Source organism: Corythoichthys intestinalis, chromosome 10 (genome assembly GCF_030265065.1).
Source record: "Corythoichthys intestinalis isolate RoL2023-P3 chromosome 10, ASM3026506v1, whole genome shotgun sequence".
NCBI lineage: Eukaryota > Metazoa > Chordata > Actinopteri > Syngnathiformes > Syngnathidae > Corythoichthys > Corythoichthys intestinalis.
The window spans coordinates 12,217,377-12,319,340 of NC_080404.1; the positions used below are offsets into that span (position 1 = coordinate 12,217,377).

At 40.3% G+C, this 101,964-nt stretch overlaps 3 protein-coding genes and 1 long non-coding RNA gene across 9 annotated transcripts; 2 read left to right on the forward strand and 2 right to left on the reverse strand.

Moving 5' to 3' along the window:
- Window positions 1–14,869: 14,869 nt before the first annotated feature.
- LOC130923258 (ATP-binding cassette sub-family G member 4-like) lies at window positions 14,870–39,964 on the forward strand. 6 transcript variants are annotated; one of them, XM_057848816.1, is made up of 15 exons: window positions 14,882–14,973; window positions 16,526–16,746; window positions 16,849–16,966; window positions 18,785–18,917; window positions 19,018–19,068; window positions 19,142–19,287; window positions 37,626–37,749; window positions 37,813–37,927; window positions 38,017–38,141; window positions 38,219–38,317; window positions 38,401–38,569; window positions 38,642–38,742; window positions 38,813–38,971; window positions 39,059–39,177; window positions 39,240–39,964. In XM_057848816.1, exons 2-15 carry the CDS (start codon window positions 16,527–16,529, stop codon window positions 39,463–39,465), a joined length of 1,905 nt encoding a protein of 634 aa, XP_057704799.1. In that variant the 5' UTR covers window positions 14,882–14,973; window position 16,526; the 3' UTR covers window positions 39,466–39,964. The 6 variants fall into 6 exon arrangements, with proteins under 6 accessions (XP_057704794.1, XP_057704799.1, XP_057704798.1 ...); XM_057848815.1 differs by having other exon boundaries at window positions 38,813–39,177; XM_057848813.1 differs by having other exon boundaries at window positions 38,642–38,971; window positions 39,059–39,964.
- Window positions 39,965–40,737: 773 nt separating this feature from the next.
- LOC130923259 (uncharacterized) lies at window positions 40,738–42,850 on the reverse strand. Its single transcript, XR_009064681.1, has 3 exons — window positions 42,539–42,850; window positions 41,337–41,420; window positions 40,738–41,203 (listed from the first exon to the last, which is right to left on the reverse strand). It is a non-coding gene; the product is annotated as an uncharacterized LOC130923259 (long non-coding RNA).
- A 4,229-nt stretch (window positions 42,851–47,079) lies between these two features.
- On the forward strand, window positions 47,080–61,239 carry LOC130923407 (ATP-binding cassette subfamily G member 4-like). The gene is made up of 16 exons (XM_057849089.1): window positions 47,080–47,519; window positions 47,999–48,112; window positions 48,877–49,061; window positions 49,143–49,260; window positions 49,326–49,458; window positions 49,572–49,622; window positions 49,696–49,841; window positions 57,606–57,729; window positions 57,793–57,907; window positions 57,989–58,113; window positions 58,191–58,289; window positions 58,373–58,541; window positions 58,614–58,714; window positions 58,779–58,937; window positions 59,049–59,167; window positions 59,247–61,239. Exons 2-16 carry the CDS (start codon window positions 48,066–48,068, stop codon window positions 59,470–59,472), a joined length of 1,917 nt encoding a protein of 638 aa, XP_057705072.1. The 5' UTR covers window positions 47,080–47,519; window positions 47,999–48,065; the 3' UTR covers window positions 59,473–61,239.
- A 24,370-nt stretch (window positions 61,240–85,609) lies between these two features.
- LOC130923033 (ATP-binding cassette subfamily G member 4-like) lies at window positions 85,610–94,442 on the reverse strand. Its single transcript, XM_057848412.1, has 10 exons — window positions 94,200–94,442; window positions 88,270–88,393; window positions 88,092–88,206; window positions 87,886–88,010; window positions 87,710–87,808; window positions 87,458–87,626; window positions 87,285–87,385; window positions 87,062–87,220; window positions 86,832–86,950; window positions 85,610–86,752 (listed from the first exon to the last, which is right to left on the reverse strand). The coding sequence occupies exons 4-10, from the start codon at window positions 87,976–87,978 to the stop codon at window positions 86,527–86,529; spliced, it is 966 nt and encodes a 321-aa protein (XP_057704395.1). The 5' UTR covers window positions 87,979–88,010; window positions 88,092–88,206; window positions 88,270–88,393; window positions 94,200–94,442; the 3' UTR covers window positions 85,610–86,526.
- Between the last annotated feature and the right edge of the window lie 7,522 nt (window positions 94,443–101,964).

Here is a 101,964-nt window from a genome sequence, read left to right on the forward strand (position 1 = left end):
CAGGACTCCAAATGAGTGGGATGATAGGATTCCTCCAAGGTTAGAGAAAAGTCAACAAAATTACATTATTCACAGTTTTTATGGCAGATAACAATTTGACTGATATATGGCGGAATTTCAACCCAGGGGTTAAGCGTTACTCATGGCTCAAACCTAATGGAAATTGGATGATTAGGGAGTAATAATGTTTTAAGTAATATTTCTCATTCTGAGATTGCTAAAGTGCCCCTGTCAGATCATTGTTTTGTTGAGTTAGCATTGGAATCCAAAAAAATGGGAAAGCTGTAATAAGGAGTATTGGGAATTGAATGCCAAATTGTAGCAAAAATGAGGAATATTGCATTAAAGGGATCCTTGACCTTAAATACGTGTAGGCTCTAATAAACCACAATTGTTCTCTTGTACTAAAATATGTTGTTAGAAACACATAAAATGTTAAATCAATGGCAATATTTTATAATATTTAGTACATATTTTGACCAATTGTTGGCGCCATGTTTTGCGGGCTCGGAGTGATGACGTAAATGGGATGTTTCCAAATGTGTAGTGTGTACAACAATTGCGTATTGCTGCCTAAACTAGCAAAGTAAAATGCCACAATGTGCTGCTTTTGGATGCAATTTCCAGTCAAATGGAAACAAGGGGAGTGATGTGAGTCTTCACAGATTTCCTGTTGACAAGAAGAGGAGAAAGGTTTGGGAAAATGCAGGCAGACTGGCAAAACTTCCCAAGGACCACAGGCTTCGTTCTCGCCATTTTTCTCCTACCGCGTTCGAGGCTTATAGTCGACGACAACTTATGAAAGACCTCACCGGAGCAGCTGGATATACTGCAGACTAAAACCAAATGCTGTTCCAACTATTTTCCCTCACAAAAAGCCTCAACGTGCCTCGGATATCAAGTGAAATGCGTGCAATAAAGCGCCAAAGACAAGACACTCTGGCCGCGCTCTTAAGCAGCCAAGCCGCTCCTGTTGCTACAGCGGTAGGCGAACCTTCGGGCGTATCGCTAGTCACAGAGGAAGCACTAATTCACTTCTACTGTCAGTTCATCAGGCAGTAAGCGTGTCTGTTCAGTATTCGCCTAATATGAGTGATGCTGCCACTCAAACTGATCCAAACGCGTCCGATTCAATGGTACAGTGGCTAACTGATGCGCACCGAGCACTTAATTTGGACCACCCTTATGTAGCTAAACGTGAGTTGGATGTACAAGACATGGCGGACACTCGATCCAGATGACGAATTTAATGAGGACAGCCACGACACGACTCCGATCCTGACTATCACATGTGTGCATTTATAGTTTTATTACCTTCAGTGAGAGTTTATAATGTCAATAGTCATTAAAATAAAAATGCACGAATGGCAAGGTGTGTTCAAACTTTTGGCCTGTACTGTATATATAGCACATGACAGCTCTGGATGCTAACAATCTACATAATTTTACTGGGATAAGTTTGAAAACGCAATAGCTTACCTTGAAGATCTGCTAACAAAAACTGGAGTTCTCAACAGCATACACTCTCTCGCTCCGTTGTCATTGAGACGCACTTGCCGCGAGTACATCACCAGTTTTGCCCAACTCTTGTATTATCAGGTATTTCCTGCTCTGCATTTAGCATTTGCTGCCCGTCTTGTGAACGACCGACAGTGCTGACCTGCTCTTCACTTTTCCGATCCGGTTCAAATTGGAAGGGCAAAACCGACGACATGTTGAGGTAGCTAATGAGTGACACGCTGGAAGTTCGGCAACAGGCCCGGTAATGTTACGCACTGCGACGTAACAAGAATGACAACCTATCACTTAAAATTATTTTACAAACTTTATTAAAAGAAAACATTAAGAGGGGTTTTAATATAAAATTATTATACCTCATACTAAAATTTATCTTTTAAGAATTACTTGTCTTAAAGATCGAGGATCCCGTTAAGATTAAGGAAATAATTAAGGAAATTGTTGATAATGGCTCATTGGAAAGTAACGCAGGCAAATGGGAATTCCCTGAGTTTAAAATAAGACCGTTCTCTGTTCAATTTAGCAAAGAACGTAAGAAGAAGAAAAGGGACTGGGGGAAAAAAGAGTTATTTAGGGAATTATTCTTGTTTGTAATAAACTACAGTGGAATCCGGAGGACAAGATTAAATGAATGGACTTGCAAACTAAATTAGATTATATTTATCCGGACAGAGCTTTTAGGGCATTTATTAGATCAAAAGCAAAGTGGATTGAGGAAGGAGAAAAGAATTCATCCTATTTTAGCAATTTGGGAAAAAAAAACAGACAACAGGAAAAACTCTTTTTCAAGTTTGATTATTGATGGTGTTGAAAACACAGATCTTAAGTGTATAAAAAAGAGGTCTTCTCTTTTTACTTTGATTTATAGACCTCACATTATTCCTTAATGGATAGTGATGTCCTTTTTGAGATTAGGAAGTCAATTCCTCATATTGAAGAATCATCTAAAGAGCTATTTGAGTCAGACTTAAAAATTGAAGAATTAGATATTGCTGTTCATAAAATGGCTAAATAAATCCCCAGGGTCAGATGGACTGACATCAAATTTCTCTCTTTACTTATGGAATGATATTAGAATTTTGTTGTTTAAAGCAATCAAGGAATGTGTGGCGAGAAAGAAATTGGTGTCTACCATAAAACAGGGTTTGATCACCTTGATTCCCAAGCCTAGTAAGGATAAGCGAATACTAGATCATCTTAGATCAATTACACTGCTTAATACAGATTATAAAATTTTCTAAGGGGATATTGCAGAAAGACTGAAAATAGGGCTGTCTGAAATAATTGGTGAGTCACAATCTGTTTTTCTAAAAGGTCGATCTATTCATAATACTGAAATATCAGACTTGTATGGGATTTACTTGATTATAGTCAAATGGTCCAAGGAAGTGGATTTATTTATCTATTTTTTTTCTTTTTTTTTTAACCTGTCCTGTTCAGCTGTTTGACACAGAGAATGGAAGTCTAAGTGCCCGGATTCTGAACAGTTTTAATGTTTCACATTGAGAGTCTGACATACTCCCATTGTGATCATTCAAAATACCTTTTTATTATGACAAAGCAGCGAACAGGAAGGGGTTATGGGGGGACAGAAGAAAAGAAATACAAGAGAAGAAAGAAAAGAAACACATGCGCATGCGCAGCCCATCCCTCCTCCCGCCGCCCAGCAAAGCAGCCACCCCCCCCCCCCCCGGGACCCAGGGTGGTCCCCCGCCGGGCCACCCGCGCGCCCATCAACCGGCCTTCAGGGATGGCAGGAGGGGACGCATCACCAACCCCATGCCTACACCCACCCCCGCCCGCCCACCCGGGCCACGAGCCACAGCCACAGCCCCCCAACCGGCACGGCACGCCACGGGACCCCCAGCGGCCCACCAAGCCCCAGGCAAGGCAGGGACCCCCGCCGGTGCAGGCGACACCCCGCTGATACACCGGCGCCCAGCCAGCGACCCGCGACGGAGCGCAGGGCGGATGCCCAGCCAGAGAAGAGAGGGGAAGGCGGAGGCAGGAGAACGCCCAGGAACTGCCACGGGGCGATGCAAGATCGGAGACCCGACCCCCCAGCCCACTCCCGCGGCCGGCAGCCGAGGCAGAGGGGAGGCCACACCCCGGGAGCCACGCCATATAGAAAAAGTGTGGGACCCACCTACCACCCTATTACTGTGGCTGCCAGGTTCCCGACTGGCAGCCATCACCCAGCACCGTGATGGGGGTGTGAGGGGAGGGTAGTGCAATGTATGCATTAAAATAGGAGAGCTTGGCTTGGGGCAGTGGGACCACAGCATGGAGTTTCTGCCCAGCCGCCCGTCCCACCGCCCTTTGCCGGAGCTCTCCTGTGGAGTATGATGTGTGTGGTGCATTTAAAAAAAGGTGCAGGGATGGCGGGGCCTGTGGTGAGGAGGCAGCCGTGAGGCCCCCCCCCCCCAACAGGTCCCAACCACCCCACAACCTTGGTGTGTGGTGCATTAAAAACAGGGGGGAGTCGGGCTGGGACTGTAAAGCCCCGTCCCAACTCTCCCCGGAGAAATGTATGAGCATGTAAGTGCCAGGGTGAAAAATATTTACAGTGCCGAAGTGAGAAGTGCGTGAGTTAAGAGGCAGGCTGCCGCGGGCGTGGCGCCGTCCACCAGAACCACCGGCCCCAGGGCGGAAGAAGCGTCAGGGCCCCGATCAATCCACGCCCCAGACCACCCACGGCACCTACGCGACCGCCCACCCCCCTCTCACCCACCGAGCACCCACCCCGCACCCCGAGCAGGCGCCACACCAAGCGCCGGCGACCAGGGGGCGTCCACCCCACCGGCAAGGGACAGCAAGCCTCACCCTAGGCCCCGCGGGCCCCAAGAGGCCCCGCCAACGACCCCGCCGGCCGGGGGGCAACCGCGGCCACCGCGGCCCAGGGAGGCGGACAGGGCCGGAAACAGACCAAGGGGAGGGAAGCGCACCCCCCACAACCCACCCCCGGGCCAAGAGGGGCGCGCGGTATGGCACCAGAGGGCACCTCCCCGGCACCCGGTACAGCGAGACGCGGCTCCGGCCGTGCGGACCTGGGAGGGAACCATGGCTGCCGCATACACCCCCCGGCCCCCACCCCAACTCCACCCCACCCAGGCCGGCCGGGGAAGGGCCGCGGCCCCGGACCGGCACCCGCGTGAATGACACCGCCCGACGGGACCCCCCGCACAGCCAGACGCAACCAGACAAGCCCCGGCCGAAAATCCCGGGGGCCAAGACCGGCGGCGGGACGGCCCAGGGCAGGACGCCAACAAACTCCACCTGTAAAGCTGATAGAAGAAGAGGTTTATCAAACACCATTAGATGTATGCCAAGGACCAGTGAAGTGTATTATTTACGCATAGTTCCTTAATTGTTCCAAGTCTGATAAGTAATATATAGGGTGTTCCAAAAAAAGTTGCATATGATCCCCAGTAGCTGGAAACCAAATTGTCTATGAGTATCCTTGTAAAATAAGCCCATTGACCGACTAAACTGTGGAGGAAGAAAAAGTATTTATTACATGCTGTTGGGAGTGTATAAAACAGTTCGGATTTAAACATGTCCAGTTTCCAGCTGCAGAAGGATGCATACAACTTCCCTGGACACCCCGCATTTATCCATTTATGTATACATTTTTATTATTTTTGTGGCATTCCTTCGCAGGTGAGAGAGAATCCTTATTCTATGTTCATCATTCTTGCGACCGTTTCCCACTGTTGTTCGTATTTGTCCATTTTATTTGTCTGTTTGGCAGATATTTTATCTAATGTTATATATTCAATGATTAGATTTAGCCATTGGTTAATGCTAATGTTTTGTATGTTTTTCCAATTCAACAATATTGTTTTTTTGGCTATCGTTAGACTTGCTAGTAGTGGACGGGTTTGATGGATAGAGATATTCACTGTATTCAGATCGCCAAGCAGACAAAGAGTTGGAGACAATGGAATCCTGCAGTTCAATAGGAAAGAGAGTTTCTTCGTTACCTGTGCCCAGAAATCTTGTATTGGTTTACATTGCCAAAGAGCATGAAAGTATGTATCTGAAGTATCTTCGTTGCAGCTTGTACATTTATCGGATTGGGAGAACCCCATTTTGTGCATTTTAGATTGAGTAATATGCCATCTGTGCAGTATTTTGAACTGTATAAACTGAAGGTTCTTATTCTTTGTCATTATAAATGCATTTTTACAGATGTTGGACCAATAGTTATTATCTAATGTTACCGAAAGTTCGTTATTCCATTTTTTGATTGGTAGGCAAGTAGAGTTGTTACATGAGAGGGCTTTATATACTTTTGAAAGTATTTTTTTTTTTTTGTTGAGGATGTATATTTATTATTTTATTTACGAAAGGTGGTGGGTCTAACGTACCCGTTAGTGATGGAAATTTGCTTCTGATGGCTGCCCTGATTTTATTGTATTGAAGGAAATTGACCCCTTTGATCTGGAAATCTTGTAATATTTTTTCATATGACATGAATGTATTATCTTTAAACAAATGCTGTAACTGTTTATTCCCGTATCATCCCATGTGCTGAAATAAATAGGAATTTTATTAACTCCAAAGTCTGGGTTGTGCCAGATTGGTGAGAATTTACACGGGGCTTGTTGTGATTGCGTAATTTCCATACCTCTCCACCAGGCTTTCAAGGTACATGCTATCATTGGGTTTTTGAAGCAGCTATGGTGCTTAATACTAGAACTAATAAAGGGGAGGTTTGCCAATTGTATTTGGTTGCAGTCTGTTTGCTCTAATTCTAGCCATGACTGTTGTTCAGTGTTAAGATATAACCACCTAATAAGATATTGTATTTGATTTGCTATATAATAGTGTTGGAAATTAGGGGCCTCTAGACCCCCCTCTGGTTTATTTCTTTGCAATTTGGCAAGGCTAATTCTGTTTTTCTTGTTTTTAAAGTTGAATTTTGTGACGGCTGAGTCTAGGTCTTGAAACCATTTTTGAGTGGGTTTAAAGGGGATCATTGAGAACAAATAGTTTATTTGTGGTAATACTTTCATTTTGACTGTTGCTATCCGGCCCAAAAGTGAGATGGGTAGATTATTCCAGTGTGTCAAATCTTCACATATTTTTGCTAGGAGGGGTGTATGGTTTAGTTTAGTTAATTCTGTAAGTTTTGGTGAAATGTTGATTCCAAGATACTTTATATTCCCTATTGGAATATTGTGATTTTGATTTGCAGGATTCCATGAGTTTGTTGATAAGGGCATTATAATTGATTTTGACCAATTTATAGCATAATCTGATATTTGTGAGAATGTCTTTATTAGTTCAAAAGTCTCATGTAGGGAGGATTCTGGTTTTTCTAGATATAAAAGTATATCGTCTGCGTATAAGTTAATTTTGTGTTCCGATGTGTGCGAGCAGATCCCTTTGATATTAGCGTTTTGTCTTATTGCAATTGCTAATGGTTCAATAAATAGAGCGAATAATAGGGGTGAGAGTGGACAGCCTTGTCGAGTTCCCCTTTGAAGACAGAAACTTTGTGAAATGACCCCGTTTGTGTTTACAGTGGCTTTTGGGGCGTTGTAGAATATTTTTATCCAGCGGATAAATGGCTCACCGAAGCAAAATTTTTTCAAAACTTTGAAGAGAAAAAACCAGTTGACTTTGTCAAATGCTTTTTCTGCGTCCAAAGAGAGGATAATTGCTTTCTGTTTATAATTCTGTGCAATATTAATAAGATTTAACAAGTGTCTTATATTGTTTGTAGAGTTACGTCCTTTAATAAAGCCGGTCTGGTCTTCATGAATTATAGTGGGAAGAGTTTGTTCTAATCTAGTAGCTAAAGCCTTTGCAATAATTTTAATATCTGTATTCATTAAGGATATTGGTCTATAGTTTGCTGGTTGGGTTAGGTCTTTCCCTTCTTTTGGCAGTAGTTTGATTACTGCAGTGTTCATATTGTCTCTAATTTGACCCTTGGCACTGATTTCTTGAACCATTCTATAGAAAAGTGGTGCCAGCATATTCCAAAAGTGTTTAAAATATGATGTCGAGAACCCGTCGGGCCCCGGTGCGCGACCTATTGGCATGTCCTTTACGGCATTCCATAATTCAGCGAGGGTAAGTGGGGTATCTAGCAATTGTTGGCTTTCTAAAGTTATTTGGGGGATGTCAAGATTATTAACGAATAGGTCAATGTCTTCATTATGATCGTTTGTCCCCGAGTATAAGTTTTTGTAGTAGCTATAGAAAGTTTCGTTAATTTTTTCTGGTGATTGTGTTATTATGCCGGCTGAATCTTGTATTGTTGTAATTAATGTTTTTTCTTTGTTACGTTCGAGTTGGTTTGCTAAATATTTCCCGGATTTGTTATTATGCTCAAAATTGGTATATCGTAGTTGTTGTAACAGAAACTGAGTTTTTTTAGACAGAATACTATTGAGCCGTTCTTTGGCGCTGAAAAGTTCTTTTGTGGTATTGTCTGTGGGATTATTGGCGAATTCCTCCGTCAGTTGTTTGATTTTCATTTCTAATTCGTTTTCCAACTTCTGTTCTTGTTTTTTTTATATGATGAATATGAGATAATCTTGCCTCGAATTACGCATTTTCCTGTTTCCCAAAGCAATGACGGTGAGATGTTTTGGGAATTGTTAAGTTCCATAAAGTCTTTCCATTCTTTCTTAACGAATGTATCAAATGCTGGGTCATCTAATAAGGAATCATTACAGCGCCAGGTTGCGTGGGGTATCGTGCGGGAGTCAGTTTTAAGGGCTAAAGAAATTGGTGCATGATCACTGATGATTATTGGATGTATTCTTGGCGAAATATTATTAATAGCGGAATTATTCGCTAGAAAAAAATCGATTCTTGAGCACGAACCATGGGCTAGGGATTGAAAGGTATATTCCCTTTTTGTTAAATGTTTTGCTCTCCAGACGTCACTTAAGCCAAAATCGTCCATATATTTCCTAATGGTTCTTGCAGTTTGTGACTGTTTAGTGAGTTTATAATTGGAGCTATCTATACTTGGATCAAGTGTAGTGTTAAAGTCCCCTCCTATAATAATTGTTGAGTTCACTGACATATCACTCAGTTTACCAAAGATATTGTGGAAGAACTGTGTATCCTCGTTGTTTGGGGCATATATGTTCACTAATGTGAACAGTTTATTACTTATGGTAGCTTGTACTATTATGAATCTACCTTCCGGGTCTGCAATTGCACTATTTAATGTGTATGAGATTCTTTTATTTATTAATATTGATACTCCTCTTTGTCTGCTGTTATAGCTGGCTGAATACATCAAGTTAAAATTTGAGTGTTTAAGATATTTCTCTTCGGATTTGGCTAGATGTGATTCTTGCATGAAGAAGAGGTCTGCCTTTAATTTGGTGATTTATTCCATAATTTTAGTTCTCTTTGCCTGCGATCGGAAGCCATTCACATTAAATGAAACAAAATTTATATATGTCATATGCGGATATTTCTAAGTATCTTAAGGAAAGTAATGATCTCAGGATGTGTGTTATAATATTTAGTCCTGAGTGTCATCAACCATTCACATTCATTAGAAGCCATACGAGTATGTAATAAATCAAATTCTAATAGAAATGAATGCATTTTTGTAAACCACTTGGCATAATTCACACGACATTAAGACGTTGTTAGAAGGATTAAATACATGGGTAGCATCATCACTAAACATTACAATTTTAAAGCGTGTACTTAGTGTGTGTTTGAAAACAGCGGTGTGGAAAAGGTGAGACAAATAACCCAGAAAAAGAAAAGATATGAGCGCCAGTACAGAAATGTGTAGTGTGAGACATGCGTGACTCTTAAAGACTAAGTGATTATCATGCAACCCTGATCTGTACGTGTGCATTGTTGAAATAAAATCGACTTAATACGGCATTGTGTACATATTGGAAGTGTTTAGGAAGTACAGACAAAGTGATTATCATGCAATCCTAATCTACACATGTGCCTTGCTCAAACAAAAAAAACACTTAATTCAGCATTATATACGAACTGGAAGTGTTTCGAAGGTACAGACAAAATAGTTATCATGCAGCCCTAATCTACATATGTGCCTTAATCAACCCAAAACAATTTAATTCAGCATTATATGCATACTGGAAGTGTTTAGGAATAGCAAACTAAGTATTAAGCATCCCTAATCTATACATATGTCTTGCTTAAATCAAGACAGCTACATTCAGCATTGTATGCATAATAGAAATATTTAGGCATTACTTATCGGTCAGAATAGCCATGGGGTGAGCACTTGGTCTCGGTATAGTTGACCATCAATGAAAAGTTTGTCGAGCGTGATAATTGCACGTTTGCCCTCTGCTCTGGACCGCTTCAGAATTGGATAGAGGATTTTCCGTCTTTCGTTGATCTCGCGCGGGAAATGATCATTCATACCGAATCTTGTTCCTTGTAATTCTCTTCCTTTGGATTTCACCAGTACTTTCTGCTGGTAGAGCTCGAACTTGGCGATTACTGGACGCGGACCGCTTCCTCTTGGCTTCCCAAGACGGTGTACCCTCGCAAACTTGATCGAATCCACCATTTCCTTGGGCAGCTTGAGAGATGTTGCCATAAATGACTTAACGAGGGCTTCTGGGTTGTCTACTGTGTTTTCTTCGATGCCAGAGAAAATTAAATTGTCCCTCATGCTCCTTGATTGAAGGTCCAAAATAGAATCTTTCATTATCTTGTTCTCTTTTTTCAGGGATTCTAATAGACCTGTCGTCGACTCGAAGGCGCCTTTAAGGATATCGTTTTGCGACTTGAGATATACTACCTCCTGCTGAGTAAACACGAGGCTTTCTTTTAACTCTTTAATCTCGGCTTGAAGGATTTCTAATGCTATCGATATTTTCTTATCGATTGATCCAATTCCCTCGCTAAGTGACTTTGTGTATTCGGGTGGGCTTGCTAACAACAGATCATCGGTCGATGTAGCCGAATCAATAGAATCTGCCTTTTTACGCTTCGCCGGGAGATCACTGCGTTGACTGGATGTTGCCATGGCGTTTCCTTGATGTGTGGCGGAGTCGGAGAAAAAAGGTAAATCACGATCGTGAAAATTTTAAGGGAAAAATTAGTTGAAGTCTTCTTGAGCAAAGTTACTTGCTAGCCTAGCCAGTCTATTGCGTCATGCGTCGACGGAGTCTCGCGAGAGTAACGACGTCACAGCATGCTCCTCCCTATCCTCCCCACCACCATGCTTGACGATAGGCCCGATAGGAAGTGGATTTATGTTGTTCTTGGACTTTTATAAAGCCTTTGATTCGGTAGAAGACTCCTTTATTGTAAAAACTTTTTGGTTTGGGGGGGGGGAGTTTAAAGACATTATTGGAATGCTTTATAAAGGGATTAATAGTTCAGTAGCCTTAGGTCAAGGTACTTCCCTTAGGTTTGATATTAAGAGAGGAATTCGACAGGCTTGTGGAAGCTCACCGTTACTGTTTATAATGGTGGCTGAAATGTTATCTATTATATTCAAAACCAGTAGAATTGAGGGGCAAAAAGTATTGGATGAAAACATTGTGATAAGTCAATTAGCAGATGATGCAACTTTATATCTTAAGAATGCTGATCAAATCCCACTTGCTCTACAGACTATTGATTGTTTCTCAAAGGCCTCAAAGGTTTACAACTTAACTTGAAAAAATGTGAGATTTTGTCATTACATGATTGTCAGTTACCATCTGTATGCAACATTGAGATGAAAATGAAAGTTAACTACTTGGGGATTGTTATCTCCAAAGACAAAATGTTGACAGAAAAAAATAATATATCTGAAACTGTGGACAAATGTAAATCTACATTATCAAGGTGGTTACAAAGGGAGATTCCCATTTTTGGAAGAGTTTTGTTAACAAAAATGGAGAGCCTATCAAGAGTCATTTATCCTGCTTTTTCCTTATACCGATATCGACTAAAATGATATAGATACAGTGCCTTGCAAAAGTATTCGGCCCCCTTGAACCTTGCAACCTTTCGCCACATTTCAGGCTTCAAACATAAAGATATAAAATTTTAATTTTTTGTCAAGAATCAACAACAAGTGGGACACAATCGTGAAGTGGAACAAAATTTATTGGATAATTTAAACTTTAACAAATAAAAAACTGAAAAGTGGGGCGTGCAATATTATTCGGTCCCCTTGCGTTAATACTTTGTAGCGCCACCTTTTGCTCCAATTACAGCTGCAAGTCGCTTGGGGTATGTTTCTATCAGTTTTGCACATCGAGAGACTGACATTCTTGCCCATTCTTCCTTGCAAAACAGCTCGAGCTCAGTGAGGTTGGATGGAGAGTGTTTGTGAACAGCAGTCTTCAGCTCTTTCCACAGATTCTCGATTGGATTCAGGTCTGGACTTTGACTTGGCCATTCTAACACCTGGATACGTTTATTTTTGAACCATTCCATTGTAGATTTGGCTTTATGTTTTGGATCATTGTCCTGTTGGAAGATAAATCTCCGTCCCAGTCTCAGGTCTTGTGCAGATACCAACAGGTTTTCTTCCAGAATGTTCCTGTATTTGGCTGCATCCATCTTCCCGTCAATTTTAACCATCTTCCCTGTCCCTGCTGAAGAAAAGCAGGCCCAAACCATGATGCTGCCACCACCATGTTTGACAGTGGGGATGGTGTGTTCAGGGTGATGAGCTGTGTTGCTTTTACGCCAAACATATCGTTTTGCATTGTGGCCAAACGTTTTCTGTAACTCTTCACAAGCTTTTCACACACTGTTGCTGGTATTTTGGCCCATTCCTCCATGCAGATCTCCTCTGGAGCAGTGATGTTTTGGGGCTGTCGTTTGGCAACTCGGACTTTCAACTCCCTCCGCAGATTTTCTATGGGGTTGAGATATGGAGACTGGCTAGGCCACTCCAGGACCTTGAAATGCTTCTTACGAAGCCACTCCTTTGTTGCCTTGGCTGTTTGTTTGGGATTATTGTCATGCTGAAAGACCCAGCCACGTCTCATTTTCAATGCCCCTGCTGATGGAAAGAGATTTTCACTCAAAATCTCTTGATACGCGGCCCCATTCATTCTTTCCTTTACACAGATCAGCCGTCCTGGTCCCTTTGCAGAAAAACAGCTCCAAAGCATGATGTTTCCACCCCCATGCTTCACAGTGGATATGGTGCAATTCAGTATTCTTTTTCCTCCAAACAAGAGAACCTGTGTTTCTACCTAAAAGTTCTATTTTGGTTTCATCTGACCATAAAACATTCTCCCAGTCCTCTTCTGGATCATCCAAATGCTCTCTAGCGAACGGCAGACGGGCCTGGACGTGTACTTTCTTCAGCAGGGGGACACGTCTGGCAGTGCAGGATTTGTATCCCTGGCGGCGCATTGTTTTACTCATAGTAGCCTTTGTTACTGTGGTCCCAGCTCTCTGTAGGTCATTCACTAGGTCCCCCCGTGTGCTTCTGGGATTTTTGCTCCCCGTTCTTGTTATCATTTTGACGCCACGGGGTGAGGAGGGAGTTGAAAGTCCGTGTTGCCCAACGACAGCCCCAAAACATCACTGCTCTAGAGGAGATCTGCATGGAGGAATGGGCCAAAACACCAGCAACAGTGTGTGAAAAGCTTGTGAAGAGCTACAGAAAACGTTTGCCCTCTGTTATTGCCAACAAAGGGTACATAACAAAGTATTGAGATGAACTTTTGGTATAGACCAAATACTTATTTTCCACCATGATTTGAAAATAAATTATTTAAAAATCAAACAATTTGATTTTCTGGGGGGGTCCACATTCTGTCTCTCGTGGTTGAGGTTTATCCATGTTGACAATTACAGGCCTCTCTAATATTTTCAAGTGGGAGAACTTGCACAATTAGTGGTTGACTAAATACTTATTTGCCCCACTGTAGTATTAATTCTAAATTTATTTGGCGACATACAGTAGATGTCAATATACAGTATAAGAAAAAATGACATGGTTAAAGGGTATGAAGAAGGAGCTATACACCTTAGATTTTGAGGTCACGAATGGAGTCTTAAAACTGAAATGGCTGAAATCTTTCCTTACAAATCGTCAGAAATCAATTTGGTGCATAGTTCCTAACATGGTTTTTCAAAAAGTAAATGGGGTAATAGAATTTTTGTTGAGATGTGACTTCGATTGTAAATCATTACAGATTGGACTTTCCGGTTTTCATCAACAAGCACTTCTTTGTTGGACGCTAATGTACTGCCATAATTTTACACCACATAATCCACCGATATGGAATGACAGCTGCTTATTACTAAATAGGAAATCAGTTTTTAAGTCAGAAAAGCATTCAAAAGGTGTATGGGCTGTTTGTTTACAATTTAGATGAAAAGGGGAAATGGTTGCTCCATCATGATTTTTGTCATAAATACCAAATACATTGTCGTCTAAAAGAATTTACAAAGTTAACAAAAGCAATCCCAATGGCATTAAAAGCAATGGTGCAGGAGGACATTCAAAACTCTCGAGTCTCTCAAAATTTGAGGAACTTATACGTTGGGGGGCAGGATTTTTGAGAGAATAAATATTTTGAAACAATTTAAGATTGATAAGATTAAGAGGATAAGAAATAATTACGTTTCATTTCCGGTGCGTCCTAAAGCTAAAGAGGTCCAATTCTAAATTTTTAACGAAATTTACCCAACAAAGGAATATTTTAAGATTGAAATTTGGCAAATAAGTGTACTTTTTGTGATGTAAATGTAGAAAATTTAAGTCATATACCGTATTTTCTCACTGCAATGGTGTTAATTTCTTCTGGCATCAATTACAGACTTGGCTGAAATCTAAAAATATTGATATGCCCCTGAGAGAAGAAACAATTTTGTTTGGTGTTTATCAAAAGGATAAGAATTTTTAATTTGTTTTGAATCTGATATTGCTTATGGTGAAGTTTTTTTATTCATAAGTGTAGGGTTTTTTAGGGTTTTTTTTTTTTTTTTAAACCAAACCATGCATGGCTTACTGGAGAAATTATCTCTCTATCTAAGGCCCTTCATTTGTTTTCTTTATTCAAACAATTTAAGTTGGTTTAGTAAGTCCTCTCAAAAGAAAATTGGTTGATTTTTTTAATTTCTTTTTCTATGTGTTTGTTGTTTTTTTGTGTTGGTGGTTGTTGTTGTCTTTGCTATTGTTTGCTGTAGTATGCTCAATAAGTAATATTGTATTTGATGTTGATACTTTGTTTTGTGTGTATACTAGTATGGTCTGATCAATTTTATTGTAAAAGGGTAACAAATAAACAACAGGGGCACTGCAGATCAATAATGGGGCACGTGCCCCAGTGAGATATATCCAGCGACGCCCATTGACACGCACAAAGACACGATCATCAAGTGAATTTCCCTGACATCATCAAAGGCGCTTTTATGGCATGTGACGCACAACATTGTTGGTGTTCACAAAGAGAGGATCGGTCGAAACCAACTTAAACACCCAAAAAGTGAGTGAAGTTTTTGAGGTGCTGCATTTAGGTGAGTGGCAGGCATGCATGACAACTTAATTGATGTCAAGTAAGAATGAAAAAGAATCCGAATTCGTGTCAAATTGAATGTATTTATCTCCTGTGTTGGTGTTGGCTCTTGACTTTGAATCCACAATCCCGCGAGTTTGTTTTCTCTTATGGAGGCTTCTGAGGAAAACCAGAGTTAAATCACAAAAACTGAGAGTCCCAGGGTGCCGTCAAACAATCAGCAAAAGCTGTAATGAATGAGAATCAATATATTGAGAATACATAAAAGGCTGTCTAATTAATTTTAATTTTTTAATAATAATCTGAAAACACTGATAACCAATTATATATTACATTAAAGTACAGTATATACAGTATTCCCCGAAAATGTTGAATATCAAGTGAATATTGTTTTATTTTGGCAATTTAACATAAAAGAGTAAACCAACATAATTGAATATGTCAATTTGCATGTAATGGTTCATCTCAAGGCTCGAGACTCAAGCAGTTCCGCGTAACTATTGTGATGCTGAAGATTTTTCAGCATATTATAACCATAAACTTTAAAAAAAAAAAAAAAAAAAAATTAATAATAATACGATTAAAAGCATCAGTTTTGTATACACTTGCCACATGTGTCATTGAAAAAGCCTGCAAAAGGTTCCTGAGCCTTTAAAAAGTCTGTCTAATATATAAGATCAAATTAAAGATACTACCCCAAAAATAAAATTAACTCCACACAGAACCCCTACTTGAGCCCTTGATCTTAGAACAGTCAGCGGACATGCTAACCACTCTTGGTCCGTGCTTCCCTTTTTACAAGTTATCCGGGGGGAAATTCATGTTTAACTCATCTTTACAAGTGTAAAGTAAAACACTTTTCTTGTTTCTAATGAGGCTTAAATTTGATTTAAGGTAAGCACAGTGATCAACCTCTGTGCTAATAGGTGTACAGTATTTAAACATCAAAGTATATAATTTATGCATTTAAAAAATGACACTAATTGCACGTTTGCTATTGGCATCGTGCGATTAATTGCGATTGAAAAATCTGAATCGCTTGGCGGGCACGATTATTATTACAATATTTCAATACGGTAGGTCATGATACAAAGTGGGCTGGTCTGTGGCATGAAACTCCCGGGCTGAAAATTAGTCCCACTTCAACTCCCGGGCTGAAAATTAGTCCCACTTCGGCCCTGTTTGTTACTGTAATTGATTACTTTTTTACAGTAAGATTAACAACACTGGTAATAATCTGGAAAACCCCAAAAATGGTGGTGGAATCACAATGCCACAAGACCAGGCAGGGCAAGAAAGAAACATGAGTGTCTTGGTAAATAGGCTGAGCAGTAGACTAGTGGTTGGCACGACCACCTTCCAGTCAGGGGCCCTCGGGTTTAAATAGCAGATTCGTTTATTTCTGCATTTACAAATCAATTCACCAAACGGTGAGAAAATGGAGTCTTTTCTAAATAACCAACAAAAGGTGTATGATCTATCAGTGTGCATTAAGGTTTAACCGTATCAAACTGCTCACTGTGAAGGGAATAACGATTGTCTGCTGCCTCTAGAATGTTCCCGAGGGTGCCAAATCAAATCGCATGCAGCATCCAAATGGAGGTATGCAAAAGCGAACCCAAACAAGTGGGCCCAAAGTTGTTCTCAAGGCTGAAAAAAGTGGACAACACCAACAACCAGCGGCTGAGCGAGCTCCCGTGCCAGAAGGCTGTCAACCTGGAGTTCAACAACCTCTCTTTCACCATCCAGCAGGGAATCTGTTTGAAGAAGAAAGGTACAGCGGGCTCAGTTTTTAGAAGAGTGCCCCCCAAAACTGATGATCATAACCAGAAAAGTTTATTATTATTTTATTTTATTTATTTCTTCCCCTCATCAGGTTTCAAAACGCTCCTCGACAATCTGTCCGGACAATTCAACAGCAAAGAGCTCACTGCTATCATGGGACCTTCCGGAGCTGGCAAGTCCACAATGATGAATGTCCTGGCGGGATATAGGTAAATCCACTATAGGGCACAATGCCGTAAATACAGTGGGGCAAATAAGTATTTAATCAAGTATTTAGCCACCAATTGTGCAAGTTGTCCGACATGAAAAGATTGGAGAGGCCTGTAATTGTCAACATGGGTAAACCTCAACCATGAGAGACAGAATGTGGCAAAAAAAACAGAAAATCACATTGTTTGATTTTCAAAGAGTTGATTTCCAAATTAGAGTGGATAATAAGTATTTGGTCACCTACAAACAAGATTTCTGGCTGTCAAAGAGTTCTAACTTCTAACGAGGCTCCACTCGTTACCTATTGCTAACAGTTGGTCCCTGCTGTAAACAATGTAGCCGTGGCTCCGAGCTGTGTCTCCGGACACGATTGCGCAAAAAATAACCAGCAGCAGCAGCAAGAATACCATAAGAGCAAGTCGGGTGTCCATTGCTGCGTAAGTTTAAAAAAGAAAATAAATAGTAAGGTAAAACCACACTAAAAGGCTCAGCGGTGAACCGGAGCTGCTGTAACAGGCTGTCACTCGCGCGGCGTTCGCAATAGGTAAAACGCTTGGTGTAAAGAAATCAACTGTGGGAGCAATTATTAGAAAATGGAAGACATACAAGACCACTGATAATCTCCCTCGATCTGGGGCTCCATACAAGATCTCACCCCGTGGCATCAAAATGATAAGAAGAACGGTGAGCAAAAATCCCAGAACCACACGGGTGGACCTAGTGAATGACCTACAGAGAGCTGGGACCACAGTAACAAAGGCTACTATCAGTAACACAATGCGCCGCCAGGGACTCAAATCCTGCACTGCCAGACGTGTCCCCCTGCTGAAGAAAGTACACGTTTGGGCCCGTCTGCAGTTCGCTAGAGAGCATTTGGATGATCCAGAAGAGGAATGGGAGAATGAAACCAAAATAGAACTTTCTGGTAGAAACACAGGTTCTCGTGTTTGAAGGAGAAAGAATACTGAATTGCATCCAAAGAACACCATACCCACTGTGAAGCATGGGGGTGGAAACTTCATGCTTTGGGGCTGTTTTTCTGCAAAGGGACCAGGACAACTGATCTGTGTAAAGGAAAGAATGAATGGGGCCATGTATCGAGAGATTTTGAATGAAAATCTCCTTCCATCAGCAAGGGCATTGAAGATGAGACGTGGCTGGGTCTTTCAGTATGACAATGATCCCAAACATACAGCCAGGGCGACAAAGGAATGGCTTTGTAAAAAGCATTTCAAGGTCCTGGAGTGGCCTAGCCAGTCTCCAGATCTCAACCCCATAGAAAATCTGTGGAGGGAGTTGAAAGTCTGTGTTGCCCAACGAGTAGCCCCAAAACATCACTGCTCTAGAGGAGATCTGCATGGACGAATGAGCCAAAATACCAGCAACAGTGTGTGAAAAGCTTGTGAAGAGTTACAGAAAACGTTTGGCCTCCGTTATTGCCAACAAAGGGTACATCACAAAGTATTGAGATGAACTTTTGGTGTTGACCAAATACTTACTTTCCACCATGATTTGCAAATAAATTCTTTAAAAATCAAACAATGTGATTTTCTGTTTTTCTTTTTTTTTTTTTTTTTTCAAATTCTGTCTCTCATGGTTGAGGTTTACCCATATTGACAATTACAGGCCTTTCTAATATTTTCAAGTGGGAGAACTTGCACAATTAGTGGTTAACTAAATACAGTGGGGAGAACAAGTATTTGATACACTGCCAATGGGTTTTCCCATTGACAGTGTATCAAATACTTGTTCTCCCCACTGTACTTATTTGCCCCACAGTAGTTAAAACAGTTCAAATATAATAATCTGCATTACAGGGAAAAGGGCATGACGGGCCAAATCCTGGTAAACGGTCACCCGAGGGACTTGGTGAAATTCCAGAAGATGTCATGCTATATTATGCAAATGGATGTCTTAATGCCTCACCTCTCAACAGAGGAGGCTATGATGGTGAGCTCATTTGGTATGACTAAGAACAACATCTAATAATTTCCAAACTAAGCTGATTTTTTGTGTGTGTGTGTGTGTGTTTTTTTTAATCTTATTTTAGGTGGCAGCCCACTTGAAACTAAATGAATCGTTACAGGTCAAAAGGAAGATAGTAAGTTCTGCCAACAAGTTTTGAAATTTCATGTTACTTTCTGAGGGACGATAACATCCTTCCTGTTTCACAGGTGAACGAAGTCCTGACAGCTTTAGGCCTGAAGAGCTGTGCTAAAACACGCACCAACAATCTGTCAGGTGGCCAGTCGAAGAGACTGGCCATTGGTCTCGAGCTGGTCAACAATCCGCCGGTCATGTTCTTTGATGAGCCCATCAGGTACGACATCACACTTGACGTCATCTTAACCTGGGGTTCGGCAACCCATGTTTTGAGAGCCGCCCCAGTGGCTCCCTGGAGCATTTTCAAAAATGTTTGAAAATGGAAAAAAATGGTTGAGGAAAATATATTTTTTGTTTTGATATGGTTTATGTACGAGGACAAAAATAACACAAACATTCTCAACGTTTTCCAATGCTCTAAAAATGTGTAGAATAAATATTTAATTTCAACTTCTGTCAATGAAGTCATAGGCTGCGACTCACGCTTGACTGCGCTTGACAGTGACGCAAGTGACGTTCCGTTATTCTCGCTATACGATTGGCCGAAGAGTCGAAATGCTCTCCCATAAAATGCATGTTTACAAATGAAAGGTCGGTCATAAAAACGCTTGCACAAACTATTGGGTTCTTTTTTTCTGTAACCATGGACGATTTATATGAGGAAATTTTCCACTACTTGAAGACAGGAGAATGCAGCATCAGGAATCTCTTGGCCCTTGGGACAAAGAGCCAACGTGCGCACACGTTGGCTCTTTTATATAAATTAGATATTTTTTAATAATACTCTGTGTGTGTGATATCATCAATCGCTATATATATATAAATAGGCACGTTTAAGTGAACGCATACAAGAACAACCGGACCATTTTCATTTCTCCATTTTATTGGAGAGCATTTTGACTCTTCCGCCAATCATATAGTGAAAATAAAGAAACGTCACTGTCAAGCGCAGGTCCCCCGAGGTGATAGGGAGGGCAAGTGGCTAGTGTACCTACACTGGGAGATAATAAAGTGTGCATAACCGTTCAAAGATGGTGAGGACATTAAGGAGACGTTCATCAACATATCAGAACACCTATTTGCAGACTTCAAAAAACCTGCGAGATAATAAAGAAAACAAAAAAAAATCAAGACGTGCCCAGATAAGGAGCATGTTATACACATTCCATTTTGTTGTTTTTCGAAACCTCAAAATAATATCAAAATCAGATTTCTTTATTGCATTTATTAATTCATAAACGCACTGAAACAAGTCATTAATATTGTAATGAAGTTAAACTTTAGGTGGCATTATACAACAGAGTAGTCACGTGGTGCGTTGCATTGCAACCAAACCCTAAAAACCCATTAAATTATGAAGGCTCATTATGTATTTTTAGCCGACTCAATCATTTTGATAGTAGGCTAATGTAGCTAATACAGATACATACAGCATGTGCTGTCTTCATTATTACACTCTAAAAAATTTGACCCATGGTTACTCAAAAAAATTGTGGCAACAAAGTGACACTCAGTATAATTGAATAGATTTAAAGCGCTACAGTTTTGATTAAAAAGTATTGAATACATTAACTTAATTTAAACCCAAAAAATTAAGTACATGTTAATAAAAGCAACAGCAGAAATGTGTTGGATGTACTAATAGACAACACATGATGAGTTAAATCACCAAAAAATATTTAGTAAATCTTACTCAATTTCACAAGGAAAGCTGATTTATGTTAAGACTCTCGGGCAAAAATAATTTACATTCACTGAATATCTGGAGGAAACTGATTCATATTTATTGATAATCTAGTTGAAATTGAGTTGTCTTTGTTAATTACATGGGTGAAATTGATTCACATTTGCTAAATATATGCATAAAAATTATTTGGATTAAGTAAATAAAGTAAGTTATATCAACTCATATTCTAGCACAATGTTGCTTAATTCAACACATTTACACTGTTGTTTTTATTTTTCTGTACCTAAAATAATTGTTTAATTTTATATTTTAATTTGTATGACGGGATTTTATTCTACTCAATAATATTGAGTGTCACTTTGTTGCCATAATTTTTATGGGTCTAATTCACCCAATATCCTGACCAAAATTAAGTAAACTGTGGCATCAAGAAACATAAACAGATTTCAATGCATTAAACAGCATTAAACATTTATTTGAAAAACTAGAAAATTTAACATATTAACATACTTTTAATAATTCACAAGAAAACATTGAAGCAACCAAGAAAAAATTCAACATATGAACATATTTTAACAACGCAAAGAATTGAACAACATTGTAAATTAACAACAAAGGAAAATTCAACAGATTAACATGTTAATCTGTTGAATTTTCCTTTGTTGTTAAACTATTAACAATTTCACAACAAAGGTCTCTTCTGTTAGGCCAGTAGCCTGTTCTTCAAGCTATTGATTTTTGGGGAGAGCTTTGTATAATCAAGGCCAAGGAAAGGTTTTTGAAACACTTCAAATGTGTTCTTGAGTTCCTTTGGATATGCGAGATTCAACACATGAGCAATCCCAACCAGAAGGGAGCAAGCCCTCGGAAGATTTTCCAGACCAGTCAGCACTTTGACGCCCTCCACCACAATACGGATGTCTGGTGCCTCTGATGGGTTCGGTTTGATGTAGATCTTAATGTTTGATGTGCAAGATCTTGCAGTATTCGGTCCTCATCAGCATCCTGTAATAGCAAGAACATTGCGCATATCAGACAATAAACCCAAAGGAGGCACTATTTCCCAAATTGCTTCAACTGTTTGGACAAGAAAAACTGGAGTTTGTCATAGCTATTGTTCCTATTGCACTCCATTTATGTCAGTGTTTTAAACAAATCTTAGATCCTAACACTTAAAAATATGCATAAAATCATTTTTTCACACCATGTAAATTTGAAATGATCTCATCAGTTTACCACAAATCAAAACAATTCAATCACACCATCAAGGTTTTAGCAGTTACAGTAGTAAATATATGTAAATGAAATCAATCCATTACATCTTTTTTACCTGGGACTGTATTGATGAATCCAATCCAAACTATTAACATACTAATCCGTATTATACCATACTGATAGTGGTAACAAAACTTGTGGCACTTTAAGTTCATTCCTGATGCTATAAAATTTATAAATTTTCCACAGCAATTGGTTCAACTTTGCTCTCATTTACTTATTAAGTTGCCTCAATCTCTGTAAAAAATGTATTTGTATTCACAAAACAGCTCTTTGGCCAGCATTTCTTAGCTACTTCTTGGGCACCAATTATTAAGACTTTAAAACTTTTAAATTCTGCTAATTGGTGCAATCAAATAACACCTCCTATTTCTGCACTTACACTTAAAAGTTCCATGATGGAAAATAAACACTTTTAAACACTTAACAGAGGACAATGATGTAGTTTGCCAAGACCTACTGGGAGAAATACAGTTAAAGCTATTTTGTGATTTGACTTCCCCAATACATAGTAAGTCAAAGAGATGAGATTGATGACCTTCTTTTATTTTAACATGTAATTCAACTTACATCGTACTCTCTTAAGAGTTGCTCTGACGATTCCCCGAGGAACTTCATCAAAAATCTAATGACGATCTCTCTCTTCATGTGGATATTTGGGTTGCTTGGAGTCTGAAATGGAAAAATAAACACAAGGTTTTTTATATTACTGTTAATAAGGCCCTATCAAGGATCCTTCCTATGCCGTCTCTGGGACCTGAATAAGGAAACACAAATGAAACAAATTGTCATGCAATATTTTCATCACAGGATAACATTACCTCCTCTAAAGTTGGTATTCCTAGAACACTGTATTAGCAAACATAATGCTCAATGAAGGGTACCTTGAGTAAGATAGCCTGCAACTGCAGCCCCATGCTTCCGCCCTTGGTATGGAAGAGTTTTAATAGTTGAGGCGTAAATTCGTCCAGCTTGGACATGAACTTTGATTCAAGATGAACCATTGTTATTTGATAAAACTCATCCTGGATCTGAAAGACAAATCATAAAACCAGTTTTAAATCCTCAAGTATATCATATACTCATATAAAGTGTTACCGGTTCACATCTTTTGGTGTAAATATTCCTTAATAGAGTGAGGACCGCTGCAGTTTATAGTCCAGTGCGGCTTATCAATTAAAAAATGCAATTTTCGTGTCAAATTTGGTGGGTTGCGGCTTACAGTCAGGTGCGCCTTATAGTCCGAAAATTACGGTCGTGTTTTTCAAAGAAAATGAGAACAATTATGCAAAATTATATATATATATATTATATGTATATAATATGTATATAATTATATTAAATATAATTAATTGAAAACATAACAATTAGATATTTGTTTTATAAATCGTTCAGCCCTATAATATACAATTATATGTAAGAGACTGTGCGCCTTTTAATATTTATCATTTGTCATTTGTTGATATGCATATTACCTTAGAAATGGTTTTATATTTTTGTCAGACATCCTAAAGGTTCCTTTTATTGAAGTGGGATTTTATAAGGTATTTATCCATAGTTAGTGTCTTACCTGCACCAGTGTGTTCCCAATGACATTTATACTGGTACAGACGCTATGCCACGTACCAATGTTAAAAAAAAAATTAAAAAAATAAAAATAAAAAAAAAAGGATTATCCCTTAAGAATGTCCACAATAAACTTTTTTGCTGTCACATTATTACAGGACATAATTATTATTCATTAATGTCACAGCAGTGGAAAAGCATTTACAAATCATTAACTTACCTGCTAGTCTGAGAAATCTTCCTCACCGGAGGAAGACTATCAGCTAACCCAACATTATAGACCCTACTCACCTACGTCACAAAATGGGCGTGTCGCTGTTTCCGGCCGCCATACTGTACCTCTTTTTCAGACCTATTCTCATTGTTTTCAATTAGTCGAGCAAGTTATAGAGCAATTCATGGAAGCCCCGGTGTTATCTGACGCTGTAAACTCATTGGATCCGTTGCATAAAAGGCGTTACGTGGAAAAGCTTCAATTTATCCATTCGCCAGATCCGTATTTGATGCCTAAATCGATGTTTTTCGACCCGCTGGCTTCGCCTGACATCTGATACCCACACAAAATCAGCCTATTCTCACGAAAGTTTGAAAAACTTTAAGAGCTTGGAGGCTTATAAATGCTACGTTGCTGGTTGGGTGAAACACGTCCTCGTACACGAAAATTCGGCAGGAATCTTGTGCTCGGAAGGTGAGTTACGAAATTTTCAATTCAAAATCTTTTGTTCTTGCTAACATCCACTGTCAAGTCTAATGTATTTCATGTCATTTGTCAATGGAGCTAGGGCTTTTAATGTTTATATGGTTTAGCGATAGCACTAACTACATACATACGTGTATGTTGTCGGCGATTAGCCTAGCAATGATCTTAATTGTGGTTGTCAGCCCAAAACCCTCTAAATATATATTAAATGCATCTTACCAGATATAAAATGACTACTACATAATCTGTGGTAGTCGTTTGGAGCCCAGTTTTCTCGTCGAATTGCAGCAGTCAATCTCGCTCTCCCCTCCGGGTCTCTCGGAATACGGTAAAACTTCAAGTCTCTCCGTCTATCTTCTCTGTTTTTGCAACCAACCGCCACACACGACTTCACCATTTTGAGTATTAATGTTGACGAGCAGTAAAACGTGCAATAATAGGAAGAATTTACGAAGCGCTAATGCATTTCTATGACAAGTATGCGGACATCATGGCGCGGGGGCGTGGCTGTGACGTCACGTGAGTAGGGTCTATAGGGTATATTAGTTATACAAGAAAACGTATTCTGGTCGTTTTCCATGTGGCGTTTTCCTAGCTTTGGACTCAACATATAGCTCGCTAACCCATTAATCTCGCTTTGTGATACAGTATACCCCCCAGAACTATAGCATTTCGCAAAACAGCCATTGTGCTCAAAACACATTAACAGACGAACCAGTGAAAATGCGACAAGAATTCTGCATTTAACACGCTACTTGAGTAAAAATGTTACGAATACAATTCTATTGTGAAAACTAAATGCAGTAACTTCAGATAAAAGTCCTAAATTGATTATACTCACCACTGAGACACAAGTGTGCTCCTCCGTGTCGTTGTGCTGGCTTGTTAAGGTGGGGGGAGGGGAGGTTAACTTGACTGTGGCCAGGAGCCAGGACGCTAAATTAAATTAAAAAAAGAATAGTTTGTACTTTACATCCATTACATAACAGTATTACGCTGTACTCGGTAAAACACATTAAATTGTGATATTAACACTACTTTTTCAATCATTGCAATGCTTTTAGTCGAATCAAACTTTTTCAATCATTGCAATGCTTTAGTTGAATCAAAGACGACACAAACTGACTTCAGTCAGTAACACTAGAACTTAATTTTGACTGAAAGTACAGTAAAGTTGGCACGTTTAGCAATTTGTAGTAACACAAAGCAATGTTTAACTGATACAGACACTGGGGTCGTTACCTAAGAAAAATTAAACAGCTCTTACCTTTAAGCCAACGGTCTGTGAAATGGTGGCTGACTTGCAGTTGTGTGAAGAAAAATGCCTTGGGCGGGAAAATAAGACCTTCCAATGAGTAAAATTTATCAATTTTCTGCAGTTTTGACTTTCCTTATAAAAAATAAATAAATTCTACTCACTGATTTTAAGTTGGTTTTATATTTAAAAAATACTAATTAAAATGCTATTAATAAATTATTAAAAATTGGTAAATTCTGCTCACTTTGATTGCAAACTGCACACAGTCATTTTTATTATGTATAGTCTACTTTTATTTATTTCGTACATATTATCAAACCCTGATCACAGTTTTTACAGTGTAGGCCTATTTAAGGCTTTTGATTTTTTGCGGCTCCAGACATACAGTGGGGCAAATAAGTATTTAGTCAACCATTAATTGTGCCAGTTCTCCCACTTGAAAATATTAGAGAGGCCTGTAATTGTCAACATGGGTAAACCTCAACCATGAGAGACAGAATGTGGAAGAAAAACCCAAAAAATCACATTGTTTGATTTTTAAAGAATTTATTTGCAAATCATGGTGGAAAATAAGTATTTGGTCAATACCAAAAGCTCATCTCAGTACTTTGTTATGTACCCTTTGTTGGCAATAACCGAGGCCAAACGTTTTCTGTAACTCTTCACAAGCTTTTCACACACTGTTGCTGGTATTTTGGCCCATTCCTTCATGCATATCTCCTCTAGAGCAGTGATGTTTTGGGGCTGTCGTTGGGCAACACGGTCCCTTTGCAGAAAAACAGCCCCAAAGCATGATGTTTCCACCCCCATGCTTCACAGTGGGTATGTTGTTCTTCGGATGCAATTCAGTATTCTTTCTCCTCGAAACACAAGAACCTGTGTTTCTACCAAAAAGTTCTATTTTGGTTTCATCCGACCATAACACATTCTCCCAGTCCTCTTCTGGATCATCCAAATGTTCTCTAGTGAACTGCAGACTGGCCCAAACGTGTACTGGCTTCAGCAGGGGGACACGTCTGGCAGTGCAGGATTTGAGTCCCTGGCGGCGCATTGTGTTACTGATAGTAGCCTTTGTTACTGTGGTCCCAGCTCTCTGTAGGTCATTCACTAGGTTCCCCCGTGTGGTTCTGGGATTTTTGCTCACCAATCTTGTTATCATTTTGACACCACGGGGTGAGATCTTGCATGGAGCCCCAGCTCGAGGGAGATTATCAGTGGTCTTGTATGTCTTCCAATTTCGAATAATTGCTCACACAGTTGATTTCTTATAAACACCAAGCAATTTACCTATTGCAGATTTAGTCAGCCCAACCTGGTGCAGGTCAACAATTTTGTCTGTAGTGTCCTTCGACAGCTCTTTGGTCTTGGCCATAGTATGAGTTTGGAGTGTGACTAATTGAGGTTGTGGACGGGTGTCTTTTATACCAATAATGGGTTAAAACAGGTGCCATTAATACAGGTAATGAGTGGAGCCTCGTTAAACCTCGTTAGACCTCGTTAGAAGAAGTTACACCTCTTTGACAGCCAGAAATCTTGCTTGTTTGTAAGTGACCAAATACTTAAAACAGTTTGGAAATAAATTCTTTAAAAATCAAACAATGTGATTTTCTGTTTTTTGGTCCACATTCTGTCTCTCATGGTTGAGGTTTACCCATGTTGACAATTACAGGCCTCTCTAATCTTTTCAAGTAGGAGAACTTGCACAATTGGTGGTTGACTAAATACTTATTTGCCCCACTGTATTTGTTTTTTGTTTTTTTTTTGGTCCAATATGGCTCTTTCAACATTTTGGGTTGCCGACCCCTGTCTTAACCGTTTGCGTCAACGTTGACCCACTTGATGCTTTCAAACCCGATATTTATAACTTAAGTGACCCAAAATGGAAAATCATTGCAGATGAAAGCAAGAGCAGCAAACCTAAACCTTTAGTTCAATTCTCAGTGCTAGAGGTTGACCGATATGAGATTTTCAAAGGCCGATGCCATAATCTTTTCAGCCAATTGCCGAAAAACCAAAGCCAATTTTGTAAGCCGATATACAGCGGTACCTCGACATACGATCGCTGCGACACACAATCTTTTCGACATCCGAAGTATAATTTGATTCACCATTTGTTTCTACATCCGACGACATGCTCTAAATTTGACAATCTATGACAGCCTCGCAGTCTCTTTGTTTTCCCGTAAGACGGACGCACGGCATATTTTCTTGCGAGAGAAATCAACATTGGTTCCAACAATATTAGTGCAGGTGGTGAAAAAAAGGAAAAGGGTGAGTCTTACCATTTACATGAAGATGGATATGATTGAAAAATATGAGCGTTGGGTGCATATCCGTGATATGGCTCAACAATACAGCCACAGACTGTCTCGCTCGGCGGTCCTCCTCTATTCGCCAGTCTTTATAAGTTAAGGTGGCAATTGTTATTGTGGTAACATCGCCAAAGAAATCACCAGCTTCATCAGGTTTCTAATCATTTATTCCATCAACTTGTGCCTAGTCTCCCCCGCAGCAAGTGAACAAAGTGAGAGTGAGGCTCACGCTGTTAGCCACGCGATGCGTTCAGGTACACCACGAAAATTGCCTGGCACTGCCAGACTGTTCTCCCTGTATTTTTCAAACACTGTGAGAATAGTCTGGGACCAAGCCCATTAACGGCCTCTCGAGCAAGCACAAAATCAACCGTCCAATCAGATTCGTTTATTTGCGTGACGTATTCTTAACGAGTAACATCACTCTTCCGCGTCAGAAGTCGTCTCCACAACAACACAGATGGCGAACAGGAGAGCTGAGAATATGTTCCAATCCACGGTAAAATCAGTTTTAAATTACCAAAAAAAAAAAAACACATCGACACAAGTCATTGACAACAGTCTGTCTCGCGCTAGCCATGTTGAATAAACTCCGCTCTCCTCGTATGTTTACTTCCGCACGCAAGTCCCTCGTCGCTTTACTAACGTCACGTCCGCCCGTCACTGATTGGTCCACTCCGCTGTCTGTTTGCTGTGGCTTGCGCCGCCCTGGAAATTTTATCAGCTGAATGGTGGCCAGACTCAATAGCTAGAACAGAGTCTGGTGTACCAGGCTACCACGGAAACATATTCGCCACATTCGAACCCTGTTTGTTACATTATTACAGGTATTATTTTTATAATTATTACTATTATTATATTCCAATTTGCATTCATTATTTGTTTGTTTCCTCTTTGTAATTGATATTTGCAATATTAACATCAGTATTTATTAAGAATTTAGTGGAAGTTTTTGGGTTTTAGAACGAATTAATCAAATTATAATGTATTCCTATGGGAAAATCCTGCTCGACATACGACCATTTTGACTTACAAACAAGGTCCTGGAACGAATTAACTTCGTATGTAGAGGTTCCACTGTACTTCTTTTTTACAGTAAAAAAAAAAAAAAAATTTGATCGGTGTAAAATAGGCCAACATCGTAGCGACGACAGTACAACTCATTGTAGTGCATGTGCAGTTACACTTTAAGTCTAGTACGGCCAACAAAATGAACAAGCGTGTTCCCAAGGATCACCCATGACCTCCCAGGTGTTTATGACACACTATTTGAAAAGCACTCATTTGAACTATTTCAAGGTTCTTTCTATAATTCACCAGAAGATATACACAAATCAAACAGTAATCTGAAACATTGTTTCGGTGCAATTCTTTTAATCCAAACACCTCGACTCGTAAATGATTCAAACTGTAAAGTGGTTTGTGCAAATTGATGGTGCCAGATGTTAATGCTGGTGTCAGATGTTAAAAACAAAAATAAAAACCATTAAAGATTACAATCTTTCAATGCAAGTGTCTTCAGTGCTTAAATAAAATGTTTGTTTCTATAAATGCCACGTTAAAAAGTGCTTTAGAAATATAAATAAAACTTGTTCTTTCTATGAATGCAACAACAAAAAATACTTCAGAAATATAAATATGCAAACATTTATAAACTGCAAACATTGGTAAAAATACACTATTAGAACTGTAGTGTGCTACAAATGAACAAGATTTGAAAATAGCTGTGCAAGTAAACTGTTGCTCTCAAACTTTAAATCTGTACTTCCATTGTAGAAGAGGAAGGTTGTGATGCAGTTTTTCAGCATTTTCTCCTGTCAGACTGCTCCTGTTGGCTCCACTTCACTAAAAACTCTCTCGCTGGGTGCAGTAAGAGGTGGTGGAGAAAAAATACTTGGGTGCCATACATTAAATCGGGTTGTGTTATGTTGCCACCATTCCAACGGGTTACAGGTGTTTGTATTTATCAATGGCTCGTGCTGGTACTGATCTAGCTGGGATGCTATGTCTGAGTCTTGGTCTTGGGTTAACAGGGTATGTTGCTTGTAGAATAGCAAACATCTGTTCGACTATTCCAGGCCTTGGTTTATCATCCTACTCCGTCTCAGCCATTCTTCTTTGCTTCAACTCTGTTGCATCCTCTGTGGACATATAGATGTGTAATAGTTAGCGCAACATTTCTAGCTTATTGATGTATATTTTTGGAGACCTTGTACTTACCGATTGTCTGAGCCTGTGGATGCCTGTTGAACAGGACAGAAAGACGAGTCTTTCTCTTTTACCCACCTCTGTCGTGTGTCTTGTGTTAGTCTTGACAGAAAATTGGCTTTTTACAGCGGATCCAATACGTTGGAGGGCACCAATGTCTTTGATTCCTCTATTTTCGCAAATCTTCTTTTCAGACTTTGGAGCTTGGTGTTTTAATTGCTCTTGCGGAAGGCCCTTCAGCTTGAATCATTTTCAATACAGCAATGCTGCATGACATTGATGCATTGGAGTAGCTCATCTAAAGCGTCGCCTCTTCAAATGGTTCACGTGTTTCAATTAGTCTGGCAACCTACTTTCACTCTTCAGGATGAAGGAGATTAAACTTACATAAACGTACATACAGTACATGTCAAATGTTTGGACACCCCTCATTCAATGCAACACAAAATTAACCCCGAAAAGCCATACATGTGAAGTCAAAAACCATTTTAGGTGAATCCCTCTTGGAACTCATTAAGAGAATGGCAAGAGTGTGCAAAAAAGTCTCAAAGCAAAGAGGGGCTACTTTGAAGAAACTAGAATATGATTATGGTTTTAGTTATTTCACCCTTTTTTTTTTTTTTTTTTTTTTTTTGCTAAGTTCATAATGCCACACGTTTATTCATAGTTTTATTACCTTCAGTGAGAATTAACAATGTCAATAGTCATGAAAATACAGAAAAATGGAAATAGGCTACAGGTGCCGAATTCCCCAGGTCAAGCCACTTTTGAACCTGAAACAGCGCCAGAAGCGCCTGACCTGGGCTGCAGAGAAGCAGCACTGGACTGTTACTCAATGGTCCAAAGTACTTTTTTCAGATGAAAGCAAATTTTGTATGTCATTCGGAAATCAAGGTGCCAGAGTTTGGAGGAAGACTGGGGAGAAGGAAATGCCAAAATGCCTGAAGTCCAGTGTCAAGTACCCACAGTCAGTGATGGTCTGGTGTGCCATGTCAGCTGCTGGTGTTGGTCTACTGCAGACATGTCCAAAGTCCGGCCCGGGGGCCAAATGCGGCCCGTGGTCAAATTTCATCCGGCCCCCAGCCTCTGTCATAAAATCAATAACGTCTGGCCCACACACAGACTTAATAAATTGGTCAGCGGTACTGCAACCAGCATATGAAGTAGCTTACACATGAAATGCTGCTCCTCATTCACCCACTAAACGGCAGCAGCACTTATTGCCAAATGTATCACATTTTAAAAACCTAAAATTTCATGATTTTCAGACTAATTTAGAATTTTGACATTTTGAAAAAAAAAAAAAAATGATAGATGCAAGTCAACACATTCATCTGAAGGTTCCATGAGAAAAAAAACATGATTTAGCATGGGTTATTGATATTAGAGCGCTTATTACACATATTCATTTTGACTCTTTTTACAAATTTGAAAAAAAAGGTTGCATTAGGACCTTATTTTTCAAATTTTGGGATTCTCTGATAATTGCTTCAGTTTGCAGGTATTTAAGGGCTAAGCAACATTACCCCGCGTGACCCATTCCATTTTCTAAAATGGCGAAAATCAACAAAAAAAAGAAAGTTGACTGTGACGGCCGACGCTTTAAGGATAGGTGGAAATTGGACTGTTTCTTCTCTAAAATATGCAACAACTGTGTCTTCATTTGCAAAGAGACAGTCGCTGTTTTTAAAGATTTCAATGTGAGGCGATATTACCAAACAAGACACGCTGACATGTACGACAAGATCAGAGGGAAGATACGCAGCAAGAAATTGAAGCAACTTGAAGCTAGTTTAATTTCACAGCAGAAGTATTTCGTAAGAGCCCGAGAGTCAAAAGAGAACGTCACAAAGGCAAGTTGCGAGATTGTTGAAATTATTCATTTAAAAAAATAATAAAGCAAATGTGACACACTGAATGGCTTGCTAAAATTTGCTTAAATATATTGTTTTTAAATGTAGTGTAAAGGACATTAGCCAAGGTCGGCCCCCCACATTTTTACCACACCAAATCTGGCCCCCTTTGCAAAAAGTTTGGACACCCCTGGTCTACTGTGTTTTATCAAGGGCAGGGTCAATGCTGCGAGCTATCAGGAGATTTTGGAGCACTTCATTCTTCCATCTGCTGAAAAGCTTTATGGAGATGAAGATTTCATTTTTCAGCACGACCTGGCACCTGCTCACAAAGCCAAAACCACTGGTAAATGGTTTACTGACATGGCCTTACTGTGCTCAATTGGCCTGCCAACTCTCCTGACCTGAACCCCATAGAGAATCTGTGGGATATTGTGAAGAGGAAGTTGAGAGACACCAGAACCAACACTCTGGATGAGCTTCAGGCTGCTATCGAAGCATCCTGGGCCTCCATAACACCTCAACAGTGCCACAGGCTGATTCCGTCCATGCCACGCCGCATTGAAGCAGTCATTTCTGCAAAATGATTCCCGACCAAGTATTGAGTGCATAGCTGGTATAATTATTTGAAGGTTGACTTTTTTTGTATTAAACACTTTTTTGAATTGGTCGGATGAAATATGCAAATTTTCAATCAATTTTAAATCAATATTAAAACAATAAAAGGCTTGAACTACTTCAGTTGTGTGTAATGAATCTAAAATATTTGAAAGTACATTAGAGAAAATAAAGAACTTTTTCACAAAATGGAAATTTTTTGAGAAGGACCTGTAGTGTTGAATTCCAACAAGTTGGAACATCTTGTAAAAGGCTGTGGAATGGTAGGCCCAGGTCAGCTTGAATTTTTTTTTTTCTCAGGTGCTGTGTTTATCCAAGATAGAGTGGTTGAAATGTGTGGCACAATGCTTTAACTTTGCAATTATGTCCACAATAGCTCACCTACTCCCTTATGACAAGCTGCAGTGTGTTCAGCGTGGTACAGACAGAGACGAAATGCTTCGGTCTGTTGCTACATATTTATTTCCCTTTTTCTTGTACTGCCGTAACACAAAAAAAATACTTTTTAACACAACGTCTGTCTGGCATTGCTGCACAAGTGCACAGACAGCTAATCTCTTATTCCCTCCTAAATGCACCCAGAGCCCATGCGCGCCAAGCAGCGAAAGCTGACACTTGTTACTTCAAAAACCGACAGTTCTTTTCAGGCTGAAACGTCTGTGATATTTTCCTAAACACAATGAAATAATATGAAACATTTTAAACATTGGGTGAATCACTTTGTGGACAACAACAAAATATTAAAATAACTATTTTGATTTTAACTGTGTGCAGCATGTGCGCAGAGCAACTCAGATCTGAAATCTCTCCAAGCTAGAGCCCTTTCATGATATTGGCGCCACTGTCAAAACAAGAAATACTCTTTCAGATTATACGTGCCATTGCTGAAGCATTCCTAAAAACATCTCACTGATGTATTCACCCGTGTGCGGTCCAGACATTGCTTTCACATGAAGAACCACCTGCTTCCTTTTCCACTCGTCATCAATGAAGTGGCATGTCAGGCTCATCAATGATTCTTTGTCCCCTGACCAGCAGTCGGTTGTAAAGGACAAAAATGGCTCCTGCTCTTTGGAAGAAACAAGTTCTTGAATGCGAAGTTGTGCTTTTCTGATAAATGGCTTCAAACACAGCGGTGCGATTGCATTTCTCTGTTTTAAGGCTGTACCTTGACACGGCATGCGCCATAAGGCATTGAAATCCTGACTCACACACCAGGGTGCAGGGGTATCTCTGGTTCTCGAGAGCTCCTATCCAGGTGGTTTTCCATGTCTCCCTCCTTTAACGCGCTTGAATCAAATGATCAGTCCATCAGCAAGCTCTGCAGAAGCCTGGAGGAAGGAGACATGGAAAACAAGCAGGATAAGGGCTCTCGAGGACCAGAGTTGGATAACCCTGCCATTGTGAAAGGCTGAATTTCTGTGTCAGTCATTTCTGTGATCAATTTTTCCATTTTCTTTTTTGACCTTGGATCATTGTTCTCCCATGTTCTATGGGCATCAAATACTTAGTCCAGTGTGGTCTGGCTGCAAGACTGATTTGGCTATTTCCTCTTTTTTCATAACTCCTTCAGACCTAAGCATGCTACTGAAGGTTATGAGGCGTTTGTGTCTCTAAACCAGTAAATACACTGAATTTAGTTGCTATTGCCACTTCTGGGAGATGATCGGATGAAACTTGACCCATCGAAATCGAATCATGAAGTTTGGCATGCCCTCTTTGCTATTGTTGGCTCTTTGAAAATGGATGACCAAACGCAACTTCAAAAAGGATAACGAAAAGTGCTCATTTCTCTTTAAAAACACATTAACATTAGAAATAACCAATAAAGGCATGAAATATCCGCGACCGAAAAATTGCACTTTGTTCTGGTATTTGTGTAGAGTAAAAATCAGCACAGATTTTCTTTTTTTTTTTTTTGCCCAGCAGAAAAACTGGTCTGAAGGGGTTAATCGCCTCATTGTATGTAAGGAGATGATTACTGTTTATGCGACTCCAGAGCAGGGCCTAGGGCCCCTAACCACTAGGGGGCCCCCAATCTGGTAATTGTTTAATTTATATTCTATTTTGTTTACTCCAGTTTGCTTTATTTGACTTTTGTGAGTTTTGATACTTGATTACAAGCTTTAAAAAATAAAAGTTCTTCCTTAACTTCTTTCCTCTTTTAGAAAAAGGTTTGGCGCTATCTATTGTAAGTACTGACTATCATTTGGGGTGAGAAGTTTGAAGTATGCAGTGCAACAAAATCTGATTAATATACAAAATATAGACGTATGGGTTGGATTGCATGTATGGGTTTCACAGTACACTGTGACGAAATGGTGGGCCAAATATATGGGCCCCTTTGCATTATTTTGCTTAGGGCCCCCAAATGGCCTGGGCCGGCCCTGCTCCAGAGGTTAGATGTGTTCATTCATGTGTTTTTTTCAGATATGCTCCCATGCATACGGTTTTGCCACAAACACTGCATGGGATTGGCCGGGTGATCTGCTCCCATACTGGATTAGATTGCTTTTATGTTTTACAGGAACATAAAATTGTCAATAAAAAACAACAACAACAGCAGTTGGTGCTATTATGGACAATAGTGAAAAAAAGAACTACTCTTATAGATATACTAGTATATAGATAATACATATTATATACTCAATATCTTTTCTTTATGCCCATTAGATAAAATATAGTCTTGCATAACATGTTATTCGGCAAGAATAGTGAGAAAAGAACTGCTCCATAAATAACTTTGTCTTGAAATATTGATGATATTTAAATGTTAATAAAATATAAATACAAATTATACAGTCGATACACCCCCCACATTATATGTAATATGAATAATCTTACATAGCATAATATCCTGAAAGAACATATGTGGTAGTTCATGCCCACTGGTGAGTTGAATATGCATTTTCCCCTACTCCAAATGAAGCAAACGATGGGTTCTACACATTTTGTGTACTTTGAATCATACGACGGGGTATTAGGGCCAAATAAAGAGTAAAAAAAAAAAAAAACTACAAGATTACAGTCCTTCTATTGCTATGAGAAAAAAAAAGTCGTAGGGGTAATGTAGCTGTAATAAGCCACTATGCACTTTACGTACATGTACCTTAGCTGGTGGCTACGACAAAGCATTAGTACAAATCCTCCTCATAATCATAATTTGATGTAAATGAGGCCAAATATTAAGGATTTCCTTATTTTTAAAACATTCTTAAAAAAAAAAAAAAATACTGTTTATTTAAAAGTGGGCAGCAACGCGCTACGTAAAGTACGTAGCTGATTATTCAGCTACATTAACCCCATGTAATAATAAGACTTATTCTCGTCCTATTAATTCAATAGTTATTCTAGCAATAGTTTGACTTTTTTTCTCGTACTATCCCGACGAGAATGAAAGTTGGATTATTACGTAGGGCTAATGTAGCTGAATAAGCAGCTACATACTTTACGTAGCGTGTTGCCGCCCCCTTTAAATAGCCAATATTGAATGCATCTTGTGTTTTAGAATCGATTTTACAAATAATGCTCTGTCGTAGAATCACTTCAGCATTAAATAAAAGCTTTGTTTACACCACTGGCACTGAATTTAAATTTACTGATTGACTGTGCTGCTGAGAATAGTGTTTACTATGCCAGCGTGATTAGGCAGTTGTGTAGGAAATCCACAGGCACATAACTTCAGCACATGACAGCAGACACTTTTGGCTTTGGGGAATGTTTATGGTCCTACCTTCTTGCATACTAATGTGGAGCTTCAACCGTTGTGTCAGTCACGCTTAACAAAGCGACTGGACTGTGGAAAAGAAAAACGCCTTATTTTATGTATTTCAGGGAACCCACCGGCCACTCAGCGCGACTTTTTCGAAGAATTTAAATTTCGGTCCTTTCACTGACTACAGTTATCCTTCGCTACTTCGTGCTTCAAACTTCGCGCCCTCACTCAAGCGCGGATTTTTTTTTTTTCCAATTAGAAAATAAACAAATGCAGTATTTTATACAGCTGTCCCGATCCTATCACGTAGTCTCTCACTCTCGCTCCTGACGCTTTTGTTGGTCAGGCAGTGCACTGGAGTTGCTTATTAAAGTTAACAATGATTGACAGACAGTTAAGGTTTGATCTTGCAAGAGACACCCGTAAACCGCGACTTCAAAGCGCCGCATGCGTCAATATCGTTTAACTTGTTAAACATGGCAACTCATTGTGTGTAAGTGAGCAGCTTGAGCGGACTTGAGTGGCCTCATTCAATGAAACATTTAATAAAGACAAGCATTTTTCTACTTTTTTTTTTTTAATGGATTGGGCATTTACTTTTTTCCTTGTTTGGAAATAATTCGTAGGAACAGTTGCATGTTTAAAACTTCTCATAATTTTTACATTTTAAGTACTTAAAAGAGATTTATATACTTTGGGGAAAAAAGTGAAAAAACATGTCTTATATTATTTTTGATCAATCTGAATAAATAAATTGAAGACACTAAAAAACAAAAATACAAAAAAAAAAATTTATTGGTGGGGCGCTACTTCACTTATCGCGGCGGGTTCTGGTCTCCATTAACCTGGAAAAATGAGGGATCACTGTACTTCTCCTTGCCTCACTCTCTGCGTTCTTGCACTCTCTCTCATTGCCGCCTAGGGATAATAAGGGTTATTTCAACATGGCATATTTGCTCTTGCCAAAATAATAACACAAACTCTTACCATGTTTCAAAGCCAGTGTCTCCATACGGCGACAGGCATTGCGGGTCCTTTCCGGGGTCCTACTGCCAGTCAAGCATTGCTGCAGTTGCCGGCACAGATGCCTGGTCAAAATGCTTTTTTAACAGTCTTTTTTTTTTTTTGCATCTGATTGTCAGCCTTGAGACTTACTATAATATAGCATAATGATCATACCTTCTAACTAATGAAGTTCAAAAGGTAAGAAAGCAGTCGACCAAGAACTTTTAGTTTTAACAATAGTTGCAACATGATACAAACTCATCACAACAGAGATCTCAATCTGTGACTATGAAATGTGATAACGTGGTGATGATTCTGTGGCTTAGCAAGCTTGAGGATTTTTTATATGTGTTCTCAGTGGTTTGGACAGTGCAACAGCCATCCAAGTCATTTCTCTCCTAAAGTGTCTGGCTAATGGAGGCCGGACAATCATCTGCACTATTCATCAGCCCAGCGGCAACCTCTTTCAGATGTTTGATAAGGTAAACGTCAATATCCTCGCCAGTGAGATCAGCCTAGATTAAACAGCGTTCTCTCCCATCTAGCTGTTCATTCTCAGCCAAGGCCAATGTATATACAAAGGCACAGTCTCTCACCTCATCCCTCACCTGACCAACCTCAACCTTCATTGCCCAATATATCACAATCCAGCGGATTTCAGTGAGTGCTTGAAGTTTCCGTTTCAATCTTACGTAAGGAATGTGAATTACTTTATTGCTTGTTGTTACTGACCCGATTTACACCTCCAGTCATAGAGGTGGCGACGGGAACGCACGGGGACATGCAGGCCGTGTTGTTTCAGGCCGCTCGAAGCAGCCCGTGCTGTGAGGAGAGCGTAGAGGACAACCAGGGTTCCTCCAAAAATTTGGAATCTGTACGGTATTCTTTACCATGTGCCTTGCATCGAATAAATGTTGCTCTAGAACAATTTGCTTACTTATGTTGCTACAGGAGCTAATGCCCCTTGAATTGTCGTACTTTGCCACAAGTATGTTCAAACAATTCTACATCCTCTTTAAAAGGAACCTGACAGCGATATGTAGAGATGCGGTAAATAAAAAGACAAATGCTGGAAAGAAAATATTCCAACTGGAATTTGGGAATTGAGCTTTTCTTCCATGTGTGTTGTGAAGATGCTGACCCACCTGAGGTTGACCTCCCACATCGTGATGGGACTCCTGATCGGCCTGCTTTACCTTGACATCGGAAATGACGCCAAGTTTGCCTGGAACAACACCGCCTACCTTTTCTTCTCCATGTTGTTCCTTATGTTTGCCGCCCTGATGCCCACCGTTCTCACCTGTAAGAGAAATTTGGACTATTCAGCTTAAATTTGAAATGATCGACTGCCATCGTTCCGCTTTGCTTCCACAGTTCCTCTGGAAATGTCCGTGTTGGTCAGGGAACACTTAAATTCCTGGTACAGCCTCCATGCATACTACTTGGCGAAAACATGTGCGGACATACCGTTACAGGTAGTAACAGGTGGCTTTCACAGTAGTTTTTATGGAGGTAATCAATCCTCATTTCCAATCTCGTTTCCAGATGATCTGTCCAATCATGTATTGCGCTATCACATACTGGATGACGAGCCAGCCTTCAGAGGCCGTTCGCTTCTTGCTTTTTGTCTCCTTTTCTACATCGGTCGCGCTTGTCGCTCAGTCACTGGGGCTGCTCGTAGGGGCAGCATCACCGTCAACTCAGGCAAGGCCCGTATCTTTGTCTTTCCTGTCCTCACTCTCGAAGGAGTTGATGACAAATGCGGTTCATCCCCCTTACACCACCTCGCAGGTCGCCGCCTTTGTCGGGCCGATCACAGCCATTCCCATTGTCTTGTTCTCAGGATTTTTTGTCACTTTCAAAAACATTCCTTATTATCTTCGCTGGATCTCTTACACTTGCTTTGTCAGGTACGTTTAATTGGATATTTTCTTCTGCTTTACATGTGCACAAATGAAGAAATTCTATTTAGGTACGGCTTCGAGGGAGTGCTCCACTCCATCTACGGGTTGGATCGCAAAAATCTGGAATGTAAGGAGCAGATGTGCAACTTTGAAGAACCCCAAAATATCCTGCAAATGTGGGACGTGCCAGAAGGCATTATCTATGTGGATTTCATTATCTTAGGAGTTTTCTTCACGATCATCAGGGTGGTAACTTATGTAATACTGCGCTACAGAATAAGAGCAACCCGTTAGTTTTGAGTAAATGCGTTGACAGGGATGTTACCGCAACCCTTGCTGGTCAAATTACATTTGGTTGTAATTTACCACGTGTGTGCTAGTATTAAGTTAACTGCAAAACTTTTTGTCCAGTAAAAAGCTAACTTTTTTTGCGATTGTTGATTAAAGAGTGATGTGATGGAATATGACTTTTACTAAAGCAAGTAATACATGATACACCCATATTTTCATTTGTATTCTGCGTCAATTTCATGCATATTGTTTTAAAACATCATATACAGAAACATATTGTCCAGGCGTCTCAAATGTGATGTGCGGTGTAAACGTCAAATGTTCCTAGACAGGAAGTTTGTAGGTCATTTATGTAACATATTTATGTCGCACTGCTGTTGCCATAGCTGTGCAGTCCTTGTGCGTGTCGTATTACAGTATAACGAACCCTTATGTGATCTATCGTGTCTACATATGATGAAACGCACACTGAATAAAGTAGTGTTGTTCCACTCAAGTCTCGGCCTTACATGTACTTAGATTAAGGAAGTACATAACAATTAAGAGAGAGTATTGTTCAACAGATGTTTTGAAAATCCCTAAAGGAATGTGCATGTACAGTACTATAGAGGAGACTAATGTAAATATTTGTATTAGCTTATATCCAGGTTGGGTTGTCATTAATTATAGTGTAGTGTTCCAAAGGATCTTCAGCTCAACACTATCCATGATATTACATTATAAGTTGTTATTTAGGTCACTTAGATTGTCTCCCCATATGTTGTAAGGATAGAGGTGCCAGTGCCATTTTTAAGTGAATTATTTTCATTATGTTGAGACCTGATTACTTGCTGAATGTGCAGGTCCATTTTTTCCCCTCAAATTTACACAAACCCTATTGACTAATCCGAGAAGAGATTTGTGTATGTCGCCCTCAAGTGGAGGCCGCCATAAATGGAGTGTTGAAATGCCTAAAGCAGGGGTCGGCAACCCAAAATGTTGGAAGAGCCATATTGGGGGAAAAAAACAAATATGTCTGGAGCCGCGAAAAATTAAAGCCTTATAATGAAGGCAACGCATGCTGTATGTTAAGTAGCTACCAGGAATGAATCAAAAATCCCTACCGGTAAGTTGGCTACAAATATATAATGAATCTTCACGAAAACCTTATTTTCCGCACTATAAGGCCCATCGCATTATTAGGCGCACCTTCAATGAATGGCCTATTTTCAAACTTTTTTCATATATGACGCGCACCACATAAAATGGACACTACAGTAGAGACTGGGGTTACGTTATGCATCGATGAGATAGAGCTGTGCTCCAAGTTGCCGTGAGACCTTTTGTGGCTCAATATTGATTCATATATAAGGTGCACCAGATTATAAGGCTGTCGACTTTTATATACAGTCAGCTTTTGAGAAAATGTAAGGCTTTTAGATGCGCCGTATGGTGCAGAAAATACGGTTTTATTTTCTCCTAATAGCTCTCTGCACCTTAATTCTGACATTTGTTAAGCGACGCATTTGTCTAACTTCATGCTCAGGAAGTGGCCAAAGTAACTACTGGAGGCAAACAGTTGTGGTCTGTGAGATCTGGCCACTGGATGCAGGCATCACACTTCTGCGGAGGAATATTTTCCAGGTTGTTGACTGTTGAGATCCTCTTCTGCAACGGTAGATTCAGTATCACAATTGTTAACCACTGTGGGGGATGCGAGACATCTTCGTTTGGGCGGGGCACGGACAGATGTATCTATCTCCTGTGGAAGGAGACAGTGGAAAAAAATATGACATTCTTTTCTAAATTGCCTTTCTTGCTACTTACCCATCCCATAATGTTCCTTGCCCCACGGCCTAAGATAGGAATATGCCAGGAAAAGGAATACAACTTACAAAATGATGTTTGCATCCCAAGTGCAATATTGAGTAGGGGTCCTCTTTAGTTGGTCTCGCATCAGTGAGATGTATTCCACACACCTTGAACAGTAAATAATAATACAATCAGCAAATACAGTAAGTGAAACCAATAATGTATCATTAAAAGCTAAATATTTAGATTCAACCGTTTCCAGATTTAACATTTAAATGTCGTATTTAGATATAACATTTGCATTTAGGATATAAATTTAAAATGTAGATGTAATATATATATCTAGGATATAAATTCAAGATATACATTTAGGATATAAATGTAAGATTTATATTTTGGGTAAAAAGTTCAGATTTACATTTAAGATTTAAATTAAATATTTAATTCTGGATTTAAACATTCAGATCCAATACGTATTATTTAAAAATAAATATTCAAGTTGCTAAACAATGTTGTAAATGCAAAAAATAAGTGACTTTAAAAATGTCAAACATTTTAAACACTGCGTGGCGCTAGAGGTGAGAAAATGTTATCGTAATTTTCAGCATGAGCTGCTTTACAAATGGCGCCCCATAGCTTATTGCTGTTGTCTATTTGAAGATGACAATATAACCACAACTTCTGTGGGTATTTGAGTGAATCTCCTATGTGAAGTACACACCACAGTGTAACAATACACTGCCACGTTTTCCAAAACATTCTCAATAAAGATATATGACTACAAATAAGTGATGTCATTAAAACAGCAAAAACATGGTAAAATGTAACTTTGTGACAACAGTACCAAACATTTGTGCATCAAGTCTATCAGGAGTACACAGCTTTAAAACATTTGCCTGTTTTCTTTGATATCCTTAAAACATTGGATCTAGTACAAAATAACAGCTTTTGACATTATAAACATTTTCAAAAAATTACTATTGCAACATTGGTTTAACAGTGAGCATGTATTTATGCAAAAAAAGAAAAAAAAAAGAAATAATATTTCTGTAATAACCTAAAATAGATATTGAGCTCAAAATAATAATATACTGTATACTTTATATAAAAAGGTAGTTTCTCCATATATATTCTTTGCCTAAAAGTGATAAGAAACAACCTGACAAACACAAAACAAAAATTCTTCACCCAAAACCTGCCATGTAGATTTTACCCCCATCTGATAAGGTGCACAATGAAATAAACCTACAGACATCAAACTTGGGTCATGAGCTCTTAAACACACCTTTGCTCCATGGACGTTGGAATCCAAGGCTCTGTTCATCTCTTCACTATAAGTCAGGTAGGCTGACATAATGAATTGACGATTCAAACACGCAGCCACATGTATGGGCAACCGGTCTTCTCTGAAAACCTTCCACTTTGGAAAAGCTTATGATAATGTTCTTCTCCAGGAAGAGATCTGATCCTGTGCAGAATCTGAGGAACCAACACAGATGTTGTGTATCGGCATTTCCTAAGTAACTGGTTAGGAACGTTAGAACTGCCTTCTCTTGAAATTCCATATCTTAGGAAACAATCTAACAATCTTTCTCACAGTTGGTTCTCACATTGTTGTGACGTCATGAAAGATGATTTTGTCCATTGTTCGATGACAGAGGCTGGCTCTTGAACAGGGGCGTCACTAGGCTTTAATAAGAGGGGGGGCATAGCCCCCAGGAGTTACATAGGATATAAGTGAATGTAACGTACAACACAAAACTTTACTAATTAATATGTATATATCTATATGTAGGGATGGGAATTGATAAGATTTTTACGATTCCGATCGATATTGCCTAACGATTCGATTCTTCTATCGATTCTAATTTGGACTAATGGACTGTATGAGGTTCTGGGTTCAATATGTTTTATGGTTCATTCGCCTCGGGTGTCGGTTAGAACACAAGGAGCGGAGAGTGGAATTTGTCTTTGGCACTTTTAATCCAACTTGGCAACAGGCACAACTACATACAGGCAATGCCACTTGATATGAGAATCACTCAATGAGCAGATAACAGCATGCGTGGAATGATGCTGACGTATTTGTAGGTGTGTGAAAGACTGGAATGTGTGGGTATTTGTGTGGTTCTGAAAGAAAATTACATCATGTTAGTGCTGATACAATAAACAATGCAAAATGACTGTAAAGCAGTCTATAACACACATACATGACTCCTAGTGTAATGAACACAAAAGTGGGGGGGGGCGCGAGTGCGCGTGCACAACCGGGAAGCACGCTGCGTGCACGTGCGGTCATCATGGCCATAAAAGTGGTGAAAGCTAAATGGTAATGGTAAATGGTGTTATACTTGTATAGCGCTTTTCCACCTTTCAAGGTGCTCAAAGTGCATTACACTACATTGCCATTTCCCTACTGGTGACGCAGCACCAGGAGCAATGTGGGGTTCAGTATCTTGCTCAAGGATACTTAGGCGAGGAAACTAAGCACTGTACACTCATATGGATGTACAACATCATCTTAAGATGGTAAACTAACACATTCCTTCTTAACACAAATGTGCAACGCGAATATAATGGTAGGGGAGGGGGGGCCGAGTACGCGCACACAACCGGGAAGCACGCTGCGTGCATGTGCGGTCAACTTGGCCATAAAAGTGACGAAGACTAAGCACTGTACACTCATATGGATGTACAACATCATTTTAAGATGCTAAATCAAAACATTCCCTCTTAGCACAAACGTGCAACGCGAATATAATGTAAACAACGCTCTGCTCGACGCAGCAAGGATGAGCGGGAGCAACCAGCCGACGTAACAGTAAAAACATGAAACTTCCGCTCTGATAACGGCTCTAATTTATCATAAGAACTTTATGACATGAAGAGGAACTAGTTACATTCGTTCATGGAAGCATACCAATTAACAGGTGGCCACACGGTCCCAGACGATGCAGCGCTTGTGACGTAGGACAACCGGACTAGTTGCTATGGGAACGAACGCATACCCAAGGAACCGTTCTAACAGGAGTATTAAAATTTCTTATAAAATTGTTTAGGATTATTTTAGATGCATATATGTTATGTTTTTCTTATAGAGTATTCGACAAGGAATGCGATACAACCATTAATAGACTTTTTGGGAAAAATCACCATTTCTTTAAGTAGTCTCATGAATAATGACTTGGCCTGTGAAAACCACCGTATTATCACTTAGCAATGACACCTCAGGATACATTTGATGGGTGGTCACTTGCTGAATTATAGGTGTTTTAAAATGTGTAAGTTCCATTACATAAATTGTACTGCTTGGAATTGATATGAGAATCGTTTGGTGATCTGCCAAACGATTCCATGGAATTGATACACGTGGAACCGGCAGAACCGGTTCTCGATTCCCATCCCTATATTTATATGATGGGAAACACTGAGGTGACTTGAAGTTCCACTCTGAGATCCCCAATTTAGCCAAATTTCAAAATTGTCCTATATGCATCTGTGAAACATCATTGAAAAGCTTAAAATCTCAATTGTTTAAGGGAAGTACAATTTTGAACCGAAGGGCATTTAATTTTTTTTTTTTTTTTTTTTAAACAGCAAAACCCTAATTGGAGGTGAAAGCACGCGAGAGCAAAATTAAAGACGCCATGATTCTAACGAGATATTATTGCGTACTTACCTTGTTTCGATCCAAAAACTCCATGTAGTGTTTATCATTGAGCTGAATTTTTGGAGGTTTTATGGGTGAAACATGGTAGTATAACAAGGGTCGCGATGCAGAAATCGCAGACATCAAGGAGTGGTCGAGATGTTCTTTTTCATATATTTACCCTTTTAAACGTTTTTTTTTAAATAAATTTTTCTTTGTTTGGATCGATTATTTATCATCTTACATTTCGTGGAAAATGCAACAGCAACAAAAAAAAATTAAATTAAGCCATAGTTATGAGGTAGATATCCGTGACTTATTTACAGACACCATTTTTTCATTTTGACGTAATTTGTTGAACAGTTTAAAATATGCGAGTGAACAATTTTTTTTAAGTCTCTTTTTTTTTAATGAAATATTAGACATCAATTAATGATTCAAAGCTAGAGATGACAGACGTTTTGAATAATTCAATTACCTTCTTTTTATGGCTGGGTTGAAACAGAAGCGGTTGCGCAACGTCTGTAAAGGGGGGTTTCCTGGGGAAAACGGACAAATCAAAAATGGTTTGGGGGCTTAATACGCCATATAGACATATTGTTCTATCAAATACAACAGTTCTTTTGGCTTAAAATACAGCAGTTTATTTTAAAGAGGGGTGCAAGAGCAGAAACTGCTTTTTCAGTCTTGTCTGTGTTTTCCACCATATGGAATCTGACAAGGGTCAGAGACCGAACGGACCCAAGTATGCAGAGCTCAGAGCAGGTTTAATTGATAAGGTTCCCGAAAAGGAGAAGGCTTGGCTTTCGACGAGGCCTGGAGGGTTGTTCGAGCGGGGGGGGGGGGGGCAAGCAAGGCGAAGGCCCAGGCAGGATGCGTTCTAGGTACGGTCCTGTAGCAGGTTGCAGTTCACAGGAAAAAAAGGCAGAGGCACAGAGGAGGAGCAGGCTAGAGGCAAAAATCCACAAGGTCAAAAAGTTTATCAAAATCCAGGAAGACAGGGTAACTCGCAATGGAGCAGAGGGCTGTTTCCTGGTACACCAGACTCACCACTGTTCCAGCTATTGAGTCTGGCCACCATTCAGCGGATACAATTTCCAGGGCGGAGCAAGCCACAGCAAACAGACAGCGGAGTGGACCAATCACCGACGGGCAGACATGACGTTAGTAAAACGACGAGGGCAGGAAGAGGGACTTGCGCGCTGAAAGGAAACATACAAGGAAAGCGGAGTTTATTCAACATGGCTAGCACGAGACAGACTGTTGTCAATGACTCGTGTCGATGTGTTTTTGGTCATTTAAAACTGATTTTACCTTGGATTGGAACATAATCTCGGCTCTCCTGTTCACCATCTGTGTTGTTGTGGAGACGACTTCCAACGCGCAAGAGTTACGTTGCTCGTCAAGAACACGTCACGCAAATAAACGAATCTGATTTGTCGATTGATTTTGTACCTGCTCGAGAGGGAATTAATGGGCTGGTTCCCAGACTTTTTCTCTCAGTGTTTGAAAAATACAGGGAGAACAGTCTGGCCATGCCAGGCAAAGAGGGCTGTGCGTGCTTATGTAGGGAGGCTGTTGTAATGACCAGGTGTGCAGGACAGATGTGTGGAATGAGTGCTGATGACTGTGAGGGGAAAAAAGGTATACAGGCCTGCTGTGGGGCTCTAACAGAATCACAGACCTTTACTTGAGACTGCCTCAGATGATCACTGATGGGCTGAGGGAACAAGTTGCATTCTTTGAAAAAAAAAAAAAAAATCGTAGTCATTATATATTAATGAATAATTAGGACAGTGCTAAAGGGGCGTATGCGGCTCTTAAAACACGGGTTGCCGACCCCCACTTTAGCTGTTTAACTTTTCACTACCGACTGCCCCCCCCCCCCAAAAAAAAAATAAGTAATACAAAAATAATAACATAAATAAAAATAAAAAATTGCTACGATTTCTAAACCTACTGCAATTTTTTGAAAAGCTATGGGACACATTGTCCCAATGGGAGTGAATGGGTTAACACAGTGCTGCATTGTTCTGTAGATTCACTTTTATTAGAAGATACTTGGAGATAGAGATAACAGAAAGTGTTTATCCTGACACACTAGTTAGGAATACGTTGAGATCAGATTTGAAACAAAGTGTTCCACATTCATTTCTTTCTTGTTTGACCGCACCCTGAGACCCTCAGCCTTTGCATGCCGACTCAAAGCCTTCAGAACAGAAAAGGAACGTGCTGCGTTGTGGGTACGAGGTCAAGAGCCAACGCCCGGATGATGTTTTAGGGGTCCGGGACGACCTAAGGACCTTGTTCACAGACTCTTGGCGCCATACAAAAATAGTGTGACATCACACAGAGGGAAGAAATCCGGACAAAATGGCCACCAGCCCAGACACTACATTGCCCAGCATGCCGCACAACACCTGCAGGTGTGGCTACTGGAGCCACTGCTGAATGAGGCTCTAGTCAAGAGAGCAGAGGTTAAGCACATTTACAGAAGGCTAAGAAAGACCTGGAAGAAAGCTTTTAGATCTTTGAGAACAGACCCTTTGAGAATTTTAGTTTGTTGCTACTTTGCCACATTTTGGCCACTTTCTTTTGGAGAAATCCGCTGTTTGAGGTAAGCATTTACACAAACATCCAAATATGAGTTGAATCTGTGCACTGTAAATACTATAACATCTCAATCGGAGTATTTTTCTTAAATGTAGTCAAATAATTTTCTCCATGTTGTTTTGAGTGTTCAGCACAAATTAATGTGTCAAATTATTGCACTTACTTGAAGTAAATTTGTTCTTATTTAGCCCATACATTTAAATGTTGGTCATTCTTCACCTGAATGAAAAAATGGCTTTGAAATCATGTTTTGGACAATATCTATTCTTGAATTTAGAACATTTTTGACATTTTAAAGCTTTTTAAAGATTAAATATGCTAATTTATTGCTGAAAATAAGTCTCACTACACTGCTGAACAGAAAGTTGTTATTCACAGAGTTTTTGTTTTTAGCGTTATTGTTTTGAGAGTTATTGAAGAGAGTTATTTCTAATGTTGTTGTTGTATTGTTTGTTGATTTATTTTTGTTTCCCTGCTTTACAGTTTCTCTGTGCAAACAAGGGGTGGGGTATTAGCTGTCTTATCGGGTCGTGACCTTGCTTCAGAGAAGATGCTGAGAGCTGTGAATCTTATCCGGTACAAAAATGAATGTAGCAAGTACGATGATGAATCATTTGGAAACATATATCTCACATTTATGGTCATTTGTGTGTGTGTCGCTTGTGTGCACTTGTTTCATGCATAGCCTATCAGTCAAAGCAATCACTCATTCACATGACTACTTTTATACTTGCATTGTTTAATACTCATAGTTACTACATAGTGTGATGTGTTCGCATTCCGTCATATAACTTTCCATTTTTACTCTTGAGCTGTTTAACACATACATTTACTGCTCAACACTAAAGATGCAGGATAATATCGGTTAGTGATAATAATCGGCCAATAATGGCAATTATGACTTTACATACATAATGCAGATTTTAAAACCCAAACAAACTCAAAACTTGACAATGCATGAATGAAAAGTTTGGGCTTTGATTCGGTTCAACAAATGAATTATGTTGTTACCTCCGTCATTTTATGCAATCCTTAATAGTATTCTTTCTTAAGACTGACTTACTTACAAAGGCATTTTTGTGCAATGAAGTATTTACTTTGTTGCCAATAGTTTACCGCTACACATTGTCAGACAATCTGTCATTGTTAAGATGTCGGAATTTAATACTTGCTCACATTTAATGTGGGGAAAAGTAGCAATAAATGTTATTTTTTGCACATTCACATCAAGTCACCAAATGGTGCATACAGTATATGGAGTCTTTTTCTAATGGAATAACAAAAGGACTGTGATCCGTCGGTGTGCATGAAGGTTTAGCCGCCTCACTGTGCAGTGAATAACAAATGTCTGCCGCCTCTAGAAAATTCCCGAAGGAGCAAAATCGGGGCGATTACAGCATCCTGATGGACGTAAGCAAAAGCGAATCCCAAGAAGTGGGCCCACCGGAAAACTTGTTCAGCGAGCTTCCGTGCCAGGCGGCTGTCAACCTGGAGTTCAACGACCTCTCTTTCACCGTTCAGCAGGGGTTGTGTTGGAAGAAGAAAGGTCAGGCATTCTCCGTTTTTAGAAGAGTGTCCCCAAAAAACTGATGACCATAACCAGAAAAGTGTATTTACTCCTCATCAGGTTGCAAAACGCTCCTCGACAATCTGTCCGGACAATTCAACAGCAAAGAGCTCATTGCTATCATGGGACCCTCCGGAGCTGGCAAGTCCACAATGATGAATGTCCTGGCTGGATATAGGTAAATCCACTGTTGGGCACAATGCCTAAAATAGTCCAGTTAAAATACAATAATCTGCATTACAGGGAGACTGGCATGACAGGCCAAATCCTGGTAAACGGTCACCCGAGGGACTTGGTCAAATTCCAGAAGATCTCATGCTATATCACGCAAAGGGATGTCTTAATGCCTCACCTCTCAACAGAGGAGGCTATGATGGTGAGCTCATTTGATATGAAAAAATAAATAAATAAATAAAATAATAATAATAATTAATCACTAATAACTATTAATTTCCACGCTAAGCCGATTTATTTATTTATTTATTTTAGGTGGCAGCCAACTTGAAACTAAATGAATCATTGCAGGTCAAAAGGAAGATAGTAAGTTCTGACAACAAGTTTTGAGACTTCATGTCACCTTGTGAGGGACGAATACATCCTTCCTGTGTCACAGGTGAACGAAGTCTTGACAGCTTTAGGCCTGATGAGCTGTGCTAAAACACGCACCAACAATCTGTCGGGTGGTCAGTTGAAAAGACTGGCCATTGGTCTCGAGCTGGTCAACAATCCGCCTGTCATGTTCTTTGATGAGCCCATCAGGTACGACATCACACATGACGTGATCTTAACCGTTTGCGTCAAAATTGACCCGCTTGACGCTTTTAAAACTGATATTTATAACTCTGCCTGAACTCAGGGGTCGGCAACCCAAAATGTTTGAAAGAGCCATATTGGCCCAAATACAAACAAACCAACAAACAAACATAAACAAATATGTCTGCACCTGCAAAAAATGAAAGCAGTGTATAAGCTTTATAATGAAGGCAACACATGCTGTATGTATCTAAACTAGCTAGATTAGCCTACTATCAAAATGACTAAGTTGGCTACCAATACACAGTGAACCTTCAGGACTAAATGCTTATTTTCCCTGCCGTGCATCCTATCGAGCACCATGTGACCACACTGTTGTACAACTTAGAACATTAATGAATTAGAAGACTGTTTGTGTCATGTTTGTCCTCTCTCAGAAACCAAATTAAAGGTTAGGGTTTAGGGTTAGGGTTTAACCCTAACCCGTGTTACAGTTTGTAACCGAAGGCGGAGTTTGAATTTTGTTAGAGGGGGGACAAAACATGTTGATGACCCTGAAACAAAAGTCAAAAGTTTGGAAACACCTCATCATTTGTGCTTTTTCTCTATTTTCACTCATTTACACGGTAAATTCTCAGTGAAGATATCAAAACTATGAATGAACATGTGGAATTAGTTTTCTGGCACAAAAAAAAAAAAAAAGTAAAATAACGGAAAACAGGTTTTATATTCTACTTCCTTCAAAGTATCCACCCTTTTCTCTCGTTACTTTTTTGCACACTTTTGGCCTTGTTTCAATTAGCTTCAAGGTACAGACTCCTGAAAAGGTTTTCACTTCACAGGTATTCCTTAAAAGGGTTATCCATCCATCCATCCATCCATTATCTTCCGCTTAGTCCGGGGTCGGGTCGCGGGGGCAGCAGCTTTAGCAGGGAAGCCCAGACTTCCTTCTCCCCAGCCACTTCAGCCAGCTCCTCCGGCGGGATTCCAAGGCGTTCCCAGGCCAGCCGAGTGACATAGTCTCTCCAGCGTGTCCTGGGTCGACCCCGGGGCCTCCTGCCGGTGGGACATGCCCGGAACACCTCTCCAGGGAGGCGTCCAGGAGGCATCCGAACCAGATGCCCGAGCCACCTCAACTGGCTCCTCTCAACGCGGAGGAGTAGCGGCTCGACACCAAGCCCCTCCCGGATGACCGAGCTTCTCACCCTATCTCTAAGGGAGAGCCCGGACACCCTGCGGAGGAAACTCATTTTGGCCGCTTGTATCCGGGATCTTGTTCTTTCGGTCACGACCCACAGCTCGTGACCATAGGTGAGGGTAGGAACGTAGATCGACCGGTAAATCGAGAGCTTCGCCTTTTGGCTCAGCTCCTTCTTCACCACAACGGACCGGTGCAGAGTCCGCATCACTGCAGACGCTGCACCGATCCGCCTGTCAATCTCCCGCTCCCTCCTACCCTCACTCGTGAACAAGACCCCAAGATACTTGAACTCCTCCACTTGGCGCAGGATCTCATCCCCGACCCGGAGAGGGCACTCCACCCTTTTCCGGCTGAGGACCATGGTCTCGGATTTGGAGGTGCTGATCTTCATCCCAACCGCTTCACACTCGGCCGCGAACCGCCCCAGTGAGAGTTGGAGGTCACGGCTTGATGAAGCCAACAGCACCACTTCATCTGCAAAAAGCAGAGATGCAATGCTGAGGCCACCAAACCGGACACCCTCAACGCTTCGGCTGCGCCTAGAAATTCTGTCCATAAAAATTATGAACAGAATCGGTGACAAAGGGCAGCCTTGGCGGAGTCCAATCCTCACTGGGAACGAATTCGACTTACTGCCGGCAATGCGGACCAGACTCTGACACTGGTCGTACAGGGACCGAACAGCCCTTACCAGGGGGCTCGGTACCCCGTACTCCCGGAGCACCCTCCACAGGACTCCCCTAGGCACACGGTCGAACGCCTTCTCCAAATCCACAAAACACATGTGGACTGGTTGGGCGAACTCCCATGCACCCTCGAGGACCCTGCCGAGGGTGTAGAGCTGGTCCACTGTTCCACGGCCGGGACGAAAACCACACTGCTCCTCCTGAATCCGAGATTCGACTTCCCGACGGACCCTCCTCTCCAGCACCCCTGAATAGACTTTACCGGGGAGGCTGAGGAGTGTGATCCCTCTATAATTGGAACACACCCTCCGGTCCCCCTTTTTAAAAAGGGGGACCACCACCCCGGTCTGCCAATCCAGAGGCACTGTCCCCGATGTCCACGCAATGTTGTACCGGCGTGTCAGCCATGACAGCCCCACAACATCCAGAGCCTTTAGGAACTCCGGGCGGATCTCATCTACCCCTGGGGCCTTGCCACCGAGGAGTTTACCAACCGCCTCAGTGACTTCAACCCCAGAGATCGAAGAGCCCACCTCAGAGTCCCCAGACTCTGCTCCCTCAAAGGAAGGTGTGTCGGTGGAATTGAGGAGGGCTTCGAAGTATTCTCCCCACCTACTCACGACGTCCCGAGTGGAGGTCAGTAGTACACCATCTTCACTATACACAGTGTTAATGGTGCACTGCTTTCCTCTCCTCAGACGCCGGATGGTGGACCAGAATTTCCTCGAAGCTGTCCGGAAGTCGTTTTCCATGGCCTCGCGGAACTCCTCCCATGTCCGAGTTTTTGCCTCGGCGACCGCCGAAGCCGCAGTCCGCTTGGCCAGCCGGTACCTGTCAGCTGCCTCCGGAGTCCCACAGGCCAAAAAGGCCTGATAGGCCTCCTTCTTCAGCTTGACGGCATCCCTTACCGCTGGTGTCCACCAGCGGGTTTGGGGATTGCCGCCACGACAGGCACCAACCACCTTACGGCCACAGCTCCGATCGGCCGCCTCAACAATGGAGGTGCGGAACATGGCCCACTCGGACTCAATGTCCCTCACCTCCCCCGGGACAAGGGAGAAGTTCTGCCAGAGGTGGGTGTTGAAACTCTTTCTGACAGGGGATTCTGCCAGACGTTCCCAGCAGACCCTCAAAATACGTTTGGGCCTGCCAGGTCTGGCCAGCAACTTCCCCCACCATCGGAGCCAACACACCACCAGGTGGTGATCAGTTGACAGCTCCGCCCCTCTCTTCACCCGAGTGTCCAAAACATGTGGCCGCAAGTCCGATGACACGATTACAAAGTCGATCATTGAACTGCGGCCTAGGGTGTCCTGGTGCCAAGTGCACATGTGGACACCCCTATGTTTGAACATGGTGTTCGTTATGGACAAACCGTGCCGAGCACAGAAGTCCAATAACAGAACACCACTCGGGTTCTGATCGGGGGGGCCGTTCCTCCCAATCACGCCCCTCCAGGTCTCACTGTCATTGCCCACGTGTGCATTAAAGTCCCCCAGTAGAACGAGGGAGTCCCCAGAGGGGGCGCTCTCCAGCACACCCTCCAAGGACTCCAAAAAGGGTGGGTATTCTGAGCTGCTGTTCGGTGCATAAGCGCAAACAACAGTCAGAACCCGTCCCCCCACCCGAAGGCGGAGGGAGGCTACCCTCTCGTCTACGGGGGTAAACCCCAACGTACAGGCACCAAGCCGGGGGGCAATAAGTATGCCCACACCTGCTCGGCGCCTCTCGCCATGGGCAACTCCAGAATGGAAGAGAGTCCAACCCCTCTCGAGAGGATTGGTACCAGAACCCAAGCTGTGTGTGGAGGAGAGTCCAACTATATCTAGTCGGAACTTCTCTGCCTCACCCACCAGCTCAGGCTCCTTCCCTGCCAGAGAGGTGACATTCCATGTCCCAAGAGTTAGCTTCTGCAGCTGGGGGTTGGACCGCCAAGGCCCCCGCCTTTGGCTGCCGCCCAACTCTCTACGCACCCGACCCCTTTGGCCCCTCCCACAGGTGGTGAGCCCATGGGAAGGGGAACCCATGTTGCCTTTTCGGGCTGTGCCCGGCCGGGCCCCATGGGGACAGGCCCGGCCACCAGACGCTTGCCTTCGAGCCCCACCTCCAGGCCTGGCTCCAGAGGGGGGCCCCGGTAACCCGCGTCCGGGCAAGGGAAACTGGAGTTCATTTCTTTTTCTCATCATAAGGGGTCAGTTTGAGCCATGCTTAGTCTGGCCCCTCACCTAGGACCTGTTTGCCATGGGTGACCCTGCCAGGGGCTTAAAGCCCCAGACAACATAGCTCCTAGGATCATTGGGACACGCAAACCCCTCCACCACGATAAGGTGATGACTCACGGAGGAGTAAAAGGGTTAATAAGTGGAATTTGTTGCCTTTTCAATGGGGTGGGCACCATCATTTGTATTACATTGAATGAGGTGTGTCCAAACTTTTGGCCTGTACTGTAGATATACATGCATCGTGACACTTTGTGTTCAGTCCTCAGTTCCGCATTAGTTGTTGTTGAAACTTTTGAAAGCTTAGGTTTATGGAAATTCCAAATATCCATCTTGCCTCCTCAGCTGTACTTTTGGCTAAGCAAAGGACCATCTCTAAGGTGGTAGGACATGTTAGTGGTAGATTCTTCTTCACTTAGTTCATCTTTGTTGTTTGTTTTATATCTGTAAAACTTTTATGGACACGATTTGAACAGCTAAGTCTTCATTTTAAGGGGGAAGTTCAGCATTTTTGACATCAGGCTTAATCTTCCATTTAGCGGGGGTTTAATTCGTCGTAGGAGTCATTTGAACAAATTCCGTGCAGTTTGTCATTTATTTGTTTCAAGGCTCCGGAGTGGCTAAGCTAGCGTGAGTCAATAGTGGTTGAAATCAACTCCATCGACTAATTAAAGCCCCGCTAACTCGCAGAAAATTCAATTCTATGCGATGGCATTTTCCTGTTGTCATTCTTATGGTGAGGCAGCGAAGGGAGAAACATTGGTAACAAGTAACGGATCCTTGTTGTCACATATTACTTTAAAAAGTAATTGAATTACTGATTACACCTCATATAAGTCATTTATTTACTATACTGATTACTTTATTATCAAAGTAAGTACATTTCTTTGAAAAGTAACTTATCAGTTTCCTTTTACCACTATTTCTCCTTTTGCTGCCTCAACATAAAAATGACAACAGAAAAATGTCATCGCATGTAATTGAATTTTTCACATAAGGCTTAATCTTTGAGTTAGCGGGGGTTTAATTGGTCAATGGAGTTGATTTCAACCACCATTGACTCACGCTAGCTTATCCACTCCGGAGCCCCGAAACTAACAAGCAGCTGACAAATTGCACAGAATACGTTCAAATCAACTCCAACGACTAATTAACCCTTCCCGCGCTAATTCCAAGATTAAGCCTAACAATTCTGAACTTCCCCTTTAAAATGAAGACCTAGTCATTAAAATATTGTCTGTAAAAGTTGTAAAGCAATAAAACAACAACAAAAATGAATGAAATGAACAAAAACCCTACAAAGTATTTCATAATGGGTCAAAATCATTTTTCGAACGGATCACATGACTAGCACCTTAGAGACTGTCCTTTGCTTTGCTTAGCCAAAACTACACCTGGGGAGGCAAGATGGATATTTAGAATTTCTTTAAACCTAAGCTTTCAAAAGCTACCAACAACAACAGAGCTTGGACCGAGGATTGAACACGAACAGTGTCAAGATGTGTATATACTGTATATACAGTATAGGCCAAAGGTTTGGAGACACCTCAAAGGTAGATACTTTCAAGAAAGTATAATATAAAACCTGTTTACAGTTATTTCTTTTCTTTTTTTTTTTTTTGCCAAGTACATGATTCCACATGTTCCTTCATAGTGTTGATGTCTTCAGTGAGAATGTACAATAGTAGTGAAAAACTGAAAATATGTCAAATGCAATAAGGATGAGGTGTTTCGAAACTTTTGACTTTGTTTCAGGGTCATCAACATGTTTTGTCCCCCCCTCACGAAAGTAAAACTCCGCCTACGGTTACAAATTGTAACTCTAAAATGTACAGAAAGGCTGGTTACAAAGTTCTGGCTCTCTCGTGACCTGTAGGCTTTGTTTCTAATTCTGTCGCGTTGTGCTGTAATTCCAAGTGCTTCCTTGAATTGGATGTCGAGTTTTTAGCGGACGACAGTCTTTTTGAGCCAGGGCAAAGTTTGCAATGCACGGAGATGTTTTTGTCATCTTTACTGGACAAAAATGTGAAGTAATGGCTGTATTTCCAGTGAAATGCAAATACAGCCGTTTGTGGTATCTCCCTTACCTTTCATTGTTACCATTCTGACAAGGTAGCCAGGCTATGTTGTTGACTGCGGTGGCAGACAGCGCATACACGCAGCATGGTAATACATGTGACCCGTTTTTTGTTTTTTTTTTCCCCCCGATGAGAAAATGTCAGCTGTGATGTCACTCTCAAACTCAAGAGCAATATGTTCTTTTCAAATGATCTTTGTACATAACTAGAGTATTCTTCATTCTACCTACACTATGAGGCAATAACAAAATTGTAATGCACAGGGACTAAGGAAACTAACTTTAATCAGATTACTGGCCTAGAAAAATGAACGCGTTAGATTGCTCGTTACTGGAAGTAAGTCATCAGATTACAGTGACACGTTACTTAGTAACGCGTTACTGACAACACAGTAACTGATAAATTACTTTTAAAGTAACCTCGTTACTTTGATAACAAAGTAATCAGTAAAGTAACTGGATTACTTTTTTGAGGTGTAATTAGTCATCGCTTTTTCAAGTACTCTGTGACAACGCTGATTGGGACAGACTCAAAAATATCAAAGTGATCCTTACTTCGAACTCACGAATGTCAAAATGTAAGAAAGTAGTCGACCAAGAACTGTCGTGACGGATGGATACATAGGTTATAGTTAGGGTTGCACATACAGTAGGTGGTCCGCATGCGGGCATGCGTACTGGACGCAGACAAACGGGCTGGCCCTCAACAGCTTTTGCGTACCGATGGCTGACCACTGTATTTGCGGCGGACACATGGACGAGCAAATCACTTCTCAAAATGTCAAAGAGGTAGGCCCCACTGAGTAATTATTTCCGTGCTTCCCCACCCCAGTACCATGGCTAGAAGCAAATGATGCTCGCACGGAAATGTGGCGCAACATTTGGCGTGAGAATCCCAATGTCGCTGATAAGAGCAGCGAATTTTATGTAGGGTCAAAGAATTTCAGCCATCCAAACTGTGAAAAGCATGAAAAAAACAGAGAGCATGTGGCAATTACGCAAACTATCGATGTCAGACAGGACCCCACTCGCCCTATGGACAAGTGGCGGAATAAAGTTCATGAAGAACAGCACCATGCACTGACAAACATGTTTTTGCTCGCATTTCACAAAGCTAAACATGCACGTTCAATGAGCTCTTATGAGGAGGACATCCCACTTTTACAAAGGCTTGGAGTTCATGTGGGAGCCGCATATGAATGCCCTTTATTTTGAATTATTGCTTTTATGTTTATTTCTTGACATTTCACTTCAAAGTAATGGCAGTTTTGTTGTGCCAGTTGATGTAAATCAAGCATTAATTGTTAACATAATTAATGAAAGGTAATTGGCTCTAAGTAAAGCTTGTCATAATTTTCTCGCATCAGGCAGGTTGGCTCTCAAGCTCAATGAGGACCAAGTCACATCTCCAGGTCCTCCTCTGAGAACCTGGGCAAAAAAATATATGTGCACCCCTGGTTATAGTAATAGTTGCAACACGATACAAACTCCTCACGACAGACATCTCAATCTTTGACTATGAAATGTGATGAGATGTGCCTGTGGCTTAGCAAGCTTGAGGGGAAAAAATGTTATATGTCTTCTCAGTGGTTTGGACAGTGCAACATCCATCCAAGTCATCTCTCTCCTGAAGTGTCTGGCTAATGGAGGCCGGACAATCATCTGCACTATTCATCAGCCCAGCGGCAACCTCTTTCTGATGTTTGATCAGGTAAACTTCAATATCCTCGCCAGTGAAATCAGCCGAGATGTAACCGTGTTCTCTCTCGTCTAGCTGTTCATTCTCAGCCAAGGCCAATGTATATACAGAGGCACAGTCTCCCACCTCGTCCCTCACCTGACCGCCCACAACCTTCATTGCCCAAAGTTTCACAATCCAGCGGATTTCAGTGAGTGCTCAAGATTTCCGTTTCAATCTTACGTAAGGAATGTGACTCACTTTATTAATTGTTGGCGATTTACACCTGCAGTCATAGAGGTGGCGACGGGAACCCACGGAGACATGCAGGCAGTGTTATTTCAGGCCGCTCAAAGCAGCCCGTGCTGTGAGAAGAGCGTCGAGGACAACCAGGGTTCCTCCGGGCATTTGGAATCGGTACGTGATTCTTTACCATGTGCCTCGCGTCGAATAAATGTGGCTGTAGAACGTGTCGCTTACTTATGTTGCTACAGGAGCTAACGCCCTTTGCCGTGCCGAACTTTGCCACGAGTATGTTCAAACAATTCTACATCCTCTTTAAAAGGAACCTGACAGTGATGGGGAGAGACAAGGTAAATAAAACGACAAATGCTGAAAAGAAAATATTCCGACTGGAATTTGGGAAATGAGCTTTTCTTCCATATGTGTTGTGAAGATGCTGACCTCCCTGAGGGTTGCCTCTCACCTGGCGATGGGACTCCTGATCGGCCTGCTTTACTTCGGCCTCGGAAACGACGCCGAGTTTGCCCAGGACAACACCGCCTTCCTTTTCTTCTCCATGCTGTTCCTCATGTTTGCCGCCCTGATGCCCACCGTTCTCACCTGTAAGAGAAATTTGGAGTGTTCGGCTTAAGTTGGAAATGATCGACTGCCATTCGTCTGCTTTTCTTCCACAGTTCCTCTGGAAATGTCCCTGTTTATCAGGGAACACTTAAACTCCTGGTACAGCCTCCATGCGTACTACGTGGCAAAAACATGTGCGGACGTATCGTTTCAGGTAGTAAGCTTTCACGATAGTCTTTATGGAGATCCTCCATCCTCATTTCCAACGTCGTTTCCAGGTGACCTGTCCATTCCTGTACTGCACTATTGCGTACTGGATGACGAGCCAGCCTCCAGAGGCCGTTCGCTTCTTGCTCTTTGTCTCCTTTTCTACATCAGTCGCTCTGGTCGCTCAGTCACTGGGGCTGCTTGTAGGGGCAGCATCTCCGTCGCCGCAGGTAAGGCCCGTACCCTGCCGTACCCTAGTCTTTCCTGTCCTCACTCTCGAATGAGTTGATGACAAATGCGGTTCACCCCCCTCACAAATGCATCATAACACCACCTCGCAGGTCGCCAGCTTTGCCGGGCCGATCACAGCCATTCCCATGGTCTTGCTCTCGGGATTTTTCATCAATTTCCAAACCATTCCTAATTATCTTCGCTGGGTCTCTTACACGTCCTATGTCAGGTACGTTTAATTGGATATTTTCCTCGTCAGTGATCATTCTTCTGCTTTGCATTTGCACAAATGAACAAATTCTATCTAGGTACGGCTTCGAGGGAGTGCTCGTCTCCATCTACGGGATGGATCGCGAAAATCTGGAATGTAAGGTGGAGATGTGCAACTCTGAAGATCCCCAAAACATCCTGCAAATGCTGGATGTGGCAGAAAGCAAGATCTACATGGATTTCATTATCTTAGGAGTTTTCTTCACCATCATCAGGGGGGCAACTTATCTCGTTCTGCGCTACAGAGTGAGAGCAACCCGTTGATTTGGAGTAAATGTGCGTTGACCGGGATGTTACCGCAACCTTTGCTGGTCAAATTTAAATTCGGTTGTAGTTTACCACGAGTGTGCTAGTATTATGTTAACTGCAAATGTTTTTGTCAAGTAAAAGCTTGCTATTTTTTTTTTTATATTAATGATTTGAGCTTTTTCTGTGGAAATGACCTGGAAACAGGAATACATTTATGTTTTGGATGTGTGAAAACCAAACAGTTTTGGACTACTTTGGAACCCTTTTTTTTCTTCTTCTTCTTCTTTTCATGATTCTAGCGGCCCCTATTATCATTTTACCCAGATTTCGAACAACTCGCAAATGTTTTTGTGTGTTTGTATGTGGAGTGAAACTGTGGAACAATTTAGACAAACACTTCAAGCACTGTCAAAATATCCCAACTACAAGTCAATACAGATTTATTTTGCATTGATCACTTAGCCTTTCAATTAATTAGGGTCATGTTTGCGAGAAATGTAGCCCTGACCCCCGTTCACTCAATCGGATTAGTCTTATTATAAATGTCCTATCCCCAGCAAAAGTTTACATTATTTTGCAATGATAACGTAACCATGTTAACTGCATCTGTTTCTGTATAGCCTATGTGTCATTTTTTTTTTTTTTGGTCAACTCTTGCTTGAAGCAGATGTTTGTATGCATCATGGGCGTAGGTTTGGTCTCAATATTGGTAGGTACCTAACCCGCATGTACGCCTTTTGCTGGGGACGGGACATTAATAAGACTAATCCGATTGGGTGAACGTGGGTCAGGGCTATATTCCTAACCAATATGAACCGAATTGATTGATAGGCTAAATGATTAATGCAAAATAAATCAGTATTGACTTATATGGGGCGCCGTTTGTAAAGCAGCACATGCTAAAAATTACGACATTTTCTCACATTTAGCGCCACGCGGTGTTAAAATGTGGGAAATTTGTACAGTCACTTTTTTTTGCACATTTACAACATTGGTTAGCAAGATTTATTTTTTGTTTTGGACTGGAATGTTTAAATCCAGAACTAAATATTTATTTAAATCGTAAATATAAATGTTAAATTTATATTCTAGATATATATTTTTAGTTTCTGTCCTAAATAAATTTATTACATTTATATCCGAATTATATAGCTTAAATCTAAATTTTATATTTATATCCTAAATGTAAATGTTATATCTAAATACTATATTTGAATCTTAAATCTGGAAACAGTTGAAACTAAATATTTAGTGTACTATGCAAATGCACATGACTGGGGACCGGAAGTAAGAAAATAAAAGCTGGAGGAGCTCACTGTTTACGTTGCTTGAAAACGAATAACACCTACTCAACGGTGGCAGTCGGCTCTTTTCGATTATGGTCGATAACAGTGACAAGAATGACTTAAGTTCAGTTGTTCAGTTGTATTAGTGGGCACAGCTACGTTCGCTATCGCCTCGCATTTCTCTTGGATTGGGTGTATACCCTCAGCATCAATCACATGTCCTAAATAAGACACGCTGTGCTGAAAGAATGCACATTTCTCCCTTTTTACTTTGAGGTTGTGGGTTTTTAACGTTTTTAGAACCTCTTCCAAATGTGTCATATGTGTTTCATTGTCCTTTCCAGTAATTAGAATATCATCTAAATAACAAATGACACCATCGATGCCTTGTAGCACTTGTTCCATTAAATTCGCTCTTGAGTGTTTTACTCAGTTGAATTGTATTAAATGCATCATTCGCTGTCTCAAAAAGTCACATTAAAAAAAATAATAATAATTGACCACGTAGTTTTTGAGTTATGGCCATAGCAACACCATAGCAACGAGGGACACGCCGCCCTGCTGACCGCTACCTGATGACGTAACTTCCAGGGAGCCTCGCCACCACTCTGAACACGGAAATATAGCACTACGCTCTCCTCACCATATATTGCAAACATTTTCTGGGTTTTACTAGCAAGATTCGTCATGCTCTCTCGATGTGTACAGATGAATTGCTCACAGCAAGACGCGAGACTCTATGATTGGTCCAAAAAAACTTCTCCTGCAAAGGTTTGGACCGTTTTTGTGAGTATGCATACAGGTCCCCAAAGGGCTCATTGTTTTCATCATTTCAGCGAAGACAGGTTTGAAAACCTACAACAATGCAACCTTGGTTTTACAAAGACGTAAGTAGACCCTCTGATTCTAAAATTTGATGCACTTCTGTTGATAAACGAGGGTAACTCCTACTGCCTGTTTGTTGAAGCGCGACATTTTTTTGTTGTTGCTGTTGCCCTGTCATAAGTAGATAGGTTTGCTGACAGGTCGTCTGCTCATGTGATTTTATTACTATATCAATAGGTATTATGTAAATTCAAATGTCCCCAGCACCAAATAGGTCCTTGGCTCGTTGTTTTTTGGCCTGTCACAGGGTAAATATAAAGCCTATATATAAAACAATCCATCTGCCAGGCCCTAATGTATCAAATACATCTCAATAAAACAATGACTATTGTACTACAGCATCAACATCAAGGTCTGCCTATTTGAAGAGGGAACAATAGCATCAAATAGATGCTGCTTTGACTGGGGCATTATTATTTGATCACCAAGAAATTATTATTAAAAAATTATTAAATTAAAATTAGGATTCATCCAATATTTTCATGCTGCTGTGATTTTTTTTTTTTTTTCCCAGGAAGCCAAACATAAAAAATTAAGTGGCGGAAACCCTCAACACGATGAAAAAAGTGTTGCAACTCAGTCGCCACCCAGTTTCCCAAAATCAAGAGAGAGTGGGTCGAGTCAAATGATGACCCAAGTGATGCGGTGTCCAGCGATGACGACTGAAGAGATCCTATGAGGCCTGCCAGATGCTGAATTTCTTCCGTCTGCGACATCAGATGACGATGACTTAGGAGAAATAAATGTAGCAAATTTTGATGACATGAAATCATAAAGTAGTCATATATACAGTACACATTTTTAAAAGAAAAATCTAGTTACCTTCATATTTTGATTATAATGATTTATCTTTGTATAGAGAACACTTAATGCTACAGAAAAGAGTAAATACATATTTCCCACTGCCATTATCATTTTTCAATGTTGCGCTAGTCCGTTGCTTTGTGTTGTTTACTAAATTTATGTTCTTTGGTGTGTGCCATTATTTGCTTGGTATAACTTAGCTTTTTATGTTGTCACAATCTGACAGCGAAAGCTGATGCTGATTCAACATAAATTTGGTATCATTTATTATTGTGGCCTGTTGCATATTGTTTCAGAATGTAATATAATTACAATACATTATATACCAATAGAATACATTAAACAGTCAACAAAATATGTCAATGTTGTTTACAATTTATGGTTTTATTTTTCTAATGTAATTCATGCTCCTGTCAGTGCTTCAGCCTCCTCAAGTTTGGCTGTCACGTCTGGGATCTCCTGACGACACAGGCATACTCTTGGAAGGGTAATTACTTGATGGTTTACAGCAACACCTGGAAAATAAAATCGTTTTGTCATTTATTTTGAAAAATCAATAACATATCATTTATTTAGCATCATTTGGGCTAGCTTTACCATATTTAGATCGGCAGGAGCTGTCCCATTACCTAAAATCCAGTTTTAGCTATGTGGAGAGCATGGAAAATATATACAACCATGTAATCGCATTCTCTCAAATAGAAAAATCACGATGCTGCACTTAGGCTTAGCACTCACTCTCCCATTCGTGAAGTGTCGAGCTGTCAATTGGCGTCATGACGAAATCTGCTGTGTCAATTAAATCGTCATCTGACGCATCAGGTTCAAACATGTAGGGATTAATTGTAGATCATCTTTCCTGGGAGCCTTTGCCATCGGTAGCGTCACGAAAGGGCGATCCTGAATGGTTACCTTTAAATATCACTGATATAGTCGTTGCTGCTATGTTAGCTGTGGATACTAATCTTCTGTTGGGTCGGGGAATTTACGTCACACTTCCGGGATTGGGAAGGGACATTTAACGGAGTGCAAAAAAACTAAAAAAAAAAAAAAAACGCAAATTATCCTTGCAATTAAGTGTTGATAATGTCATGGTTGTTTTGACGAACTCGTCCAAAGTTTATATTCGTAAAATTACACCAAAATCCGGAAAGCTCTTCAGCTGCCCTTTAACTTTTTAAATATGGCAGGAGCACTAGCAACACCATATGGAAGTCTGTTCACTTGGTATAGTCCCTTATGTACGGTGGCCCTGAAGTGCCGTTGTGTTTTGCACTTCAGGGCCACCGTACCTTATGAGTGTTTATGGTTGAATACTGTTTGGAACTATCTTCCAGCTCCACCTGCTGGTACATTTGTGTTAAGTCAAGTTTAGTAAATCTCTCACCTCCTGCAAGTTTTGTGAATAAATCCCTTGGTTTGGGAATGGGATTTTTTTATTTTTATTTATTTAATCTTTATTTTATCAGGCAGTCTCATTGAGATTAATATCTCTTTTACAAAATAGGCCTGAGCACAAAAAACATTCACAAATATCAAACAACACAAAATACACTATCGGAAACAGTTACAACAATCAGTAAAAACATCAGACAAAAGAGATTTTAAATCACCAAGATGAATGATTGACTGTAGTTTAAGAGTAGATTGGAATTCGTTCCATTTAAGAGCAGCATAGTAGCTAAAGCCAGATCTGCCAATATTAGTGCATGTGAGTGGGATGTTTAGGGTTAAGTAGTTGGATGATTGTGTTTTGTTGTTACAGTTGTTAGAGATGTGAGGTAGTTAGTAAGTTCGCACAGTAAAGCCTTATAGATGAATAACATGATGTGGATCTTTCTTCTTGACTTTAGTGAGGACTAGAGCTGTCCCGACTAGTCGACGTCATCGATGAAGTAAATGCGTCGACGGGCAAAACATACCGTCGACGGGTAATGACGGGTTAAAAAAAAAAAAAAATGCGGATAAAGTTTAGAGTGGCGGGCGCCCGCAATGCAAGCGGTTGTTACTGGCACCCCCAAGGGGGCCGCTGTTATTTCAATATGGCATTGTCAGATTGAGCAAAGAGGAAGAAAGTGGGCGAGCAAGAGGAGGGAGCGAGATCGTTCATTTGGTAAAGTGCGCGGGTAGCGGGGAGTTGGCATCCCCCACGTTTTTGTTTTGGTCAATAAAAGTATCCATAAAGAGCCATCCGACGCCTCTCGGTGTTTTTATGCATGCCGCCGCCTTCCTGAGGAGGAAATCGGACGAACCGACGACAACGAGCCAAGTGAATCGCCGGTTCACTCCTCACTACGGCGAGGAGTTGAAAACACCGCCAATTACCAAAAAGGGCAGAATTGGTAACACGAGAAAGCGGCATAAAGCCAAAAAAGCGGACCAGAATAGCCAGAGCCTGGAATTATTTCAAGGAAAATATGGAGGGTGCCACTTTGTGTACTGTTTGCTAAGCTGAGCTCGCATACCACGGTGGCACGTCGGCTATGAACGAACACTTGAAACGCCGTCACCCAAGTGTAATTTTCGAAGACAACAAGAAACAACAAGCTAGCGGATTGTAAGTCCATACAACTTTATCACGATTTTTTTCAATGGAAGTTGCCTTTATGTGCGTCGTATCAACGTGCATTTTTATTTAAGAAAATAATTAATATATATATATAATTACATAATATTAGGGCTGTCAAAATTATCGCGTTAACGGGCGTTAATTAATTTTTTAAATTAATCACGTTAAAATATTTGACGCAATTAACGCACTAGGCCCGCTCAGACAGATTTAAATGTCAGTACAGTGAAAGGGCAACTTGTTAATTGTGTTTTATGGAGTTTTTCCGCCCTCTGCTGGCGCTTGGGTGTGACTTGCATATGTTATGTGGCGTAATGTCGCCCTTTGCTGGCGATTCAGTGCAGCTGATTATTTGGGTTTCGGCGCGCTTTTCTGACGTGATTATATGTCGACGCGAACTCACACTAATAGACAGTGCTATTCAGACCAGCTAACGTCCGCATCCAGTATTCAGTGGCAGTTCTCATAGCCCCATCACACTGTTTGTGTCTAATACATGCATCGCTTGTGAGTTATATTCCTCCTTTGTTTATATTCATGAGCATTAGATAGTTATTGATGATGTGTATTTGAATTTGTTCACATATATGGTGAAATGCAGTTACATTGTTAGATGCTTGTGAGCTAATTGGCTAGTGCTACTGCTCAAATGGATGCGTTTGTGTACATTTTATGTTATTTTGTGATTTATGCAAGTTATTGACACATTGCCTTGTTATTTTCAGTTTTACAAAAATACAAGAAACGTGCTCCTGTCAAAAAGAGATGACTTCAGTAAAGCCCATGCAACTTTGCCACACCATCTGATTTCTTTTTGGAACTTATGTTCGCTATCTGTCAATTTGTGTACTCACACACATTGAGGACAGAATAGGGCTACTAGTTTATTTTTTGATTGAAAATTTTACAAATTTTATTAAAACGAAAACATTAAGAGGCGTTTTAATATAACATTTCTATAACTTGTACTAATATTCATCTTTTAAGAACTACAAGTCTTTTTATCCATGGATCACTTTAACAGAATGTTAATAATGTTAATGCCATCTTGTTGATTTATTGTTATGATAAACAAATACAGTCCTTATGTACCGTATGTTGAATGTATATATCCATCTTGTCTTATCTTTCCATTCCAACAATAATTTACAGAAAAATATGGCATATTTTATAGATGGTTTGAATTGCGATTAATTGCGATTAATTACGATTAATTAATTTTTAAGCTGTAATTAACTCGATTAAAAATTTTAATCGTTTGACAGCCCTACATAATATATATATTTTTAATTACAATTAAATTTATTAGGATCATGGAAGTTCCCACTAGGGGAAAATATAAACATATATCCTGTATATACATAATATAATAAAAATATATATATGGAAACAGCACTGGCCTGCTTACTGTAATCCATGATTGCACTAATGTTAGTTACTTTATATTATAAAGTATTATTGTGTATATACATATAGTAGTATACTAGAAAATTAATACTATATATTTAGTTTTTGTTACTGTGAGTATGTGTGCCTTTCATTCAAATTAATTGTGGTAATATTTCAGTGTGCCCTCTACTTTATCTATTTTCGGGTTAAAACAAATAAAAAGTTCAACAAAAATTTCATTAATAAAGTAGTAAAAAAAAAAAAAATATATATATATATATATATATATATATATATATATATTACATTCGTCGACTAATCGTAAAAATAGTCGGCTGACTAATCGGGAGGAAATTAGTCGTTTGGGACAGCCCTAGTGAGGACCAACCAACGTTTTGATACAGGGTACAATGATGAGTGCAGAAATTGTCATTGGTGATGAAACGTAGTGCACTGTGATAAACCGGGTTTAACTGTTGAAGAGTTGATGGAGCTGCATGACAGTACAAGATGTCCCCATAATCAAGAACAGAAACAAGAAGATAATACAATTGTTTTTCGGTTAGACGTTGACAGACAGCCTTTGATTCTATACAGGAAGCTAAGTTTAAATGTAAGTTTACGGATTAGGTGATGAATATGAGTTTTGAATGATAAATTACTGTCAATCCAAATTCCTAAGTATTTGTATGAATCAGTGAGAGTAATTTGAGTACCATTTAGGGATTTGATTCCGGGTAAGTCATTGTCAGTAATGGTGGAAGTGGAGAAAACCATGTATTTAGTTTTTTCAGCATTTAAAACTAATCTGTGATTATGAAGAGATATTTGTAAACAATCAAAAGCAGTCTGTAATTGAGTCAGAGCAAGAGCTGGAGAAGAACCGGGCGCATATAGAATACAATCATCAGCAAAAAAGTGGACATTTAAATGTTGATTAGGAAGAAAAATACTATTAATGTATAACGTAAAAAGGAGTGGTCCAAGGACAGACCCCTGCGGCACCCCATTTTTAATAGTAAGTGGACTTGATTGAACACCATCAGCAGCAACAGTTTGTATTCTGTCTGTAAGGTAGGACTTAAGCCAGTTGAGGGCATTAACATCCAAGCCTATGGCCTGCAATTTATGAAGTAGAATTTTATGATCAACGGTATCGAATGCTTTTGAAAGATCAATGAAAAGAGCAGCACAGAACTGTTTATTATCAAGAAAGGAGACAATGTTATTTAGTAAAGAGACTGTAGCTGTAATTGTACTGTGACCTGGGCGAAAACCAGACTGTTGCGGCTGAAGTATGTTAGATGAATCAATAAAAGAACGTAGTTGAGAATTGATCAAAGATTCAAGAATTTTGGATAAAAACGGAAGCTTGGATATTCGATGGTAATTATTGAGGTCAGAGATGTCACCATTTTTATGTAGCGGGATTACAGTAGCAGTTTTCCAAGAGGTTGGGATGACGCCGGAAAGAAGGGTTTGGTTAAAAATGTGAGCTAAATATGGACTGATAAAATGAGCACTTAATTGAAGAAGATATGGATCTAGATGAGCTGCACCAGCATTTTTGGAAGCCTTCACTTTACTCAAAATTTTAAAAACATCAGAACTTTCAAATAAGGAGAACGAAAATTTGGGTTGAGAGTTGATTTGCGAATTAAGGGCTCCGTCTAGAGGAATGTTACGATAATTGCTTTGAGTTGACATGGAGGAATTACTGTATAAGAGACCAGAGGACAGGAAGTGATTGTTGAATAATTCAACCATAGATAATTTATCAGAAGTATGAGCAGCTGCTTGAGTGATATGTGGGGGGAGATGTGGCTTAGGTGAATTCTTTAGAGATTAAATTGTTTTCCAGAATTTAACATACACTGGTACTGATACTGGGATACTGGTCTTCTTCAAGCCATGGGTTGATAGACACTTTGTAATCCCAACAAATCCTGACTGTCTGATCCATTTAGGAATGTTTACAGTAGGTGCCACCCATTCACTATAACTGACAGGTGTAATAACTCCATCAGCTTCCATCCAAGTTGCACTTCTACTGCTTCTCTGAGAGCATAAGGCACTGGGCGTGATTTGCAAAAACTTTGGAATTGCACCTGGCACCACATGTAATTTTGCTTTGACTCCTTTCACTTTACCCAAGCTGGGCTCAAACACTTCTGGGTATTTATCACAAAGTTCTTCTAAACTCTGGGTTGCCACCCGGTTTACACATGACCAGTCCAATTTTAACATTTTTATCCAGGAATCCAGGTGTTTTGTCCACTTTGTTAGCTTGTCCTTTTTTTCTTGATGTTGGGACCTGCACGGTTTAGCGATGTGCCCTTTCTTCTAACACAGCCTGCAGTCAACATCTTCAAATCTGCAGTCAGATGGCATGTGTCCTTGTCATGCACATCGGTAGCATGGTTTTCCACGCTCTTCTTTCTTCACAGGGCTCATCCGGGAGATAGCATTTGTTTTGTATGATTTCTGGGACCACTGCTGGGCATTTTGTTTCGTTACCTCATGAGCAAGTCCCATATCAGATGCTGCTGCGAGGGTTAAGTCTTTAGTGTGAGCGGAATTCAGCAAACGATCACGGAGCTCAGCACTCTTCACTCCACACACAAATATATCTCGGAGAGCGTCATCCAGAAATGTCCCAAATTTACAGGTGGCTGCCAACTTTCTTAGTTTTGCCATGTACTCAATTATGCACTCATCTTCTCGCTGGTTTCTTATATTAAACTTGTATCGTTCTGCCATAAAGTTGGTCATCGACACAAAATACGTTTGCATGAGCTCAATTAGCTCTTGTAATTTCTTTTCAGCTGGCTTCGACGGTGCGCACAAGTCCATTAGCAGCGTGTGGTTCCTTTTTCCCACCACGGTCAAAAACACTGCTCTTTCTCGGCCATCGTCTATTTTCAAGTCATTTGCCACGGAGAACTGCTCTAGCCTTTCCAAATAGGCCTCAAAGCTTTCTTCATTTTCATCAAAGGCAAGGTCTTCACCTTTACCGAACGCGGTCGCCATCTTGACACGCACTTACTTTTTATCGTCTCAATGGAGTTTAATTCATAAAGAAACTCTTCTCACCAAGAGGAAAATCCCATCCTCGTCGCCAATAATCTGTTGTGTACAGATTTAAAGTTCATATAGTTTCCTCAGGTAAAGAACGACAAGAAAATATGTGCGGTGAACGACCAGCGTCTTCTTTTTTGCAGCCACTCTGCTTAACAGTCGGGTACAACAAAAAAACACTTGTTAACATGCCAACGTGAACTAGGCGCCCTCTACAGGAGATGAGGCAGTATGACACCTTTGTTTAAGCATCAATTATTCTTGGGTTTTTTCAAACACCACAGCGCCGACGGTCGCGGAAGTCTGGAGAGCGCCGACGGCCGTGGAAGTCTGGAGAGCATCGACGGCTGTAGCGCTCCGTTGAACGCCTTGGAGAATAGTTGTTGTTGTAGGATCTACTACTGGCCCGATGATAAGCGGGTGAAGTGGAGCGGGCATCTCGGACAGGAGAGACAGATGGGGTGCGTCATATTTCTCTCTGCCACGTTCACCTCTGGAGAAGTCAGGATGGTCAAAATAACCCTCGTTTGGATGTCTGGGATGACTCGCGTGAGGCCCTTGTGCAGCAACCTGTAGCGTCAGCTTCTGAACATCTCTGGAGAGTTGTTTTATTGCATCAAATAGATCGCCTGAGCAATCAGCCCGATTCTTGTCACAATGAGTTGAAACCATGGCAGACAGTGGTTCCTCCCTTGAAGTTGACGTTGTTGGATATGATGTGTTTGTCAATGGAAGTGGAGTCGGAAGAAGTGTCAAAGCCTCTTGAGCACGCTCCCATTTGCATGCAACTGTTAGTGCATCTTCTAAAGTTGCTGCGTCATGCTCATGACATTTTGATTGCAGAATAGGGTCCAATCCCGCACCAAATCTCCTGAAGCTCGCCATAATTTGGAAAAGCTTCCAGCACTAACCATGTAATTTCAGCAGCATAAACGTCCAATGGTTCTTTAGGCGGGCGCTGTCTCACATTAACAAAAGTTTGAAAATGGAGCAAAAATTGCTTCCTGCCAAAAACATCATTTAGCTTAGCTGCACATTGTTCATACTCCTGTTTCACAGCTGGTGACAGAGACAGCCAGTATGCTAATGCATCTCCACTAAGGCGAGTGGGAAGTAATGTAGCTATATCCAGCTTCTGTCCATCTGCACAGGCATTAACTGCTAGCTCCAATCTGGTTTTCCGTAAAGCAAAACTTTCCTTGTCTTTTCCGTCGCCGTGCAAACATGGCGGCAATTCCACACGATAGTGAAGAACCGCCTTTGAAGTATCCTGCGGCGCCGCTCTTGCCAAAACTGCGTCGCCGCCCGCAAAAACGCCATTGTCCCCAACACTGTCATCAGGCTGCATTTCTTTCATCCACATGGCAAGAATACTGACCAGCCAAAATAAGCGGGTGGAAACTCAGGGCACGTACAAAACGTCCGACAACAGCCGTAGTTGTCTATCCCGGACAAGTTAGCCACCGCCGAAGCTAGCTGACTGCCTTGGCCAATTTAGCAGAAACGAAGACGAGCGAGTAAAACACCGCTGCCATCAGTCTGTGACCCTGACTTTTAGAGGCTGTGAGCTGTGGGTGGATCGTGTAACAGTTCTTAAATAAAATTAAAATAAATAGAAACTTATAGACTACCCACAGCCACAGCTCTCGTTGCTCAAGATTAGAGTAAGAACAAAATTAATTGCTAGGAAAAAGTAAAAACACTTCTAAATAAAACTGAAAAATATTTACTGTACAACTTTTTTTTTTTTGAGGGGGCAAAAGCTCAAGTGAAGTTTCGCCGTTTTCAGCCACCGTGTCAACTCTAGTCTACATGTCATGCCTTTGTGTTAAAAAGACAAATAATTCACAAGTTAATAAGTTAAAAATGGATAAGTTAGTTAAAATGTCAATATTCTTGTGTAAAGGTTTCAACTAAAAAAAACATTGGGAGTGAAACCTCTCCTTGTCCAGCGAACGTGCATTTGTGCTTAGGGCAAGATCATCTGTCGCAATTAGCGATCTTTGACACTATCCTTTTTTCCTTCATTCAAGCTTGGTTCTTAGTGGCCGTAAGATTTATAACCTCGACGAAGTTGCTCTCCCAGCTAAGCTAACATTCGTCTTTGTAAGTTTTTAGTTATATTGTATTTTCAATTTGAAAGGAAAATGTGCGTTTTTGTTTTTGGCAAACTTTTTCATGGTGTTCATGGATATGATGACTTCCGCACATTCTGTTGTAATAATAATATAATAAACGTGACCTGTTTTTTTCCCCCCGATGAGAAAACGTGACATCCGATGTCACTGCCAAACTCCAGAGCAATATTTTCTATTCAGATTCTCTTCGTACATGACTACAGTATTCTTTATTCTACATACATCATGAGGAAAAAACAAAATAGTAACGCACAGACACTAAGGAAACAAACTTAAATCAGATTTAAGTACGCGTTACTGACAACACTGTACATAACAAAGTATTGAGATGAACTTTTGGTATTGACCAAATACTTATTTTCCACCATTGTTTGCAAATAAATTCTTTAAAAATCAAACAATGTGATTTTCTTTTTTTTTTCACATTCTGTCTCTCATGGTTGAGGTTTACCCATGTTGACAATTACAGGCCTTTCTAATATTTTCAAGTGGGAGAACTTGCACAATTAGTGGTTGACTAAATACTTATTTGCCCCACTGTAAGTCACTCCTGAGTATAAGTCGCACCCCCAGCCAAACTATGAAACTGCGACTTATTTTCCGAAAAATACAGTAATCATCCCGTTACATACAATTAGGCAATTAACCCCTTCAGACCCGTTTTTCTGTTGGGCAAAAAAAAAAAAAAAAAAAAATCTGCGCTGATTTTTACTCTACACAACTACCTGAGCAAAGTGCAATTTTTCGGTTGGGGATATTTCATGCTTTTATTGGTTATTTCTAATGTTAATGTGTTTTTAAAGAGAAATGAGCACTTTTCATTATCCTTTTTGAAGTTGCGTTTGGTCAGCCATTTTCAAAGAGCCAAAATAGCAAAGAGGGTGTGCCAAATTTCATGATTCGATTTCGATGGGTAAAGTTTCATCCGATCATCTCCCAAATGTGGCAATAGCAACTAAATTCTGTGTGTTTATTGGTTTAGAGACGCAAATGCCTCATGACCTTCAGTAGCATGCTTAGGTCTGAAGGGGTTATGAAAAAAGTGGAAATAGCCAAATCAGTCTTGCAGCCAGACCACACTGGACCAAGTATTTGATGCCCACAGAACATGGGAGAACAATGATCCAAGGTCAAAAAAGAAAATGGACAAATTGATCACCAGTGTTGTTAATCTTACTTTAAAAGAGTAATTAATTACAGTTACAAATTACTTCTCCCAAAAAGTAATTGCGTTAGTAACTTGGTTATCTGAATGTAAGAGTAGTTAGTTACTTGGCAAAGTAACTGGTGATAATTACCCAAAAAAAAAAAAGCTAGGTCACACTATGTGAAGTTTAAAAGGTTCTTGGGACAATTGGCCCTAGCCCAATTCTTTACCCTAATTTACCCCTTACCCTGAATCAACTGTTAAAAGTTGTTAAAATTGCTCCCATTATTGCATTAGTTCCCTTCTGTCTACTTTTGACATGTGGAAGTTTTAAAACTGTTTCATCATTTAAAGATAGATTCAAGTCAAGTTTTTGCCAATTTAGGAGTATTTTAGATAAAAAGTTACTTAGGTTCGCCAGGGAGGTTCTCTACAACAGAGCCTTCCTAAGAAGTCTACTGCTTTAAGAGGGCGGCTGTTTACTAACGCATCTGGTTCCTGTACTGTACATGTTGCTAATGCCGTTGTGTCTGTCATTTCGCATCTAGTTCTATATAGATGTGATATCTACCATTTCTACTATATCTACCATATCATGTGGGCGGGGAAAAAACAGCACCTGACAAAAAAAAATTAAAAATCAAGTTGACCTGGGCCTACCACTCCACAGCATTTTACAAGATGTTCCAACTTGTTGGAATTCAACACTACATATGATACAACGGATGATTTCGTTAGCTCTCACGTTGTTATGACACGCCCGTGACGATCAGGTAATGACGGCGACTAATAGCGGTTCTGCCGAAACGCATGGGAAGTTGAGGCAACCACGACTGTGAGTAGTGCTTGTCCATATTATATCATGCGTGCGGTCTCGATCTAAGTGCACTGTGTGATGAATGACACAAGCACAAAATGTGAAGTAAAAGCTAAATTATTATCGTATTAGTCAATGCATTGAACTAGGCATTAGAAGCCGATTCTTGTGCTCGTGATAGCCGAATTCTAACTCTACTATCGGTTCATTGAATATTTAATGGGTAATTACTGTCGAATGGTAACTTTACGATCGATACATCTGTATCTCTCACCTATAAAACCAGATATCCGGTCGTATCGGTTTATCGTTCTCAAGCTTAATTGAAACACGTGAACCGTTTGAAGAGGTGACGCTGGAGATGAGCTACTCCAATGCATCAATATCATGCATCACTGCTGTCCTGAAAATGATTCTTCAAGCTGAAGGGCCTTCCACAAGAAGAATTAAAACACCAGGCTCCAAAGTCAAGAAAAGAAGCTTTGCAAAAATAGAGGAATCAAAGACATTGGTGCTCTCCAACGTATTGGTTCCGCGGTAAAAAGCCAGTTTTCTGTCCAGACTAACACAAGACACACGACAGAGGTGGGTAAAAGACGAACTCATCGTCTTTCTGTCCTGTTCAACAGGCATCCACAGGCTTAGACAATTGGTAAGTACAAGGTGTCCAAAAATATACATCAGTAAGCCAGAAATGTTGCGCTATTACACATCTATATGTCCACAGAGGATGCAACAGAGTCGAAGCAAAGAAGAATGGCTGAGACGGAGGAGGATGATAAACCAAAGCCTGGAATAGTCGAACAGATGTTTGCTATCCTACAAGCAACAGACCCGGGTTAAAACTACCCAAGACCAAGAGTCAGACATCGCATCCCAGCTAGATCAGTACCAGCGCTAGCCATTGATAAATGCAGACCTGTAACCCGTTGGAATGGTGACAACATAACACAACCCGATTTAATCTATGGCACCCAAGTACAGTGCCCTCCATAATTATTGGCACCCCTGAAAAAGAAAAAGTGTTTTTTACCTTCTAATAATTATTTTTTTTATTCAAATAATATGGGACCTTAATGGGAAAAAAGAGAAAAATCCAACCTTCAATACAAGTGCTTTCATTCAGTGGGGAAAAAATCCCACATAAAAAAAAATAATTATTTGACATCAAATAACGTGTGTCACAATTATTAGCACCCCTGGTGTTAATACTTTGTACAACCCCCTTTTGCCAACAAAACAAGGTCTGGGGACTGAGATGGCCATGGGAGGAGCTTGATTTTGTGTCTGGTGAACCATTTCTGTGTAGATTTGGCCATATGTTTAGGGTCATTGTCTTGCTGAAAGACCCAGTGCTCAATCTTGGTCTCATCTGACCAAAGCACACGGTCCCAGGCTTCAACTGGGACCGTGTATATTTTTGTGTGTGACCAAGATTGAGCTTTTTGGCAACAAACACTCTAAGTGGGTCTGGCGTGCCACGAAAGATGCACATGCTGAAAAGCACCTCATACCCACTGTGAAGTATGGGGGTGTGTCAGTGATGCTGTGGGGCTGTTTCGCTTCCAAAGGCCTTGGGAACCTTGTTAGGGTGCATGGCATCATGAATGCTTTGTAATACCAGGACATTTTAAATCAAAATCTTTTGCCCTCTGCCCGAAAGCTGAAGATGGGTCGTCACTGCATCTTTTTCAGGGGTGCCAATAATTATGGAGGGCACTGTATCTTTTCTCCACCACCTCCTACTGCACCCAGCGAGAGTTTTTAGTGAAGTGGAGCGAACAGGAGCAGTCTGACAGAAGAAAATGCTGAAAAACTGCATCACAACCTTCCTCTTTTACAATGGAAGTACAGTATTAAAGATTGAGAGCAACAGTTTACTTGCACAGCTATTTTCAAATCGTGTTCAAGTGTAGCACACTACAGTTCAAATAGTGTATTTTTACCAATGTTTGCAGTTTATAAATGTTTGCATTTTTATATTTCTAAAGAACGTTTTTGCTGCATTTATACAAGCAAGTTGTATTTATATTTCTGAAGTATTTTTTTAGGTTGCATTTATAGAAAGAAAAAAGTTTTATTTACATTTCTACAGCACTTTTTTATGTGGCATTTATAGAAACAAGTTTTATTCAAGCACTGAAGAGACTTGCGTTGAAAAATTGTAATCTTTAACGGTTTTTATCTTTGTTTTTAACATCTGGCAGTGCCATTTGTATTCTGTTGTTTGTTTGATGTTTTTCGCTCATACTTGAACCAGCAATTTGCACAAACCAGTTTACAGTTTGAATCATTTACAAGTCGAGATGTTTGAATTAACAAAAATTGCACCGAAACAATGTTTCAGATTACTGTTGGATTTGTTTATATCTTCTAGTGAATTTTACAAAGAACCTTGAAATGGTTCAAATGAGTGCTTTTCAAATAATGTGTCATGACACCCCTGAGAAGTCGCGGGTGATCCTTGGGAACATGCTTGTTTATTTTGTTGGCCGTACTAGACTTAAAGTGTAACTGCACATGCACTACAACGTCGCTACGATGTTGGCCTATTTTACAACGAGCAATTTTTTTTTAAAATTGCCTTTCGTAAAGTTTTTTTTTTTTTTTTTAATGTAAAAAAGAAGTATATCGGCTTACAAAATTGGCTTTGGAAATCGGCAATTGGCTGAAAAGCTCTGTAGAGGTCGTATGGCATCGGCCTTTGAAAATCTCATATCGGTCGACTTCAAGCACTGAGAATTGAACTAAAGGTTTAGGTTTGCTGCCCTTGCTTTCATCTGCAATGATTTTCCATTTTGGGTCACTTAAGTTAAAGTCATAAATATCGAGTTTAAAAGCGTCAAGTTAGTCAACGTTGACGCAAACGGTTAAGACGGGTCCGCAACCCAAAATGTTGAAAGAGCCATATTGGACCAGAAAAACAAAAACAAATATGTCTGGAGCCGCAAAAAATTAAAAGCCTTAAATAAGACTAATAATGAAGGCAGCACATGCTGTATGTATCTGTATTAGCTATATTAGCCTACTATCAAAATGACTAAATCCGCTAAAAATACGTAATGAGCCTTCATGATTTTTTTTTTTTTTTTGCCTGCAGTGCAACGCACCACGTGACTACTCTGTTGTATGATCCCACCTCAAGTTTAACTCCATTACAATATTAATGACTTGTTTCATTACTTTTATGAAGTTACAGAAATGCAATAAAGAAATCTGATTTTTGATGTCATTTTTATTTTGAGGTTTCGAAAAACAACAAAATGGAATGTGCATGACATGCCCCTTATCTGGGCATGTCTTCAATTTTTTTTTTTTTATCACGCGGGTTTTTTAAAGTCTGCAAATAGGTGTTCTGATATATTGATGAATGTCTCCTTCATGTACTCACCTTCTGTGAACGGTTATGCACACTTTACTATCTCCGGGTGTAGGTACGCTATCCACTCGCCCTCACGATCCCCTCGGGGGTCCGGCACCTGACAGTGACGTTTCGTTATTCTCGCTATATGCAGTGGCGCCACCAGGGAGTGGCCAGGGGTGGCCACGGCCACCCCTATAAATTGGTTGGCCACCCCACTGGCCACCCCGCTTGCCAGTATATCGTTAGATTGTTGTAGCATCAGTTATGCATTTCTTCCCAAACGAATGCATTTTTTTTTTTGTTAAATGTAGGGCTGTCAAATTTATCAAGTTAACGAGCACTAATTAATTTTTTTAAATTAATCACGTGAAAATATTTATCGCAATTAACGCATTCTCGTTACGACTCATTCACCCATTGACGCAAACAGCCTACAATGGCGCTGTTTCACTTATATACAGAGATAAGAGGCAGAGTGGAGTAGATACAAGCATTCATTGGGGCCGTGCTTTTGATTGGCAAAAGCTTTGTCATCTCTCCCACAGCAACTATAAATATTGTGGGAAGCGACGTGGGGAAGAATGACAGGAGTTGATCTTTTTCTTAACACCCTGTAGTGTACCCAACGCAGAGAAGATATAGCATTTTCAGCCACCACACACAGTCATGGTTGCACCTTCCCATCATGCATTTGGGCAGAACAGTTAAGTCGCTACATTATCATTTACTGAACGCTCAACAAATACACTAGATGGCAATATTTAGTCGCAATATACAAACTCACATTTATCCTTTAAGAATTAAATTAAAGTCTTTCTATCCGTGGATCCCTTTCACAGAAAGAATGTTAATAAAGTTAATGTCATCTTGTGGATTTATTGTTTTAATAAACAAATACAGTACTTATGTAGTGTATGTTAAATATATATATCCGTCTTGTCTTATCTTTCAAATCCAACAATAATTCACAGTAAAATATGGCATATTTTAGCAATGGTTTAAATTGCGATTAATTACGATTAATTAATTTTTAAGCTGTGATTAACTCGATTAAAAATTTTAATCGTTTGACAGCCCTAGTTAAATGTACACCTTATGCCTAATATATACATAACACAATAAAACAGAATTGTTGTGGAACTCAAAATGTTGACTGGACAGTTATTGACGATGATGCACATTAAATCATTAGTAACATCAAATATTACACAATACACCAAAGTATATAAGTAGCCGTGTCCTTAAGTCTTTCTGATAGTTTTCCCCTGAGCTTTTTACTACAGTAGTATAATGAAAACCTGAAATTATGGCTTTTAGTTTTGGCCACCCCAAGATTTTAAGTGGCCCCATCTGGCCACCCCTATGAAAAATTTCTGGAGGCGCCACTGGCTATATGATTGGCTGTGTGCTACTTTCGCGCCCTGGGCGAACCACCCCATCAGCGCTCCCCACCGACATCCAAACTACCCCCCCCCCCCCCTCGCCGACATCAAACACAAGAATGTGTTATGTTTTTAACGTTATTTTATTAAAATTGTCTATCCCCCGCCCCCCTCCTTGCTTTTCCTCTGAGAGTGAGGGAGACTCGTCCTGCTCACTCACTCTGCAGTTGCGAGCAGCTGATCCCCCTCCCGTCTCCCCCTGCCTTTTCTTCTGACACACACGACTCTCAGCAGCAGTTGACATGATAGTAAGGGGCGCCCTAGCGCCCACTCTACTAACTTGACGTGGAAATGAGCGGTATTAGCAGAGGCGTAGCAAGGGTCCCCGGGGGCCCCAGGCAACAGGCAACATGGGGCCCTTTGAGCATGTGCAAGTAAGGGGGACAGTTGGACTTGTAGCAATAGCATATTTAATAAAAGTCTAATAACGCCTCGCTCTCATAGAGCGCTTTTTTGGACACTCAAAGTGCCCCCCCCCAAACCCCCCACCCCTGTATTGCATTATTCATTCACTTCACACTATCCTTAATTATTTACACGCGTTTGCCTTAATAAACAAAATGTACTTCTGATTATTATTATTGTTATTGTGCTTAGTACACATACCTTTACACATACCGTATTCTACTGACTAGCTGGTAAGTTATATTGCTTTTACTTAATAAGGATTACATTCTGGCACAGAAGTGAATCATGTAACATCTTATCAGTCTGGCTGATCAGTGTGTATGGTGATTCTAAACACTGATTTAATGTTCTAGGTAACATCTTTATGTATGAAGAAACGCTAGCATGCTGCAATGCTGTTAGCAAACGCTAACAAGCTAGTTACAACAAGTTAAGGCAGTAAATTGGTTTAGGACATAAAAATACTACTACTACTACTACTACTAGTCTGCAGTGCTTCAACTACATTAGGACATAAAACTACAGTAACATAGTACACTCACCGCTGTCTTGCTTCCTTTTCTCCTTTTCTGCTTTTTTTTTCTTTCTTTTTTTTATTTCCAGACGGATAACTTTTCATTTTGCCAATTAAAAAAGGGCCCAATCGCCGCCCACTCACTCTGAGTCACGTGACACACACACATATTTGTGCAGTAAAATGAACACGAAGGTGGGGGCGGGGGGTTCGAGTGCGCGCTGCGTGCGGTCATCTTGGCCATAAAAGTGGCGGATGTACAACATCATTTTAAGATGCTAAACTTACACCTTCCCTCTTAAAGCAAATGTGCAATGCGAATATAAAGTAAAGAACGCTCTCCTCGACGCAGCGAGAACGAGTGGGATCAACCAGCCGACGTAACAGGAAAAACACGAAACCGTCGCGCTGATAAAGGCTCTAACTTATCATAAGAACTTTATGGCATGAAGGGAAATTCTTACATTCGTTCATGGACGCACAGATTAATCCTAACAGGTGGGGTTGCCGTCCTCTGCTCAAAATGCGCACCTTACGCTTACGCCTATTCTCGTTCTCAGAATATGCAGCGCTTTTGACGTAGGACAATAACAGGACTGGTTGCTATGGGAACGTATGCAGCGGCATACCGCATACCCAAGTAACCTTGCTAAAAGGAACATTAAAATTGCTAATAAAATCGTTTAGGATTATTTTAGATGCATATATGTTATATTTTTCTTATAGAGTATTCAACGAGGAATACGATAGACCCATTAATAGACTTTCTTGGAAAAAATCACCACTTCTTTAAGTAGTCACATGAATAATGAGGTGGCCTGTGAAAATCATTACAGAGTACGGCAGCAAGGACTCGTTCAAATATATAGGGAAATCACTCATAGCACATACTTGCAGGGACAACCTTATCAGTAACTGCATAACATTGAACGCTAATAGGATTTGAGAGTAACAAATGTCACTCTTAGCACGTGCATACAGTGATTGGACTATTTGGATTTGCTTAAACATGTATGTCAATCAAATCGGATACCAGAATAGTTAGAATTTCTGCTAAATGATTCCATAGTTTTGAATCTTTGCTAATGCTTGTAGCTACGACAGTGGGGTGAAGCTGAGTGCGCCAAATCTTTGTGTGCCAAATCTGTTAGTTTTCTGGGGGCCCCTGTTGGCCAGGGGCCCTAGGCAATTGCCTGCGTATGCCTAATGGGACGCTACGCCTCTGGGTATTAGTTTAGAAAACTAGCGGATTTTTTTTTTTTTTTTTCGAGAGTTTGCTTGTGCGCCCCCAAATAGATTGCGCCCGGGGCGGTCGCCCACATTGCCCATAGCAAAAACCGCCTGTGCACACTTGCCCGTATTTGCCAGCAGATTGAATTTGGTGAGAAATGGTTTCAATCGTTTTCATATTTTGCGATATAATAAAGTTACTGCCATTCGTTGCAGCTTGCGTTGAACACTGCCAGAACTAGCCTAATCTCCCGTGAAAATAATAGCTCCCGTTAAGTTAGCGTCAAGCTTGTGTATTTAGCGGTAATATATGCGAAGAAACACACTGTTGAATCAAATTAAGCGGCATGCTCTCGGATGGGGGGGCGGCTCGCATTGGTCCCGCCGTCCGCATGAAACGCGTTATTTTCGGCTGGGATTTGAGCTGACGGCCGGTGTCGGCCCAACACCGGCCCAACGAGTGGTGGGAATGATTCTTGCTTGTTAAAGCTTTTCAGAAATACAGTGATCCCTCGTTTTTCGTGGTTAATGGGGACCAGAACCCGCCGCAATAAGTGAATACCGCGAAGGAGCCCCCCCCCCCACATACATTTTATGTGCGTGTAGAATGTATTTATTCAGATTTTACATTTGAAAAAAGATACATATATAAGACCCCAAAGTATCATTTATAAATTGTTTTTAAGCAATTTTTAAACAACAATAAAGTAGTAAGAAAATGCTTGGCTTTATTAAATGCTTCATAGTGAGTCTACTCAAATCCTCTCAAGCTGCTCACCTTGTTAAACGATGATTGACACATGCGCAAACTTTTTCTATGATTGATTTTTTTTTTTAATGAAGTGAATTAAAAAAAATGTTTTGTTTGTTTAAAGCAACTTATTTTATGATTGAATGATAAAGACAGAAAATGTCCTAGCCAAAATGCCGACTCCCCGTAGTCCCGTACCAGCGCCGACTCCCCGCAGTCCCGTGCCAGCGCCGACTCCCCGCAGTCGCAGACGACGACGACTCCGCTGCTGTCCCGCCAGCAGACGATGACTCCGACTCGGTTCCTGGTCCGCCCGACTCCGACTCGGCTCCTGGTCCGCCCGACTCGACTCCTGGTCCGCCCGACTCCGACTCGGCTCCTGGTCCGCCCGACGCCGACTCGGTTCCTGGTCCGCCCGACGCCTACGACGACTCCGTGCCTGGTCCGCCCGACTCCGACGACGTTGCTCCCCGCTTCCTGCCACGGCTTGGCGGCATGAACGGCAAAGTCCCACATCGCCCGGGGCGCCCGCCTGATCAACCTGTGCGGTCGCCCAACGTCTGGCGCCCCAAGCGCCCACCCGATCAACCCGTGCGATCGGCCCACGTCTGGCGTCCTGGATGCCCGCCTGACTAGCCCTGACGGGCTAATGTTGCTCCCTCCTTCAGCATCCTTTTTCTCGCCGTGTTTGGGACTTTGTTTCCGTCGGGACGTCTGGGATCCTTCCCTTGGGGGGGGGGGGGGGGGTACTGTTAGGTTTTGTGTTTGTTTTCTCCTAGTGTGACTTGTCCCTGTGATTGCCCATTGATTTCACCTGATGTGCCTTCTCCTAGTCTATCCTCCTGTGCTCACCTATTCCTTGTTGTCTCGTTATAAGCTCCCATTTTCTGTTCACTCCTTGTTGCGTCATTGTCTATGTCTATGTCTGTGCCAAAGTCAAGACCTGTCCAAGCCCTCGTGTACCAGTCCCTCCGTTTAAGTAAGTTTTGGTTTGAACATTGCCTTTTTGATCCCCAGTCCTTTTGGTTGTACTTTGTGCTTTTGGTTAGTTGTTATTAAAACGTGTTTTGAGTTCTCCTCCACCTGCCTTGCTGCTTTTTGTTTCCCTGCAATTGGGTCCACACCACCTGCCTTCCCGCGTTTCCCTGACACAAAATGTGGCCCAAACACAAAACAACATTACTTCAATTGAAAAAGTTGTTTCCATCAAGAAAAATAGTTTTCAAATGCTTTTTTTGTCTCAAATTTATTTTTGCAATCAAAAACTCATTTTTTTTAATTGAAGTGACCTTTTTGGGATTAAAAATATATATATTGATGGAAGCAACTTTGTTTTTGATTGAAGCAACTTTTTTTTTGATTGAATAATAAAGACACAAATCTACCTACATAGTTATTGAGACAGAAAGAAATTAAAACTTTAAAAATGAAAGCCACCGGGAATCTGATTTTTTATTTATTTAAGATTTATATTTCATTATATAGACATGCCTCGTAAGGAAAGATTGAGGGATAAAAAAAAAGTGGATACCTCATCAGCTGGGTGAATAGCACATTTAGTAAGAATAAGTTTGCAAGGATAGTCGGGTATAAAATACAATTATAAACACAAATACAATGTTATTTTTCTATAAGATTCTATGTCATTGCTTTATTAATTATTAGGTGCTAGAGTTGTTAAGTATAGATGATCATGAAATAATAGTTTTGAGAAAACTGTGCTGTTGGTGGCTCAGTGACCATCTGATTTGGTTTGTTCTCAGATGAACAACAAGTTAAGGAAGGTTTGATGCAGAGGTTGAAGGAAGAAAAGAGGCAGACTGACTGAGTCACAGCCAGAAAGTGTTGATGACAGTGTTGATTTTCTATTCACTGTTGCCCCCTCCCATTTAAAGTATGTCACAGTCACAACCAATTATTATCTAAAGCTGGTTAAAATTGAAGTTATGTTGTTTTAAGGTGTATTAAATACTTGTTCATGTGCCACTTTTGATCTATGAGCACCCGCCCCTCCACTGGTCTCTGCACAGCCCTGCTGTGAAACACAGTGTGGGTCGACAGAGCTCAATATTTTGTTGTGTTGTACAGTGTACCGGAACATATTTCCTCCACACCCTTCTCACCTTTTTAACCCCTGACCCATTTTCATGCCTGAACATAAAAATATATATAAAAAGAAAAACTTCGCACATGTGTCAATCACCGTTTACCAAAGCCTGAGAGGGTTTGAGTAGACTCACTATGAAGCATTTCATAAAGCCAAGCATTTTCTTACTACTTTATTCTTGTTTAAAAATAATTTGGTCAGGCAGTAACATGTTTAAAACTTACCATAATTCTTACATTTTGAAGTGCTTTAAAACCATTTATAAATGATACTTTGGTGAAAAAAGTGAAAAAACGTCTTATATATATATATATATATGTATCTTTTTTCCAATGTAAAATCTGAATAAATGCATTGAACACGCACAAAAAAAGGGGGGGGGGGGGTGGGGGCGCTACTTCGCGGTTTTCATTTATTGCGGCGGGTTCTGGTCCCCATTAACCGCGAAAAACAAGGGATCCCTGTATTTCTGAAACGCTTTAGGACGCAAGAGTCATTCCCACAACTCGTCGGGCCGGTGTTGTGCCGACAACGGCCGACAGCTCAAATCCAAGCCGAAAATAACGCGTCTCCGGCGGACGACGGGAGCGATGTGAGGCGCCCCCTCCATCCGAGAGCATGCCGCTTAATTTGACTCAACAGTGTGTTTCTTCGTTTATATTCCCGCTAAATACACAAGCTTGACGCCAATTTAACGGGAGCTATTTTTTTTCATGGGAGATTTGGCTAGCTCTGGCAGTGTTCAACGCAAGCTGCAACGAATGGCAGTAACTTTTTTATATCGCAAAATGTGAAAACGATTGAAACCATTACTCACCAAATTCAATCTGCTGGCAAATACAGGCAAGTGTGTATGCTGCGCTCTGGTCTGCCCCGGTGTGGATAAGGCCTGCTTTTTTTTCGCAGCTTTGCAATGCAACCAAAGGCTCTCCGAGCACTCCATGTACAGTAAGGAGTGCGCGCGTTTGGAATAATGGAACGCAGCTTGGACCGATGATTGGTTCTCGTCAGCGAAGCATCTAGAAGGATTTGCTGACTGTGTTCTTAAGTGCTCAGTTTACGTACTAAATTAATCACATGATGATAATAATAATAATAATTAAATAAAACCTCCCGACCCCCCCCCCCCTCCCTCCCAAAAAGAATTTCTCCTCGGATCTACGCAATTCACGTAGGTCGCCCTTTTTGACTTCAAAACGGCGAATTTCGCCGAAAGGTGAGAGATTTTCATGGCTGATTGAGGCTCATTTCCAGCAAGTAGCACTCCAGTGTTCTAATAGTACATTGTGTTTGCTTAGAAGGCAAACGGATGATTAGAAAACCCTTGTGCAACTATGTTAGCACCGTTGTTAACAGTTAAGCTGGTTAGAGAAGCTATAAAACTGGCCTTCATTTGAGTATCTGGAGCATCACATTTGTCGGTGTGATTAAACCATGTCATGTCATGTTTTGAATTTTGTTTCACCTGTAAAAGTGATATGAAAGGCTCTGCTCTTCTCTTTGGATGGAATCTTCACCTTCCTGATAGGAACACAAGTCCATTATGTATTAACACTCAAAACAAGATGGAGAAAATTCTTCGACTAGATTTAAGAAAAATGTTTAGATTAAGACGTTATCGTGTAAATTTGCAGTGTGAAAGTTAGTATGAGTCAATACTGATTTATTATGCATTAATCATTTAGCCTATCAATCAATTCGGTTCATATTGGTGAGGAATATAGCCCTGACCCCCGTTCACCCAATCGGATTAGTTTTATTAATGCAAAAGGTGTACATGCGGGTTAGGTACCTATCAATATTGAGACCAAACCTACGCCCATGATGCACACAAACATCTGCTTCACGAAAGAGTGTGGAAAAATAAATAAATAAATAAAAAAGACACATAGGCTATACAGAAACAGATGCAATTAACACGGTTATGTTATCATTGCAAAATAATGTACTCTTTTGCTGGGGACAGGACATTAATAAGACTAATCCGATTGAGTGAACGGGGGTCAGGGCTACATTTCTCGCAAACATGACCCTAATTAATTGATAGGATAAGTGATCAATGCAAAATAAATCTGTATTGACTTGTACTAAATTTCACGGGTATTGGTTTAGGTGATTATCTGAGGAAAACGGCTTTGGATTGGCTGCAAATAACATGTTTAAAATGCAATAATATAGAAAATCAATTAAAACATTTTAAATAAATGATGATGATGATGATGATGAAGCTTTATTTCAAACATGCACAAGAAAATGAAATACAGTATAATTCAAAATAACTATTTGCGCTCGAAAGGGAGTGGTAAGAAGAAAAATTGATTTAATCTAACCCCTGATATCATTGTCCAGCAGTCTTATTTTGTGGGATACTCCTGTCCTTTGACTTTAAGTCCACACAATGAAGAGAGAGAAAGAAAACAAAGACAACTAAACCAATAAAAACCCAACTAGACCAACAGAGTTGGCTCGTTAATAATAATAATTCTTATTGTTTCCAGGTCATTTCCACAGAAACAGCACAAATCATTAATATAGAGATTATTCGCGGAGAATGTGAGAGAGGGGCGAAGAGCGAGCTATGTTCTTGAAATGATTGCTGTAAACCTTAATTAATTTAATTTATAATAATTCTTGATATATACGTATATACACAGCAATTCTACAAGAACAGCAACAAAATTGTCAGTAAATGTCATTATATTTTGACCAGACCATGTCTTTATACAACAATTTAAATTTTGGGATATTTGGACAGTGCTTGAAGTGTTTGTCTAAATTGTTCCACAGTTTCATTCCACATACAAACACACAAAAACATTTGCGAGTTGTTCGAAATCTGGGTAAAATGATAATAGGGGCCGCTAGAATCATGAAAAGAAGAAGAAAAAAAAAAGGGTTTCAAAGTAGTCCAAAACTGTTTGGTTTTCACACATCCAAAACATAAAGGCATTATTGTTTCCAGGTCATTTCCACAGAAACAGCTCAAATCATTAATATAAAAAAAATTTAGCAAGCTTTTACTTGACAAAAACATTTGCAGTTAACATAATACTAGCACACTCGTGGTAAACTACAACCGAATTTAAATTTGACCAGCAAAGGTTGCGGTAACATCCCGGTCAACGCACATTTACTCGAAATTAACGGGTTGCTCTCACTCTGTAGCGCAGAACGAGATAAGTTGCCCCCCTGATGATGGTGAAGAAAACTCCTAAGATAATGAAATCCATGTTGATCTTGCTTTCTGCCACATCCAGCATTTGCAGGATGTTTTGGGGATCTTCAGAGTTGCACATCTCCACCTTACATTCCAGATTTTCGCGATCCATCCCATAGATGGAGACGAGCACTCCCTCGAAGCCGTACCTAGATAGAATTTGTTCATTTGTGCAAATGCAAAGCAGAAGAATGATCACTGACGAGGAAAATATCCAATTAAACGTACCTGACATAGGACATGTAAGAGACCCAGCGAAGATAATTAGGAATGGCTTGGAAATTGATGAAAAATCCCGAGAACAAGACGATGGGAATGGCTGTGATCGGCCCGGCAAAGTTGGCGACCTGCGAGGTGGTGTTATGATGCATTTGTGAGGGGGGTGAACCGCATTTGTCATCAACTCATTCGAGAGTGAGGAAAGGAAAGACTAGGGTACGGCATGGTACGGGCCTTACCTGCGGCGACGGAGATGCTGCCCCTACGAGCAGCCCCAGTGACTGAGCGACCAGAGCGACTGATGTAGAAAAGGAGACAAAGAGCAAGAAGCGAACGGCCTCTGGAGGCTGGCTCGTCATCAGGTATGCAATAGTGCAGTACAGGAATGGACAGGTCACCTGGAAACGACGTTGGAAATGAGGATGGAGGATCTCCATGAAGACTATTGTGAAAGCTTACTACCTGAAACGATACGTCCGCACATGTTTTCGCCACGTAGTGCGCATGGAGGCTGTACCAGGAGTTTAAGTGTTCCCTGATAAACAGGGACATTTCCGTAGGAACTGTGGAAGAAAAGCAGACGAATGGCAGTCGATCATTTCCAACTTAAGCCGAACACTCCAAATTTCTCTTACAGGTCAGAACGGTGGGCATCAGGGCGGCAAACATGAGGAACAGCATGGAGAAGAAAAGGAAGGCGGTGTTGTCCTGGGCAAACTTGGCGTCGTTTCCGAGGCCGAAGTAAAGCAGGCCGATCAGGAGTCCCATCGCCAGGTGAGAGGCAACCCTCAGGGAGGTCAGCATCTTCACAACACAAATGTAAGAAAAGCTCATTTCCCAAATTCCAGTCGGAATATTTTCTTTTCAGCATTTGTCGTTTTATTTACCTTGTCTCTCCCCATCATTGTCAGGTTCCTTTTAAAGAGGATGTAGAATTGTTTGAACATACTCGTGGCAAAGTTCGGCACGGCAAAGGGCGTTAGCTCCTGTAGCAACATAAGTAAGCGACACGTTCTACAGCCACATTTGTTCGACGCGAGGCACATGGTAAAGAATCACGTACCGATTCCAAATGCCCGGAGGAACCCTGGTTGTCCTCGACGCTCTTCTCACAGCACGGGCTGCTTTGAGCGGCCTGAAATAACACGGCCTGCATGTCTCCGTGGGTTCCCGTCGCCACCTCTATGACTGCAGGTGTAAATCGCCAACAATTAATAAAGTGAGTCACATTCCTTACGTAAGATTGAAACGGAAACCTTGAGCGCTCACTGAAATCTGCTGGATTGTGAAACTTTGGGCAATGAAGGTTGTGGGCGGTCAGGTGAGGGACGAGATGGGAGACTGCGCCTCTGTATATACATTGGCCTTGGCTGAGAATGAACAGCTAGACGGGAGAGAACACAGTTTAATCTCGGCTGATTTCACTGGCGAGGATATTGAAGTTTACCTAATCAAACATCAGAAAGAGGTTGCCGCTGGGCTGATGAATAGTGCAGATGATTGTCCGGCCTCCATTAGCCAGACACTTCAGGAGAGAGATGACTTGGATGGATGTTGCACTGTCCAAACCACTGAGAAGACATATAACATTTTTTCCCCTCAAGCTTGCTAAGCCACAGGCACATCTCATCACATTTCATAGTCAAAGATTGAGATGTCTGTAGTGAGGAGTTTGTATCGTGTTGCAACTATTACGATAACCAGGGGTGCACATATATTTTTTTGCCCAGGTTCTCAGAGGAGGACCTGGAGATGTGACTTGGTCCTCATTGAGCTTGAGAGCCAACCTGCCTGATGCGAGAAAATTATGACAAGCTTTACTTAGAGCCAATTACCTTTCATTAATTATATTAACAATTAATGCTTGATTTACATCAACTGGCACAACAAAATTGCCATTACTTTGAAGTGAAATGTCAAGAAATAAACATAAAAGCAATAATTCAAAATAAAGGGCATTCATATGCGGCTCCCACATGAACTCCAAGCCTTTGTAAAAGTGGGATGTCCTCCTCATAAGAGCTCATTGAACGTGCATGTTTAGCTTTGTGAAATGCGAGCAAAAACATGTTTGTCAGTGCATGGTGCTGTTCTTCATGAACTTTATTCCGCCACTTGTCCATAGGGCGAGTGGGGTCCTGTCTGACATCGATAGTTTGCGTAATTGCCACATGCTCTCTGTTTTTTTCATGCTTTTCACAGTTTGGATGGCTGAAATTCTTTGACCCTACATAAAATTCGCTGCTCTTATCAGCGACATTGGGATTCTCACGCCAAATGTTGCGCCACATTTCCGTGCGAGCATCATTTGCTTCTAGCCATGGTACCTCCTGGAGACACTTTTCAGCAAAAGTCCTTTTTTTCGGTAGCTCCGGTGACGTCTGTCTTTTGACTGGGGTGGGGAAGCACGGAAATAATTACTCAGTGGGGCCTACCTCTTTGACATTTTGAGAAGTGATTTGCTCGCAAATACAGTGGTCAGCCATCGGTACGCAAAAGCGTATGGAAGCCGTTGAGGGCCAGCCCGTTTGTCTGCGTCCAGTACGCATGCGCGCATGCGGACCACCTACAGTTTGTGCACCCCTGACTATAACCTATGTATCCATCCATCACGACAGTTCTTGGTCGACTACTTTCTTACATTTTGACCTTCGTGAGTTCGAAGTAAGGATCACTTTGATATTTTTGAGTCTGTTCCAAGCAGCGTTGTCACAGATTACTTGAAAAAGTGATGACTAATTACGCCTCAAAAAAGTAATCCAGTTACTTTACTGATTACTTTGTTATCAAAGTAACGAAGTTACTTTAAAAGTAATTTATCAGTTACTGTGTTGTCTGTAAAGCGTTACAAAGTAACGTGTCACTGTAATCTGATGACTTACTTCCAGTAACGAGCTATCTCACGCGTTCATTTTTCTAGGCCAGTAATCTGATTAAAGTTAGTTTCCTTAGTGCCTGTGCGTTACTATTTTGTTATCGCCTCATAGTGTAGGTAGAATGAAGAATACTGTAGTTATGTACAAAGATCATTTGAAAAGAACATATTGCTCTTGAGTTGGAGAGTGACATCACATCTGACATTTTCTCATCGGGGGAAAAAAACCCAAAAATGGGTCACGTGTATTACCATGCTGCGTGTATGCGCTGTCTGCCACCGCAGTCAACAACATAGCCTGGCTACCTTGTCAGAATGGTAACAATGAAAGGTAAGGGAGATACCACAAACGGCTGTATTTGCAATTTACTAGAAATACAGCCATTACTTCACATTTCTGTCCAGTAAAGATGACAAAAACATCTCCATGCATTGCAAACTTTGCCCTGGCTCAAAAAGACTGTCGACCGCTAAAAACTCGACATCCAATTCAAGGAAGCACTTGGAATTACAGCGCAACGCGACAGAATTCGAAACAAAGCCTACAGGTGACGAGAGAGCCAGAACTTTGTAACCAGCCTTTATGTACATTTTAGAGTTACAATTTGTAACCGTAGGCCGAGTTTTACTTTCGTTAGGGGGAGACAAAACATGTTGATGACCCTGAAACAAAGTCAAAAGTTTCGAAACACCTCATCCTTATTGCATTTGATATATTTTCAGTTTTTCGCTACTATTGTATATTCTCACTGAAGACATCAACACTATGAAGGAACATGTGGACTCATGTACTTGGCAAAAAAAAAAAAAAAAAAAAGAAAGAACTGTAAACAGGTTTTATATTATACTTTCTTGAAAGTATCTACCCTTGAGATGTCTCCAAACCTTTGGCCTATACTGTATATACAGTATATACACATCTTGACACTGTTCGTGTTCAATCCTCGGTCCAAGCTCTGTTGTTGTTGGTAGCTTTTGAAAGCTTAGGTTTAAAGAAATTCTAAATATCCATCTTGCCTCCCCAGGTGTAGTTTTGGCTAAGCAAAGCAAAGGACAATCTCTAAGGTGCTAGTCACGTGATCCGTTCGAAAAATGATTTTCACCCGTTATGAAATACTTTGTAGGATTTTTGTTCATTTCATTCATTTTTGTTGTTTGTTTTATTGCTTTACAACTTTTACAGACAATATTTTAATGACTAGGTATTTTAAAGGGGAGGTTCAGAATTGTTAGGCTTAATCTTGGATTTAGCGGGGGAAGGGTTAATTAGTTGTTGGAGTTGATTTGAACGTATTCTGTGCAATTTGTCAGCTGCTTGTTCGTTTCGGGGCTCCGGAGTGGATAAGCTAGCGTGAGTCAATGGTGGTTGAAATCAACTCCATCGACCAATTAAACCCCCGCTAACTCAAAGATTAAGCCTTATGTGAAAAATTCAATTACATGCGATGACATTTTTCTGTTGTCATTTTTATGTTGAGGCAGCATAAGGAGAAAAAGTGGTAAAAGGAAACTGATAAGTTACTTTTCAAAGAAATGTACTTACTTTGATAATAAAGTAATCAGTAAAGTAACGAGATGACTTTTTTGAGGTGTAATCAGTAATTCAATTACTTTTTAAAGTAATATGTGACAACAAGGATCCGTTACTTGTTACCAATGTTTCTCCCTTCGCTGCCTCACCATAAGAATGACAACAGGAAAATGCCATTGCATAGAATTCAATTTTCTGCGAGTTAGCGGGGCTTTAATTAGTCGATGGAGTTGATTTCAACCACTATTGACTCGCGCTAGCTTAGCCACTCTGGAGCCTTGAAACAAATAAATGACAAACTGCACGGAATTTGTTCAAATGACTCCTACGACTAATTAAACCCCCGCTAACTGGAAGATTAAGCCTGATGTCAAAAATGCTGAACTTCCCCCTTAAAATGAAGATTTGGCTGTTCAAATCGTGTCCATAAAAGTTTTACAGATATAAAACAAACAACAAAGATGAACTAAGTGAAGAAGAATCCTGTAACTAGATCATGTAACTACCACCTAAGAGATGGTCCTTTGCTTAGCCAAAAGTACAGCTGAGGAGGCAAGATGGATATTTGGAATTTCCATAAACCTAAGCTTTCAAAAGTTTCAACAACAACTAATGTGGAACTGAGGATTGGACACAAAGTGTCAAGATGCATGTATATCTACAGTACAGGCCAAAAGTTTGGACACACCTCATTCAATGTAATACAAATGATGGTGCCCACCCCATTGAAAAGGCAACAAATTCCACTTATTAACCCTTTTAAGGAATACCTGTAAAGTGAAAACCTTTTCAGGAGTCTGTACCTTGAAGCTTATTGAAACAAAGCCAAAAGTGTGCATATAAGTAACGAGAGAAAATGGTGGATACTTTGAAGGAAGTAGAATATAAAACCTGTTTTCCGTTATTTTACTTTTTTATTTTTTTTTGCCAGAAAACTAATTCCACATGTTCATTCATAGTTTTGATATCTTCAATGAGAATTTACCGTGTAAATGAGTGAAAATAGAGAAAAAGCACAAATGATGAGGTGTTTCCAAACTTTTGACTTTTGTTTAGGGGTCATCAACATGTTTTGTCCCCCCTCCAACAAAATTCAAAGTCCGCCTTTGGTTACAAACTGTAACACGGGTTAGGGTTAAACCCTAACTCTAAACCCTAACCTTTAATTTGGTTTCTGAGAGAGGACAAACATGACACAAACGGTCTTCTAATTCATTAATGTTGTAAGTTGTACAACAGTGTGGTCACATGGTGCTCGATAGGATGCACGGCAGGGAAAATAAGCATTTAATCATGAAGGTTCACTGTGTATTGGTAGCCAATTTAATCATTTTGATAGGAAGTGAAAAGAGGGGCACTTAAATTTTAATTTACTGGACCAAAATTTAACTCAGTACGGTTTTCGCTCTCCAGTTTTTACCCAAATATCTCTTCCACCTGTGATAAATGCAAATCAGGAGACGTTACTTTGATACATATGTATTGGCTGTGCCCCAAACTGCTCTTGGCCAGACGCACAATTCTGCTGAGTTGGAAGGGTGCTGCTTTGCCCACGCTTGACCAGTGGCTTCGGGATCTCATGTCTTGTCTAAAACTAGAAATGCTGCGTTTCTCTATGACCAGGTCAAGGAGAAAGTTTCATATGACATGGGATCCTTTATTGACTTAGGGGTGGCATGGCTCAGTGGTTGGAGTAGTTGTCCCCCAACCCAGAGGTTGTGGGTTCGATTCTCTGCCCTGATGAACTTGCCTAAGTATCCTTGAGCAAGACACTGAACCCCACGTTGCTCCTGGTGCTGCGTCACCAGTAGGTGGATGGCGATGTAGTGTAAAGCGCTTTGAAAGGTGGAAAAGCGCTATACAAGTATAACACCATTTACTTATTTTCTATGGAGGACCAGGAGTGCAAAAATTCAATAAATAAATACACAATTAAATAAATAATTAAAAGTGTCATTAAAATGCTTTTATTTCAATATTTATTTATTTATTTCAATATTTACTTCAATTTTTATTAATTTATTTCAATGTTTATGTATTTATTTCAATTTATATTTATTTATTTCAATTTTTATTTATTTATTTCTATTTATATTTATTTATTTCAATATTTAATTATTTATTTCAATTTATATTTATTTATTTCAATTCACATTTATTTATTTCAATTTTTATTTATTTAGTTCAATTTATATTTATTTATTTCAAAATGTATTTCGATTTTTATTTATTTATTTCAATTTTTATTCTTTTATTTCAACTTTTATTTATGTATTTCAATTTTTATTTATTTATTTCATTTTATATTTATTTATTTCATCATTTATTTATTTATTTCAACATTTATTTATTTCACTTTTTATTTATTTCATTCTTGCACTCTTGTTACCCGTGTGGCCGCATGAAATAATTTTATCTGTCATTGGCTCATCAAACTCGGTGGGCAGGCGTGAACTAGGCGGGATTTGAGTTGATCGAGTAATAAGCGATTGCTTCGTCCTATTTCTTCCCAACATGGCGGCATTATCTGAGATTTTGCATGAGCTCTCTTGGGACATGTTAGATTTCTCAGAACAAATTGAAAAAATATACTTAATACTTTTATTTTTAAAAATGTAAACAATATAATTTGTGAAAATAAATAAAAGAGACACTTTTGGATGATATTTCAGATATATTTCACTCCGAGTTAATCGAAACAAAAAAACTATAACAATTATAAAAATGATTTATACACAGGTATAATTTAACGAGACAGCCAAATAGTGTTCAACTCCCTATTCCTGAGTGTCCGACAATTAAAGCATCCGTGCGGGGACCGCGCGCATCGCTTAGATCGCGCTAGTAATTTTATGAGGGATTAAAAAGGAAACCGAAAGTGAAGCAAATCAAACATGCAACACCAAAACAGTTCAACACACCCACGTAAACCGTTACATCATTCGTAAACCCGTTAAATATACATACTTACCTGTTGCCTCCTTTGTCTTTTACTGTCTGATTGCCTTTTATCCTTCATGAAACGAAGAGATATCGCTCGCCTTTGGATCTGTCGTCTTCTAACGAAATCTGTGCGTTTCAGTCTCTTTGCGTCGCTGCTGGGTGTGGCGAGTAAATAGTGCATCACTGGCGCGTTACTGGCGCAGAATTAAACGTCACATTGGGCCTAGTACCCATGTGCGATCACGACTGCCTCGCGAGTGTGGCGTCCCGATTCATCAAAGTACCCCATTTCCTGAAGGCAGCATCATTCGGGGTTGCTTTGATAGGCTGTCTCACACGTCTACACGCCTCTCGTCGAGGCCGCGCCCCCCACGTTAAAAGACGGCCAAAAGTTTTGAATCTGAAAAAAAAAGATCTGAAAGCGAAAAAAAGATTCAAAGGTGAAAAAAAGATATGAATGTGGAAAAAAAATTTGAAACTGAAAAAATAAGATCTAAAAGTGAAAAAAAAAGATGAAACTGAAAAAATAAGATCTGAAAGTGGGAAAAAAAATCTTTGAACCTGAAAATATCAACTTTGTAACTGAAAAAATCAAAACGATGTTTTCGCTTTTGAAAGATTCAACAACAAAACTTAAACGTTCAGTTTCAAACTTTTTTTTTTTCAATCGTTTCTTTTTTTCGGATGACAAAACTTTTGGCCTTGATTTAACACCACACCATACATAAAAGCAGTCGCACTAAGGCGCCAGCAGAGGGCGACAAAACTCCGAAAAACACAACAAGTACACCTTTCACTTTGCTGTCCTTTTAATATGTTTGAGCGGGGCATTTGTGCGTTAATTGCGTCAAATATTTTAACGGGATTAATGAAAAAAATGGGGGTAAAATCTACATGTCAGGTTTTGGGTGAAGTATTTTTGTATTGTGTTTGTCAGGTTGTTTCTTATCACTTTTAGGCAAAGAATATTTATGGGAAAAACTTTACTTTTTTATATACAGTATATTATTATTTTGAGCTCAATATTTATATTAGGTTATTACAGTAATATTATCATTTCATTTGTAGTATATATATTTTTTTTTTTCATAAATACATGCTCACCGTTAAACCAATGTTACAATGTTAAGCTTCTGAAAATGTTTACAGGCATGAAAATCTCTCACCTTTCGGCGAAATTCGCCGTTTTGAAGTAAAAAAGGATGACCTACGTGAATCGTGTAGATCCGAGGAGAAAAATTTTAAGGGGGGGGGGGGGTAGGCATGTGCCGGTTACCTTCACGGTTTACCATGCTATGAAAATGTCGCGGTTACAAAACCACTAAAATTTTCCTTCATACAGTAGTACGTCTTCATTATTTTTCATGTGTCAAAAATGCAGCGCCAAGCCCCTTCCCCTGTTTGACGCTGCGTGTGTCAGTGACGCTATTCCAGCAAACCCAAAAACAAACACTCCAAACACAAGGCGTACTTTTCTTCAATTTATTGAGCTCTCAAATCGTGGTAACTGAAATATACCAAACGAATACATTTAAAACGTTGTTTGAGCGCCTTGAAAGGTGGAAAACCGCTATATAAGTATAACACCATTTACCATTTACAATCGTATTTTTCCATGTGAGTAGCTTCATGAAAAAGCCAAAAACAAAACACACATTTTCCTTTCAAATTCAATACACAAAGTTACTAAAAACTTACAAAGACGAATGATAGGCAAGGCTTAGCTAGGAGAGCAACTTCATTGAGGTTAATTACAGCCGCTGAGAGAGAAACAAGTTTGAATGCGGGGGGGGGGGGGGGGGGGTGAAGCGTCAAAGATTGCTAATTGCGACAGATGATCTTGTCCTAAGCACAAATTCACGTTCGCTGGACGAGGGGAGGTCTCACTCCCAATTTTTTTTTAGATGAATGTATTTGCCACCATATTTTATTTGGTGAGTAATGGTTTCAATCGTTTTCATATTTTGCGGTATGACAAAGTTACTGCCGTTCGTTCCAGCTTGCGTTGAACACTGCCAGAGCTAGCCAAATCTCCGGTGAATAATAGCTCCCGTTAATTTAGCGTCAAGCTTGTGTATTTAACTGTAATATAAAAGCAGTGTTGTCAGTAACGCGTTATGTGAGTAATGCGTAACTGTAATCTGATTACTTTCTTTCAGTAAAGAGCAATCTAACGCGCTCATTTTTCTAAATCAGTATTCTGATTAAAGTTACTTTCCTTGATGCCTGTGCGTTACTATTTTGTTATTTCCCCATAATGTATGTAGAATGAAGAATACTGTAGTCATGGGAGTGACATCACATGTCATATTTTCTAATCGGGGATGGGAAAAAAACGGGTCACGTGTATTACCATTATGCGTGAGCCGTGAGCGCTGGGAGTTTGCGGCCAAAACAACATAGCCTTGCTACCTCGCCAGGATGCAATGAAATAGGCAGGAGATATACTACAAACGGCTGCATTTGCACACTGGAAACACAGCCATTACTTCACATTTTTGTCCAGTAAAGATGACAAAAATATCTTCGTGTGCTGCGAACTTTGCGCTGGCTCAAAAACACTGTCGACTGCTAAAAGCATCCAATTCAAGCACCACTTGGAATTACAGCACAACAGGTAACAAGACAGCCAGGACTCGTGCTCAATCCTCGGTTCAAGCTCAGTTGTTGTTGAAGGGTTTAATAGCTTAGGTTTAAAGAAATTCTAAAGATCCATCTTGCCTCCTCAGCTGTAGTTTTGGCTAAGCAAAGCAAACGGCTGTCTCTAAGGTGCTATAGTCACATGATCTGTTCGAAAAATAATTTGGACCCTTATGAAATACTTTGAACGATTCTTGTTCATTTCATTCATTTTTGTTGTTTGTTTTATTGCTCTAAAACTTTTATAGACAACATTTTAATGGCCATATTCAATGGTCTTTATTTAAAGGGGAAGTTCAGAATTTTTGACATTAGGCTTAATCTTTGAGTTAGCTGGGGTTTAATTAGTCGTTAGAGTTGATTTGAACAAATTCTGTGCAGTTTGCATGTTATTTGTTAGTTTCAGGGCTCCAGAGTGGCTAAGCTAGCGCGAGTCAATGGTGGTTGAAATCAACTCCTTCAACTAATTAAACCCCCGCTAACTCGAATATTAAGCCTTATGTGAAAAATTTAAATTTTCAAATTCGCCTCATGTTGGACGTTTCGCCGACGGAGGACATTTTGGCAGAACGCCGAAACATATTTCCTCCACACCCTACTCACCTTTTTAACCCCTGACCCATTTTCATGCCTGTGTTTATAATGTTAAAAGCTGTTCTTATTTTGTACTTGATCCACTTTTTTTAAGGATCTCAAAAAAAGAAAGGAAGCAAATGTTTTAATGCTGTGTACTCCTGACAGACTTGATGCACAAATGTTTGGTACTGTCGTCACAAAGTTGCATTTTACCATGTTTTTGCTGTTGTAATTACATCACTCATTTGTTGTCATATTTCTTTATTGAGAATGTTTTGGAAAACGTAGCAGTGTATTGTTACACTGTGGTGTGTACTTCACAAAGGAGATTCACTCAAATAGGCACAGTAGTTGTGGTTATTGTCATCTTCAAACAGACAACAGCAATAAGCTATGGGACGCCTTTTGTAAAGCAGCACATGCTGAAAATTATTTTCTCACATCTAGCGCCACACAGTGTTTAAAATGTGGTGTGAAATTTTTTAAGTCATTTATTTTTTGCATTTACAACATTGTTTAGCAACTTGAATATTTATTTATTTTTTGCATTTACAACATTGTTTAGCAACTTGAATATTTACAGTATTTTTAGATAATAAGTATTGGACCTGAATGTTTAAATCCAGAATTGAATATTTAATTTAAATCTTAAATGGAAATCTTAAAATTTTACCCTAAATATATATCTTCAATTTATGTCCTAAATATACATATAAAATCTAAATTTTAAATTTATATCCTAAATGCAAATGTTATACCGTGGGGCAAATAAGCATTTAGTCAACCAACAATTGTGCAAGTTCTCCGACTTGAAAAGATTAGAGAGGCCTGTAACTGTCAACATGGGTAAACCTCAACCATGAGGGACAGAATGTGGAAGAAAAAAAATAAAAATAAAAAATACAGAAAATCACATTGTTTGATTTTTAAAGAATTTATTTCCAAATTAGAGTGGAAAATAAGTATTTGGTCACCTACGAACAAGATTTCTGGCTGTCAAAGAGGTCAAACTTCTTCTAACGAGGTGTAACGAGGCTCCACTCGTTTCCTGCATTAATGGCACCTGTTTTAACTCATTATCTGTATAAAAGACACCTGTCAGTCAGTCACACTCCAAACTCCACTATGGCCAAGACCAAAGAACTGTCAAAGGACACCAGAGACAAAATTGTAGACCTGCACCAGGCTGGGAAGACTGAATCTGCAATAGGTAAAATGCTTGGTGTACAGAAATCAACCGTGGGAGCAATTATTAGAAAATGGAAGACATACAAGACCACTGATAATCTACCTCGATCTGGGGGTTCATGCAAGATCTCACCCCGTGGCGTCAAAATGATAACAAGAACGGTCAGCAAAAATCCCAGAACTACACAGGGGAACCTAGTCAATGACCTACAGAGAGCTGGGACCACAGTAACAAAGGCCACTATCAGTAACACAATGCGCCCCCAGGGACTCAAATCCTGCACTGCCAGATGTGTCCCCCTGCTGAAGAAAGTACATGTCCAGGCCCGTCTGCGGTTCGCGACAGAGCATTTGGATGATCCAGAAGAGGATTGCGAGAATGTGTTATGGTCAGATGAAACCAAAATAGAACTTTTTGGTAGAAACACTGGTTCTCGTGTATGGAAGAGAAAGAATACTGACTTTCATCCGAAGAACAGCATACCCACTGTGAAGCATGGGGGTGGAAACATCATGCTTTGGGGCTGTTTTTTCTGCAAAGGGACCAGAACGACTGATCTGTGTAAAGGAAAGAAAGAATGGGGCCATGTATCGAGATATTTTGAGTGAAAATCTCCTTCCATCAGCAAGGGCATTGAAGATGAGACGTGGCTGGGTCTTTTAGCATGACAATGATCCCAAACACACAGCCAGGGCAACAAAGGAGTGGCTTTATAAGAAGCATTTCAAGGTCCTGGAGTGGCTTAGCCAGTCTCCAGATCTCAACCCCATAGGAAATCTATGGAGGGAGTTGAAAGTCCGTGTTGCCCAACGGCAGCCCCCAAACACCACTGCTCTAGAGGAGATCTGCATGGAGGAATGGGCCAAACTACCAGCAACAGTGTGTGAAAAGCTTGTGAAGAGTTACAGAAAACGTTTGGCCTCTGGTTGGCAGGCAGGCAGGCAGGCAGGCGGGCGGGTCGACGGGCAGGGAAGCCTTACTCCCTGTCCCATCCCGTCATGCCCATCCCTCCCTGGCTCTATTCCTCCTGTGCTTATCTCCATTGCTGATTTCAATTATTATTAGTAGTGGTAGTTTTTGTTTTATTTTTATTTATTTATTTTTATTCCATTTATGAATTTAATGCGATTTTTATGTATAATTTTATTTCCTATTTTGATTGTCTTGGTTTTTACGTTGTATTGATTTAAATGTGATTTTTATGATCTTCATGTGATGTAAAGCACTTTGAATTGCCTTGTGTTGAATTGTGCTATATAAATAAATTTGCCTTGCCTTGCCTTTCGAGCACAATGCACTAAGCCACGGTCAAAAACTGTTTTGCCCTCCTAACTGCCAAACCTTGTGTCATGATTTGCTGTCATTTTAAGTATAGACCCTACTCACCTACGTCACAAAATGGGCGTGTCGCTGTTTCCGGCCGCCATATTGTACCTATTTTTTAGACCTATTCTCATTGTTTTCAATTAGTCGAGCAAGTTATAGGGCAATTCATGGAAGCCCCGGTGTTATCTGACGCTGTAAACTCATTGGATGCATTGCATAAAAGGCGTTACGTGGAAAAGCTTCAGTTTATCCATTCGCCAGATCCGTATTTGATGCCTAAATCGATGTTTTTCGACCCGCTGGCTTCGCCGTCTTGGCCCGACATCTGCTATCCTGATATTTACAACTATCTTGTCCACACAAAATCAGCCTATTCTCACGAAAGTTTGAAAAACTTTAAGAGCTTGGAGGCTTATATGCTACGTTGCTGGTTGGGTGAAACAGGTCCTCGTACACGAAAATTCGGCAGGAATCTTGTGCTCGGAAGGTGAGTTACGAAATTTTCAATTCAAAATCTTTTGTTCTTGCTAACATCCACTGTCAAGTGTAATGTATTTCATGTAATTTGTCAATGGAGCTAGGGCTTTTAATGTTTATATGGTTTAGCGATAGCACTCTCACTACATACATATATAATATGTAATAAATATGAAGTGCGATAGCACTACTCCAGATTGTCCCTAATTGAATTTATTTTTTGGCTTTTGACCTCAATAGTGAAATTGTAAATTAATTGTATGACAATTGTCTGATTATCCCCTTATAATTATATATTTTCAGGTAGTTCATTCACAACGTCTGAGTGCATGTTGTCGGCGATTAGCCTAGCAATGATCTCAATTGTGGTTGTCAGCCCAAAACCCTCCAAATATATATTAAATGCATCTTACCAGATATAAAATGACTACTACATAATCTGTGGTAGTCGCTTGGAGCCCAGTTTTCTCGTCGAATTGCAGCAGTCAATCTCGGTCTCCTCTTCGGGTCTCTCGGAATACAGTAAAACTTCAAGTCTCTCCGTCTATCTTCTCTGTTTTTGCAACCGACCGCCACACACGACTTCACCATTTTGATTATTAATGTTAACGAGCAGAAAAACACGCCATAATAGGAGGAATTTACGAAGCGCTAATGCATTAACATGACGAGTATACGGACAACATGGCGCGGGGGCATGGCTGTGACGTCACGTGGGTAGGGTCTATACCGGGGCTGACTCCAGGTCAGCGGAAAGAAACGTTTGGCAGCCTCTTGTGGCAAGGAGTAAAATTACAATAATAACACAAATCGGGTATATGGCTTATACAAATTTTGACTAATTATAAAAGCAGGGGTGAAAGTGGCTAAAATTTCTTGCTGGAACTCCCCGACGTGAAGGTCGCCACGGAGCCAGAAATTGTTTTTATTTATTTATTTATTATTATTATTTTTCTTTCATTTTTTTTGGGGGGGGGGGGGGTCAAACTTCTTAAACTACTGAAATGCAAAGAAAACTGTTTTAGCAGTTATTTCTATGAAACATAGAGAAACTGAATTTCATTCAAAATTGTATTTTTTCAATGATTTGCAGAATAAAAGTTAACAAAAACAGCAATAACCCCAACCTCCATCTCCTAAGTTTTATTTTCCCTCATTTCCTCACATACTAAATGCCAAATCGCAAATTTAACTACTTCAGAACATAGGATGCATATTAAAATTGAAGTTAATGTAAACATTTACTTTTTTTAAAAATAATAAACATATAAGTAACATACATTCAGAAAAATAAGTACAAATTACTTATATTATGCAGTGAAATGGAATATATTTTGAAGATTGCGCAAACATTGACTTTTTTAAATTATAAGGAAATGAATAAGTAGCCTAACATAAATGAACAAATATAAGTCCAAAGTGTACATTGACAGCTAAGATGTTCTGAACCTCCCCATCAGAGCAAATAAAACTAAATATGATAAATAAGCCTCCTAAACTCTTTCCTTGCTTTTAAAGATTTGATCCATTTCATGTGGCATTGCCCTTTTTTGTGGCATCAATTCAACAACCTTTTTTTTTTTTT

Coding starts and splice junctions, on each gene's coding strand:
- LOC130923258 (XM_057848811.1), top strand. CDS start 16,527: ATGTTCCCGAGGGTGCCAAATCAAATCGCATGCAGCATCCAAATGGAG. Junction 18,918..19,017: donor CAACAGAGGAGGCTATGATG/GTGAGCTCATTT, acceptor ATCTTATTTTAG/GTGGCAGCCCACTTGAAACT. Junction 37,928..38,016: donor TCACAATCCAGCGGATTTCA/GTGAGTGCTTGA, acceptor TTACACCTCCAG/TCATAGAGGTGGCGACGGGA.
- LOC130923407 (XM_057849089.1), top strand. CDS start 48,066: ATGCTGAGAGCTGTGAATCTTATCCGGTACAAAAATGAATGTAGCAA. Junction 57,908..57,988: donor TCACAATCCAGCGGATTTCA/GTGAGTGCTCAA, acceptor TTACACCTGCAG/TCATAGAGGTGGCGACGGGA. Junction 58,114..58,190: donor CCTCCGGGCATTTGGAATCG/GTACGTGATTCT, acceptor ATGTTGCTACAG/GAGCTAACGCCCTTTGCCGT.
- LOC130923033 (XM_057848412.1), bottom strand. CDS start 87,978: ATGCAGGCCGTGTTATTTCAGGCCGCTCAAAGCAGCCCGTGCTGTGAG. Junction 87,386..87,457: donor GATGCCCACCGTTCTGACCT/GTAAGAGAAATT, acceptor TTTCTTCCACAG/TTCCTACGGAAATGTCCCTG. Junction 86,753..86,831: donor TCTTACATGTCCTATGTCAG/GTACGTTTAATT, acceptor AATTCTATCTAG/GTACGGCTTCGAGGGAGTGC.